The sequence below is a fragment of the Bufo bufo genome, chromosome 2, assembly GCF_905171765.1.
Source record: "Bufo bufo chromosome 2, aBufBuf1.1, whole genome shotgun sequence".
Taxonomy (NCBI): Eukaryota; Metazoa; Chordata; class Amphibia; order Anura; family Bufonidae; genus Bufo; species Bufo bufo.
The window spans coordinates 778,863,768-778,984,719 of record NC_053390.1 but is presented as its reverse complement, the minus strand read 5'-3'; the positions used below and the strand labels follow the sequence as shown (position 1 = coordinate 778,984,719).

General features: G+C 46.6%; 1 protein-coding gene across 2 annotated transcripts; it reads right to left on the bottom strand.

The window, feature by feature from the left end:
- Positions 1–17,526: 17,526 nt before the first annotated feature.
- On the bottom strand, positions 17,527–105,882 carry LOC120990372 (lysine-specific demethylase 3A-A-like). 2 transcript variants are annotated; one of them, XM_040419138.1, is made up of 27 exons: positions 105,723–105,882; positions 104,809–104,987; positions 90,726–90,881; positions 88,361–88,471; positions 79,322–79,424; positions 78,966–79,090; positions 78,490–78,559; positions 78,300–78,379; positions 78,063–78,218; positions 77,313–77,473; positions 75,967–76,472; positions 74,025–74,226; positions 73,050–73,264; positions 72,816–72,968; positions 72,588–72,686; positions 65,626–65,753; positions 65,380–65,539; positions 64,716–64,885; positions 35,273–35,512; positions 34,943–35,114; positions 31,646–31,736; positions 31,390–31,520; positions 31,124–31,243; positions 30,892–31,031; positions 24,911–25,087; positions 24,657–24,791; positions 17,527–18,212 (listed from the first exon to the last, which is right to left on the bottom strand). In XM_040419138.1, exons 2-27 carry the CDS (start codon positions 104,977–104,979, stop codon positions 18,132–18,134), a joined length of 4,053 nt encoding a protein of 1,350 aa, XP_040275072.1. In that variant the 5' UTR covers positions 104,980–104,987; positions 105,723–105,882; the 3' UTR covers positions 17,527–18,131. The 2 variants fall into 2 exon arrangements, with proteins under 2 accessions (XP_040275072.1, XP_040275073.1); XM_040419139.1 differs by lacking the exons at positions 104,809–104,987; positions 105,723–105,882 and adding an exon at positions 98,164–98,305.
- Between the last annotated feature and the right edge of the window lie 15,070 nt (positions 105,883–120,952).

The window sequence follows — 120,952 nt, the reverse complement described above, 5'->3', positions numbered from 1 at the left end:
GCACGTTTCACTAATACTTCACCAGGGGGAAAATGATTTGAGTTCATGCACTTGCACTTTATTTGGGTCTCAGCATTGTATCATGTAGTGGGTTATATACCTTGGTTTATTAATTGTCCAACCATATGCCTGTATTTCACCATTAGTCTGTACCTCTTGCTAGGGCATTGTTAGCCTTGTTTATGCTTATACCACCAACTATTTTAATACTGTGATTTCTTGCTTTATCATGCATTAATAAAGATTGATTTTATTGTTTTCTGTTCGGATTTGCCTACATGAGCAATATGTGCTGTGCAAAGTATTTCTACAGTATGGTTCTGGAAAATACGGATGAAATATGGATGACATACGGATATGTTCCATGTGCGTTCCGTATTTTTTGCGGACCCATTGACTTGAATGGGGCCTCGAACCGTGATTTGCGGACAATAATAGGACATGCACTACTTTTTTGCGGAACGGAAATACAGAAACGGAATGCACACTGAGTACCTTCTGTTGTTTTTGCGGACCCTTATGGCTCATGTATACGAACGTATTATATTTCCGATTCTGTTCCGTTTTTTTGGTGGACCGTATGCAGAACCATTCACTTCAATGGGGCTGTAGAAAATACAGAAGTTACTCCATGTGCATTCCGTTTCCGTTTGTCTGCATGGCCGTTCTGCAAAAAAGTAGTGCATGTACTATTATTGTCCGCAAATCACAAATCACGGTTCGAGGCCCCATTCAAGTCAATGGGCCCGCAAAACATACGGAACGCACACGGAACACATCCATATGTCATCCATATTTCATCCGTATTTTGCGGATCCATACTGTAGAAATGCTATGCCCAGCCCATAATGCTCATGTGTTTGGTGATTAATAAGTTACTCTTTCTGTATCCGATCCGCAAAAAAAAAGGATCAAATATTGAAACTATACGGATATGTTTTGTGCAATAACGGAACGGAATAGGACTTAAATCAGAGAGAAAAAAACCTCAGATATGGAACAACGGATCAGTAAAAAACGGACTGCAAAACAACAACGGTCGTGTGCATGAGCCCTTAGAGATAGCTTGGTGGTTCTTCAGAGCACTTTGCACAACCAAGTTCATCTCATCGATGCCCATCCATGTATTTCTTTTAAAATCTTCACTGCTGCTACAACATTAGCACCATTATCATGGACAACAGCTTTGACTTTCTGTGCTGGAATGCCAAATATGGCAATAACATCCTCAAGCCACTCTGCAATATTTGGACTCCATTTCCCAATCCTTCCCAAGAAAATGACACGTCGCCCCCAGATAAGCTTCTCTAGGAACGCTCGGCCAAATGTCAGTTATAGAGGAATAATAGTGGCTCTCCCGGATCTAACCCTGGGGTGGTGCTCTGTCTAAAGTGGTTCACCCAACCACTAGTAGGAATAGGAATAGTAAAAGTAAAAAATAGGCAGGAACTCTATATCTGGTTTCTTTATTTATAGTTAATTATTGCAAAGGTTATTTGGTTTTGTTATACTAATGTTAAAAAATTATTAAATAATTATAAAAAAAATGTATTACGATGGTTGTATTCCTAATTTTAAAGAGTGCATTGGGGGGATAAAGTGTGGTTGGTGACGGTATGTATCCGAACTACCGTATTAGTTCATGGGAAAAAGGGCAAAGCGGTTGTGCGTGGTGCTGGAAAAAATTTGAATGGTGGTGAAGGGAATCGTGGTGGTAGTATTAGGTAAAATACAAAGGATAGGTATAGTCAATGAAAAATAAATATATCAATCCGAAAATGTCAGTGAGATATAATGGTATTAGTCCAAAAACATATAATTAGAAAAATAAAAAATATAAAATGGAAAATAGTGGTCCAGAAAGGTAGTGAATTGGTCCAATGTCACTTGGTATTATTACTTGGTAATATTAGGTACTGTGGCGCTCGTTAATACAGCTGGTGTTTTGTGCCAGCAGAGGGGTTATGGTACAGTGTCCAAATTTAAGTGTTTACTAATTGTTGGTGGCGTCCCACACGGCAATTATTTTGTACTCACCCCGCGGTCCAAACTTAGTTCATGTATGAGTGAAGCGGAGACTTGCTTCCTCACGCTGTATATTGCGCGCTCTTTGTGGCTGGATCGGCGTCTCACGTGATCTAGCACATTGTAGCTATGTTGCCGATCAGCAGGTACCTCTTATTCGTATGGTGTGTTAGTCGCATAGGATTTCTTCTGTTGCGGTAATATTCCAAGGTTCTTTAGTGAAGGCGTGGGTATTGGTGGGTAGTCTCAAGGATGATGCCAGGTAGCCAGACGCGTTTCGAGGTGTTCCGACCTCTTCCTCAGTGGCCACAGTGCAATGCGGTCAGTCTCCTTAAGAGTGTTCTTCAACTTGCCTTTGATTTCTTCATACTTTTTCTCCATAATTTTCTTGAAGGAAGAGTGTATCTTGGATTGAAAGTGGAAATCATTCTCTGAAAACCTTCATTCTCTACCATGGATAGCGGGCGCATGTCTGTGACAATCATGTTCAGAATGCTGTCTGTAAGCTCAGCTGCTTCAGTTGAATGTGATGCAGCTGTCCACACATTAGCTGTACATACGTGGCTGTGATTGTGATGTACTGAAAAAGAGGTTAAATAAACAATTATTAATTACTTACCTTGGGTCCGGTCCACTCAGTGAACTACATGCGTAAACTGGGTGTTTTCTGGTGAGATGTTGAAGCATTGATGTTGTGCTATTATGGTACGCTAGTTCGGTTTTACAATAGACACACTGTACAGACTTTTCTTTATTTCTCAGCTTGAAATGATCCCAAACTTTGGACACTCTGTACCGTTTTTTCTGCCCTGTCTCTTCTGATCGCCCCTCAGCCTCACTATTTTCTCTCTCTTTCTCCATTTCGCAGTAATACTTCTTTAGGTCTTGCCTCTGGCCCTCTTGCTTTGTGCAACAGTTAGTAAAACTTGAGTCACACCTTACGGAGGTAAAATAAGAATTTTAGAAACAAAATAATTTATCACAACACAGATCATCAGATCAAACTACACCCCCCAATCAGACTATCACATCTCAGCCACAGATAAGCCCCCCCAAGTCAGTCAGCCTTGCCCTCAAATCATCCCCCCAATGCCGCAAGCCAGCAATCAGACCCCCATGCCACCATGATCAGACCGCCTGCCACCATGATCAGACCCTCCCTTGCTGCAATGCAATCAAAGCCAGACCCCCATGCCATCCATTGCCATGTCCCCCACTCCCCCATTGCCATCAGATCAGAAGCCCCTCCATGCCATGTCCTCCAGTGCCCCCATGATGGCTCTGCCATCAGCCCCTCCATGCCATCCAGATTGCCATGATGTCCCCCTTTCCCAGTGCCTCCATGCCATCCACCATGTCCCCCACTCCCCCAGTGCCATCAGATCAGCAGCCCCTCCATACCATGTCCCCGAGTGCCCCCATGATGGCACTGCCATCAGCCCCTCCATGCCATCCAGATTGCCATGATGTCCCCCTTCCCCTGTGCCTCCATGCCATTAACCATGTCCCCCACTCCCCCAGATCAGCCCCTCCATGCCAAATCACAGGTGCCCCCATTAACCCCTCTCCCCCGCCAATAAATTTATACATGCCAAATCACAGGTGCCCCATTAACCCCTCTCCACCCCCCCACCTCCCGCTCATATCTCTTTATGCATGCTAAATCACAGGTGCCCCGATTAACCCCTCTCCCCCGCCAATAACTTTGTACATGCCAAATCACAGGTGCCCCCATTAACCCCTCTTCCTCCCGCCACCAATAACTTTATGCATGCCAAATCACAGGTGCCCCTATTAACCCCTTTCCATCCCCCCACCTCCCGCTCATATCTCTTTATACATGTCAAATCACAGGTGCCCCGAATAACCCCTCTCCCCCGCCAATAACTTTATACATGCCATTGCCAAATCAGAGGTGCCCCCATTTCCCCCCCGCCCATGCAAATTCACAGGTGCCCCCGCCACTGCTGCCGCTAACTTTATACTTACCTTTCCTGGCAATGCAGCGTGCGCTGACACATGGAGTCCGCAGGAGACGTGTCTTCAACCCAGCATGCACTGGGAGGGACCTGACGTCACACACAGCATCAGCCAGCATGCTGACGATGTGTGAACGCAAGGCCCTGCAGCACGGTGCCAAGTCGGGAGGCCACGGAGCGGTGAGTGAGAAGCTTAATTTCACTCACGCTCCGTGGTCATGTGATTTAAACACATTTTTTTGCCTCGATTTCATCGATTAAATGGATGAATCATTTCAGCCCTACACCCTAGAGAAAATATTCTCCCTGCTGGAGAGAGCACAGGGGCTACTAAAGTAGTGCAGTTGCGGAGTCACATCTTCAACCTATCACAGCGAGAGGGCAAGACCCTGATGCAGTACTCCAATGCACTACAGGAGACGTTAAATGAAATACAGCCGCTAGACCCAGAGGCCATGGGAGCCTTCCGGGAGGTGGACCGGCTACTATGCCTGTGGCGGCGAGAGTAGTAAGTAGCGCCCATGCTACAGGAGGTCGGTCTGCATCTTAAGACTCAGAGTCTTTAAAGGATGTGGTCCGGGCCCTGCAGACAGAATTGAGAGAACTTCGGCTTCTTGGCAACCGGTACCTTCCAATACCCACTGGCCAGGTCAAGAGTCGAGAAGAACTTCGCATGACTCAGGGCGGACAACGACTCCTCAATCAGCGGAAGGGGGTAGGCATCCCGGATGGTCTGGGCATCCAGTAGGGCTCTCCAACAAGTTTTGACAGGAAAAATTGCAAGAGATGACCCAGACAACGCCTGACATGACATTCTGACATGGCGTCTACCTAACTGCCGCGGAGAGAGAGAGAGGAAGAGTACATGCCTGTGGCGACGAGAGTAGAGAGTAGCGCCCATGCTACAGGAGGTAGGTCTGCACCTGAAGACTCAGTCTTTAAAGGATGTGGTCCGGGCCCTGCGGACAGATTTGAGAGAACTTCGGCTTCTTGGCCAACGGTACCTTACCCACTGGCCAGGTCAAGAGTTGGCTGAAGGCAAGGTCACCCTGGCCTCTAGAAATGACCCCAGCGCCCCGTGCCACTCCACCCAGGATAACTCAGGTGCAGGGGCTAGTCAAAAGAGGGCCCTTCTACTGGGCTTGTCGACAGTACAGCCATTTGGCCAGAGGGTTTCCAGAACAGATTAAGTCTGAGGCGACATTAAACCTCCGAGGGCCACAGTAGCTGGGCGTCCTGTGGTGGTACACCAGAAGCTAAAGCTACTTTCACACTAGTGTTTCTATTTTCTGGTATAGAAATCCATCATAGGGTCTCAATACCGTAAAAAAGGCTTCCGTTTTGTCCCCATTCATTGTCAATGGGGACGAGACGTAACTGAGCAGAACGGAATGCTCCAAAATGCATTCCATTCCGTTCTCATACCGGTTTTCTTTCCATCCTGGGATGCGGAGCAAAACGTATCAGTCATGACCCACAATGCAAGTTAATGGGGATGGATGCGTTTTCTCTGACGCAATAGAAAACAAATTCGTCCCCCATTGACTTTCAATGGAGTTCATGACGGATCTGTCTTGGCTATGTTAAAGATAATACAACCGGATCTGTTCATGACAGATGCAGATGGTTACATTATCAGTAACGGAAGCAGTAAAGGACCCCGGTAAAGATCCCACCTCGACAAGAAAAAATATTGATGCTGCCGGTTGGGGCTGGACGACAACTGAATGGACTGGAGGTCCTGATCGAGGCCGCTTACCAAGAGGAAATGCAGACTCGCCCACTGGTAGCCCGGGCCCTCGCTATTGTGAAGGATGGATGTGTGCCTTTATGCTGCCTCAATGTTGAAGACTGCGAGTTAACCGTTCCTGGGAACACCTTGCTAGCCAAAGTTTATGTGTCCGAAGGGGATATCCCTCGAGAAAGGAGCTTCACGCTACAGCCAGATAGGAGATCAGCCTGGACCTATGCTGTAGAGGTCCATCAAAGGGAGACCCCAACAGCGGAGTGGAACGGTACAGTGATCATGACCCGGATGAGGGTGGACTGCAAGACCCTGACTCCAGAACAACAGAAGTTGCTGGAAGACACCGTTTGGGAATTTCAGGAGGCATTCTTGAGACACGAGGACTCCGGGTGTGCTTCCGCCATCGAACACGAAATCCCCACCAGCGATGTTGCACCGATCAGGGAATGTTACCGGCAAATCCCACCTAAAATGTACCAGGAGGTAAAGGATATGGTGGCCAGCATGCTGGAAAACCAGGTGATCCAGGAGAGTCAAAGTCCTTGGGATGCTCCAGTAGCCTTGGTGAAGAAGAAAGACGGGAGTCTCCGGTTCTGTGTGGATTATCGGAAGCAGAATGCCCAGACCGTCCGAGATGCCTACCCCCTTTCACTGATTGAGGAGTCGTTGTCTGCCCTAAGTCATACAAAGTTATTTTCGACTCTTGACCTGGGCAGTGGGTAATGGAAGGTACCGGTTACCAAGAAGTACAAAGCGAAGACGGCCTACATCCTACCTATGGGACTCTACGAGTTCAACCAGATGCCGTTTGGCCTGTCCAATGCCCTGGGAACATTACAGCGGTTGATGGAGCACTGTCTGGGGGATCTCAACTTTGAGTCGGTATTGATATACCTGGACGACATAGTAGTGTTTGGGGCCTCCTTTGAGTATTACCTCCAGAAGCTGCGACAGGTCCTAGGATGGCTGCAAGACCATGGTCTCAAGGTCAAGCCCAAGAAGTGCCAACTGTTTAGACAGCAGATAGAGTATTTGAGACATTTGGTCACCCAGGAGGGGTAAAGCCGGCCCCCAGAAAGATGGAGACCGCCCAGAAGTGGCCCAAGCCGCGTACACTATGAGAGGTGCGGGAATTCATGGGACTGGTCGGCTACTACAGGAGGTTCATACCCAAAGAATTGTCCCATCGAGTGGGGACCGCGGCAACAAGAGGCCTTTGAAGCAGTGAAGGACGTGCTGACCAGTGCCCCGATTCTGGCTTATGCGTGGTTCGACACCCCATTCCTGCTGTACACTTGGAAGTCTACATGGTCTGGGGGCAGTGTTATCCCAAGTCCAGGATGGACGTGAGAGAGTCAGAGCACAACCCTGACAACTATAGCTCCTTTAAATTGGAACTACTGGCACTGGTGTGGTCCATGACCGAAAGGTTCTCAGAGTACCTGACAGGTGCAGAGGTGACCGTGATGAGGGACAACAACCCATTAGCACATCTGGAGAAATCCAAGCTCAATGCGCTTGAGCAGAGGTCGTTGGCGTGCCTTTCTAAGTACCAATACCGCATCAAGTTCCTGTCAGGTAGGGAGAACGGCAACGCCGATGCACTCTCCCAAGTCCCTGTAGGGTTGTCGACTCAGAGTGCCGATGAGGAGCTAGAGGATTTTGAAACTCCTGACCTTGGTCGATTACCCGTGTTCCAGGATATGGCACATTCAAGTGGAGTGGCGTTCGGGATGCCCATGGTGCTGGGAAAGACATTGGCTGATTGGTAGTGAGTCCAAAATGGCTGCCCGGACCTGTGCAAAGTGAAAAAATGGGTCCGGACCAAGATCTGGCCTCGGCCAGAAGAGCAGGCTTGTCTGACTCCAGAGAGCCAAAGGTTGTTGATAAGCTGACTGTTACCAGGGCCTCCTGTGTCAGATCATATACTTACAGTCAGAGCTGCAGTGTCGGCAACAGATTGTCATCCCCATGTCATTGGGACCGTAGGCCGCCCTGGAAGCCATTGAGAGTGGTGCCCATTTCGGGAGCGACAAAACGTTCAAGTGGCTCCAACAGCTGGTATACTGTCCAGATCTGGCAGACATGTTGGCCGAGGCATGTCTTAAAGGGAACCTGTCACCAGGATTTTGTGCATAGAGCTGAGGACGTGGGTTGCTAGATGGCCGCTAGCACATCTGTAATATCCAGTCCCCATAGCTCTGTGTGCTTTTATTGTGTAAAAAAAAACAGATTTGATACATATGCAAATTAACCTGAGATGAGTCCTTTCCCTGACTCATCTCAGGTTAAGTTGCATATGTATCAAATCTTTTTTTACACAATAAAACACACAGAGCTATGGGGACTGGGTATTGCGGATATGCTATTGGCCATCTTGCAACCCATGACCTCAGCTCTATACACAAAATCCAGGTGACAGGTTCCCTTTAAGTGTCGACCCTGCGGGCTGAGTAAGAGTACTGAACAGCGGGCTCTTGTCCAGGCCATCCGGACCTCAGCGCCCCTAGAGCTTCTTATGATCGATTATGTACAGATGGGTACTCTACCTCGGGACACTCATACTGTCTAGTCATGACAAATCATTTCACAAAGTATGCGGTGGCTGTACCCACCAGAGACCTGATGGCAGAGTCGGCCGCTGAAGTGGTCTGCAAACACTTTAATACAGGTGTTCGGGTGTCCACGGAGGCTACATTCGGACCAGGGGGCATTTTTTCAGGGTACTCTAATGAATGATCTGTGATCGAACGTTCACTCACCACCCTGTATCATCCCCAGGGAGACAGGGCATGCAAGCAGTTCGACCGCACCTTTCTCCAGATGCTGCGGACTCTGGAGGACAGCCAAAAGGCTCGATGGCCCGAGTACCTACCTGAACTGATGTGGGCCTAACACAACAGGGTACACAGTACCACCCCACATATGCTAGTGTTTGGGAGAGCCAGACAGGATATTGAAGACCTCCACATGCCTGATCCGATGGAGCCACCACCGAGAAGTACCACCGCATGGGTGCAAGATCACCGCCGCCAGCTGAGAGCGATCCACAAGGTTGCGGGGGAGTGCCTGGGACAAGTTGTACACCCTAACCCGAGACCAGTGCAGAGGGATGGTCAAAGCCAAACGGCCATCTGGGAAGTTGGATAGGCAGTGGGAGGTGGTCCCATACATGGTGAAGAGGAGGGTAGACCCTGCCATCCCAGTCTATAAGGTAGAGCCAATAAGGACTGGGGGACCCTCACGAAACTTGCACCGTAACATGTTGAGGCGGTGTAATTTTAATGAGCCCGTGTGCGTGGAAGAGATGCCTCCTCCTGCTCAGAGTAAGGAAATCCCCTTAGAGGAGGAATGGTGGGTTGTCCCCGCCCCGGTACCCACAGAGGCTCTGGCCGTGGCAAGTTTGCCACCCAGGGAAAGTGTTGAGCAGTCAGCAGCTCGTCTCCCATTAGACGTCCCCAGTGCTTCTGAGCCTACCACTCTGCGAAGGTCAATCAGGCCTAATGCCGGTGTGCCCCCACAGCGCTATGCCCAGGATGAGTTTGTATGGGGAGGGTTGCCGAGGATTACAACCTCTAGTGGGGTGGCATGCGAGATGTGGAAACAGATCTCCTTGTCTTAACACTGTTTGTGTAGATTGAATTAAATGATATGGACTGACATTCTGCTGTTTGGCCACAAGATGCCGCTGTTTTCATAAACACAGCTACAGGCTGCATATATTTCCATATTCATGAGAGGTGGAGTTACACAGAGCCTGAAGAGGAAGAGAAAGGAAGCAGCCATGTTAGAGGGAGCTAAGACTGAGGAACTGTGTGAGCAGAGGATCTGACGGCATCCAGGTGTGGAAGCATACATCAGTGACCAGAGCGACAGCTAAGTTAAGCTGATTGTGTCCAAGACCCTGATCCTGTCCAGAGGAACGAGGATTGCTTTCAGGAACTCTGATGATGATGAGAGCTGAGGAGCAAAGGGACTTACACTGCAGTATCGCATGCTTGTTGGAGAGGCTTTTGCGCTGTTCAGAGTCACCAAAGGATGCAGAGCAGACCCGGGTCAGTAAGATCGTGCACGCACCTCATTACGGTGTTGGCACCTAGAGACTGAGACCAGGCCTGTAGTTCGTTAGTTAGGGTCTCTGTTTGTGTCAGGCCAAAAGTGTTGCTACTACTCATTGCAAGGACTCCATAAAAGTAGGGTACTTTCACACTAGCGTATTTTGAATCCGGCAGGCAATTCTGTCGCCGGAACTGCCCGCCGGATCTGGAAAAAAGTGTTAAAACGGATTACATTTGAATCCTGATCAGGATTCTGATCACAATGTAAAAATGCATTGGAAAAAATGGATTCGCGATTTATGGACTAACTTTTTTTGCACATCTTTCGGGTTTAACATGCAAAAGCCAGATCCAGTTTGACGGAACACACGGTGCCGGATCCGGCATTAATGCAAGTCAATGGGAAAAATGCTGAATCCGGCGTTCAGTCAAAGTGTTTTAGATTTTTGGGCGGAGGTAAAAATACAACATGCTACGGTTTTCTGAAAAGCCTGATCAGTAAAAAAAAAAAAGACTAAACTGGATGCATCCCCAATGGATTGCTCTCCATTCAGAATGCATGGGGATAAAACTGATCAGTTATTTTCCGGGTTTGAGCCCCTAGGACGCAGCTCAGTGCCGGAAAAGAAAAACGCTAGTGTGGAAGTACCCTAAGACAGGAAGAGGGGTTGGGTTTAGTGTGCCTAACTTTTGTTTACACACAGAGTGGCCATATTGTTGAAAGGAATCTCCTAGGTAATAGTACAAATGGATATGGTTACAAAAATGTGGACCTTGAAAAGATTGGAGAATACAAAATCTACCAAGATAAATCCCCCTCCCCATTCCTAAATAGGATCCTGGGAAATCTGGGTTACCACCATGTGGAGCTGTAATATGGGATAAGTTCAGAATGGGGAACATTAGCTGTATTATGTACAGTAGTATGAGGTAGAAACTGGGGATACTAAGTATATAACGTAGTAGGATATAGGAGCTGGGGGTACAGGCTTGGAATGGGAGACACCAAGTATAAAACACTGTACAATGTAGGAGTCATGATACTGACTGTAGAGTATACAGGCTGGTGTCCGGGGATACTACATGATTGATGCAGATGCTGGATGAAGATCCAGAAGCAGGCTGGGGACGCTCCATGCCAAGTACACAGCTCACATTATATAGGTATACACAGAGATCTGTCGAATACCTTCTATATAAAAAGAATCTTCATATAAGAGAGGATAAAAAAAAAACTAAAAATAGAAAAAAAAATTATATGATCCTTCAGGCAGACATAATCGCCTCCAAGTTCTTTTATCGAGTATCGTCATTTGATTTGTGCAAGCAGTGAAACAAAGGCTCAATTGTCTATGCAAAAATATATATGTAGTTTATTATACACAATACAAAACAAATAATATAAAATCAATAGGATTGCAAAGACAAAGAATGAAGCTGTAAAATAATACCCAAACACACCCCTATCTCACCAGCACAGAACAACTGTAAGTTACTTATAACAACATGCTTATGTTATACTTTTAACAAACAGTCCAATAACTTATATACCAGGTGAAACTTAGGATCTTCTGTTTACCAAACAGGCTATAACAAAACAGATTATTATAGTAGGAATAAATGTTATCCCTTGACTCTTTCCCTATGACCAATCAAAATATATGATATTAATATGATAAAATATTCAGCTCGGCAATCAGACTACAGAATATAACTTCCCAGGGTTTAGTCCTCTTTTCAAATAATGTCAGATGTTCCATTAGCAATATGCATCTTTGCTAAGAGAATAATCAGCATTATGGAGGCGCCTAACACTATATATTCCCACAGTATGGGGACTTTTGGCTATACACCGAGAGAAATAGCTTATTAATATCACAAGCAGTAAGCACAGAATACGTTAACGGGTCCGAGGTAGACAGTTTCAGATGAGACCAGTTCTCCAGAACCTTCCTAGTAGTCCAAAAAAAATTTTTTTTTGTTTCATTTCCTTTGAGAGTTTTTTTTTTTGGTCTGTTTGAGCGAGTTTGAGTGAGCTGATGCTCTGCACACGAGTAATTATTCCCCACCTTATCTAAGAATCATGCCGTTCTGGATTAGGAATTTCCAATCAGGTAAGGTGGGTGTATTCATATGCTAATAACATACTGATGTCATATTAACCCTTTGCATGGTATAAAACAAATGGTAAAATAATATAATATTGTCCATCTGCCTGCAGATGACACTGTTGTACAACATATTTTTAAGTGAAAATTTAAAAAATGTGGCTTTATTTTCTTAGGCACCTTTTAACCTTTCTCAACGTAAATCAAAGAGGAGAGATACCTCTGAAACTCTGAAGTAATCATTCCCAGACTTACTGGAACCAAATTTGATGGTTCCCATACCATCTTATTTATGGTCAGATAAGAAATACAATGGGCCTTACACTCGCACTGTGGGTTTGCATATCTAACTGTCCAAACTATTGAGTAACGACGCCTGGAATAACATTATATCTCTTCTAAGAAACTTCTATTAGTAGAAAACCTCAGTGTTTTCTATACCTTCTAAGACTATATCCACTCAGTAAGATACACACGTCATAAAGTATACCTTAATACTTGGTTATAATATATATCAATATTGCATATTACATATGAATTATTGATATGTTCATACTAAAAAGCAAAATAAATGCACACATGAATATCCATAATACTTATAACATTGTTCCCTTCAGACAGATACTGTATTTCTGGAGAAGCAATTATACTCCCCATAGATAAATACATCTTTTAGCAATAACTTTCAAAATACAATGTCCGTTTATGACTCTTATATACAGTCAGGTCCATAAATATTGGGACATCAACACAATTCTAAGATTTTTGGCTCTATACACCACCACTATGGATTTGAAATGAAACGAACAAGATGTGCTTTAACTGCAGACTGTCAGCTTTAATTTGAGGGTATTTACATCCAAATCAGGTGAACGGTGTAGGAATTACAACAGTTTGCATATGTGCCTCCCACTTGTTAAGGAGCCAAAAGTAATGGGACAGAATAATAATCATAAATCAAACTTTCACTTTTTAATACTTGGTTGCAAATCTTTTGCAGTCAATTATAGCCTGAAGTCTGGAACGCATAGACATCACCAGACGCTGGGTTTCATTCCTGGTGATGCTCTGCCAGGCCTTTACTGCAACTGTCTTCAGTTCCTGCTTGTTCTTTGGACATTTTCCCTTCAGTTTTGTCTTCAGCAAGTGAAATGCATGCTCAAATCGGATTCAGGTCAGGTGATTGACTTGGCCATTGCATAACATTCCACTGCTTTCCCTTAAAAAAACTCTTTGGTCGCTTTTGCAGTATGCTTTAGGATTAGGTCATTGCCCATCTTCACTGTGAAGCGCCGTCCAATGAGTTCTGAAGCATTTGGCTGAATATGAGCAGATAATATTGCCCGAAACACTTCAGAATTCATCCTGCTGCTTTTGTCAACAGTCACATCATCAATAAATACAAGAGAACCAGTTCCATTAGCAGCCATGCATGCCCACGCCATGACACTACCACCACCATGCTTTACTGATGAGGTGGAATGCTTAGGATCATAAGCAGTTCCTTTTCCTTCTCCATACTCTTCTCTTCCCATCATTCTGGTACAAGTTGATCTTGGTCTCATCTGTCCATAGGATGTTGTTCCAGAACTGTGAAGGCTTTTTAGAGGTCGTTTGGCAAACTCTAATCAGGTCTTCCTGTTTTTGAGGCTCACCAATGGTTTACATCTTGTAGTGAACCCTCTGTATTCACTCTGGTGAAGTCTTCTCTTGATTGTTGACTTTGACACATATACACCTACCTCCTGGAGAGTGTTCTTGATCTGGCCAACTGTTGTGAAGGGTGTTTTCTTCACCAGGGAAAGAATTCTTCGGTCATCCACCGCAGTTGTTTTCCATGGTCTTCCGGGTCTTTTGGTGTTGCTGATCTCACCGATACATTCATTCTTTTTAATAATGTTCCAAACAGTTGTTTTGGCCACGCCTAATGTTTTTGCTCTCTCTGATGGGTTTGTTGTGTTTTTTCAGCCTAATGATGGCTTTCTTCACTGATATTGACAGCTCTTTGGATCTCATCTTGAGAGTTGACAGCAACAGATTCCAAGTGCAAATAGCACACTTGAAATGAACTCTGGACCTTTTATCTGCTCATTGTAATTGGGATAATGAGGTAATAACACACACCTGGCCATGAAACAGCTGAGAAGCCAATTGTCCCATTATTTTTGGTCCCTCAACAAGTGGGAGGCTCATATGCAAACTGTTGTAATTCCTGCACCGTTCACCTGATTTGGATGTAAATACCCTCAAATTAAAGCTGACAGTCTGCAGTTAAAGCACATCTTGTTTGTTTCATTTCAAATCAATTGTGGTGGAATTGAAATGATGTCCTAATATTTCTGGATCTGACTGTAAACTGAACTTGCCATGAACTCATCTTGGTCTTTTCAGCCACATAATTTTGGTTTAAAGAGGACCTTTCACCTATTCTTACTCTATGAACTAAGTATACAGCCATGTGGAGCGGCGCCCGGGGATCTCACTGCACTTACTATTATCCCCAGGCGCCGCTCCGTTCTCCTGCTATGCCCTCCGGTATCTCCATTCCCTAAGTTATGGTAGGCGGAGTCTGCCCTAGCGCTGGCCAATCGCATTGCAGAGCTCACAGCCTGGGAGAAAATAACCTCACAGGCTGTGAGCTCTGCGCTGCGATTGGCCAGCGCTAGGGCAGACTCCGCCTACCATAACTTAGGGACTGGTATCTCCGCCTACTATAACTTAGGGAACGGAGATACCGGAGGGCATAGCGGGAGAACGGAGCGGCGCCCGGGGATAATAGTAAGTGCAGTGAGATCCCCGGGCGCCGCTCCACATGGCTGTATACTTAGTTCATAGGGTAAGAATCGGTGAAAGGTCCTCTTTAAGCCGATTTCCTCTTAAAGGGTTTCTATCACTTCGTATGACATAATTAGCTCTCAGACACTAGCGATCCGCTAGTGTCTGCTCTGGCCAACCATCCTAATATAACTGTTTATTGGGCAGCCGTTTTGCTAAAAAAAAGAACTTTTATAAATATGCTAATGAGCCTCTAGGTGCTATGGGGGCGTCATTAGCACCTAGAGGCTCCGTCTACCTTCATACACTGCCACCGCCCAGCGCGTCCCTCCAGCCCGCCCATCTCCTGCTGAATGCGATCCTCCGTGTGACGCAACGGACGAATTCTCGCGCATGCGCGGCTGTATTCGCTGCATGCGCAGTGAATGTCTGACCGCTTCCCTGCTCAGACATCTCCACTGCGCCTGTTCCTTGGAGCACTATGACGTCATCGGCGCAGTGGAGATGTCTGAGCAGGGAAGCGGTCAGACATTCACTGCGCATGCGCCGAATACAGCCGCGCACGGCACATGCGCGAGAATTCGTCCGTTGCGTCACACGGAGGATCGCATTCAGCAGGAGATGGGCGGGCTGGAGGGACGCGCTGGGCGGTGGCAGTGTATGAAGGTAGACGGAGCCTCTAGGTGCTAATGACGCCCACATAGCACCTAGAGGCTCATTAGCATATTTATAAAAGTTATTTTTTTTTGCAAAACGGCTGCCCCAAAAGCTGTTATATTAGGATGGTTGGCCAGAGCAGACACTAGCGGATCGCTAGTGTCTGAGAGCTAATTATGTCATACGAAGTGATAGAAACCCTTTAAAAGGCAATGAGCATTCATTTTGGCTATAATATCATTAGATAATAGTGTACACTTATGAAAATGCACAACAGATCATGCTGCAGACGGCAGATGTGTGGGATCCATCTGTGATTGTGCCCTACCACCTTTCTTGAACTCCTCTAACAGTGTCCAGCCTGGTCATTGAAGACAGTGTGTAACAGGCGGTGGTAGAAGGAGGTGATACCACAGAGTACAGTCATCCAGGTCCACAACAAGCAGCATATCCACGATGTTGGCCTGGTCATCATCCTTGTGCTGCTGGAGAAGACTTGGTAGGTTGTCAAGAAATCTCTGAGAGCAACTAAAAAGCTTGGTGGTGAGGCAGGCTGATCAGTGCTCCAGAGATATCTAGAGTGATGACACTGATCTGCCATCAGCTCCATGGACTGTGACTGTAATTGCTGGAGATAGCAGCCGCAACACTGCATAAACTGTGGGGTGTGACTTGACTGATAGTCTCTCCTAAATCAATGCAGGCAGATCAATCTGCTGGCATTTCAGTATGTTGGACCTTTTATTCAGTGGGTGATGATGTCAGGCACTTACAACCAGCTGTTCTGTTGCCGAAGATAGAGATGAATGGGGAAAGGAAGTTTTATCTGCAAGATCTCTCCTAAACGGATTATAACAGGCATTTGGGGGCACCTTGTAGTTGTAGCTGTGTGAGCACTATAGATTAAAATATATTTGTATTATCTATGTTGTCAGCGTTTAGCATCCCTCTAAGTAAACCTAGTTTTGGATTTTAAAGAAGCAAATACAATCAATAATAAGTCTCAGGTTCTATTAGAGTGGATCATAATTGAGATGGATACCCAAAATTCCATTTAAAAAAAACTATCCCCCTGAGGGCTGATAATACCCCCAAAAAAGATCAATATACATAGGTTATCACTTGTGATGAGCAAAGCGAGCTCTGGATCCTAGATGCGAAGTCGCTTCGTTCAAAACTTCAGATTAATGCTGTGCAGAGATCCGCCTCCGTACAGTATTAAAATGTACTGCCTCCGAAGAGGCGAGGTGAGATATTCGCGAAGTCCAGCGAGATACCAGTCGGAACCAAACCGGAGTTCGGATCCAAATTTAAAACTGGTTTTTCAGTTTAAAAATCAAATACTGAAGTTATTCAACAAAGTCTTGCGGGACTTCACGAATAACTCGCTTCGCCTCATTGGAGCCCATACATTATTTTATTTTTTAACTCTTAACAGAAGAAAAATAACATCGACATCATACACTCCTGTTACATATAGTACAACAAAGAATGATTCCTTGTTATCAATTTCTTCAAATCTCCCACTGCACTGTTGCGAATTCCATATTTCTTGGTTGAAATTGCGTTATACAATACATTCAGGTGGCCCCACTTAACCGACTAAGCCATGAATCCTCGAGCAGATGACAAAGCTTGCCGCAGTCTCGAGGTTGAGTACACAGAGTGTGGGGTGACCCACACCACAGGCCCCAGACCTTGTCAAATTTTTGAGGTTTATTGTGGTGTTTAAACACCAACACTATATATGGGAGGATCTAATTTATCTGCAATTTCCACATGGACAAGTTCGGTGTATTGGGGTTGTACCATCTCAGAGCAATACAGAGCCCATACATTTTAATACTGTACAGAGACGGATCTCCGTATGGCATCAATCCGAAGTTTTGAGCAAAGCCACTTCGAGGATGAAAAGTTCCCTTCGGTCATCACTATCAAAAATGCATTTATATAGGTGGGGGCCTGCTTAAAGAGGTGGTCTTTTGAAGTGGTTTCATTGAAAGATCAATAGTGATGGATGTAATACTCAAAGCAATAACAAACTATACAAACACAAATTACCGTTTATTATTTTTCTTCTCAAGTATTGAAGTAATAAAAAGAAAAAATTACAAGTGTTCTGAAAGACCCATGGATAATGGGTCACTGTCCTCATCCCTCCCACCCTCTCCCTTCCTCAAATATGGTCAAAAGAGAACAACCCAAATCGAATTGTTAATTAAAGTCAAACAAGAAAACAAAATCTAAATAAAAAAAGTATTTAATTAAACAATTCCAGGCACGTCAGTGCTAGTTCTAAAAGTAAAATTATAAGAGCCTGCTTATTTACATTTTACTTAGAACGCGCATTCTAGCAATGCATCATGGCTACAATAAGTTCTCATTTAAAAAGAAAAAGAGTGTTTTTTTCCTATTGTTACCGTCCTACAAGCCCCGAAATTGCGGGAAAAAAAGCATATTTAAATCAGATTTACACAATGTTTTTAGAGACTTTCCAAAAACAAGAGGTATATTTCGTACAGTCTAAAAAAAAGTTTTGGTTTTTCGTCAGAGTATGGCACCTCTGAAGAGAGGAGTTGTTAGTAGTTGGAACAATGCAGCTCTGGAGAGTAGGACCAAAGTCGTGCTGGACTTCTCAAATGGATCGATCCAAGGGATTGTAAACATCTCCTAAAAAGTTAATGTCTTATATGAGGTAAAAGATCAAAGAGCTAGTGATTGGAGTAGAAGGGGAGGAAAAAGCTGCCAGAGGAAGTCTATCCAATGAATCCATGCATCAGTCTTAAACCTTTCCTAGGCTGGCTTCATTTGCTTTCAGTACTGCCACCGCATCCTTCACAGCATGGTAGATCACATTCTTCACCTGCAGGGAGAACACAGACGTCATTATACGTATCTGTCAGACAAATTCTCACTACCAGTCCACATGTTTACAGGGGCTGGAGCAACCTTCTTCTAAGACAGAGCATCGCAAACATTCACCCTCTTTAAAGGGGTTGTGTCACTTCAGCAAATGACATTTATCATGTAGAGAAAGTTAATACAAGTCCCTTACTAATATATTGTGATTATATAATAATAATAATAATAATATTATTATTATTAAAGCGCCATTCATTCCATAGCGCTGTACACATGAGAAGAGGTATACATACATAATACAGACAATATCCATATTGCTTCCTTTGCTGGCTGCATTCATTTTTCCATCACATTATACACGTGTCTAGGGGTTAAGGTGCTGCAGCAGTAGCCAGAACAGGCGCTGCTGCGTAAGCGCCACCAGAGAGGCCGGTACTTTTTCCTTTTTTGCCGGTTGGCCGTAACCCCAGGATACAAGAAGTGTATAATGCGATGGAAAGATTTCAATTACTTACTGGTAATTGGTTTTTCCTCTAGCACCCACAGCGGCACGTAACAGGAGGATACCCCGCCTCCCCTGGGACAGGAAACAACATGGAGATCTTTAAATAGTCCCCTCCCCTTACCTGCTCCAGTAAATAACCGAGAAACTCTGGAAAGGATGCAACATATTAATATTTATGTATTTTCCACATTGAACAAAACATGAACAAAGCAAAATTTTCAATATAGAAAAAAAGGCAAAATATAATGGGGGGGAAATTCTTCGTGCCGCTGTGGGGGCTAGAGGAAAAACCAATTACCGGTAAGCAATTGAAATCTTTCCAAACGCCCCCCCAGCGGCACGTAACAGGAGGAATAACAGAGAAGCTCTAAATTAGGGTGGGACTACCGCAGATAACACTCTGTGAGCAAAGGATAACTCTCTATTCCTTAACACATCCAACTGATAATGCCTAAAAAAAGTGGAAGGTGAGGACCAGGTGGCCGCCTGGCAAATCTGCTCTAATGGAACATCTGTTGATTCAGCCCAAGATGCTGCTACCGACCGAGTTGAATGGGCTTTAAGACCTGGTGGGGGGGGGACCCGGGACTTTTTTTTAAGTCATAACACCACAAGATTGCCGATCTGATCCATCGGCTGATAGATGTTTTGCTTGCCGCGTTACCCCTGTTTGGGCCTGAAAATTTAACAAACAGTCTGTCCGTCTTTCTGAAGTCCTTCGTGGCTTTAAAGGTAGGTCAGTACTGCTCTTCTCACATCTAGGTTATGGAAGCATCTTTGTTCTTGACTGCCAGATGGAGACCCAAAGGATGGAAGAGACACCTCCTGTAGACAATGGAACTTAGAGACCACCTTGGGCAAAAAAGAAGAATGTTTTAATACTATTCTATCATCTCTGATAGTTAGATAAGGAGGTCTGCATGAAAAGGCTTGTATTTCCCCCACCCTTCTAGCCGTGGTAATGGCTATCAGAAAAACGGTTTTGAAAGTAAGCAATTTTAAGGATATCTCCGGTAAGGGCTCAAAGGGATTGTCTGTTAAGGCAGATAGCACCAGGTTTAAATCCCAAGGGGGAACAGTGGGCCTAACCATGGGTTGTTTTCTTCGGGCCCCTTTCACAAATCTTTTGATGAGATCCACTTCTGCCAGTTTAATGTCCAGAAAGGCACTTAGGGCAGATATCTGGACTTTAATTGTGCTAACTCTAAGACCCTTTTGTAGACCTGATTGGAGAAACTCCAGAACCTTAGCGATCATAAAAGGGGCCCCTGGTATCACCATCTGTAAATTTCAAAAATAACTGCCAGATTCTGTTATAGATCTTTGATGTCACATTTTTGTGGCTATAAAGAATCGTAGAAATTACCGCATCAGAGAGGCCCTTCTCTCTTAATAATTTCCGTTCAGGTTCCACACTGCTAGCTGAAGTCTGGCTGCCCTGGGATGCCAAACTGGGCCCTGGTGAAGGAGATCCGGAACATCCGGTAGTAGATAAAAGTCCCCTACTGACATCTTCAGGAGTAGTAGGAACCAAGATCTCCTGGGCCAATAAGGTGCGATCAGAAGCAACCTGTCGCTTCCCAGTAGCACTCTTTGTAGAACCTTGGGGATTAGCACAAATGGAGGAAAGGCATACAGGTTTTCTTCCGTCCATGGTTGGGAGAGGGCGTCGACTATGAATGGGTGATCCGTGTAGAATAGAGAACCAAACTTTTCTGTCTGTTTAGACGGGTTGCGAAGAGATCTACTTCTGGAAAGAACCACCTTTTTCGATATCTGAAGAAAAATTTTCCGGTTCAGGCACCACTCTCCTTCCTTCAAGACATCTCTGCTGAGGAAATCCGCGACCTCGTTGTTCTCTCCCCGTATATGAACTGCTGAGACTGATAGTACATTTCTTTCGGCCCACTGGAATATTTATTTTGCGACTTTTGCTAGGGCTGAACTCTTTGTGCCCCCTTGTTTGTTCAAGTATGCTACAGTTGTGGTATTGTCTGATAATACTTTTATCTTCTTTCCCCTGAGTTTTGGGTGAAGGGCTTTTAATGCTTCCCACACTGCGGTTAATTCCCTTAGGTTGGAAGAAGCTAAGCTTAGGTGTTTCTGCCATGTACCTTGCACTAAGGACTGATCTGAAAAGGCTCCCCAGCCGCTTCTGCTGGCATCTGTAGTTATTGTCACAACGTCTGTCTGCTGCCAAGGAACGCCCCTGCTTAATTTTTTTCTGACCAGCCACCAGTTTAAGGAGTCCTTTACATATTGCGGAATTTTCACTTTCATCTCTAGTGAGTCTACCCTCTTGTTCCATGCTCTGAGCATAAATGACTGGAGGGTTCGGGAGTGAGATTGGGCCCACTTTACTGCTGGGATAGTTGAGGACATCAGACCCAAGATCTTCATTATCAAATCGGATTGTCACCTTGTATTTGCTGCGGAACAGGGTTAATTCCTGACTGATCCTCAGGTTTTTTTCTTGAATCTTCATGAGTTCCGAGTCCAACATCATCCCTAAAAATACTTTTTTCTTTACTGGACGGAGATCTGACTTCTCCGCATTTATTAACCATCCCAGATCTGTTAGACTCTGCTTTACCAATTCTATGTGTTCCAGAAGTAGATGTTCTGATTCTGCGGCAATAAGGAAGTCGTCTAAATAAGGGACAACTAATATTCCCTTCAGATGTAGGACCGCTACCGCATCTGCCATAACCTTGGAGAAGACTCTTGGTGCTGACTTAAGGCCAAATGGGAGGACCTGGAACTGGAAGTGATGTACTACCGTCTCTGACCGAACTGCAAATCTGAGGTATTTTTGGTGATCTCTGCAAATTGGAATGTGGTAATATGCGTCGGTGAGATCCAGAGTTGCTAAGAAGGTGTTTCTTTTTAACAGGCCGATTGTGGATTTTATACTCTCCATCTTGAAACGCTTCTAAAGCAGATGATGGTTCAGGCCTTTTAAATTTATAATGGCTCTGTAAGAGCCGTTCGGCTTTTTTACAAGGAATATAGGGGAATAATATCCTGTTCCTTTTTCCCCCGGGGGAACTGGAACTATGGCTTCTTTTTGTAATAGGACCTTCACCTGGTCTAGGATCAAAGATTGGACTGATCTGGTCTTTTCGGTAATCTGAAAAACATCCTGGGGTAGAGAGGAAAATTCTAGCTTTAGGCCTGTAGAAAATACATCCAGTACCCACGGAGAGCTGGAAATATTTCTCCAAGCCTAGACGAAATCTTTTAACCTTCCTCCTACCTTGCCTCTGGCGTCATTGTTTAGATGATCTTTGGGAAGAATCTGAGGGGTTGAATAAAAACCCTTTTCCTCTTCCCCTCCCCAAACGCCATCGGGAAGAGAAATCTCTTTTTTTCTGATCCTGTCTGCCTCTTGATGCCGCAGGAAAGTTTCGTTTTTGACGAAAATTTCTCAGGTCTGAGGGAAAAACCTTCTTTTTATCCGTGGCCTTTTCTAAAATGTCATCCAGGACTGATCCGAACAATCTCCTTCACAGGGGATGCCGCACAACTTATTTTTAGATGCAGTGTCCCCTGCCCAAGACCTCAACCACACTGCTCTTCTGTTGGCATTAGAGAGGGCCGCTGATCTTGCTGCCAGTTTAACTGTATCTACCGAGGCATCTGCTAAAAACTTTGTCGCCTGTTTAAGCATTGGTAAGGAGGCCACAATATCTTCTCTGGGGGTCCCTGCCACTAGGTGTTCCTCTAACTGGCTTATCCAGATTAACATGGATCTTGCCGTGTAAGTGGAAGCTACACTAGGCCTTAGGATGGACATAGAGGCTTCCCATGATTTTTTCAGTAACGCCTCCCCTTTTTTGTCCATAGGGTCTTTCAGCAGACCTAAATCCTCAAAAGGTAGCGCCGATTTTTTTGTAATTTTTGCAACTGGGGCATCTACCTTTGGACACTTATCCCAAAAGGCTGTATCTTCCTCCGAAAAAGGGTATTTCCTTTTTAGAACTCTAGAAACCCCAGATCTTTTTTCTAGGTCAACCCATTCCTTATTAATTAACCCTGTTATATTGGAGTGAAGAGGAAAAACTCTTTTCCTTTTTTCTCCTATGCCTTTGAACAGAAGGTCCTGCACCGTCTTTGGCTGTTTGGAATCTTCTAAGTTTAGGGTCGCTCTAATGGTTTTTAATAATGCGTTGGTGTCCTCTATGGAACAAAGCGGCATTCCGGACTCATCCTCTGAGGAATCTGACTCAGATCGGGAGGGGAGTTCACCTTCATCCAATTCATATTCCTGGCCGTCAGTCTCTAAAGAAGCGGACAACTCGGTCATAGAAGTAGAAGGTCACTGAGACGTGGAAGCTAATTTTTGATCCACCACACTGCTCATTTCCTCTTTTATAATGTGCCTGATGTTATCCAACAGGGAAGGCGACTCCTCAGAAACAATCTTTTCCAAACACCTTGAACAGAGGTTTTTTTTATATCCAGACGGCAAACCCTTCTTACAGATGGAACATTTTTTGACTCGCTGGGAAGTTTCCGCTGATTTCTGAGCCTCCCTGACCTAGGAGATACATAAGGGTGCTCTATCAGAAAAGGGGCCGCCCAAATATAATAAGTTAAACCCTCACCCTGGTGCAATAAAAGATTGTTTCTGACCAAAAAAAGGGGTGCATAGATAAGAAAAGAGAGCAATCGTTTTTAACCTCCCCAGGAGGATGTCTTACCGGGCTGCCAATCTTTGCTGGGTCTGCAGGCCTGCGAATCGTGTCCTCTCCTGGTGCCGACATAGCTGGCTCGTCTGCTGCACCGAGGACACCAAGCAATCTCCACGCTCGTTGTCTAGGGGAAATTGCGTCACAGACTCCACCTGTATGCGAGTCAATGCTCACGTGACCCACACGTCCTCTCGCGAGACTTTGCACGGACGCACCGCCCGGGGCCGCCCCCACCGGAGGACTTATGCCTAAGAGTCAGGAAGGGCCGTACTGCGCCCCTGCTCCCTGCCCGGAGTTCTTCTTGCTGACCGGGCGCTCTTACAAAGTAAAACTGGCGTTCTCCCAAAGGAGGATCTCCATGTACTCCCAGAGGGACAGGAAACAACTGGAGCAGGTAAGGGGAGGGGACTATTTAAAGATCTCCATGTTGTTTCCTGTCCCAGGGGAGGCGGGGTATCCTCCTGTTACGTGCCGCTGGGGGGGGGCGTGTTTGGAAAAATGAATCCAGCCAACACAGGAAGCAAGATGGACAATCACAATACATTAGTAAGTGCCTTGCATTAAGTGTCTACATGAGAAATGCCATTTGTTGCAGTGAGTTAACCCCTTTAAGCAGACTTAAGGCTCATGCAGCAGAGTGAGCATCACACATGGATGCCACCCATGTTTAAAAATAACCCATTAAAGTCAACGGGTTTATAAACATGGGTGTTTTTTGTCACACAAGATCACTCTGAGAAAAAAATGCGTCATGTTCCATCTTTTATATAAGTAGAAATGATTGGATCTGTGTGAAAAGCACAAGCCATACCGTGTGTTTTTCATGCAGCACTTGCCCATTCAAGTCAACGGGTCCGTAAAAAAACATTGAAGACAGACTGAGGGGAAAACATCAGTTTTTCACTGATAGAACTCACAAGTTTAATATCGCTTGTATGCATGAGCTCTTAAAAAGGGGTTGTCCTGCAGCAGGGCAGGAGACCAAGCCCATGCCCGGAGGAAGTAAACTAGCCACGGATGCATACGCAGGAGCCAGTGCACAGGACCAGAGCGGCACGGGGCAGCTAAGGCCAAGTCTATCTTTAAATAGCAAAGGCAAGCTGCGGGCAAGTTTTTTATTCCCGGACAACCCCTTTATTTTTACAGCCAGTTTTAAGGAAAAGTGATCATAAGATGGACATTTATTTCTCAGTGCCCTGGAAATCAAACCATCTATCACAACTGACTCTGCACAGCGGATAGGTACCTGAAGCTTGTCCTCGTGGTTTGTGTGCGTATGGGAGAGATAGCGGAATTCCTGAGTCAGACAGAAACAGTGCTTCACGTGTTCTGGAGAAACAAAGTCCTCGGCAACTTTTATGCAGCTGTACAAGTTGTGAACCTGAGAAGATCAGATAAGGTATTAGAACAAGCACACATCAGCATCAAGCATGTCAGTGTAACAATAGGCGTGAGGGGGAAGAAAGGATGCTACATTCTAAGCATTTAGAGGACCCATACCTGATGGGGGGCTCCGGCTGGAATGAAGACAGCATCTCCCAAGAATTGTACAATGGCCCATCCCTGAACCCCATGTTCTTGGAGGAGCCTCTTCCTTAACGTACTATCCAGGTACCAACTCTGATCATGAATTGGATCATGATCTGGAGGGTTCTCTTGGCCTTGTTCTTCTGCCACCTAATGAAGACAAAAGAACAAAAAACAATGGGCATTCATTCATCTGGGTCAAGTACACAAACAGGATCGGTCACTAGTATCACAGGCAGTAATGCCATTTACGGCTGATAATCTTTAGTCTAATTAAAGGGGTTTTCTGAGATTTTGAAACTGATTACCTATCCTCAGTATATGATAGTGGGGGTCCGAAGCCTAAGACCCACACTGATCAGCTGTTTGAGAAGGCACCAGCGCTCGTGAGCTCCGCTGCCTTCCAAGAACAGCGCCGTACACTGTATAACGGCTGTGCTTGGTGTTGCGCTCAGCCCCACTGAAGTTAATGGAGCCACTATACAATATATGGCGCTGTGCTTGGAAGCATATAAATCAGACATGTAAAAAAATTTATGGAAGGAAGTTTTGTTCAGGGGAATGACAAAACACCAGGAAAAAAATAAAAATAAAGCTAGGCAAAAAACGCTTGTTTGCTCTGCATTACATATTTCCCATAGATTTTTTAGCCAACATCTGTTTTTAACAAGAAAAAAAAAAAGGCCAAGAAAACCACCACAAATTACACGTGTGTTCTTACCCTCTAGGTCTGTGATGGAAAAACTCCAGCTGTGGTAGAACTACAACTCCCAAGATGTACACTTGCTTGGCTGTTCTCAGAACTCCACAGAAATGACTGGAACACACTGGGAGTCGTAGTTTCACCACAACTGGAGCGCCGGAGGTTAGCCATCACTGCTCTAGGTCGTTTCACACGAGCACATGGAAATCAGTGCTTATTCAGCCTCTAGAATACGCACAGATTAGAGATGATAAACCCTCCAGACTGTCATCAGTACTTCATCTGGATTTACATGCGGATTCCCTCCTTCCTGCATCTTTGATGCACTCCCATAGACTAGAATATGCATATTTGGAAGCAATACGCACAAAACTAGGGCTCCCTGCAGATTTCAAATACTGATGCAAAGTATACACCCATGGGAAAAGCCCTATTCTTTAATACTAGCAGTGGATTTACAGTACATAAAATCCGGATGATATATGGATTACAAATACGCTTGTGTGAAAGAGGCTTTACAGTGATCTGTCAGGGGTCTGGTGGCTCACAGGTCCCCAGCAGACATCGCCATGTTTGATCAGATGAGCAAGTCAACATTCACCAGAACATGTCTATCCCAAATTGCTACTAGTTCTAATAAATTAAAAACATGTTATTTACAAGTAGCCTGGCATAATTGGGTAACGTGGTCAAATAAGTAGACTATTATAGACATATGCAACAATTTTGGGGAATTTTGTGATTTTCAGTTGTAGACAAATCACGTAGAAAACGTTAAGACAAGGCACTTACTAATGTATTGCGATCGTCCATATTGCCTCCTTGACTCCTTTTGCCATCACATTATACATGGCCCGTTTTCAGGAGTTATGGCCGCCACTGCAGTGCAGACACGAGGTGGCCAGGACGTGGACTGCTGTATGTGTGCCTATGTGCGCTCCAACCAGACAGGCTGGTGCCTTTTCCAATAGTGTGCAAGCACGGCCACCTCTGCTGGACTGCAGGGTGGTCGTAACCCCTGGATATTATCAGTGTATAACGTGATGAAAAAATTAATACAGGCAGCAAAGGAGGCAATATGGATAATAACAATGCATTAGTGCCTTGTATTACCTTTCTATAAATGATAAATGCCATTTGCTAAAGTGAGACAACCCCTTTAAGAGTCATGTTGGGCACAATGCTGCCCTCCCAACAGAAAGTGAACAGAACTGCATGTTTTGCCTTATTAGATCATGAATGTCAACTAATCGTTAATTTCTAACGATAATGTTTTTCCTTAGTCCTAACAGCAGCACAGATGGGGTTAACTACCCCCCGTGGACTGGTAGGACCGGCGGAATTTTAATGAGCCCAAGAACCAATAACAAAGATTTACACCCCAGCCCACTGTGTCTATAGCAAGAATAACTTACTAGGGTGGGAAATTTGTGTGCTGCTGTTAGGACTAAGGGAAAACAAATTATCGTTAGAAATTAACGATTCCCTTACGTCCTACCAGCAGCACAGATGGGGAGATAGCAAGAAGAACCCCTAGGGAGGGCCCTCATGCCTGGCAGAGCCAAGAATAGCCTGCCCAAATGCCGAAAACTGTAGTCTGTAGTGGGAGATGAACGTGGATTCAGAGCTCCAGGAGGCAGCTTTACAAATCATCTCCAGAGGAAGGAGACTTCTTTCAGCAAAGCAAGTAGAGATGGCCCTTGTGGAATGGGCCTTCACAAACTCTGGAGGATTCAAAGCCTGAGAAACAAAATATTCTCTAATGGCCTCCTTAATCCAGTGACTAATCGACACCTTGCGGCCTTTGGACTTACCGGCAAACAGGATGAAGAGATTCTCATCTATCCTGAACTCCTTGGATCTATCCACATAGATCTGGAGGCATCTCGAGATATCCAATGGATGCTTGACAGGATCCCTTGAGGAGGTAGGAGAAAATAAAACTGGCAAAGTCACCTGATTTATGTTCTGAAATGAAGGGACCTTAGGCCTGAAATATGGAAGGAATCTCAGGAGATCCCGGTCTTGAAGAAAGATGGTATAGGGTTCCAGAGGCCGAAAAGGCTTGAAGCTCTGAGATTCTCTTGGCCGAGGTTACCGCCAGTAAGAAGACCGACTTCAGAGTCACGAACTTTAAATCCACCTCCTCCAGAGGCTCAAAGGGGGGAGATGCTAAACCCCTGAGCACGACTGATAAGTCCCACTGAGGGATGGGCCTCAGTACTGTAGGCTTCAATCTTTCGGCTCCTTTAAGGAAGCGTTTGATGAGCGGGTCTCGAGAATAGGGTCTGTTGAGACAGGCCGAGATGGCAGAAATCTGGACCCTCAGAGTAGATGGAGCAAGGCCTCTGTCTAGGCCGTCCTGTAAGAATTGAAGTATAGTAGAGAGGGGCGGATCTGCAGACGCCACCTGGTTTGAAGCACACCATGACGAGAAGATTCTCATGATTCTGGAGTAAGCCTTCTTAGTAGATTCTGCTCTTGAATGTGACAACGTTCTCAGGACCGACTCTGAAAGACCTTCTATTCTGAGAAGGGACTGATCAACCTCCAGGCTGTCAGGTTGAACCTGTGCAGATCTGGGCAGAGGTGAGTGTCCCATGACACCAGGGTCTGCCGTGGGGGGAGCCTCCAATAATGTCCGCGACTCATCTGAATGAGCTGGGTAAACCAGGATCTCTTGGGCCAAAACGGTATGATGGCTATTACCGAGGCCTGATCCTGACGAATTTTCATCAATACCCTCGGTATCATGGAAAAGGGAGGGAAGATGTAAGCCAGCCTGAACCTCCACGGTATCGACAGAGCATCTATCGCCAGGGGGTTGTCCTCCCTGTAAAGGGAGCAGAACCTCTCCACCTTGGCATTGAACCTCGTTGCCATGAGAGCTACCTCTGGCAAACCCCACAAGAGGATTATCTGCCTGAATATCTCCGGATGCAGGGACCATTCCATTGTCGGCAGACCGCGACTCAGACGATCCGCGATTATATTGTAGGAACCACGGATGTGGATGGCAGACAGGTGGGAAAGGTTCAACTCAGCCCACCGAAGAATTACCCCGATCTCTGAAAGGAGGGGTAGAGATCTTGTGCCTCCCCGCTTGTTGATGTACAGGACTGCAGTCATGTTGTCTGACTGTACTCTCACTGCTAAGCCCCGGATTCGGGGGGCAAAGTGAAGGAGGGCTAGCCGGATGGCTCGAATCTCGCGAAGATTGGAGGAAAGTAGCCGCTCCTGAGGAGACCAAGTCCCTTGGACAGGGGAACCGTCTAGATGAGCGCCCCAGCCTACTTGGGACGCATCCGTAGTCAATATGACCCAGGATGGCTGGGTTATAGACTTCTCCCCCGGGAGATGGAGCCACCATCTCAGGGAGGTTAGAGTCTGATAAGACAGGGAACACAGGGAATTTAGCCTGGCGGGGCTGCCATCCCATTTGGCAAGGACTTCCGATTGTAAAGGGCGGAGGTGCCACAAAGCCCAAGGGACTGCCTCCGCAGCCGCTGACATGAGCCCCAACATCTTCATGAGAGTCCTGATGGAAACTCGACGAGGAACAGATAGGAACCTTGCCAGGTCCAGAATCAGAGTTCTTCTTTCTGGAGTCAACTGGAGGGACATCCCAACGGAGTCTACTATGAAGCCAAGATAGGTTACTGAAGTCGACAGGCTCACGTTCGACTTCTGCCAGTTGATGATCCACCCTAGGCGGAGCAGAAAAGAGATAGCCACATGAAGATGGTGGGTAAGAACTGGAACCGAGGAGGCTTTTAGGAGCCAATTGTCCAGGTAAGGAATTATGGTCAGCCCTTGAAGCCTCAGAGCTGCCACCACCGAAACCACCACCTTGGTGAAGGTGATAGGAGCAGAGGAAATCCCGAAGGGTAAGGCAACAAATTGAAGGTGCCTGAGGACCCCCGAGACCTGGACCGCGATCCTGAGATACCTCTGGGAAGCAGGATGGATGGGGATGTGAAGATAGGCATCCTTGAGGTCCAGGGTAGCCATCACGTCTCCAGGATTGAGAACGTGGATCACTGACCTGATAGTTTCCATGCGAAACTTTGCCTTCCTGATAAATCGATTGAAAAATCTCAAAATCGATAATCATCCGGAGGTCTCCGGTTTTTCTAGTTCCCAAGAAATCCGGAGAATAGATCCCTAAGAACCGCTCTCCTGCCGGAACCTCCTTCAGAGCGCCCTTGAGGATATAGTCCTGGATATAGGCCTCCAGAATTGCCTGCCTGGCGGGCGCCGACTGGGATCTACGGCAGGCCTCGCACCTCGAAAAGGGGCAATTGTCATCCAGCAGCGTACTGCAGTCAAAGCAGGCCAGATGCTTCCTCTTTGAGACCGATTTACGGGTCTCCGGGTCCTTAGGTGAAGCCATCGCTGCAAAGAAAAAAGAATTAATAATTCTGACAATTTGACAACCATCAGGAGAAAAGGGCATAGCAGAGGCCCACCGAAGTAGCGCAGCAGAAAAAAAACTGCAATGCAAATATCAGAAGACGCACCAGGTACTTCTGGGCTCTGGGAGCTAGCTTAGAAAGCGTGTGCTGCCAGAGGACGATTGAGAGAGAAAAGGAGCTTTAAATAGGCAGAGCCCCGCCCCCAAGGACAGATCTCCCGCCCCTAGGAGGATGTAACTAGATCCTACTCCTTTTGAGACAGAAAATAAGCCTATTATAATTTGAAAAAAAGGCTAAACTACTCCCCCTCCCCTAGCGCAGCCAGAATACAGCCAGTGCTCAAAAAATCTGCCCAAAAAAACGGAATATACTCGGTCAGCCTGAACCGGAAGTGACGCCGGGAGGGGTCAGACGTCACTTCCGGTGATGGCGGCGCCCATCGGAGACGCGGCGCCGGACGGAGAAGAGGGGAGGTAAGAAAGGAGAAGCTCCGAAACCGTAGTAAAGGGGGGCTAAGAGAAAAAAATACCAAAGTAGGCGGAAAAAAAAACGCCAAACACAGACACTTCCCCCCAAAAAAACTGAGGGGAACCGCCAGTCCACCTGTCCGGAGGACAGAAAAGAACACAGTGGGCTGGGGGGTGTTCCCTCCTTTTGTAGGGGTGTAAAGCTTTGTTATTGGTTCTTGGGCTCATTAAAATTCTGCCGGTCCTACCAGTGCACGGGGGGTAGTTAACCCCATCTGTGCTGCTGGTAGGACGTAAGGGAATGCAGAGTTTTGTTCTGCTTCTTGGGTTAACCCCTTTTAAGCCATTTCTCTCACTTTATTTAAATACCTTTTTCAAGAACTGCCGGATTTTCTCAGTGTCCTTTGCTGCATAGATATGCCACAAAGCTCCAGGCTTCTCCTGGAACTCCACAAGTCTCTTAATGGTCAATTCATCTGCATCTCCTTCCTGTATGGCCCTAAGCACTTCTGTAACAGAAACCCAGCAAAAGTGATTAACATCTCAAATTAGCAGCTACAAAAATAATATCCTTCAAACGTGAACTAAACAGGAACCCTACCTTGCTCCTGATCACCCCCATCCTTTGGGATTCCTACATAGACAATCACATTAGTCGCATCAGACACATCCAGGTGGAGGTTGGTTGTTCCATATTTCCGATCCTCTGCAGTAATTAAACCTAAATTAAATGAAAAAAAAAAAATATGGTGTCATAGCTTTTTACCAAGATAGTTTTAACCAAATGGCTCAGATATCACATATGCAAAAACCATCTGTACGGACCATAAATAATATTCCCAATATCAAATTCTAATGACGTCTTACCATAAGCATTGTACATTTTAGGCCCCAAGTCAGGACGAACGAAGTAAGGAGGAAGCCGAGCGGCGAGATTTAGCTTGCCTTCTCTCTTTGTGTATTCGGGCAGTGGAATATTGTTCATTAAATCATCAAACCTGTGGGAGGAGAATCATAAGGTTACTACATGCGGACCATCTATGATCTACAGTACAACATCGTGGAAAGCATTTCTCACATATAAATGCAGTGAAATGTGAGGAACAGGACGTAGAGGACGTACCGCGATAGCATCATATCTCTGAAGTCTTCACCAGAAGGCCAGTCCTTCAATTTCAGCACCATTGGTTCTCCAGCATCATTTTTAAGACGTCCTGTAACAGAACCACAGATTTTAAATGACCGCGCGTTTCCTATCCAGAAGAATAAAACCTCTTCAAGCTTGACTCATCCAACTCTAGAGAGACACAGGCAATTTATAAGGTCCCACTATTACCAATTCAGGATTCCTGCGGGATGTCAGAAAATACGCCAATAGTGAAGTACTGTATATCACCAGTAATCCTATACATGTAGTTTTACTCACAAGCGCAGCTTGATATACAGGCACATTGCACAACCTCCAGGGCTTTCCTTTTTATCTTTTAATTATCTTTTCAACACCGCTAAAAAGAAAGACATTTAAATCGCTCCAATAGTAAAGCACCGCTTGCAAGGTCAGTGTATAAAAGATTTTCTATACTCACAAATGTAAGACGATAAACAGTTAGAGCAATCTCAACAATCCTGCCCAACCCGGGTTTCGCTCCATGCTTCGTCAGGGGTGTAACCATCTTCTACCCACAAGCATTAAATACCCTCACTCCCCTCCCCCAAAAAACACACAACTTTAAAATATGCTCATATCCAGCGAAGTAACAATCCCTCTTCATAACCTAAGTAGATAGTTTCCTCCAATGCTAGCGTCTCATACTTTAAAAGTATTTTTTAAAAACTCATTTACCCAGTCGAGCTCTTTCATTCATAAATCTGCTACACCTCTTACTCCCGCTCATGATCACTCCCCTAATACACACCCTCGTCTTAAGTTTGTGAGCATATTAAATTTTTTATACGCTGACCTTGCAAGCAGTGCTTTACTATTGGAGCGATTAAAGGGAACCTGTCACCGGGATTTTGTGTATAGAGCTGAGGACATGGGCTGCTAGATGGCCGCTAGCACATCCGCAATACCCAGTCCCCATAGCTCTGTGTGCTTTTATTGAATAAAAAAAACGATTTGATACATATGCAAATTAACCTGAGAGGAGTCCTGTCCCTGAGAGGAGTCCTGTCCCTGACAGGGAGTCCTGTATGTGAGAGGAGTCAGGGACAGGACTCATCTCAGGTTAATTTGCACATGTATCAAATCGTTTTTTTTACACAATAAAAGCACACAGAGCTATGGGGACTGGGTATTGCGGATGTGCTAGCGGCCATCTAGATACCCATGTCCTCAGCTCTATACACAAAATCCCGGTGACAGGTTCCCTTTAAATGTCTTTTTAGTGGTGTTGAAAAGATGATTAAAAAATAAAAAGGAAGCTTGAAGAGGTTTTATTCTTCTGTATAGGGAACGCGCGGTCCCATAAAAACGCATTTGTACTGTACTGTGATTTGTGCCTACTTCACTTTTTGGGAATCGCTGCGGTAAATCATAGACAACGGACTGGAGCTGAATAGTTTTTACAGATTTTAAATCAGCCCCGTGGCTTTTAAAGGAATCTGTCACCAGCGACCCCCCTATCCAGCCTTTTGCACAGACACGTAGTTGTGGTTCCCCTGATTAAAATACAGTTTTTTCTTTTGTTGATCCAAGGCTCAGTTATGACACTTTATCTTAATATGCAAATTAGGCCTTTGGTGCAATGAGTGCGTCACCATTGCTCTTGTTGTACCCATTTTCGCCCTTCCCATGTTGCTTTGTCACTGTCTGGCCCTCCATCAGGATCAAAATCAGGGTTATTCACTTTAGAAAAAAGACGACTGAGGGGAGATCTAATTACCATGTATAAATATATCAGGGGTCAGTACAGAGATCTATCCCATCATCTATTTATCCCCAGGACTGTGACTGTGACGAGGGGACATCCTCTGCGTCTGGAGGAAAGAAGGTTTGTACACAAACACAGAAGAGGATTATTTACGGTAAGAGCAGTGAGACTATGGAACTCTCTGCCTGAGGAGGTGGTGATGGTGAGTACAATAAAGGAATTCAAGAGGGGCCTGGATGTATTTCTGGAGTGTAATAATATTACAGGCTATAGCTACTAGAGAGGGGTCGTTGATCCAGGGAATTATTCTGATTGCCATATTGGAGTCGGGAAGGAATTTTTTATTCCCCTAAAGTGGGGAAAACAGGCCGAACTGGATGGACAAATGTCTTTTTTCGGCCTTATGTACTATGTTACTATGATCTGGCCACAGAAAGGAGTGGAGCTTAGGTGCAACAAGAGCAATGGTGATGCCTGCATTGCACTAAAGCTCTAATTTGTACCGTATATTAAGAAAATGTATCATAACTCAGGAGCTTTGGATCAACAAAAGAAAAATAGCATTTTAATCAAGTGAACCATAGCTAGGTGTCTGTGCAAACAGCTGAGGTCGCTGGTGACAGATTCATTTAAATCCGTCATGTATCTGGAGATGCTCAGCAGAATAGATTTTTCAATAATATATATTTTTCTGCACTTCCTGCTGGAAATCCATTTAAAGACTTTTACCGTCAGATACTTTCTAGCCTTAAAGGGGTGATCCGGCCTTTGTGACTATAGACTACGGGTGATGTGTTCTCTGTGACTACAAAATGGATCACCTATCCTTAGGATAAGCCATAAATATCAGATCTCCGAGACCCCGGACGATCAGCTTACTCAAGTAACCACAGCACTCCAGAACGCGCTACGTCCTCTTCCTTTATCCGGCAGTACATTTATTTACCAGTGCCTATGCATGTTCTATAGCTCAGTCTCGTTCAAGTAAATGGTAGCGAGATGCAGTAGCGGGCACAACCAAACCTGCATAGCTGTGCCTGGTAACCACTGAAGGGACAAGGTGCCCGGTCGGCTGATCCGCAAGTGTCAGAAGTCCTTTACCGATGTACTATTGAGGGCCTATTAAAAGGTCATCAATTTTGTAGTACTGGAAAACAACTTAAAAAAAAAAATGAAAGTGTCAGCTCTCCTGCCATCTTCTAAGGATCGACTTTCATTCCAGAAACAGCGCAATATCTGTGCAAAGGCAGAATCTGCCTCATTCACCAGAACAGGGTTTTAAACAGTAATACAAGACACAGCACATGGACAGACATGGTGCCAGTTCTGGGGAAAAGCAGATGTCTAGAGTTATGGGTTGTCCAGGATTAGAAAACATGGCCCCTTACATCCAAAACAACTGCCTTATTTTCATCAATGGAACAACCCATAGACACCTGTTGTATTGTTTCTGGCGCAAAGCAGCCATGTTTGCCTACACCTGGACAACCCCTTTAAATTTGCACTTCAGATTCTTGTAAAAAGTGAACAGATCAAATGATATTTACTTGATATATGTTCAAAGCCGTCCCAGAATTCTCCAACAGTGGCTCCTGTGATGATATCATTCGTCCTACAGTTCACCAAGTCAACTTCTTGCTCCCCAAACTCATCCCTGAAGGATTCGGGTCTCCACAGGTCAGAATTCAATTTATGGTGCACTCCAGATACCATGACAGGCTGGAAGACAGAAATTTTATGATGAACACGTAAATCGGAAACAAAAGCAGCACCAGATGTTCTGGTGACTAAGAATCGCAGACAATGGACCAGAAGCAATAAAAGCACTGCCCAGAGTAAAGAGAGCAAGAGCGCTGATTTACTCCAATATCGCTTACCTGTCCTTGTTTCCAACATTCACGGAAGACGTTCCAGTTGCTCTTATTGGTAGGATCTTGCAGACAAAGCAACCTATTGTCACAGAGCCAGTAGTGCGGCGTATTGAATCCCATCAGACTGGGCTGAACAGCAAGGCCTTGTGGCCTCTTTACTGGGTCAGTCATAGGCTTGGTTTGAACCAAAGATGCAAATATGTCATCGAGCAGTTTAGGTGTGCTCTTCTCACCACCACCCTCAGGCTGCAAACAAAAGCACACACAAAAAAAAGCTTTTTAATATTCTCTACATTGAAGTTTTCAATTATAAATCAATAAATCAGAACATTCGATTTTTTGCAAGCCTTTTTGGGATCGTTGTCCCTTGTTCTTTCTTGTCGAATACATACATATAAATGAAAAGTATAACAAATTTGTTATTAAAAAAACAAAAACAAATATATTTATGAAAATATTAGTTATGTTCACCAATCACGTCATTTCAGAAGAAACATCATGCAAACTCGCTCTCCTCCAGATGGAAGGAAACTCTCTCCAGTACCACCCATGGGTAGCTACCCTGCAAGCCTACAGTATGTGCGACTCATTAACCCCTTCTACCCTAGACCTGTTTTCACCTTCCTGCCCAGGCCTATTTTTGCAAATCTGACCTGTCACTTTATGTGGTAATAACTTTGGCATGGATTTACTTATCTAACAGATTCTGAGATTGTACTATATCTATCTCTCTCTAAAGGACGTATATATGTATGTATGCATGCATGTATGTATGTTCCGCGATCACTCAAAAACGCAACCATTGATTTCAACGAAACTTGGTATACACATTCCTTGCTACCTGGAAATAAATCTTGTGGGGTTCACAGTTCTCTAGCACATACCATTCCTGAGATATTCCCCAAAATTGCAAATATGGCACATCACATGACCTACATTAGCCAATAGAAGCCTGCAGGTCTCTCTCTTCATATCCCAACTGCCATATACACGGTCACATGACCCTTATCAAACAATAGAAGCTCGCAGGTCCTTAGTCTCCACATGCACACAGTTTTACACCAGGTTTCCATAACAACCCAGCCATTTTTCTTCACTGTTGTAGGTCAGCTTTAAAGGGGCAGGGAGCTGTGGATGACACTGTTAAGGGAGCGGAGTGCTGTGGACAGTTCAGGGGGCAGGTAGGGTGGCCATTCAGGCCACCCTCAAAAGAAGGACTTAAAAACCCATCCCCCAGGACCCGCTAAGTAACACCCCCAATACAGTCAGGCCACGCCCCTTCCCACTCCACAGCCGACAGGGATTGAAAAAATGAAGGTAAAAATCAACTTCTGTCAGCTTCAGGGGTGGGAGGGTGGGTGACTTTCTCACTGCAGCTCATGCTCAGACAGCCCTGTTATAGGGGATACTGTCGATATCTTTTAATGACAAACACAAACATTAAATGAAATAGATGAAATATACCCGTGCAAAGCAGGGTCCTTCTGCTAGTTTAACCACCTCAGCCCCCCTAGCTTAAACCCCCTTAATGACCAGACCACTTTTTACAATTCTGCACTACACTACTTTCACGGTTTATTGCTCGGTCATACAAGTTACCACCCAAATGAATTTTACCTCCTTTTCTTCTCACAAATACAGCTTTCTTTTGGTGGTATTTGATTGCTGCTAAGATTTTTCGTTTTTCCGATATTAATCAAAATAGGCCGCAATTTTCTCAAAAAAAAAAAAAAGTGTATTTTTAACTTTCTCTGGTTAAATTGTTCAAATATAATTACATTTCTATACAAGTTTGTGTCAGAATTTATTGTGCTACATGTCTTTGATAAAAAAAAAAATTTAATAAGTGTATATTTATTGGTTTGCACAAAAGTTATAGCGTTTACAAACTATGGTACAAGAATGTGAATTTCCGCATTTTGAAACAGCTCTGACTTTCTGAGCACCTGTCATGTTTCTTGAGATGCTAGAATGCCAGGATAGTATAAATACCCCCCAAATGACCCCATTTTAGAAAGAAGACACCCCAAAGTATTCGCGGAGGGGCATGGTGAGTTCATGTATGATTTAATTTTTTTTCACAAGTTAGCGGAAAATGACACTGAGAAAAAAAAATAAAAAAACGAGATTTTTGTATAACTTACCAGTAAAATCTCTCTCGCTCTTTCCTTGGGGGACACAGAAGACCTTGGGTATAGCTCATCTCCCTAGGAGGCGTGACACTAAGTGAAGACTGTTAAGCCCCTCCTCCACAGCTATACCCTCAGCCTGGAGAGAGAGACTGCCAGTTGCGTGTCCAAGTAGTGAGAAAAGGCAAAGTCCAAAAAATTGGAACCAACAAGCCAACTACCCTAAGGGTAAAACAAACTCGGAAACAGTCAGAGAAGAACAAAGAATGGGTGGGTGCTGTGTCCCCCAAGGAAAGAGCGAGAAAGAGATTTTACTGGTAAGTTATACAAAAATCTCGTTTTCTCGCCCAATTTCCTTGGGGGACACAGAAGACCTTGGGACGTTCAAAAGCAGTCCAAAGGGGGAGGGACCACAGCACCAAGGCGAAGCACCCGAAGGCATCAAAAAAACCCGCCGCCTGCAGACCAGGCGGCCCAAGGCAGCATACGCCGAAGCCCGCGTATGCACCCTGTAGAACTCGGTAAGGTGTGCAAGGAAGACCAGTGACCGCCTTGCACAAATGGATGGCCGAAGCCTAAAGCCTCCGGCCCAGGAAAAAACAGACGGCCCTGGCCAAATGAATGGTGACACCAAAAGCAGGACCCTGCCCTTGGTGCGGCAACCACAACAAGAGCCACTCTGAGAAAGCGGAAGAAAGCCACCCTGGAGGCCGTCAACCCTTTGCTCGGACCTCCTGGAAACATAAGAGACCGAACTCGACAAGAGTCGGAGATCTCCAAGTAAAAACTGCAAGGCCCAAACAACGTCCAAATCGGTGAAGTGTCCGTTCCCGGGGGGGGGGGGGGGGGGGGAAGGGGAGGACGACTGCCTCAATGAAATGAAGGACAAATACCACCTTCAGAAGGAAGGAAGAGACGGAATGGAGAACAATCCTGTCCTGGGGGAAGACAGAAGGCTCGGAACAAGAAGGGCCGCCACTCAGGCACCCGTCAGAGACACGATGGCTACAGAAAACCCAACCGTACAGGACAGAAGGAGTAGAGAGAACTTCTGTAACGGCTCCAAGGAAAAATTGGAGCGCCAAGAGCCCAGTATGTAGTTCCCAGGACGGTACCGGAGGGCAGTACAAAGGAACCCAAGAGCCGCTCCATGGAAGAAGTTCCTGACAGGAATGACACTTGATACTTCAAGCAACAGAGTCCCAGCCCCAGGTCCAGGCCGGACTGGAGAAAGACAGAACCATGGAGAAAGGCAGAGTGGGGGAACGCCCAGCTTCCCACAGAACCCCAGGTAAAGCCCTAAGTCCTACCACAGATCCTGGACGAAAACTCGGCTAGAAGCGAACACTAGCGAGCCCACTAGAGTCGCCTGGGCAAGCGGGTGAAAACCCAATGATCAGGCGCGGACCAGTAACACGGGTAGAACAGTCGGTAGAACTGGTCCCGTCGGCCCCCGAGCAAGGTTGTCCCGTATCCCCCCAGAGTGGGGAAGCAGAAGGACAAACGGACAGGAACCGAAGGGTCTGCCCAGCAACCGCCAGGACAAGACAGGCTAAAGCCGAAGCCAATGTAGCCACCACAGGAAGACAGACTACAGTTCCGGTGTGGGAGATCAAAAGACAATCCTGACCAAATGGTAGTCCTCCCAAGTTACCGAGAAGGTGAATCCAAAGCCGAAACATTGCCTAGAATGGAAAAAACGCAATCTGCACCCAGCGGGAGGACAGAAAGCGGTAGACCCGGTAACTAGGCACACAGCTAGTACAGCCAGTGTGGACAAGGGAGACTGAAAAGGAACACCATAACCATCCAAATGAACAAACATGCTCTCCCCAGAGGGAAGGGCAGTGAAGGAACAGCCTCTGAAGCGTGGCCGGAACAGACGCCACATCGGAATGATCTGTACCGAGTGGGAGTCAAACAGAGCCGGCGAGAAAAGGCAGGCGAGACAGAGGCCGGTATAACACCCTCCAACAAAAAAAAGGGGGGGGTGGGCAACAGAGAGGCCATAGGACAGCTCAAAAGCAGAACACCGCTACACAGAGACGCCCGGTTCACCGCCACGCAGAAGGCGAATACCCTGAAGAACCCAAGGTGGAGGTCCCCCGGACCTGTATAAGCGAGCACCCAAGAAAAGTTGGGTGACCTCCCCAAGAAGAGCGCCCGAACCTGGTAGCAGGTCAGACTGAAGCACCGAGGGCGCCAATCCGGAAAGAATCATACCACACTGCACCAGAATGATCTCCTTAGAGAATAGTGCAAGGCTTGCGGCAATCATCGTATCCCAAGAGAAAAAGAATGTCGCAGGAGGAAGGAGGCTACGTACGAGTAGCCCCGTAAGCAGTGAGAAGGCCAACCCACCTACAGGACGAGAAGGCATACACGGCCCAAACAACGCACAAGAACGTCCGCTCACTGCAAAAATATAACACCGCGAAGAGGGCCAGCCACAGAGTGCCACAGTATCTACGGGAGTGCAAACTGAAAGGAGTTATGCACAAGACTAATATGGAATGCGATGGAACGCAAACTGACCGCCCCGAAAGGGAGGAAATGTACCTGGCAAACTGCAGTGGGCAAGAATGCAAAGGCCTGCCCCAAAAAGGGGGAGATGCCCAAGGCCGGACCTACGTCAGAGAAGTAGGGCATACCATACTTCGCCCAGAAAGGCGCCATGCACATGGCCACACAGTATCCAGCGGAAACGCAGGAGGTCCACCTAGGGAAAAGGGGGACATGCATAGGGCTATCCTAGCATTAAGTGAGTGTGCGACAATTCACCCAACACCGAAATTTTGTGAGAGTGTAACTACTCCGCCAATGAAGGGGAACATGTGCAAGTCCAGTACAGCACATACAAGGACAGCCTTGAATCTTGTGAGCGTGCAAAATTCCACCCATGGAATGAGGGGTGGTCACGCCAAGGCCAGCACCGTATCCAAGGGGAGCGCAAGCGTTCCGCCCATGTTAGAGGCCATGCTCAAGGCCAGCAACGTATCTGGTGAGCGTAGTATGCCGCCCAGAAAAGGAAGGGGGGGGGGGGAATCATGCACAAGGCCAGCATCGCATTCAGGGAGAATGCGAGCAGTCGGTGAGAATGTGTGTATGCCACCAGAAGGAGGCATGCCCATGGCCGGCAGCGAATCCAGTGAGAGTGCGTACACCGCCCACGGAAGGGGGGTCATGATGTGGCCGACGGTGGATCCAGAGAGAGTGCATGTATAGGGGTCATGCACATGGCCAACAATGTACAGGCGAGAGAACAACCACCGACCGAGGGAGTGTATGTATGCCGCCACCCGGGAAGGAGGCATGCCCAAGGCCGGTAGTGAATCCAATGAGAGTACATCATATCGCCTATGGAAGGTGGTCATGCACATGGCTGGCAGTGAATCCAGTGAGAGTGCCGAATGCCGTCCACAGAAGGGAGTCATGCCTATGGCAGGCAGCGAATCCAGAGAGAGTGCAGCGTTCCGCCTAAGGAAGGGGGTCGTGCACATGGCCAGCACCGTATCCGGTGAAAATGCAGTATTCCGCCTAAAAAAGGGGGGTCACGCACATGATCGGCAACGAATCCAGTGAGAGTGTAGCGTTCCGCCTATGGAAGGGGGGCACGCACATGGCCGGCAGCTAATCCAGTGAGAGTGCAGAGTTCCGCCTAAGGAAGGGGGTCGTGCACATGGCCAGCACCGTATCCGGTGAAAGTGCAGTATTCCGCCTAAAAAAGGGGGTCATGCACATGATCGGCAACGAATCCAGTGAGAGTGTAGCGTTCCGCCTATGGAAGGGGGGCACGCACATGGCCAGCAGCGAATCCAGTAAGAGTGCCGTGTTCCACCTATGTAAGGGGGTCGTGCACATGGCCAGCATTGTATCCGGAGAAACTGCAGTAGGCCGCCAAAGAAAGGGGGATCATGCACAAGGCCAACCCGCAGTTAGGGAGAGTGCAGTATCCCGCCCAGGAGGGGGGTCCTGCACATGGCAGGCACCATAACTGGAGAGGGTGACGAATGTTGCCTACAGAAAAAAGCATGCACCTTGACCAGCGCCGTAGCGCGGAGAGGGCAAAAAAACCCCCAGAAGGGGAAAAAAGAACCTGGCAGCGCCGCAGCCGGGGAGCGCGACACCATGCCGCCTATGGAAGGGGGGCATGTATACAGGCAGCACTCTGAGATGAGGCTGCAGCGTCCTGCGCAGCCCACAAGTCATATATATAATAAATATTTTTTTTTTTTTTTTTTAAACACACAGCCTCACTGAGGCAGATGCCACCTACAGGGCACAGATCCACCCATACAGGCCTATCCTCTGTGGGCGGGGGAACCTCCAGGCGGGAAAAATTCGCGCCTGGAGAAGTTCCAGCCCCCTCCAACAGAGGCCTGAATTTTTGCGGCCTAGTAGGCCGTGAAGCTGGGGCCTAAATTTTTAGCGGCGCCCGGCGAACCGGGGCCGCACAGTATTTAAAGTAGCGTCCGGGCCTACGGAGCGGCACATACCGGCCGCGGGTGCCCACCCCGCGGGCCGGAAGAGCCGGGGCCTAAATTTTTAGCGGCGCCCGGCTGACCGGGGCCGCAAGTACCTAAAGTACCAGCCGGGCCTACGGAGCGGCACATACCGGCCGCGGGTGCCCACCCCGCGAGCCGGGGACCCGGATAGAGCGGGATCGTCTTGAAGTGGAACACAAGACTTCGGCGCCCGGCCGACCGGAAGGTTCCGACGGTCAGCCGGGGCTGTTGAAGCGCTCCTTTGCAGGCCGCGGTGCCCACCCAGGTGTCCGGAAGTCAGGACCCTGCACCCGGCAGCCATTTTACCCCTGGAGCGGGCCCTTGGCCTAGAACAGCGCTCCATATGATTTCACCCCTGCCGGCAGCTACAACCACCTTTCCCCTGGACCGGTGAGAGCAGGGAGGGTCAGTGGCAGCAAGGCGCGGGCCCTCTGGCCCTGAAGTAGTGGCCGGTAAGAGGGAGGGGGACCCTGAGACCGGGTCTGTGAGGGTGGGACGCCTGCATGACCCCTCCGTCAGGGGCAGCTAGGTGCGGACCTCCGCAGCTCCCTAGGCATTCCTCTTGTAGGAACAAGGGTGCCAATGTCCTGGAGGCCAGGAGAGAGGGAGCAGATGTCGACCTGCGGCAGCCCAGGGCCAGCCTAGGTCTAGCAGGGACAGAAGGGTCCATAGGCCCAGGTAAGGGTCAGGCACGCAGGAGACCGAGGGGGGAGGGGGGGGACGTAGGGCTGGAGAAGCCAATCTCTCACCATAGCCGTCTTCACCCTCGGTCCGTTCCAGCAGGGTCGCCCCTTCAGCTACTGGCACCGTAGTGGCAGGACGCCGGGGGAGGGACTTGGCGTGCGGGCGACCCTTGCGCTGGCGGGATGCAGGGGAGCTGGGCTGCCCTGGTCCACCTTGCCTTCTGTGGGGGAGGCAGCAGTGCGGGTGACCAGCACTGGCGCAGCTCAACCCCGGGAGAACAGAGAGGTCTAGTGCGTCTCTGTTATCCCTGATGATCTGGAACAAAAAGAAAATAAAAAAGTAAAAATCTAAAATTGAAACAAGGAGAAAGCAGCCCTGCAGAGCAGGGAGTGTCTTGCCTCCTTGGACACTAAGCAAAAACTGGCAGTCTCTCTCTCCAGGCTGAGGGTATAGCTGTGGAGGAGGGGCTTAACAGTCTTCACTTAGTGTCACGCCTCCTAGGGAGATGAGCTATACCCAAGGTCTTCTGTGTCCCCCAAGGAAATTGGGCGAGAAATAAAGTTTCCATTTCTGCTAACTTCTGGCAAAAAAAGATAAAATATCCCACGGACTCACTATGCCCCTCAGTGAATACATTGGGGTGTCTACTTTCCAAAATGGGGTCATTTGTGGGGTGTGTTTACTGTTCTGGCATTTTGGGCGGGGCTAAATTGTGAGCAACCCTGTAAAGCCTAAAGGTACTCGTTGGACTTTTGGCCCCTTTACGCACCTAGGCTGCAAAAAAGTGTCACACATGTGGTATCGCCGTACTCGGAAGAAGTAGGGCAATGTGTTTGTGTGTATTTTTACATATACCCATGCTGGATGAAAGAAATCTCTCTGTAAATTGACAACTTTGTATAATTTTTTTTTTAAAGTTGTCATTTGCAGAGATATTTCTCACACACAGTATGGGTATATGTAAAAATACACCCCAAAACACATTGCCCTACTTCTCTTGAGTACGGCGATACCACATGTGACACTTTTTTGCAGCCTAGGTGCACAAAGGGGCCCAAATTCCAATGAGTACTTTTAGGATTTCACAGGTCATTTTTACGCATTTGGATTCCAGACTTCTTCTCACGCTTTAGGGCCCCTAAAATGCCAGAGCAGTATAAATACCCCACATGTGACCCCATTTTGGAAAGAAGACACCCCAAGGTATTCCGTGAGGGGCATGGCGAGTTCATAGAAGATTTTTTTTTTTTTGGCACAAGTTAGCGGAAATTGTTTTTTTTTTCACAGTCTCCCTTCCCGCTAACTTGTGACAAAAAGTTCAATCTTTCATGGACTCAATATGCCCCTCAGCGAATACCTTGGGGTGTCTTATTTCCAAAATGGGGTCATTTGTGGGGTGTTTGTACTGCCCTGGCATTTGAGGGTCTCCGCAATTATTACATGTATGGCCAGCATAAGGAGTTTCTGCTATTCTCCTTAGGCCACATGCACACGACCGTTGCTTGGGTCCGCATCCGAGCCGCCAAAACGGCGGCTCGGATGCGGACCCATTCATTTCAATGGGGCCGCAAAAGATGCGGACAGCACTCCATGTGCTGTCCGCATCCGTGGCTCCGCTAAAAAAATATAACATGTCCTATTCTTGTCCGCGCTTTGCAAATTGTGGAAGTCAACGCGGGCGCCTTCTATTTTTTGCGCATCCGCGGTTTGCGGACCGCAAAAAACGTCACGGTCGTGTGCATGCGGCCTTATATTGAGCATACGGGTAATGAGATTCTTTTTTCCGTTCAGCCTCTGGGCTGAAAGAAAAAATGAACGGCACAGATTTCTTCATTCGCATCGATCAATGTGGATGAAAAAAATCTCTGCCAAAAAATGTGCAAAAAAAAAAAAAAAGCTGCGATCGCTAATAAAGATCCAAAAAGCTCAAAAGTGATCTTTATAGCGCCGCAGCGATTTTATAGTGTTTTTGCAGTGATCAGAAAAAAAAAAATTTCTGTCACTGCGGTGGGGCGGACTGAACGCAAGTGTGCGCACAAGATCAGGCCTGATCTGGCGTACACTGTGTTCCTTGTAGAGCCTAAGGTGACCCTAATGTACTGATATAGATCTGATTGCGATACTATATAGTACTAGTGCTGATTAGCGACAGCGATGATGCTAATCAGTGACTGCGGTGCGGTGGGAGCTAACTACCTAACAAGTGGCTAACTAACTGGTGGTGATAAGGGACCCTTAGGCCCCATTCACACGTCCGCAATTCTGTTCCGCATTTTGCGGAACGGAATTGCGGACCCATTCATTTCTATGGGGACAGACTTTGTCCCGCTCGGATCTGGAATTGCGGATCTGCACTTCCGGGTCCGCACTTCCGTTCCGCAAAAATATAGAACATGTCCTATTCTTGTCCGCAATTGCGGATAAGAAAAGGCATTTTCTATATAGTTCTGGCAATGTGCGGATCCGCAAAATGCGGAAAGCACATTGCCGGTGTCAGTGTTTTGCGGATCCGTAAAACACATACGGACATCTGAATGGAGCCTTACAGGGGGGTGATCAATGACAGGGGGGTGATCAGGGAGTCTATATGGGGTGATCAGGGGTTAATAAGTAACAGGGGGGGGGGGTGTAGTGTAGTGTGGTGCTACTTACAGAGCCGCCTGTGTCCTCTGGTGGTCGATCCAAGCAAAAGGGACCACCAGATTACCAGGTATATCAGACGCTGTTAACAAAACAGCGTCTAATATACCTTTCTGATGTTAAAAAAAAATCGCATCTACAGCCTGCCAGCGAATGATCGCCGCTGGCAGGCTGTAGATCAACTTGTTTACCTTGCGATCCTGTGAACGCGCGCTCCTGTGTGCGCGCGCTCACAGGAAATCTTGCGTCTTGCCGATGCGTCCAGGAGGAATAACCTGGCTGCCCGCAGGACGCATCCCTGCGTTAGGCGGTCGGGAGGTGGTTAAGTGATAGATTTGAGTCAATATTTTTTTCCCCTTGATTTGGGAAAAACATAAAAATTTACAGAAAATTCAGAAAAATTTACTATTTTTGAAATTTTCTACATTTAAGACAGATAGTAATACCTAATAAAATAGTTATCAATCATATGTCTGCTTTATGTTAGCATAATTTTATAAATTTCCTTTTATTTTTTTAGAATGTCATATGGCTTTGAAATTTAGATGCAAATTTTAGATTTTCCAGAAATTTTCCAAAACCAATTTTTTTTTTAAGAAAATGTGAGTAAGGAGAACAGTAGCCGCCCTGCACAACTGCGCGGCCGAACCTTGAATCCTCCAAGCCCAAGGGCGCCCACTGCTCTGGTGGAGTGAGCCGTGACACCGAAGGGCGGACCCTGCCCTGGGTGCAGTATGCTTAAGCAAATGCAGACGTGCAATTGCCACCCTGGAGGCCGCCAATGCCTTGCGAGGACCCTTCAGGATGACAAAAAAAAAAAGAAGAGTCCGTACTCCGGAAGGAACTGGAGGCTGGCAAATAAATCGACAGAGCCAGACAACGTCCAAAAGACCTAACTCCCTTTCCCTAGAGTGTGAAGGGGAGGGACACAGTGATGGAAGGACAGTTTCTTTATTGAAGTGGAAATCAGAGACCACCGTCGGGAGAAAGGAATGAACGGGCCGGGGAACCGCTTATGCCTGTCAGAACCAGGAGGTTCTCTGCAAGAGCCACAAGAAATAACCACCTTCCAGGACAGGAGTCGAAGTGACGTCTGCCGCAAGGGTTCAAGGGGAGAATTCCGGAGCGCTGAAAGGACCAAGGTCAGATCCCAAGGCGGTAAAGGAGGACGTTATGGAGGAACCATATGTGCTATTCCCTGAAGGAAGGTATTATGGGCCCCGGGTGAGTCAGAGGACATTGGAAAAGGATACACAGCACCGAACCTGAGACAGCAAGGAACGAATGGCCAAACCAAAAACCCAGGACTGCAAGATCCACCCCTGCTAAAGAGAAGCGCTCCACCAATGTCCCCCGGGCCGAAGAGGCTTGTGGGGAGACTGAGAAGCTGGCTGATAAACTACAGAGAAAAAAACGCCTGAATGAGGCATGTCCAACCGCAAGCCAAGGAATCAACACATTGGATAGGTAAAAGTAGAGACGATATGAGAACCACCGGCGGTGGAGTTCCGTCAGCGACCGTGTAGCAACACTGCCCAACGGAAAGGATGAAAAGGGTATTCCGTTCCAGGAACGAAACTCCATCAACATCCGTGACAGCACCGCCGCTCAGCCTGGCGTGGTGAGTCTCGTAGTCTAGCCACGGAATGTGCAGTGAAAAGGCATGACTACATCGGACTGACATGGCAGTCACTAGTCAAGTCTTGAGAGAGGTAGTTGTAGATACGGGTAGTACACCCAGGACCAACGGGTTGGATTTGGAATCGTCACCGCCCAATAGTCGGTCCAGAACAAGACTTGGAAGAAAAAAAACACAGAACCAATACCCTGCATCAACATAGATGAGGGGAAGTAGTAACGTAGGAGCTACCATGGTTTGCGGAGTGGTCGTGAACTCTGAGCCAGATGATAAAGTGGCAGGACGAAGCCCATTCCCCATCTGAGACTGGCACTACATAGAAGAAGTCACCGGATGATAGTGGCGATGCCATACTCCACCTGAGTAGGCCATGCAGCGTATGCCACCGAATTCGGCGTTAGAAGAATCCGTCACCTGACGAAGGAGGACCCAGAGTATGTAAGGGCTACTCCAGGACCCCTGTACCGTAGGAGCCGCAGCGTGCCCCGCCAGCAGAAACTGAGGGGCAGACTAGAGGAAACTGGTAGAAGCCATGGTACCATACTGCCCCAGGGAAGGAGAGCTAATCTTAAACCCTCCACCTGGGAAGGGCATTGAACAGGAACAACCGCCAAGCCAGCGTCAGGGTAGAACCCCTACCTGATGGAATGCCACACTGCAGCGACTGCGAACGCTAGTACCAGCGTAAAATCCACACCAGCGGAGGAGAACACGCTGCAAAGCTGAACCAGAGTGCCAGCACAACCACTTCCCACATCAGGAATGGTGGATAGAGAATATAGAGTCAGTGTAACACTCTACTTGCTAGAACGTAATCACAATATTACCTACCATGGTGTACGCACTACACATTGTTGAAGACACATATTAGTTCAATGGAGGACCATGGAGATGGGGGGCGCTAGGACACATGAGTGGCGCTGGGCAAACCCGTGAGGAGAGAGGTTGTCATATTCATGCCCCAAACCGACACCGAAGGAAAAAGACACAACGTGGAAACAGCTACAGTATCCACTGGCGGCACCGAAATACCATTAGAAGATATCTGTAAAGAATAAATCAAGGCAACTGGACTTACTGTAGATTTCTTGAAAATGTTTCACTCGTTCTTCCAACCAGCTTTCTCAATTCTGAGATTTCTGAATTCCCTCAGAATTGAGGAAGCTCGTTGGAAGAACGAGTGAAACGTTTTCAAGAAATCTACAGTAAGTCCAGTTGCCTTTATTTATTCTTTACAGATATACCATGACCTGGATAAATGAGAAACTTCACAGACATTAGAAGAAGAGTACAGGGCACCAGCGTGTATCGATACTTGCTACGCTCCACTTGTAGACGCTAAGGCATCTATAGCCGTGGCGTAGTTGAAGTGCAACATCCAAGATGTGTACTCATTCCCCACGGTAGTGGATCACTTGTGGAAAGGGCAATGTTGCAATTATCCCACCAAAGAAAGGGGGTAATGCCTACGGCAAGTACTGCACTCAGTGGTAGTGCAAGTACTCCACCATGAAGGGTGGCAATGCAGTAATGCATCTAGCAGGAACTAAATCCAAGTAGAGAGAGTACGCCGTATCAATACCCCACCTACGTAAGGGGGTAAGACATACAGTAAACACTGAAGCAGGGATAATGCCATAGCGCCACCTATGGAAGAGGCTAATGCATACAGTAAGTACTGTCCCGAGTGGGAATGCAGGTCCGCCACCTACTAAAAGGGGGAACGCCGACTGCCGGCACTGAAACAGTTCTAGTGCGGTTAGACCCCATGGAGGGAGGTAATATCCAAGGGAGTACTGTATCCAGTAGTAGTACAAATACTCCGCCTAAAGGGGGTAATGCATACGACAAGTACTGCTGTCTACCTCGGACGCCATCTTGGAAGATTGCACCGGAATCACGGCAGAGACCGAACCACTGATCCCCCCTTCGGATCGAACCTCTCAGGGAGAGGAGGGTGCGTCTGAGCGTGACCCTAGGGAGGAAGGGTGGGGGTGTGGAGGTGACCGAGGAGGAATATATCCTGCTCTGGCCCGTTGTGTGCAGTCTTAACTCTGAGAATCTTATCCATGGCAGTCGCAGGCTAGCCAGAGGGAGTTATCAACCAAACTACCCGGGGGTGGAATGGGAACTTCTAGAGGTTCACTCACCGGATTGCGCAGGCGGTGCTTTATCAACCAAACGACCCCGTAGGGAGATTGGGAAGTCCGGAGATCCACCATTGGAGTGCGGAGGTGGAGAATATCACCAAACCACCCCGGAGGGTGATTGGGAAGGTCCAGAGGTCCCCCATTGGATTGCGCAGATAGTGCATATCAACCAAACGACCCCAGAGGGTGATTGGAATGGTCCGGAGGTCCACTATTGGATTACGCAGGTGGAGAATACCAATCAAGCGACCCCGGAGGGTGGATTGGGAAATGAGAGGTCCTCCTCTGTCCGTGTTGGGACACTGGCCCAGTCTGATACAGACAGGGCGGTCCTGCGGTGATGAGGTCTGAGGGGGCAGGACACGAAATGGACTTTTATTTTTATTTAAAATAAAACTGGGATGCCCAGCTGCAGGTGACAAGGGCAGAAAGGGGTTAAATTAGCGGCATTAAACCCATTGCCTTGCAGATAGGAATAATCCTGCGCCAGCCTCAAGAGATGGCTGGCCAGGAAGGGTCAATTGCCTTGAAAACCGGGGGCGGGGCTCTGCGGGCTACTGGGGGAGGGGGGGGGGCAGTAAGGCTGGGAGAATTTGCGCCAGACCGATGGACCCCCACCCCCCCACCCCCCATACCCGGGGATGAAAGTTATGGACACGGCCGACCAGAATGCACCCCCGCTCTACTGACAGGCCGGCCGGGGCACAGAGGGGGAAGTGTGCTGCCCGTGACGTAGTGGCATCAGAACGCGCCCTCCAGCCGTGGAGAACGCAGTGTGGGCCGGAGGGAGAAGGAAGGGGTAGGCCCAAAGTGAAGACGGGGCCTAAATTAAACGGCGCCCGGACACAGTGCTGGCGGTTCTCTTCTGGAGCAGCACGCTTAGCGCTTGCTCCCTGGAAGGGTGTATTATGGCGCTGGGAGCGGGAACCTCCTCCGCTCCCCTCCTGTAGCGAGGTAAAAAAATTCAGAGCACAGCGGTGCGTTCGGCCGCCCGCTGTGCTTAACAGTGCCTGCAGGAGGTAGGGCCGTTAACTCCCTATGTGCCCGTGCAGTGTCGGCACAGAGGGAGGGGGGAAATCCACCAGAGGTCCAGGGCTAGGATAAATGAAGCCCGGTGTCTGGCCCAGTGATCGTGGGGAGGGAGGGGGAAGGTGGGAGCCCAATGCTTTGCCAAATAGGGAGGGAGGGAGAGGGTTAACATACTCACCTAGTCCCTACTCACCTTATCTTCCTCCTCTTCTCTTCACCCTCCCTAAGTGGGCCCATAATGGTACCTTCTCCAGCGGGGTCACCTCCTCAGCAGCTGGCACCGGAGTGGCAATAGTCTGGTATGGCGGGAGGGTTTTCTCTTTGGCGGACCTAGGTAACCCCTTGGCTGGCGGGAGCAGGGAAGCGAGGCTGCCCTGGTCCACCTTGTCTTCTGTGGGAGAGGCAGCATTGCGGATAACAGTCACTGGCGCAACTCGACCCCGGGAGAACAGGGAGACGAGGCGACCACTGTTGTCCCATCAGAAAAAGAAGGAAAAAAAACTAACGAAAATAAAAAAAATCTTCAGGAGATTCCCTGCAGAGCAGGGAGGTCTTGCCTCCTATTGACACTAGGAAAAACTGAAGCTCTCTCTCCAGGCTGGAGGGGGTATAGCTGCCAGGGGAGGAGCTAACAGCTTTTACTAGTGTCAACGCCTCCTAGAGGACATAGCTATACCCACGGTCTCTGTGTCCCCCAATGAATATAGGCGAGAAATATGAATTTTGCAGGCCTGAATTGGCAGACATGGATTTTAGGTACCTTGTTGCATTCAGAAAACTTCTGAGGTCTCCAGAAATTAAAGACCCCAAGAAGTGACCCCATTCTAGAAAGTGCACTTTTCAGCAAACAGATGTCTCACAGAAGGTAGAAACACTTGTGAAAGGATTTAAAAGCACTCAGCAAGGACAGGGAATGGGGATCGTAAACTCCTGCAGATTAGCCAAAAATCACTGCAGCTGTTCCAGATGTTGTTCTTTAGTGAAAAGCACCGATTTATGTTGTAGTACCACAAGTCCCAGCCGACAACCAGCAGCACAGTGGGGAACAGGTCCTATCTGCAAGCAGTCACCAAGCTAAAATGGCTGCCTGCAGAGAGGCAGCAACTGTTCTTTCAGCTGCATAGCACTGCCATTGGCTTGTTCCAGCCAATGGCAGCGCTGTGAGGGGACACCAGTGTCTGGTGTCCCCTCCCTGACCTAGGAGGTGACATAGGCTGATGTAATCAGCCCCTGCCACCTCTAGCCAAACCCCCCTGCAGCACCATACCATTGCCAGCGCTGTGATGGGCCGGTCTTCACTAACCGGCCCATCGCAGCGATCAGGGCTGCAGGGGGGCGGAAAAACCTGCTCGCCCTCAGCTAAGATGGCTGCCTGCTGATTAGAGCAGCCATCTTATTGCAGTGCGGTGACCGGAGTTTACCATGACGTACTAGTAGGTCATGTGTCGGGAAGGGGTTAAAGATCGGGCCTCTTTTTCGTTTTTGCTGTTTTTCTCCCCACGTTCCAATAGCCAAAAACAAGATTTTTGTAAACTCATCTGTAAAATCTCTCTCTCGCTTAGTTCATTGGGGGACACAGGTGGGTATAGCTGATTGCTGCCACTAGGAGGCGACACTAGGCTGAAAAAAAGAAAACTTAGCTCCTCCCCTGCAGGCTATACCCCCTTCAGCCTGGAGAGAGCCTGTTAGTTTGTGCTCAAGCAGTAGAAACATGTGCGAAGCAAAAGAGAACACAACAAATGCCGGTGGGAGCGAACCCGAGCTGAATACCCGACCGGAAAACAGATTTTACAGGCGAGTTCACAAAAATCTAGTTGTTTTCTCGCTCGTATCATTGGGGGACACAGGACCGTGGGACATCCTAAAGCAGTCTACCGGGAGGGAAAACCAGAACCCCATGGAAAAAAAAACGCCCTCGAGGATACATAACCCACCGCCGCCTACAAGACTTTGCGGAGTAGGATCCGCCGATGCCTAGGAAAGCACCTGGTAAAACTTGGTGAACGTGTGCCCGGAAGACCAAGACACTGCCTTATACAACTGTAAAGCTGATGCATGGTGGAGATGAACCCAAGAAGCGCCGACCGCTGGTCGGGTGGGCCATAACTCCGCTGGGTGGTGCCTAGCTCCGGGAGCGGAATGCCTCAGCAACTATCAAACAGATTCACCTGGAAACATCCCCTTGGAGGCCGCCCAGTCTTTACAAGGACCTCCAGGAAAAAAACAGGTAAGAGTCTGTACGGCGGAAACCTAAGAGACCAAAACACATGGCTGATTGAGAGCCCGCTCTCTAGAATGCAAGTGAGAAAGACGGAAAAATCACGTCCGTGATGACGTGGAAGGCTGCGACTACCTTCAGCAAAAAAAGAAGGAATTGGTCGGAGCACTGCCTTATGTGGGTGCATGACAAGAGAAAAAATGTATGTACAAGAAGGTGCTACCAACTCCGAAATTCGCCCCCAAATGATCCACAGGTCATTTGGATGAAGCCGGTTACCTGGCCGCAACTCTGGAAGCAGAACCGAAAATCCAGGGCCGCAGGATGATCCTGTGGTAAAGATAAACGCTCCCTAGGAAGCGGTAAATTGGTAGATCGATGCCCCCAGAGCCGTAGGGGCTTGTGGTGAGAGCCCCCGAGAAAAACAACGCCTGAATCAGGCATGCCCAACTGCATGTCAAAGAACCAATACCTTGGAGATAGGTAAAAGTAAAAACGACGTGAGAATCAACGGCGATGGGAAACCTCGTCAGCGACCATATATTGACAGTGTGGCAACTCTGCCAGAAGGGGCAACGAGCAGGACCAAGATGAGAGAAATATTCCTGTCGGAATGCGAGGACGACTTCCAACACCCCCACGGTACCCGAGAAACCCATGTAACGTAGGGAACAAATAGAGCTGGGATGCCAAAGTCATACCACACATGGCTACTGGTCAGGTAGACAGAAGGGGAAGGTGGTCAGCTCGAGGAGGGACAAGAAATAGAAAGGGTGTCCCGTGCAGGAACTAAACCCCTACCAGTGGTGGCAAGGCGTGACAGCCACCCGCTCTGCCTGGCGTAGAGAGACTTTTAGTCCACCCAAGGAATGAGCAGTGAAAGGTATGACCACTATCGGACCAACATGACAAACATTACTCATGTCTGAAGAGAGGTAGCACTGATGGCATCCACTATTAGCACCCAAGTCCCGCTTATAACTAGTGGTAGACAAGTGCCATAGGGACCTAAGCTACCCAGTAGAGCGCACCCGAAGCGAGGTGCTGATCAGCTAAAGCAATTATGCAATTACAAACCCCTGTGTAGCGACAGAAGGACAACAGTTGTCAAAGAAACTGTCATTATCAGTAGTGTAAATGAGTAAGAGGGTAGGGGAAAAACCCATTCCCCTCCGAGACTGGCGCTATACCGAAGTAGCCACAGAATCTAGTGGTAGTGCAATACTCCGCCTGAGGAGGAGGCCATACAAGAGGGAGCCATAAATCTAATTTTAACACCATACTCCAGCTGAGGAGGCGGCCACACAGTAGAGGCCACCGATTCCTGTGCTAGAAGAATGTCACCTGACGAAGGAGCCGTGCAGTAGTAACCCTAGTGTGACGAATACCACGCCTCGTGCCCGCTTGACGTCACCTACGTCGAGCTCACGAGACGCAGTATGGTCACTTGTCACCAAAGCGTGACGTTACACCCTTCAAAGGAGCAGGTAAGGTCAGCTTGGTACAGTTTACACAGACACCTCTTGTCCACTCAGGTACAGAAAGGCAACAAGCTGAGAGAGTCTTTTCACTGCCGCAGTGAAAACAGCACTGTCTCAGCCCGGGTATCTGCCAGCAGCTTCTCGTTTGATAGAGCCCGGTCCGCTAGCGGGATAATATAGGGTGAGAAACCAACCCGGGGTAGCTTATAACTAGGTCGAAACACGGACGTGGGGATTCGTGATCGAGATACAAGATAGCACAAGATTAACTTATATATTTAATCGCCTTAAGGGCACACTAGATGACACAATATACACAGAATATATACAGTGGTCTGAAGTTACAGATACAGGTGATATACAGTTGCCAGAAAAAGTATGTGAACCCTTTGGAGTGATATGGATTTCTGCACAAATTGGTCATAAAATGTGATCTGATCTTCATCTAAGTCACAACAATAGACAATCACAGTCTGCTTAAACTAATAACACACAAAGAATTAAATGTTACCATGTTTTTATTGAACACACCATGTAAACATTCACAGTGCAGGTGGAAAAAGTATGTGAACCCCTAGACTAATGACATCTCCAAGAGGTAATAGAAGTGAGGTGTCAGCCAACTGGAGTCCAATCAATGAGATGAGATTAGAGGTGTTGGTTACAGCTGCCCTGCCCTATAAAAAACACACACCAGTTCTGTGTTTGCTTTTCACAAGAAGCATTGCCTGATGTGAATGATGCCTCACACAAAAGAGCTCTCAGAAGACCTACGATTAAGAATTGTTGACTTGCATAAAGCTGGAAAGGGTTATAAAAGTATCTCCAAAAGCCTTGCTGTTCATCAGTCCACGGTAAGACAAATTGTCTATAAATGGAGAAAGTTCAGCACTACTGCTACTCTTCCTAGGAGTGGCCGTCCTATAAAGATGACTGCAAGAGCACAGCGCAGACTGCTTAATGAGGTGAAGAAGAATCCTAGAGTGTCAGCTAAAGACTTACAAAAGTCTCTGGCATATGCTTACATCCCTGTTAGCGAATCTACAATACGTAAAACACTAAACAAGAATGGATTTCATGGGAGGATACCACAGAGGAAGCCACTGCTGTCCAAAAAATACATTGCTGCACATTTACAGTTTGCACAAGAGCACATGGATGTTCCACAGCAGTACTGGCAAAATATTCTGTGGACAGATGAAACCAAAGTTGAGTTGTTTGGAAGAAACACACAACACTATGTGTGGAGAAAAAGAGGCACAGCACACCAACATCATAACCTCATTCCAACTGTGAAGTATGGTGGTGGGGGCATCATGATTTGGGGCTGCTTTGCTGTGTCAGGGCCTGGATGGATTGCTATCATCGAAGGAAAAATGAATTCCCAAGTTTATCAAGACATTTTGCAGGAGAACTTAAGGCCATCTGTCCACCAGCTGAAGCTCAACAGAAGATGGGTGTTGCAACAGGACAACGACCCAAAGCATAGAAGTAAATCAACAACAGAATGGCTTAAACAGAAGAAAATATGCCTTCTGGAGTGGCCCAGTCAGAGTCCTGACCTCAACCCGATTGAGATGCTGTGGCATGACCTCAAGAAAGCGATTCACACCAGACATCCCAAGAATATTGCTGAACTGAAACAGTTCTGTAAAGAGGAATGGTCAAGAATTACTCCTGACCATTGTGCATGTCTGATCTGCAACTACAGGAAACGTTTGGTTGAAGTTATTGCTGTCAAAGGAGGTTCAACCAGTTATTAAATCCAAGGGTTCACATACTTTTTCCACCTGCACTGTGAATGTTTACATGGTGTGTTCAATAAAAACATGGTAACATTTAATTCTTTGTGTGTTATTAGTTTAGGCAGACTGTGATTGTCTAGTGTTGTGATTTAGATGAAGATCAGATCACATTTTATGACCAATTTGTGCAGAAATCCATATCATTCCAAAGGGTTCACATACTTTTTCTTGCAACTGTAGCTACAACAGGGTTAAGCAGAACAATAAGTCAGTTTACCAGATATATGAGTCCTTTAGGCAGTGATGTCAGCTGGTTGCAGGTCCCTCCAAACACCATTGCACGATGTGACCCCCTTTCAGAGAAAGACCCGCCCGCTTGCTGGCACAAGCCTTTTAACCTGTAGCCGGCCCCTCCCCTACTGGCCTTTGGGAGGGGTCCACCCCCCCTCTGCTGGACTGGCTGCAAATGACCCACAAAACCCTTTAGGGTTTATAGCTCCAGTCCAGAAGGTCACAGGGAGATGTTTCTGGGACCAACGGATCCGCCTAGGTTCTGGCTACAACTATAGTCCAAACATGGTGCCGCTATTGGGTTTCTGTGGGGAGATATGGATATCTCCCTTCCCTGGCATCCCACCCTCAAACAAAGACCATGGGCATGTTCATCGTGGCCACCGGGACACAAATATGTATCCGGTTTGCGCCTGCGATGGCCGGGCGATTCATAATTCCTTATGAAATGTAGGTGTCAACATCTCTGGGAGGTATCATTGATCCTGGCAAGGGCTGATACCTCCTGCTGGGGATTTTCCTGCAGGATCCGTGCCGTCTGACTGAAGGTGCGACATGTAACCAAATGTGGCCTGCTAGGAGTTTTCTGCTAATTGGCTGCGGCCCCCCTGTGGAGCTTGATTTCCTCTGCCATCTTTCATCAAATGGGGGGTGTGAGGACATGGCTGACAGTAAATATTAATCCATATTCCTCACACCTAGTATGTAGTGGTAACGTAAATACCCCTTATCCAGTAATAGCTACAGCATGCCCCGCCAGTGCAGAACTGAGGACACCTGAGGACATCCCATAGGAGCCATGGTACCATACTGCCCTAGTTAAGTAGAGCTAACCTTAAACACTCCACCTGGGAAGGGTGCTGAAAAGGAGGAACCGCCAAAGCCAGCGCCAGGGTAGAACCCCTACCTGACGGGGGCTGCCCCACTGCAGTGACCACGATCTCTAGCACTAGCATGAAAACTGCACCTGCAAGGAGAACTCGCTGTACAGTCGTGGCCAAAAGTTTTGAGAATGACACAAATATTAGTTTTCACAAAGTTTGCTGCTAAACTGCTTTTAGATATTTGTTTCAGTTGTTTCTGTGATGTAGTGAAATATAATTACACGCACTTCATACGTTTCAAAGGCTTTTATCGACAATTACATGACATTTATGCAAAGAGTCAGTATTTGCAGTGTTGGCCCTTCTTTTTCAGGACCTCTGCAATTCGACTGGGCATGCTCTCAATCAACTTCTGGGCCAATTCCTGACTGATAGCAACCCATTCTGACAAACTCCAAGAAGTGATTATGAAAGAATTAGTGGGTTTTTGTTTGTCCACCCGCCTCTTGAGGATTGACCACAAGTTCTCAATGGGATTAAGATCTGGGGAGTTTCCAGGCCATGGACCCAAAATGTCAACGTTTTGGTCCCCGAGCCACTTAGTTATCACTTTTGCTTTATGGCACGGTGCTCCATCCTGCTGGAGAATGCATTGGTCTTCACCAAACTGTTGTTGGATTGTTGGAAGAAGTTGCTGTTGGAGGGCGTTTTGGTACCATTCTTTATTCATGGCTGTGTTTTTGGGCAAAATTGTGAGTGAGCCCACTCCCTTGGATGAGAAGCAACCCCACACATGAATGGTCTCAGGATTCTTTACTGTTGGCATGACACAGGACTGATGGTAGCGCTCACCTTTTCTTCTCCGGACAAGCCTTTTTCCAGATGCCCCAAACAAATCGGAAAGAGGCTTCATCGGAGAATATGACTTTGCCCCAGTCCTCAGCAGTCCATTCACCATACTTTCTGCAGAAGATCAATCTGTCCCTGATGTTTTTTTTGGAGAGAAGTGGCTTCTTTGCTGCCCTTCTTGACACCAGGTCATCTTCCAAAAGTTTTCGCCTCACTGTGCGTGCAGATGCGCTCACACCTGCCTGCTGCCATTCCTGAGCAAGCTCTGCACTGGTGGCACTCCGATCCCGCAGCTGAATCCTCTTTAGGAGACGATCCTGGCGCTTGCTGGACTTTCTTGGACGCCCTGAAGCCTTCTTTTTTTTAAACTCGTTTTATTGAAGTTTAACAACAGACATGGTACATCACAGTCTGAAACAGTGACAACCCGCGCAGGGGAGCCACGTGTTTCCCATCATATCATCAAGTCACACAGTGTATTAGGCAGGTATCTATAATATCGGGCAACTAAGCATTAAGGCATTCTAGATCAGCAGTACAGGAATCACACATCCATTGCAACAAGAACCTCCGACACGGAGCGTAAATGCACAGACAGTAAAGAGTGCGGTGAGGAGCACCACTCCCCCCATACCTTCTGAAATTTCTGAGGACATTTTCTGTGAATATACACTACTTTCTCCATTGCCATTGCATGATTCATTAAGGTCTTCCACTGACCCACCGTAGGGGTTCTTTCCGCCATCCACCGCAAGGCGATCGCCTTCCTAGCTAGGAAGAGCGCCTCTCCCAAAAATACTCTTTGATGACGTGTCCACCTTTCTTCCTCTAACACCCCCAAAATGCATATTTTGGGGCAGACCCCTATCGACACCGGCAGTATCGCAGAGAGTATCTCAACTATTTTGCCCCAAAACACCTGCAAGTGCGTGCAACCCCACATCAAGTGCCAGAAATCCGCTCCCTCCTCCTGACATCTGTGACACCTACTGCTCGTTGAACTTCCCATTCTGAGCAACCTGACAGGGGACAGGTAACTCCTATGTAGAATGAACAATTGCGTTAACCTATTATTTACCGAAGGGGAAACCTTGGTGGGCACCAACATAGCCTCCTTCCAATCTTCAGCGTCAAGAGTTGGGATATTAGTCTTCCATTTCGCCTCAACCTCCAGCGGATGCAAAGCCATGTGTTCCCCCAGTAGATATGTATATAATATTGAGACCATGCCCCTAGGCCCCTGTGATCTCAGCACTCCTATGAGCGGGTACTTGGAAATACTGCGGCCTGCCCCCCTAAATTGGGTACCCAAAGCGTGCCGTAATTGAAGGTATCTGTAAAATAAAGAGTGAGGAATCTCAAACTTCTCCTGGAGTTGCTGTAAGGACCGCAATACACCCCCATCATACAAGTCAGCTAATGTGAGCACCCCACACCCTTTCCACGTCTCCACACCCTCCAGATTCACCAAATGTGGGAACATGGGGTTATCCCAAAGCGGTACCGAGTCCGGCAAGTCCGCGTTAAACTTAGTCGCCTTCCAGACCTGTTGAGCCAACCTGTGGACAGGCAGTAGTCTCCCCGAGACCGGTCCTGGGGACTCCAGCACAGGCCAGAGGGTAGACAGGCCAAGATACTCCCTCAGCCAGTACTCCGGGCCAGGCAGCTCCTCCTGTTTCACCCATGCTGCCACATACTTCAGTTGCCCGGCCAGGTAGTAAAGGAAGAAATCGGGTAAAGCAGCCCCCCCATTCGTCTTAGACCTCTGCAGCACTTTCAATGAGAGCTTCCGTCTGGCCTTCCCCCAAACAAAAGCCACCATTAATGAATGTAGTCTGTCGAAAAAGGCCTTAGGTACCGGGGCGCACGAAAGCGATAGGAGATATAGACCCTTGGGGAGCAAAATCATTTTAACTAGGTTTAGTCTCCCCATCACCGAAATCGGCAATGCCTTCCACGTTTTAAATTTGTCTATGAATAACGACTCTATTGGGTCAATATTTCTTGCCACAGACGCACAGGGGTCCCTTGTAATCACGATACCCAGGTACTTAAACTGATCCACCACCGGTAGGTTATGTACGCACTCCGGCCAGTTGTGGTCCCATAGAGGCATAATAGCCGATTTCGTCCAGTTTATGTGCAAGCCCGAGTATATGCCAAACCTCTCAATTACCTCAATAGCTCTGGGAAGTGTGCGCTCAGGCTCGGCCATAAACAGAAGGAGATCGTCCGCGTACAGGCCAACCTTCTCCACCCTGTCTCCCTTTGCGACCCCTATAAAAGACTCATCCTGCCTAATACGCAATGCTAAGTGCTCTATTACTACCGCAAACAGGAGGGGGGAAAGGGGGCATCCCTGCCTAGTTCCTCTTTGTAAAGTGAAAGAATCCGACTGGGTTCCGTTTACTAATATATTCGCCTTAGGTCTCTGATACAGAATCTCAACCCACCGCAGAAACCCCGATCCAAACCCAAATTCCTTAAGGATCCGCAGGAGGAAAGGCCACTCCACAGAGTCAAAGGCCTTGGCTGTGTCAAGAGACGCCAGAGCCCATTCACAACCCTCCGCTACCCCAGCCTGAGCTATAACCTGGGCCCTCCTGATGTTGTCAGAGGTGGTCCTTCCGGGCATAAACCCTGCCTGGTCCTGGTGAACTATTGACGTGATCACCCTGTTCAGACGGGAGGCAAGTATCCTGGTCAATATTTTGTAATCTAAATTTAGTAGTGAAATTGGCCTGTAGGAGCCACACACAGTAGGATCTTTGTCCGGTTTTAATATGACAACAATAGTTGCATCATACAGAGTCTCGGGCAGCTGATGACGTTGAAATGATGCCAAATACAATTTAAGAAGTTGAGGACTGAGGATCTCACTATACCGCGAATAAACTTCTATCGGGATCCCATCAGGACCTGGCGCCTTCCCAGCAGGGAGATCACGAATAGCCATCTGAATTTCTTCCAGGGAAATATCTCTGTCTAACAGGGTCGCATCCGCAGCGCCAAGCTTGGGGTGGTCCACCTCTACAACATAGTCATTCAATTCCCCCTCCGTATAGTGTGCTGCTGAGCTATACAACGACTTAAAAAACTGCTTAAATCCCTCAAGTATCCCCTCCACCGTTTCCGCCATCTGACCCTCCGGATTCAGAATCCGTAACACTGGAGGAGACGACTGATTGGTCCTAGCGATCTGAGCCAGAAGCCTGCCCGCTCTATCACCCGCTTCAAATGACTGCTGCTTCATGAAAAATATTTTCCGTTCACTCTTCTCCTTGAGGTACATCATATACGCCCTACCCTTAGACATCCACTCCACCCTATTACTCTCTGTGGGAGCAGCACAAAAAAGGACCTCAGCCTCCCTACACTGAGTATGCAAGTCTAATTCCTTATGAGCCGAGTCCCTCTTAACAAATGAGATGGAAGACTTTAAGCAGCCCCTCAAGTAGGCCTTCAGTGTGTCCCATAGCAGTAGTTCTTCCGTCTCTTCCCCCTGTACATCCAAAAAGACCCTCAGTTGGTCAGGGATCCTATCATTTTGAGTCAATAGGGAAAGCCAAAAGGGATGTATTCTCATTTTCCCCCCACTAGACGTAGCCCCAGGAATACTAAAGCGTGCCACAACCGCAGCATGATCTGAGGGGCCCCGGGGCTCATAAGTGATATCTATTACATCCGTACTTACAACAGCGTTACCAAATACGTAGTCAATTCTCGAAAGCGCCCCCCTGGCGGGAGTGAAACATGAATATTCCCTCAGTCGCGGGTTTCTAAGTCTCCACAAGTCCAGCCATCCCAGTTCTGTCGTGACCCTAAACAATGTTGTCCCCGAATAAGCCCCAGTTCCTCCTCCACCAGCTACTCTATATCTATCTAGCTCTTCCTGCATGACCATGTTGAAATCTCCCATACAGAGCAGTCTGGCAGTGGGGTACTGTGCTGCAAACCCTAAGATCACTTGGAGAAGTGAAATACTGGCTGGAGGAGGATTATATAAGTTAATAATAACGTACGGGATGTGGTTAATAAAGGCATACACTAGCAAGTATTGACCTTCCGGATCAGTAACACATTTCTGTGGCTCCCAGAGGAGTCCCTTACGCACCAGTAAAGCAGTTCCTCTAGAATTCGATGTGCCATATGATTGAAGTGACCACTGCACCCATTGTTTAGCAATTCTGTGCCCAGTGTCAGCTGTCAGATGAGTCTCCTGAAGTCCCAGAACGTGAGGGCAATACCGTCTCACATGCGAAAATACCGCTATCCTCTTATGCGGTGCGCCCAAGCCTCTCACGTTCCAGGACATCACAACTAAAGAACCCATAGTGCAATCAGGAGGCTATTCCACCCGTAACAGAGGATGCCAGCCACTGGGCAAAAAGAAAACCTGCTCAGTCTAACAGCTCGCCTTCTGGCCCTGAAGCCTTCTTAACAAGAATTGAACCTCTTTCCTTGAAGCTCTTGATGATCCTATAAATTGTTGATTGAGGTGCAATCTTAGTAGCCACAATATCCTTGCCTGTGAAGCCATTTTTATGCAACGCAATGATGGCTGCACACGTTTCTTTGCAGGTCACCATGGTTAACAATGGAAGAACAATGATTTCAAGCATCACCCTCCTTTTAACATGTCAAGACTGTCATTTTAACCCAATCATCCTGACATAATGATCTCCAGCCTTGTGCTCGTCAACATTCTCACCTGAGTTAACAAGACGATTACTGAAATGATCTCAGCAGGTCCTTTAATGACAGCAATGAAATGCAGTGGAAAGTTTTTTTGGGGATTAAGTTAATTTTCATGGCAAAGAAGGACTATGCAATTCATCTGATCACTCTTCATAAGATTCTGGAGTATATGCAAATTGCTATTATAAAAACTTAAGCAGCAACTTTTCCAATTTCCAATATTTATGTAATTCTCAAAACTTTTGGCCACGACTGTAGTAGCTAATCTAGAGTGCCAGCATAACCACTTCACCTAGAGAAGGAGGAGTGGTGGACAGAGAATACAGAGTCAGTGCAACCCTCGGCTCGCTGGAATGTAATCACAATATTCTGTGCAATGGCGTACGCACTACATGTTGTCGAGGACCAATACCATGACCGACCTGAATTGTGGAGGCCCATGGGGATGGGGGGGTCTCTAGGACACAAGTGTTGCTGGGTAACCCCCCTGAGAGGACAGAGGTCGACATATTTGCACCCCCATCCAGCACCGGAAGAACAGAAGGATACAATATGGAAGTAGCCACAGTATCCAGTGGCAGTACCCATATGTCACTAGATGAAGAGTACAGGGCACCAACGGGTACAGACTCTTGACACGCCCCACCTGTGAAGGAAACCCAAGGAATCTAGTGTTGTGGCGTAGTTGAATTGTAGTTATTGCCCCGTTAGCGGATCACTTATGGAAGGGGGTAATGCAACAGGAAGCATGGAGGTGGCAATGTGACTGGTGAAATAGCATCCAGTGGTAGAGCAATACTTTGCTTAAGGAAGGGGGTAGCGATAGTCAGAACTGTATCCAACGGTAGTGTAAATACCCCACCTATGGAAGGGGTAATGCCTACGGCAAGCACAGCACTCAGTGGTAATGCAGTTACTCCACCGAACCTCTCCAGAGAGTGAGGGTGCCTCTGAGCGTGACCCTAGAGAAGAAGAAGAGTGGGGGTGCGGAGATGACCGAGGAGGAATATGTCCTGCTCTGGCTCACTTGTGTGCAGTTCTACCCCTCAGAATCTTGTCCATGTCAGTTGCGGGCTGCGCCGGTGGGGAATATCAACCAACTACCAAGGGGGTGGAATAGGAACTTCTCAAGGTCCACCCACCGGATTGCGCAGGCAGTGCTTTATTAACCAGACAACCCTGGAGGATGGATTGGGAACTTCCATAGGTACTCCATTGGATTGCTCAGGTGGAGAAATATCAACCAAACGACCCAGAAGGGTGGATTGGGAATGCTTCAGATGTACTCCACTGGATCTGCGCAGGTGGAGCATCAACAACCAAACGGCCCCGGAGGGCGGATTGGGAAACTGAGAAATCCTCCACTGTCCGGATAGGGAACAGGATCAGTATGGTACACACGGTCAGGATGGTACTGCGGTGATGTGGGCTGAGGGGCGCAGGACCTGTATGGGCACACATTTAAAAAAAAAAAATATTTCCATTGATGACCCAGCCTCAAATGGGACAAGAGGCAGGAAGGGCTGAATACTTCAATATTAAGGCACATTGCCCCGGATAATCTGGTGCCAGCCTCAAAAAGGTGGCTGGCCAGGAAGGGTTAAAACTGCCTTGAGGACCGGGGGCGGAGCCAGCGAGGCTCCTGGGGGAGTAGGACAGCTAAGCGGGAAGAATTCGTGCCAGAAAATGAACCCGCCCCCCTATACCTGGGGAAGAAAGTTGCGGCCTAGTAGGCCGCAAAGCCAGGAACTAAAGTTTTGGCGCAGGCCGACCAGGAATCACCGCCGGCCAGAGCACAGTGGGACCTGGACCGGTGCACGGAATGCATCCGCCTGCGCCCACCGGCCGCGGGAGCCCACCCCGTGGGCCGGGAAGAAAACAGCACGGGCCAGAGAAAAATCTGTAGGTCCGAAATTAAGCCGGGGCCTAGATTTTGCGGCGCCCCGGATGTGTATACCAGCTGCGGGTTGAATGAAGTGCGGCGCCTGGCCGACCGGGAGCACGCAAAAGGCGCCCGCTTGTAGTTACCGGCTTTGGGAGACCACCCGCAGTCCGGGAAGAATCGGCGCAGGCCTAAGGAGCAAGAGGGGGAGGCCTTTGCTCCCCCCCAGACATGGTCTCCAGTGGCCCAGAACCGTAGTGGAGAGGGGGGGTGTGGGGAGGGAATGGTGCGGAGAATACTCACCTAATCCGGATTACTCACCCCATCTTCATCCTCTTCCTCCCTGTGACGAAAGGAGGAGATTCAGAGGACATAGGCGGTGCTAGGCTCCTTCACAGGGAAGCATGGCTGGGCACCAGGAAGGTTACCGCAGCCCCTTGGGCACCACCTTACAAGGCTCCTTTACACATCTCTAAAATCATTTTTTAAACACAATAAAAAAGGACACAGCGCTATAGGACCGGTATATTGCGGACATGCTTGCGGCGATCTAGCCGTGCATGTCTGCAGCTCTATAACTGAAAACGAGGTGACAGAATCCCTTTAAGAGAAATAAAGTTGACCATAACCTCATAAAAAGAGCCATAATTTGCGACCAGTTATACGACAAGAACATAAAGCTTACCTTCAAAGTTGAAGAATTGAGGAGGTTCCTTAAGAATCCAGAACCGTTACTGCTCATAGGAGAAAGAATTGAGCTACTGAATGGCTGCAACGCGGAAGCTGGCTTTCCGAAACTAGCAAAAGAGGGTAGTGCTATGTTTTCCGTTTTCAGTGCAGATGTGAAGAGGTTATCTGCAGGAAGATCCGAATAAACACTTGAGGACCCAGGCAGAAGAGGTCACTGAAGCATGACACTAAAACGTCTACTTTAATAAAACTGCACTTTAAATAGACCATACCATAACTTATTTATATTTTTTTACTTTTAGCATGTCATAAGCTTAGCTTTACTCTCAGTCAGACCATCACTGCAATCAGAGAGGGAAGGTGGAGTTAGCGGGTCAATTACAGCATCACACGTTAAACTAATAAAAGCAGTCATCTTCTGTAGACATCTCTAACAGACCATACTGTTATCCTAATTCTACCAATATACTATTATACTAGCAGATCACATCTTCCCCTCACAAGAGCAGTAAACTGACAATGCATTCCTATCTATATAGGAGTTTTATATCTTTGCGCTGACTGATACAGAAGAACTATTTTGTATTAGATTCTCGTTGGTACAGGACTGCCGAAATGATCTTTTTCTGGCGCTAGCTTCCCTCTATTGCCTGACGTACCTTTGTTTTCCTTCACATTTGTGTTAGGAATATTGGTTAGCCAACTCAAAGGCCCGGGGAGGGAAGATGAAGGCGTTTTGCTATTAGCCGTCAATGGATCCTGTGCGGGTAAATTGCTCGGCTGCGGAGATCCGTTTGTGGATTCAGAGCTAGAAGACGTCTGTGAACAGAATATCAGTTATGAGAAACTACGCAGTTCCTTGTAAATTCTCAACCAGCACACATGGCCGCCAAAAAAATAAATACCTGTTTTGGCTCTTCCTTCACAACCGGTCTAGGTAAAGGCTTCTGGTGTTTGTTGGAACATAGACAATTTGACTTTATTCCCCACTTCCCCCTTACAGAATGGACAACATCTCCGACATCATACAGAGCTGGAAAAGAGACCACATTAACCCTGTAAGGACCAGATGAATTTTTGGCTTTTACAATCCTATCATCTATAACTATTTTTACATCCATGTGTCGGACCCTCGCCGATCAGATGCTGATTATCTATCCAGATGATAGGTCATCAGCTTAAAAGAACTGCAGGATCCCTTTAATGCTTTTTTTTTTTTTTTCCTTCTGTGTCTCATGAGGGGACATTTAAAGGCTATGGACACCCCTGGGGCAACTTTTATTGCATTCCACTTAGGCTAGGTCTACATGGCAACATGTGTCACGCGACATTTCATGCAATGTATTTCAATGGAGTCGCCATGCAGCCTGCTGTGGCAGCCGCAAAAAAAATTAAAAATCCAACTCAGGATTTTTTGCGACTGTCGTGTCGCAGTAGCAGCTTGTCACATTGCCATACCATTGAAATACAATACATGAAATGTCGCCATGTAGCTGTACCCTTTACGCTGCCCTAGTGTTATTTTGGGCTAAAATCACTTTTTCCAAATTGCCTTTATTAGATTTTTCAACAGTTTTTCCTCTACAGCTTTGCGGCATCTGCAGACTGTAGCTTCTTCTCGGCAAGAGCTGATCTGATCTCTAGTTCCCCGACCAAGATGTCACAGAACTAGATATAAAGCTGCAGAGGAAAAAAAACTGGTGAAAATTTTGAATAAAAGACCAAATTAAAAATGATTTTTAACCTAAAATAAGCAGAATGCAATAATAAAAATACTCCAGGCGTCTATAGCCTTTAAATCTTTTTTTGTTTTAAAAAACTGTGATGTACAGGTTGGGCCATTTATATGGATACACCTTAATAAAATGGGAATGGTTGGTGATATTAACTTCCTGTTTGTGGCACATTAGTATATGTGAGAGGGGAAACTTTTCAAGATGGGTGGTGACCATGGCAGCCATTTAGAAGTCGGCCATTTTGAATCCAACTTTTGTTTTTTCAATAGGAAGAGGGTCATGTGACACATCAAACTTATTGGGAATTTCACAAGAAAAACAATGGTGTGCTTCGTTTTAACGTAACTTTATTCTTTCATTGTATCTCCTTTAATGTATAATAAAATAGCTCTCTCTTTTAAACAGCTTATACAGAAAAAGGACTTATAAAATCAGTAACAAAATTCAAGACTATTCTATCCCAACTTAAAACGCATCGACTACAAGTAAACTATTGCTTGGTCCACCCACCTCTGAGAAGCTCCCCTGAATTAAAGCGTGGGAAGAAGATTTAGGCAAAGTATTCACAGATGAAGATTTGGGTAAAATTTTTCTAGCTCCTAAGCAATCTTCTAAGTGCATACGGATTCAAGAGTCCAGTTATAAAATTTTAACTAGATCGCACCCCGGTTATACTAAACAAATACAACTAATTATAGTCCCAACGGCTGGAGATGCGGACAACAGATGGGCACATACTTCCATTTATGGTGGACATGCCCACTTACAGCTACATATTGGTCTTATGTCCTTTCACAGATTAACCTTATCGCAGGAACGAATCTTGCTTTGCTCCCGGAGATTTGCCTGCTATATTTATTCCCCGAGAGGCTCCCCAAACATACATTGAAACTCATAAAACACCTCCTGGCTGCTGCTAGAATTTTAGTCCCTACCTATTGGAAGTCAACCTCCCCTCCAACACTCGGACAATGGTCAGATAAGGTGGACTCTATGTTCCGCCTAAAGGAATTAGCAAGCTGGGAGACCAAGACACACACCTCCTTTCAAAAGATATGGTATCCTTGGGCTAAATTTAGACACTTTCCTAACTGGGGCTGATAGAAATGCATATAGGAGAGAGATTCTTCTACTTACTTGCCCTCCGATCATCAGATACCTACAACTTTTCCTCCCTCCTTTCTTGTTAGTCTACAGATGTAAGAATCCATTGGTAGAGAGACCTCTTGGAGTAGCTCTTATTCCCCCCCCCCCCCCCCCCCCCATTTTCCTTGTCTTTCCTTTCCCTTTATCTCCCTTTTAGTACTTAATGTTTTTGTTTAATACGGTTTATCTCCACTTTTGATTTAATGACATGCGATGTCTGTATATCTCAATTTACTTACAAGAAGTTATTCTGCCTGGATGAGGATACTATTTTGGCATCTATTGATGTAGAAGCTTTATATAGCTCCATCCATCAAGAGATTGGTCTGAGAGCAGTGGGGAGCTTCCCATCTACAAGAAATGTAGCACTATCTGCACACAATCAATTTGTCTTGGACCTCTTGGAGTTCAACCTGATGCGCAACTTTTTCATCTTCAATGACTGACACTGCGCCGGCATATGCAAATTTACTCCTGGGCTGGTGGGAAGCAAACTATGTCTGGTCAGATGATCTTAGCCACTGGCATGATAACATCAGCCTTTGGCTGAGATTCATTGATGATATTTTTGTGCTATGGCGGGGAATCAAGGACTCCTTCAATAACTTTGCCGAGACCATCAATGAGAATGACTTAGGCCTAATATTCACTTCTACATGCGATTCTAACACTCTCCCATTTCTTGATGTGCAAATAGAAAGGGGACGGAATAACTCAATTAGCACCACTATATTCCGTAAAAAAAACAGCGACAAATAGTCTGCTGAAATGGGAGAGTGCACACCCCTATCCGCTACGCAAAGGGATTCCGAAAGGACAATATATGAGAATACGACGCAATTGTTCAAACATGACTAACGACATACAAGGGAATGCTCCAAACGCTGAACGGAACCTCACGAATAGCTGCTAGGAGACGAATAGGAAACGCACCCAAGCGGCTTACACTCCTAGCAATCAATCAGTCTCTAACAGCATACAGTGAATCCCCCCAAGAACGAGACCAAGCTCCGTGTTGTGGGTAAAGCAGTGGACAGCCAGAGCTGTGGGTTTATTGTTCTTATATACACATTAGTACCACCCACAGGGTTTTGTAAAAACAACCAATAAACACGTACAATACAGTAAAACACTCCCAAACAAAATCCTCCCCTCTGCCTGTGATACAATTACCTTACACAATGGGTTAATGTAATTATCACAGGCAGGAGAATACACAGTTTTACACAATGCCCTCTGTCCTGGAGACAATTGGGAAGTAATCCAATTTATCTCCAAGGGCAGAGGCAAAACTTCATTAGCCACATGGTAGCAAAAGACAATAAAATACATAATATTTAACTGTGCAGCTATTGCATAAAACATAGACATTTAACATATCCCCAGATGGCTTGGATCTGAGCGCTCAATATATCCGAACAGCGCTCAGATGCCACAAACACAGTCAAATTGCCACGGGGTTTAAGTTTATCATGGGCTGATGAGAGGGCCCATAATCCTGGGGCAAGAGGCTGGCAACCAGGCTTCTCCAATGCAATGTGGCGAGATTGCTTGTTTTTTAAAATTGGTCATTGTGACGAGACCAAACTACTTGAGGGCTAGGTTCAGAGAAAGGGGATACCCGGATGCGATCCTCAGAACTGCATTTGAATCGGCATGTGCGTTCAAAAGAGAAACACTACTAGTCCCGAAAAATTATGAGAACACACAAAAACAAGTGATGAGAATTATCGGAATGTTTGATAATGCACATGAACATGTTAGACAGATAATAACAAAACACTGGGACATATTATATGACGACCCGGACCTTCGGGATGTTATTGGTCCCCGCCCACAGATTACATACAGACGGGGGCGCAGTTTGAGGGACAGGCTGGTTCACAGCCATTACCAGGCCCAAGTAAAAGAAGGATGTTTGCTTACACGACGCCAAGTGGGCAGATTCAAGAGCGGAAAATGCGTAGCATGTAGTCAAGTGAGGACAGCAAAAGAATTCACATGTTCAAAAACAGGCATGACATATAAAATAAAGGACTTTATTAAATTGCCAGACAACAGGGGTGATCTATCTAGCACAATATAGGTGCCCATTAGACTACATAGGAAAACCGAAAAGGGAACTGAGACAACGTATTCGGGATCACTACAATGACATTACAAATGAAAAAGATACATCTGTGGCAAGACATATGAATGGAGGATACACCCACAGCATTAAGTGTATTGGAAATAAACACATTCTACAAATGCAGAGAGGAGGGGACTGGGATAATAAGATCCTGAGGCAAGATGGATCTTCAAAATGCAATCAATCGCACCTAATGGATTAAATGAGACCCTTTCCGTTAAGCCATTTTTATAATCTAGTATAGGGGTGGATATTCTTAAATGGCGATCCCGAGGACCCTGGAACATAAGTAATGAGAATTAAATTGAATTTTCAGGGTGAGTCCTCCGACATACAGACACTAGTCTTCCCCTACCTAAGACTAGGGACCGTAGGCTGTAGTGTTGCAAGGGAGCAGCTTGCTACACTGACCCCCGGCATAAGTGTAAATAAGAGACCTGGCTACTAGGGATCGACCGATATTGATTTTTTAGGGCCGATACCGATAATTTGTGAACTTTCAGGCCGATAGCCGATAATTTATACCGATATTCTGGGAATTTTTATTTTTGAGCAAAAAAAAAAATTTCCTACACAAATCTGCTGAAAATTAATGTTTATTGTTAATGTGTATTTTTTTGTTTATTGTTAATGTGTATTTTTTTTTATAAGTCTTTTTCATTTATACTTAATATTTTTGTGTTTTTTTTTTTACTAACTTTTAGCCCCCTTAGGGACTAGAACCCTTGTCCTATTCCCCCTGATAGATCTCTATCAGGGTGAATAGGATCTCACATGTCTCCCTGCTGCCCTGGGCTTTGTGCACACAGCAGCATGGAGCTGAACATGGCAGCCAGGGCTTCAGTAGCGTCCTGGCTGCCATGGTAACCGATCGGAGCCCCAGGCTTACACAGCTGGGGCTCCGATCGGAGGAGCAGGGGAGAGGGGATCCTGTGGCCACTGCCACCAATGAGTAATACTGGGTGGGGGGGGCGCACTGCGCCACCAATGTTTTTACTATTGGCCGGGATTGGGGTGGGGGGCGCACTGCGCCACCAATGATTAATACTGGGGGGCTTGGGGGCGCACTGCGCCACCAATGAAGATAAGTCTCTCAATCATTCATATACAGGAGGCGGGAGCTGGCTGCAGAATTACATAGCCGGCTCCCGACCTCTATGAGCGGTAGCAGCTGCGATCCGCGGCACCTGAGGAGTTAACTACCGCGGATCGCAGCTATCGCTCATAGAGGTCGGGAGCCGGCTATGTGATTCTGCAGCCAGCTCCCGCCTCCTGTATATGAATAAATGAAAGGCTTATCTTCATTGGTGGCGCAGCGGCCACAGCCCCTCCCCTCCTCTTGTCTTCTCTTCTGTCATTGGCGGCAGCGGCAGCAGCACAGGGGGAGGAGACACTGCTTCCTTCTCCCCTGTGCTGCGGAGGGAACACAGAACGCGCTGAGATCAGCGTGATCTGTGTTCCCCATACGTTATCGGTATATCGGCAAAATAGTTGCCGATAACGTTCAAAATCCTCAATATCGGCCGATAATATCGGCCAAACCGATAATCGGTCGATCCCTACTGGCTACCTAACCCTTATTTAGCTACATTTTAGTATTTCCACAAGAGGTTTTAATTAAAATAAAAGTTATTTTTTTATCTTTGTTAAGGCACACTCAGATTAAGTTCAATATTCAGTAAGCCGTGAGTGAAAATAGGTAATGCCAAGACAGAGCAGAAATTCTAGAATCTACCGTATTTTTCGCCCTATAAGACGCACCTAGGTTTTTGAGGAGGAAAATAAGCAAAAAAAATTTTTTAACCAAAAGGTGTGCTTTTGGTGGGTTTTGAATTATTAGTGGTCTGTGCATGACACTATTATGGGGGATCTGTGGATGGCGCTGTTATGGGGGATCTGTGGATGGCGCTGTTATGGGGGGGATCTGTGGATGGCGCTGTTATGGGGGGGATCTGTGGATGGCGCTGTTATGGGGGGGATCTGTGGATGGCGCTGTTATGGGGGGGGATCTGTGGATGGCGCTGTTATGGGGTGGGGGATCTGTGGATGGCATTGTTATGGGGTGGGGGGGGGGAATCTGTGGATGGCATTGTTATGGGGTGGGGGATCTGTGGATGGAACTGTTATGGGGGGGATCTGTGGATGACACTGCTATATGTCATCCACAGATCCCCCTCATAACAGTGTCCCCCAATACACCGGCCCTCTGCTCACCGAATTATTTATAAACATGAATCCTCATCCTGTTATTAACTTTAACTAACGCTGCGCTCTTCCATGTTCCCCTGTTACCCCCACAGCACTTACGAACAAGCTCCCATAGCAGGCAGAGCGGACGGCAGCAGTAACGTCACTCACTGACGTCGCGCGCCTGCTTCATTCATAAAGCAGGCGGAGCAGGCGCTCGACGTCAGTGAGTGACGTTACTGCTGCCGTCCACTCTGCCTGCTATGGGAGCTTGTTCGTAAGTGCTGTGGGGGTAACAGGGGAACATGGAAGAGCGCAGCGTTAGTTAAAGTTAACAGGATGAGGATTCAGGTTTTTAAATACTGCGGTGAGCAGCGGGGCCCGGTGTAAGAGTACTGCGATGTAAAATGGAAGCATTCGCCCCATAAGACGCAGGGGCATTCCCCCCCCGCCCCACACACTTTTGGGGTGGAAAAAAAAAGTGCGTCTTATGGGGCGAAAAATACGGTATATACTTCTTCGGGTCACAAGACTAGATCGACCACTTATTTTGTTGTCGTTAACTCAAGATGTATGCAGATATGAAATTTGTACAGATGTACTGCTGTTTTTGTTCTTTAATATTTCCACAATAAAAAGAACTTTGAAAAGAAAAGAAGTAAGTTACCTTTTCCCGGGACGATCTGAGTTGGCATGAGATTGTCAGGCTCATGTAACTGCCCTTTAACGCACTTCAGCCAAGAGAATACGTCTGCTCCATCATTACCTTTAACCGAGGGGAGGAAGGGGAAAAAAAAACCATAAATGAACAGTGCCAAGCAAGAATTGCAAATACTAGTAAGAAAAAAAAGAGTAAAATGATAAAAGCGCGAGAATATTGGATTTTGGAACTTACCGCTGCTCATACTCTTCTTTTTCATTCGGTGACAGTCTACACACACGCCAAAGCCACATTTAGGACAAACCCAATGGAGATTGAAGATGGTCGTGTCACAGACATCACACATTTCCCGCACGCCACGTACTGCACGTTTCCAGGCCACTTGTTCTGCAGGAAACAAATAGGTTAAGCAAACAGAATGGCCACAGAAAGTCTGGAGTTTAAACGCTGTCAGCACAAGGTTCTTACTTTGTGGATCTACAGAAGCCATAACTTCCTTTTCGGACATGATAAGCTTACAAAACTGGTCTCCTATGTTCGCCAGAATATACTTTGCGGTGTCAAGGTCCAAATCCACAACGCGATTCACTAAAGGAAGCCACAAGTTTATTGCTTCAGCATCGTACTTATTAGGAGTCAGGAAGCCACCTTCCCGCAGTAATCCATGCTTATTGAAGAATAACCTAGGAGCAAAAGTAAGATGTAGTGTTTCAGACAGTGGTGGACATTTTTTTAATTTTTTACACTAAAGCTGAAAATCCTGCATCTTAATAAATTTTTATTTAGCAGCTGGAGCTCCATCTTCATGATACAGAGCGCCAACAGCCCAGCACAGATCTAAAACCTAACATTCTTGACACTTGTAATGTTTTGTACCAAGATATAAAACTAATACCCCTATTCATAAGACAGCAGCAATCAAGCACGTGTGGTCCAGCACCGTTCATTCTCTATGGAAATGGCAGAGATAGTACAGACTTTGCCATCTCCAGCAGACCAACAGAGAATGAATGGAGCAGTAGCACGTACATACTTGACCCAGGGGCTGGACTCGCACCGATCCGAAGCTTTATCCCCATCTTGTGGATGTGGGATACTTTTTATTTCCTGTTACAACCCATTAATGCATACTGGTCTACAATGAACACAACATACAACGGTATGCCATAAGCTTGAAGTCGCCCCTCAAAAACCAGCTACAGGTAGCCTGACTCAGTGGTGCCTTGGAGCGCTGAGGATTGAACCTGACTAGGGACATCATCTGCGTGGAGTTTGCGCGCTTTCCCAGTGTTTGCGTGGGTTTCCGGTCACACACCAAAAATAAGCAAATTGGCTTCCTATGAAATTGACCCTGGTGGGGTTGAGTGTCTATATAGCAGCCCCCACCACACAATTACCCCTGTAAATTTCAGCTACCAAACGACAGACGGGGATTACTCTTACCTCCGGAAGTGAAAGAAGCGGCAGAAAACGGCAGCATCTCGCTGTTCCTTGCTGCGTCCAAATCGGTCCAGACGGCATTCTCGACACTTGTGCAAATGGGGAGCAATGTCATTGCAAGAGCCGTCCTGCACAAAGCAATCACCACTTGCTTGGAGCCTCTTTAGCTTCTGTGAGTCCAGCAATACAGATCTGGGATATGTGACTGCAAACAAGGGAAAAAAGTCAAATAAGTAATCTAGAACAAAAGTACACTGCTCAAAAAAATAAAGGGAACACAAAAATAACACATCCTAGATCTGAATTAATTAAATATTCTTCTGAAATACTTTGTTCTTTACATAGTTGAATGTGCTGACAACAAAATCACACAAAAGTAAAAAAATGGAAATCAAATTTTTCAACCCATGGAGGTCTGAATTTGGAGTCACACTCAAAATTAAAGTGGAAAAACACACTACAGGCTGATCCAACTTTGATGTAATGTCCTTAAAACAAGTCAAAATGAGGCTCAGTAGTGTGTGTGGCCTCCACGTGCCTGTATGACCTCCCTACAACGCCTGTGCATGCTCCTGATGAGGTGGCGGACGGTCTCCTGAGGGATCTCCTCCCAGACCTGGACTAAAGCATCTGCCAACTCCTGGACAGTCTGTGGTGCAACGTGACGTTGGTGGATAAGGCTAGACATGATGTCCCAGATGTGCTCAATTGGATTCAGGTCTGGGGAACGGGCGGGCCAGTGCATAGCATCAATGCCTTCGTCTTGCAGGAACTGCTGACACACTCCAGCCACATGAGGTCTAGCATTGTCTTGCATTAGGAGGAACCCAGGGCCAACCGCACCAGCATATGGTCTCACAAGGGGTCTGAGGATCTCATCTCGGTACCTAATGGCAGTCAGGCTACCTCTGGCGAGCACATGGAGGGCTGTGCGGCCCTCCAAAGAAATGCCACCCCACACCATTACTGACCCAATGCCAAACCGGTCATGCTGGAGGATGTTGCAGGCAGCAGAAGGTTCTCCACGGCGTCTCCAGACTCTGTCACGTCTGTCACATGTGCTCAGTGTGAACCTGCTTTCATCTGTGAAGAGCACAGGGCGCCAGTGGCGAATTTGCCAATCTTGGTGTTCTCTGGCAAATGCCAAACGTCCTGCACGGTGTAGGGCTGTAAGCACAACCCCCACCTGTGGACGTCGGGCCCTCATATCACCCTCATGGAGTCTGTTTCTGACCGTTTGAGCAGACACATGCACATTTGTGGCCTGCTGGAGGTCATTTTGCAGGGCTCTGGCAGTGCTCCTCCTGTTCCTCCTTGCACAAAGGCAGAGGTAGCGGTCCTGCTGCTGGGTTGTTGCCCTCCTACGGCCTCCTCCATGTCTCCTGATGTACTGGCCTGTCTCCTGGTAGCGCCTCTATGCTCTGGACACTACGCTGACAGACACAGCAAACCTTCTTGCCACAGCTCGCATTGATGTGCCATCCTGGATAAGCTGCACTACCTGAGCCACTTGTGTGGGTTGTAGACTCCGTCTCATGCTACCACTAGAGTGAAAGCACCGCCAGCATTCAAAAGTGACCAAAACATCAGCCAGGAAGCATAGGAACTGAGAAATGGTCTGTGGTCACCACCTGCAGAATCACTCCTTTATTGGGGGTGTCTTGCTAATTGCCTATAATATCCACCTGTTGTCTATCCCATTTGCACAACAGCATGTGAAATTGATTGTCACTCAGTGTTGCTTCCTAAGTGGACAGTTTGATTTCACAAAAGTGTGATTGACTTGGAGTTACATTGTGTTGTTTAAGTGTTCCCTTTATTTTTATGAGCAGTGTATATTAATTCTGTATGCAATCCATTGTGTCACAAACACTTGTCACAATCAGATTTACGGTACTTTAAATGGTCAAAGAGAATAAGTAATACGTATTTTATGCCTACTTACCCCCATCATTTTTAATGGGACTCTTGTGGGGAGCAACTTCGATTTTGTTGGGTTTTGGAACAGAAATGATGTTTGCTGGCTTAGAGTTGAATTCAGCTTTCACGGGCGGTAAATGACCAGCAGGTTTGGTCTCGGTCGTTGCACCAAACACACTCGGCGGCTGCCGCGTTAAGTCTTTACATGGCTCAAAACTTCCCTGCCGCGGAGAGTCTTTCACCGTCAAGGTGTTCTTCTCAGGAAATCGTTCCACAGAAAACTCAAAGCCCTTAGGAAACACAGTTGAGGGTTTTGTTAAGGCAGCAAAGAGGTTTTCGGATTTCTGTCCATTGCCACCATTGGCCCAGGATGAAAAGGCCGATTCGAAAGGGCTGGACTGATCTCTCAGGCCAAATCCTAGACCCTTTCCTTGCGACATCGTGGCGCTGAGAAACAAGTTTTGCTCCTCCCCTTTTCCATCACCGTTCAGCATGGAGGATGTTTCACTTGGCAAGTTTTGAGAACATTTCCTGAAAGGCAACAGATGTGATTACAAGCCTATAAATAAATATAATGACTTGCAACCATCAAAGTATTTTGTTTTCTTGAACGTATTGAAAGCTTTGTGCTAAAAAAATTCTCTCTCCATCAAATCAGAAAAGCGATGAGAAAAGTGGCCATGGTCTCACAGGAGTCACAGTTTAGTCAAATTTATTAAGGTGAAAAGGTATAAATTTATGGCAAAGCAAAAGGAAAATGTAACAATCAAGAGGCATGTGTAAATTTTGTGCAATTCTCTCTCCATTTTAAGACTACAGCCACATGGTGCATCCATTAAAGTGCATCTAAACTTTTATTCAAAACTACTTCAAATAGCATTAAATTAATTTTTCTAATATTTTTTCCACGGAAAATAGACATCTGAAGTCCAGATGTCTTTGCACTTTGGAATCCATAGTCTAGTACACCACTGACATGTCAGCAGTGTACAGATCCCACCAGGGCTGTGACGTGCTATCCCAGGCTTTAGAGGAGCAGTAATGTGCTGCCTGCGCCGCTATGCAAGGCTTTAGCAAATCTTCAGGATGTTATAAATCAGGAGGAGCTGAGTAGAATGATGCATGGTTTTGTGGGAAAATATTTAGTACAACTTGTAATTAAAATCTTTAAGTAGTTTAAATCTTTCCTCTTTCTGACTTCAGTTATACACAGGGACGGTGTTATCAGTGATTGATAGCATTCCCTATGTAAGTGGGTATACAGAGATAGCTGTCAGTCACTGCTAATACCTATAACATGTTGCACTGTATTTTGTGACGGCATGTTCTCTTACAGCAATCCATTACATATTTTCGTAGAAATATTCTTACCCTGGAGGTGTTGCAGCACCAAAGCTTGGAGGAGAATTTGCTTGTGGTGGAGTTGCACAAGAGGTCTGGTTTTGACTGGAAGGCGTAGTGGCGGTACATCCTAGCAATGCTTCTCCAAACCCATCCGGTACAGACTGCTTGGATGCCAGGCTAGGTGTAGTCTATGAGAAAAGGAGATTTTTATGTTACAATGAAAGTAACACTTAAGATCAATGGGAAGTTAAACTCCAGAAGCCCCGCAAATCGAAAGAATGCATCACCTTGACTATTTTGCTCCTCCACAGTTATTGTAAATCAGTGATGCACCCATTCAATATCAGGATTGTGGGATCCTGGGTCAGACAACCCCTTCTCACACAGAGACCCATCGCAAAGTGATATCATAGCCTTAAATGACCAGCATGCGCATCAGCCTCAGGGAAAGAACTGCGCATGCGCGAGCTCGCGCATCGCGAAATTATGGCAATCTATCGGTGATGAAAGGAGGAGATTCGGAGGACATAGGCGGTGCTGGGCTCCTTCACAGGCGGGCGTGGCTGAGCTCCAGGAAGGTTAGTAAAGCCCCTTGGACACATTTAAGACTAATTTACATATCTATAAAATCCTTTTTTAAAGAAATGAAAACCACACAGCCCTATAGGACAGATATATTGCGGACATGCTAGCGGCTGTCTAGCCGTGCATGTCCGTATCTCTATAGCCCAAAACCTGGTGACAGAATCCCTTTAACAGTAGAAAACTGCCACTCACTGTTTGGTAAACTTTTTCACTTTCCTGTGGCGTTTTTATGAAATTCAAAAGAGTGTTCCCTGAGGACTTGGGGTTGTCCACCACGACCAAGGTCTTCCCATCATCTCTGGAGTAGGTAATGAAGCTTTGCTTCTTAGCAGATCCCTTAGCAGATGCCTAAAAAAAGGACGCCACAAATATGCAACTGTGTTGCTCACATGATCTGAGACATAGACATGATGAAGTATGAATAAATACCTGCGCTACTTTGTTCTGCTTTGCCTTAGTTTTCCCCGTCCTTCCTTCACGCTTCCTTTTCACAGGTTTCTCGACGGCCACTGAAATAATCAGCCAACAGTCTGTCAGTACGTGTCACCCATAAAGCCTGCCATTACATAGGATGACCACTACAGGTAAAGCTTTTCTATGGCAGATAGTGAAATCTTACCTTTATCGACATAGTTATGTACAAGCTGAACGTGTATCAGTGCAGGATCAATAATCTTTAGACTGGGCTCCTAAAGGAGAACACAGAGTTAATGAATGCACGGACATATATTTATACCAAAAACAAAAATCGTTAGTTAAAAACTGGTCAATGAGGGCAGCATAGTATAGAGACAGACACGTTGATTTCGCTTTTGAGCTGGCAGTTGAAACTTTTATAATACTGCCATGCGTAACAGGAAAGAAACCTGCCAGTCCTAGTCAGGAGGCAGCGGGGCCAGCAAGTCTTATCGGACTGATCACCCTAGCAGTGCTTTCACACCCTGTGAGGTTCAGCACGTCAGTACTTTAAAAGTACCACTGAAATTTGCAAGTCTGTCACTATACTATGAGGGGGGCATACAACAGGTGACAGGTTCTCTTTAAGGGTCATCCAGGAGACTCCTCCACACCAGAAAAGCAGTAATGGATGTTTACCTGTTTACATTTAATCTCCAGCATCCGGGTATTGCTGCTTGAATTCACCACTGAGGCGTCGAACCACTGATAGCCTTCAGTCATACTATACACTCTTATAGATGAGCCAACTAAGTTCTTAGCACCTTTAAATGGAAGGAAAAGATAACAATTGAAATAGCCATACCACGTTCCTTCATTTCCATTTTATGTCCACGTACATAGGCTGCAAAATAGGATAAAATACATGACACCCTCTGAAATAAAAGGGCTGCCGCTGTAACACAAGTAAGCCATGTTGTTCCAGACACAAGCTTCGACCCTGGGAGATGGATCTTCTAATATCGTCCAAATGGGACCACTCCTTGCCGGCTCACCTTGCAGTACACGACCTTCATCCACACTCTTTCTTATGAGCTCCTGTAAGGCCTTGTTAAATGTTCGGTTTCCCTGCATAAACTGTTTCAAGCTGTCCCGATCCTGTAATAATGAGAAGAGGACAATCAGCGTATGGACTGCAGTAAACTCCAGGGCCTAATGTTAAAATCGGATCTCTCAGGCTCTGTAACACAAAATGCATGTTATAACAATGCCAACAATTTCTAGTGTTTTTCAGACAGTTTTTAAAATAGATTTTTGTACTTACCGTAAAATCTGTTTCTCTTCCGTTCATTGGGGGGGGGGGCGCGACGACACAGGCTTGACCATGGGTATAGCTGTTGCCACTAGGAAGCGGAAGCTATGCACAAAAAGTTTAAGCTCCTCCCCTTCAGCTATACCCTTCCTACAGGGACTAAGCTAAATATCAGTTAGTGCAAAAGCAGTAGGAGAAGCAAGACCAAAAAAAAAAAAATATATTATATATATATATATATATATATATATATATATATATATATATACACTATGTACAAGCCCGAAAAGGCCCATAAACAAAAAAATGGGTTGGAGCTGTGTCCCCCAATGAATGGAAGAGAAACAGATTTTATGGTAAGTACAAAAATCTAGTTTTCTCATCCGTATGATTGGGGGACACAGGCTTGACCATAGGACGTTACAGAGCAGTCCCCAAGGGTGGGCATATCAAGCAACCCTCCCATTAGAGAACCGCCGTTTGCAAAACTCTACGCCCCAGAGACAGGTCAGCAGACGCAAAAGTCTGCCCTCTGTAAAACTTGGAAAAAGCATGCAAAGACGACCAGGTCGCAGCCTTGCATACCTGAAGGACTGAAGCCCCGTGATGCACCGCCCAAGAAGCCCCCACTGCCTGAACCGAATGAACAGTCACCCGGAAGGGTGGGGCCTGGTTCTTAGGGTGGTACACTTCCGCAATGGCCAAACAAATCCATCTGGAAATGGAAGACTTCGAAGCCGCCAGCCCTCGTCTCGGCCCCTCTGGAATCACAAACAGGGAATCTATCCGCCGGAAAGATGACGTCTGGGACAGATAGACTTGAACGGCCCATACCAAATAAAGAGTGTGAAGCGACTGCTCCCGAGGATGCAACAGGTCCGGACAAAATGAAGAGAGAATAATCTCATTTAGATGGAATGCTGACACCACCTTCGGCAGGAAAGACTGAACAGGGCGAAGGATCACATTCTCCTGATGGAGGATCGGGAAAGGCGACCGACATGAAAGAGCCGCGAGTTTTGACAGCTTACGGATGGAAGAGATTGCCACCAAAAACGCCACCTTGTAAGTCAGGAAGTGAAGGGAAACCTGCTGCAAAGGCTCAAACAGAGAAGACTGGAGAGCGTTGAGTACTAGATTAAGATCCCAAGGATCCAACGGAGGACGGAAAGGGGGAGCAGCATGCGCCACTCCCTGCAGAAAAGTCCGAACAGCCGAAAGGGAAGCCAAATTCCGCTGAAAAAGAATGGATAGAGCCGAAACCTGCCCTTTGAGGGAGCCGAGAGCCAGCCCCAAGTCCATGCTCAACTGCAGGAAAGGCCAGAGTCGCGACAAAGAGAACGGAAGTCAGCTGATGCCGATCACACCAACTAAAGAATCAGTGCCATCTCCACCATGGATGCCGGGCTCCGGGTGCCACCCTGATGATTGAGGTACGCTACTGCTGTGGAGTTGTCGGACTGAACCCGAACCGGACAACCTGAGATTGTCGGCCCAATGCCGCAGAGAGCCAAATCGCCCTCAACTCCAGAACAATGATTAGAAGGGAGCATTCCTTGCATGACCATACTCCTTGAACAGAGACATTTTTCTAACCCCCCCCCCCCCCCCCCCCAACCCCTGAGGCTTGCGTCTGTTAACACCTTCCAACGGAGAGGAAGAAACGAGCGGCCCAACAACATCAACATCAGAGAGACCAACCACCATCTGAGGACCCGGCAGAACGGGGCAGGGAGACGCATGGGCTGATCCAGGGAGGCTGGAGAACAGTTCCAGCTGGACAGAATGGCTCGCTGAAGCGTTCTGCTATGGAATTGAGCATAGGGAACTGCTTAGAAGGCAGAGACCATGTGACCCAGAGTCTGCATGAAGCGACGAATGGGAACAGGACCTGGCCGTAACAAGGGGAGAATCTAAAGACGGAGAGCGGATAGCTCCGGATGCAAGAACACAAAGTGTCGAGCACCATGCCCAGATAAGTCAACCGCTGTGATGGATACAGACAAGACTTCTGCCTGTTCAGGATCCAGCTGAAGCGTTCCAGAGTATCCAGAACTATGCTCAAGCTGTCCGCTGTCACCTGGAATGACGGAAGCTTCACCAGGATGTCGTCTAAGTAAGGGATCACCACGATCCCCCTGGCACGGAGCAGGGCCATAATTGCCGCCAGAATCTTCGTGAAGACGCTGGGAGCTGTGGCCAGGCTGAACGGGAGGGCTACAAACTGGAAGTGAAATGGAGCCACTGCGAACCGGAGAAATCTGATGACCGACGCAGATAGGCACGTGAAGATAAGCATCCTTAATGTCTATTGAGGACAGGTACTCCCCCCGGCTCCATGGACGCAATGACCGACCTCAGAGACTCCATCCGGAAACTGCAGAAGCGAAGGAAACGGTTGAGTGCCTTGAGGTCCAGAACAGGACGAACCGTCCCCTCTTTTTTGGGAATCGCACAGAGATTGGAGTAAAACCCCCGAAAACGGTCTTGCGCAGGAACCAGAACAATCACACCATGCTGCAGTGCGAATCACCTGAAAAAAGGAATCTGCGGCTGAGAGAAAGGTCGGAGGTGATGACCGGAAAAAAAAAAAAAAAAACAGGAAGGAGCCGAGGATTTGAATTCCAGCTTGTAGCCTTCTGCAATGACCTCCCTCACCCACGCATACAAGACGTGAGCAAGCCAGACATGCCAAAACAAATTAAGCCGGCCGTCCACGCGAACGGAGGGCGCCGGGAGCCACCCATCATGCAGCGGAGCTCTTGGGGCTAAAGGACTTGGAGCCCTGTTGATGGGACTGCCAGGAAGGGCGAGGCTTGAAGGAAGGTTTGCGCTTCTGACCCATGGTCGACTTGTCGGACGCCCTCTTGGGGCTGGAAAAACTCAAAGGGGCGAAAAAAAAGGCTTCTGCTTTTTTTTTTGACCTGTTAGATCGCCCCCTGTTCTGTGGCAAATGCGTGCTCCTACCACCCGTAGCTTCCGAAATCATCTCATCCAGCCCAGCAGGAGAGCCATAGAGTACGTCAAATAGCCACCAACAGGGCTGACGAGCGAGCCATAAGCTTGGCCGCGTCCATAAATGCTTCACAAATGTATGCACTGGCATGCGAGAGCTGCAGGGCCATATCTGCAAGTTCCTCCGAGGGGACTCTGACGCAAATTACTTGCCCACTCCCCCATAGCCTTGCTCACCCATGTAGAGGCAAATACTGGCTGCAGCGCTGTGCCCACTGCCTCAAAGGAGGATTTTGCAAACGCTTCCAGTTTCTTATCTCTGATATCAGAGAAAGAAGCCCCATCCGCCACTGGCAAAGTAGTATGTTTAGCCAAGCGGGAAACTGGCGGGTCCACCATTTCTTAGTCAAGTCCTCCGGAAATGGATAAAAGGACGTTTAAGTGTTTGGGCAAGGTAAAATGTCTATCAGGAAAATAGAGGATTTAAACTTCTGGTGGTTGGAGAAACACTTGTGCAAGCGACGGGACCTCCTAAAGGAAAAACTCGAGATGGCAGACGACGGTGCGGGATCGTCAACCTGCAACGTCTCGATAACCGCCGACAATAAGATTGTCCACCATGGAGGACAGTTTGGATGACCGACGATCCTCCGGCGAGACCACATCCTCATCTGAACCCCCCCCCTCCTCACAACATGCCTCTTCCACTGAGGACACGTTGGAGTGAGACTCTTTAGGAGGAAGAGGAGGAGAGGCCAAGCAAATGAGACAAAGACACACTTTTGGGGGAGGATGTTCTTAGCGGGACTGCCGCGATGGACATGCGCCCCATAATCCCTAGAGTGAGAACGATCAGAGAACTGCTTTGCTGACAAACGCCCCAATATTTCCACAATGGCTTTGTTAGCATTGGAGACATCCTGTACCACCCTAGACAGGGAATGTGCCAATTCCGGTTATACCATAGGCTGGGCAGCAGGGACTATTGGGTCTGGGGCCGAGCCACTTGATGGTGGAGCAGCACACGCAAAGCAGAGGGAGTCTGACTGAGGGGGGGATGGAAATTTTGAGGGGACCTACTGCTTCAGGACGTGGGGTCTGGGCTCAGTCATACTGACAACCATGGCGTCCTAAATGAGGAAGAGGGGAAGGTTAGGCCCAGTAAGAAGGGACAAACAGCACTTACCCAGCCTATGTCCCATCAAGCCCAGCTTGTCAGGGTCCCGCCAGATGCCTCTAAACACCGGATGTGGCCCCGCCTCCAAAATGACTCCGGCCCTCAGCGCCTGTCACCCCCCCCCCCCCCCCCCCCGACGAACCAAGGAATAAGCATCCGCGGGGGGACCATGTGGGAGCAGGCCACACAGAAGCCGATGCCTCAATTGACCATGGCCCAAGCAACAAGCTGACGCGCCACTACTAAGCTGGGGGAGGAAGCTGTGATGCCCTGGAAAACAGACGCCCCTGCAAGAAAGTGCCAAGTACCTGGAGCCTAGTAAATTACCCATATTACAGGGTGACTGGATGAGAAATAAGAGTCTATGGCAAAAACACCATAATAAAACTGCTAATTACACACTTGGATTAAATGTTTCTTTTTTTCCCGGTATTATCTGTGGCAAAAACTGCAGTCAGAAATGCCCTTACCCCGACTGACCCCATTAGAGAGTCAAAGGGATCAGTTGTTTATTTTTATGTAATGTCATTTAAAACTACAATAAAAAGTTTAAAAAAAAAAAAAAAAAAAAAAAAAGACCCATCATAACGGTTATAAAATAGTCTAAGGGCTCTTTCACACTTGCGTTGTTCTGTTCCGGCATAGAGTTCCGTCGTCGGGGCTCTATGCTGGAAGAATCCTGATTAGGATTATCCCCATGCATTCTGAATGGAGAGAAATCCATTCAGGATGCATCAGGATGTCTTCAGTTCCGGAACGGAACGTTTTTTGGCCGGAGAAAATACCGCAGCATGCTGCGCTTTTTGCTCCGGTCAAAAATCCTGAACACTTGCCGCAAGGCCGGATCCAGAATTAATGCCCAATTAAGGCATTAATCCAGATCCGGCCTTAAGCTAAACGTCGTTTCGGCGCATTACCGGATCCGACGTTTAGCTTTTTCTGAATAGTGTCCTGGCAGCCATGGTAACCAAAGTCCTGTTTGCCATGGTAAAGTGTAGTGGGGAGCAGTATACTTACCGTCCGTGCAGCTCCCGGGGCGCTTCAGAGTGACGTCAGGGCGCCCCACGCGCATGGATGACGTGATCGCATGCGCGTGGGGACGGTAAGTATACTGCTCCCCCGCTCCCCACTCCTACTATGGCAACCAGGACTTTAATAGCGTCCTGGGTGCCATAGTAACACTGAACGCATTTTGAAGACGGATCCGTCTTCAAATGCTTTCAGTTCACTTGCAGTGTTATGGATCCGGCGGGCACTTCCGGCAAATGGAGTACACGACGGATCCGGACAATGAAAGTGTGAAAGAGGCCTAAGATGCAAATCAGTAGGTCCATCTATCGCATTAAGGCTCCATTCACACATCTGCAATTCTGTTCCGCATTTTGCGGAACAGAATTGCGGACCCATTCATTCATTTTTTAGGTCCGCATTTCCGTTCCCAAAAAAATAAAATAAAAAAAATAGAACATGCCCTATTCTTGTCCCCAATTGCGGACAAGAATAGGCATATTCTATTAGTGCCGGCGATGTGCGGTCCGCAAAATGCGGAATGCACATTGCCCGTGCCCGTGTTTTGCGGATACGCAAAACACACATGGATGTGTGAATGGACCCTAATACAGCAAGTTTTTAGGCTCTATGGCTTCAAATTCACCCCCCTCTCCCGACATGTCTGTTTTAGTAACTACTTGCTTCCCCCATGTAATAACAATCCTGGACCAACTATTATACTACTTATGACTTTATATTGTGTTATTCCTTTATTATTCCTGCTAGAAGTTATGAAGGAATTACTTTGCAATGAAGGTCCAGATGGGTGTTACCAGTTGGCGGGGTGTCCCTGCAGAGTCACACTGACAGCACTGATTGGATATTGTCACAATGTGCTGGGTCTCACCTCCAACTGGTAACCCCCATGTGGCCATTTATTGCAAACTGCTAGTAATTAATTCATTGCTTCTAGTAGGAATAATAAAGCAATGGCTCATCATAGAGTCCTAAGAATAGATGCTCCCGAATTGTTATTACATGGGGAATGCGTGTAGTTACTAAACTTACACGTCAGGAGAGGGGACGGGTCATTTTTAAGACAAGAGCCTTAGTACTTGACGACGCAGTTTAATGTTTTGCAGAGATGCAGCTAGTGCAACTATGTTCACAAAATGGTCCCTGTCCAATCTTAATGATCACTGTTAAATCTGTTAATGATTTAACAGTGATCATTTTTCTAAATATATTTAATTAACAAATTCCCACCCCTTAGAAGTAAATAAACATACTTACCTGACTGTTGTCTTCCGTCTCCCCTGGTTACGGCCACCGCTCTTCTCAGGAATCGCGGTGGGCGCGCGTGTGCAGACGACTTCTTCTCTTTTCCCGGCCGGCCGCGCGCTGTACTGAATGCGCACGCCGAGGCCGCGCATGCGCTATGGTGATTTCTTCCTGGCCAGTATAGTTAACTTGCCAGGAAGAAGTCACCAGGGCGCATGCGCGGCCTCGGCGTGCGCGTTCAGTACAGCGCGCGGCCCGGCCGGGAGAAGACTTCAATCAAGATGAAGCCCGCCCCCTGCCGAGTGACGAAACCAGGAAATGGACAGCGCGCCGGGAGCAGGTAAGTATCAAATAGCGTGTTGAGAATACCCCTTTAATGATTGAAACACCAAAACTAATTCCCATGTAAATGTAACAGATCCATATATACTAACATAGTTAACCAAAAGGAATACATGGATACCCACTAAACGATATAAAATAATGTACCACTACACGATATAATGAAACCATACACAATTTTATTAGAATAACATAAAAATACTCACGATTGACACAACACAAGGTTAAAAACACAATTAAAAAGCTCTAGGGCTGGTGGTGCATGATTAGCGGGTCAAAAAATAAAGTGCAAGTGCAAAATGCGATCAGCAAAGAAGATTTAGGTTATCAACAGTGAAAAAAAAAAATCACTAATTGAATCTATATATAGAGAAAGGAAAGATGGTATATGCACAAACACTGTGTACCACTGGCGCCTCACTATGGCACACAACACGCATATAATAGTGCAATATAGGGAAAGACTGAAAACTAGATAAAGCTAATACAAAACATCAGTAGACTATGTCTGCACAGAAAAAAAAAAAATCTATGAAGATAGTCTTAGGCCTCATGCACACGACCGTTGTTGTGTTCCGTTCCGCAAAATGGGGTTCCGTTTCCGTGTGTCTTCCTTTATTTTTGGAGGATCACCAGACATGAAGGAAAGTAAAAAAAAAGTCCAAGTCAAGTCTGCCATGCAAATTATAGGACGCGGACGACAATCTTGTGTGCCTCCGCGTTTTTTCACGGTCCCATTGATTTGAATGGGTCCGCAAACCGTTTTCCGTGAAAAAAATAGGACAGGTTATATTTTTTTGACGGACTGGAACCACGGATGACAAACGGTGCATTAGCCGAGTTTTCAACGGACCCATTGAAAGTCAATGGGTCCGCAGAAAATCACGACCATACTGACCACAATCCAGACCTCAAACCAGGCACCACCAGTCCACTCCCCGACGTGCGTTTCGCATGTTGCTTTCTCAAGGGACGTGGCTACAATGGTGTCGACACTGGTTATATAGGGAACACATTCAACCAAACAGATGACAATGATGTTCATGGATTGGCCCAAACCTCTAGGCATGATAGATCGACGCATTGGGATAGGTGAGGAGTTGATAATCTAGCCCCAACCCACCTGTGCACAACCCATGAACATCATTGTCATCTGTTTGGTTGAATGTGTTCCTACCCGGTGTTGACACCATTGTAGCCACTTCCTTTGAGAAAGCAACATGCGAAACACGCGTCGGGGAGTGGACTGGTGGTGCCCGGTTTGAGGTCTGGATTGTGGTCAGTATAATTATAAGACTATCTTCATTGATTTATTTCTGTGCAGACATTATAGTCTGCTGATTATTTGTACTAGCTTTATCTAGTTTTCAGTCTTTTCCTATATTGCACTATTATATGCGTGTTGTGTGCCATAGTGAGGCGCCAGTGGTACACACTGTTTGTGCATATACCATCTTTTCTTTCTCTATATAGATGAAATTTGTGATTTTTTCACTGTTGATGAACTAAATCTTCTTTGCTGATCGCATTTTGCACTTACACTTTATTTCTTGACCCGCCAATCATGCACCACCAGCCCTCGAGCTTTTTAATTGGGTTTTTAACCTTGTGTTGTGTCAATCGTGAGTATTTATGTAATTCTAATAAAATTGTGTATGGTTTCATTATATCGTGTAGTGGTACATTATTTTATATCGTTTAGTAGGTATCCATGTATTCCTTTTGGTTAACAATCTTAATGATTGACAGTAGTTGAGCGTTAATGAGCCTGAAACAGTGAAGATCTGTGGACATCCAGTGAAACAGAGGATAAAGGTCGTTTAACCGTTAACCCAAAACCATCAGACCACATAAAAACCAGAAGGTGCAGTTATGAGCTAAGTGAGTCTTTCAAAATTTGAGATCATGTATGTTTGCTTCCCATACTGCCTTTTTTATTTTTTAATCCCCGTATATCCCCAACATCATTACATTTGCCGTCTTTAGAGATCACTGTCAGAAAAACATAGGATATAAGAAATGCAGTAAGACAATTACCCCTAAAACCTTCACGGCATCCTGATTCATGAAAACTCTGTGTCTGTCTCCAAGAAACTGTATGCACGTCATGGGATCTATGGATATCTTGCTTGCCAATACTTTATATTGCTGCACGGGAAAAAAAAATAAGTAAAAAAATTAAGTTAAATTAGAAAAATATCCAAAACTTTAGGGCATTAGCAAGTCAAGAATTGACAAGGAAATAAACAAGAGACCCTTGTCAAACCTTACAGAAAAAGAACATTAAATTACATTAACTGATGAGTGTCACCACGATTAAACTACTGCATGGTAGGGTTGATCATGCTGACTAAATAAATAAATAAATAAAAAAAGCAATTTCTTGCTGCAATCTATTACTGATGCAAAGAAATTCTTATTTTTAGTTATATGCAAATGAGGCGCTTACAGCACTAAAAGGGGCAGGCCTAGTGCCTTGGAGCACTGCTTCCTGCCTCACCCATGTTCCCCTCCCAGCGAGATTGACAGGGTCTAGCGCCCTCACTGCTCCAACACCTACCCCTGAAATTTGTCAGCACATCTGCATTGAAGATCTCAGAAGAGCAGGTACGACGGCATGAGATCATCACTGTGCCAGCGCATGCGCGAGACTACACTTACTACAGGCAGAGATCTTGATACACGTGATGCATAGTTCCATAATGCAGCGAATGAGCTTTATTAAAAGGGAATCTGTCACTAGCATATTAGTTAAAAAAAATGTTTCATAAATCCATGTGTAATAAAGTACCTTATTTCCATATGTCTTGTTCTTTTTATTCTGTGTCTTGTCATTTCTTCAAAAAAACGCTTTTTATGATATTCAAATATAGCTGTAAGGAGCCCAGAGGGGCGTTATTCTTTGTCCATGGTGCCCAGGAACGCCCCTCTGAAGTGTCGTGCCCGCCTAAATTTGAAAACTAATAACTCCTCCAAGATCGCCTAAATCGCCTCCCAGAGGCGAGGCTAAGTGCTCCTCCTCTTGCCTGCATCCAAAATCCCGCGCAGGTGCAGTGCCGGCGACTGAGGGCAACAGCGTCACTGGGAATGCGCCGATCCCAGTGACGTGTCCGCCGTTTCCTCAGCCAGCTGGGATTGGCGCTTGCCCAGTGACGCTGTTGCCCTCAGTCGCCGGCACTGCGCCTGCGCAGGATTTTGGATGCAGGCGAGAGGAGGATCGGGGGTGTTTGCCGCAGAGCGCGGCGCTGGGGGGTTTGAGGGGAGCACTTGGCCTCGCCTCTGGGAGGCGATTTATGCGATCTTGGAGGAGTTATTAGTTTTCAAATTTAGGCGGGCACGACACTTCAGAGGAGCGTTCCTGGGCACCGTGGACAAAGAATAACGCCCCTCTGGGCTCCTTACAGCTTCATTTGAATATCATAAAAAGTGTTTTTTTGAAGAAATGACAAGACACAGAATAAAAAGAACAAGACATATGGAAATAAGGTACTTTATTACACATGGATTCATTAAAAATATTTTTTGCTAATATGCTAGTGACAGATTCCCTTTAAGTCTCTGTCTTTCCTATGTACCGCTAGAAACGACAATCACTAGTAACGTATGACTGGTTTTCACCCTTTTATTTCCAGTTATGAGAAGTCAAGCTCCTGCAGGATGACATCACATGACTTGACGGAGTGGTTTACAGGGGTGATCCAACTTTATATCAGACCTCACAGAGTGACCATCTCACCAGGTAATCAGACTTACCTGGTCCCCGCCACACGGTTCGCCCTCGATTGCTCCATTGCCCTTCATCTCCCTGGTGCGCTGATATTAACACGGAGAAGCATGTGACGCCTGCAGCCAATCGTGACCATTTATCGTCCTCCAAGGGGAGCGGATCACCTCTGCGACCATTTATTGGGGACAAGTGACCGCTGCAGCCAATCAAAAATATGTGGATATCAGCGAACCAGGGAGATGAAAAGCCGTGGAGCAGATAAGTATGATCACCACCGATGGTGAGGGCTGATATAACGCCGGATAACCCCTTTAACACCCGCAAGTCACTGCTCAAACGCCATCACTGAGCGCCATACCTCAAACTCACCTCAGATGAAAAGACAGAACAGAAAAGGTTTGTTATACAAGAAAGGGGCAGAAGATAAATGTAGTGTTTTTGTACTATCTGAATTGCTTAGACGTGATGCATTTGTAACAAACACTCTGCTGTGTGACCAGGAATAGGTTTGAACTGAATTCCAGCCTCTGTGTAAATAGAAATGCTGCAATTCACTGACAGTAAGCAGATTTCTCTGCACGGTTTACGCCAATGCCTCTGTGGTACTGCAAGATGTTTTGTCGATCAGCCCCTCAGGGTGCCCACAGAAACAAGTCAGAATGAAGCCATACTCACCATTGCCGGGCACACCACAGACACAGAAGGGTTACTGGGACATTTTCGGTCAGCAATTGCCAAGTTGTGCTCCACCAGAAACATCTGGACTTGTGAGCTGTACACCTCGATCCACGTCCTCTTCTCCCAGGGCTCATCTTCAAACTCCACGCAAACCTGCGGACAGAAGAAGAACGTGAGTCGCGGTCACCGCAGAAGTCCTTCCCCGCCCCCTCTAAGATGTAGCTCATCCGCATAAAGCATGGATACGTGCGAACTACTGCTGTGACACCCGCTGAGCAATCAATGATCGCTGCGTATCGCTGCAGTCACTGAACAGGGTCACAGTGCGAGTGGCAAGACCTCAGAATTGCAGAAAAATCAAGCAACCAATGAGCCACTGTGCTGCCCCCCTTACCTGTTCTTTTGTACACGTTGTAGGCAACGTGGCCCCCCCTTTACAGACAGCTCTGCTATATTGCTAGAAGCCTAGAGAAGGGCCCATTATTACAAGGGTGAATGCACAAGGCAAGGATCAGAAAAATACCCTTCATTCTCCATCATTCAGGTGCAGTAGAGCTGCGTTTACATGCAGCACTCATCTCTGTATGGGGAAGAACAATCACTACTGTGATCATTTGTCCCCATACATATTGTCTGTCAGCAGCACATCTCTGTTGATGTCTGGTGCCGCCCCGAAGAGTAAAAGTACTTCGCAGAGCATTTTTAGCCAAAGAGGAGTATGAAAGTTGGTTTCCTATACAGTATATAAAAATTAAAAAAAGACACATACCAAAAAAAAAGACACTATTTTGGGGTTTTGGACCCCCACCATCATTTGTAAAAGGATTGGACAACTCCTCCTTAAAATACTACCACTGATAAACTGATCGGGTCTAACAGGAACGGGGGGATAACAATTACCGTGAGCAGCTCAGTGGTTGGCACTGGTGCATGAAGTTTCCACGTGTTTGCGTAGTTTTTCCTTCCACTCTCCAAAGACATACTGAATGTGCCGTGATCTTCACCAATACTGCCAGTGGAGCGGTGGCCGGGGGGTTAATAAGCCTTGTGCATTTACCCATGTAAAAATGGGCCCTTCTCTAGGCTTCCAGCAATAGAGCAGAGACCTTTTTAAAGGGATGGACCACATTACATACAACATGTACAAAAGAATAGGTAAGGAGGGCAGCATGGTGGCTCAGTGGTTAGCATTGGTTCCTTGCAGAGCTGGGGTCCTAGGTTCAAATCTGACCAAGGACAACATCTGCGTGGAGTTTGTATGTTCTCCCCGTGTTTGCGTGGGTTTCCTCCGATGCTTCATAGACACTGATAGATTGTGAGCCCCACGGGGGAGAATGAGTGAGGATAATGTCTGTAAAGCGATGCGGAATATGTCTGGGCTATAAGTGAGTAAATAAAATACAGCGCACTGTTCAGCACCATTCTCAAGCATTGGCTAGCCATCTGGGTCTTCTCCACTGACCGAATTGCTGCTAAGAAGGGGGATGTGACAGGACCCCACCTCGCTGTAACACAATCCACCAGTACTAGTTTCCTGCTGTGCATGTGCAGAAGTATTATACCGAGCAGAAGTATTATACCGAGCAGAAGTATTATACCGAGCAGAAGTATTATACCGTGCAGAAGTATTATACCGTGCAGAAGTATTATACCGTGCAGAAGTATTATACCGTGCAGAAGTATTATACCGAGCAGAAGTATTATACCGAGCAGAAGTATTATACCAAGCTTTCATCTGCACACTAGGACACTAGCATAGGTGCAGTGCGCTAAAACGCCATACAGCTGGCATCACATTTTCAGGATAAATACATTCCCTTTAAGACCAACTAAGGCTACTTTCACACTCGCGTTTGGTGCGGATCCGTCATGGATCTGCACAGACGGATCAGTTCAGATAATACAATCATCTGCATCCGTTCAGAACGGATTTGGTTGTATTATCTTTAACATAGCCAAGACATTCAATGGAGGACGGATCCGTTTTCTATTGTGCCAGTTTGTGTCATAGAAAACGGATCCGTCCCCATCCATTTGGCTCAGTTTCGATGCAAGCAGCGTTTTGGTGTCCGTCTCCAAGGCGGAATGGAGACTGATCGGAGGCAAACTGATCCGTTTTGGACCGTTTGCGAGAGCCCTGAATGGATCTCACAAACGGAAAGCCAAAACGCCAGTGTGAAAGTAGCCTTATTTGCTTTGAACCAGGGTGGATAAAAATCTATGATTTAAAAAAAAAATATATATATATATATATATATATATATATATATATATATATATATATATATATATATATATATATATATTATATATAAAAAATTTGATTTTTTTATTTAAAATGCTTTTTGGAGGAAAATAGATTTCCATCCAAAGGTTATTCCATCATGAAATAAAAGATTCGTTTTTCAATTATGTAGAATATGGCTGTATAGGTTTCATTTTTTTGGGTAAATAAATTCCATTAATGCATTCACAATGTCATGCTCTTCCAGGAGGTTTTTGTAAGATCATTGGGCAGTTTCTCTGCCTCCAAGATATTATCAGATTCTTGTTTACTTTTGCAGTTCTCAAAACTGAATTTGACTCAGCAGAGATCACATGCCTCATCTTCACAGCAAAATGTTATAACATGAACAGAGATGAGAAAAAGACCTTAATCCTAACTTCTACAAACCTATGAATACAGAATCAACCTAATCAAACTAATATGAAAAGTTGTTATTCGAAAAATCTTTATCTACTTGCATATTATAAACTTATAATACCAGCAAGAATTAGTCTTTATGTAGAAAACTATGATTTAAATCAAGCGTTACTGACTAGTGATTTAAATCAAATCCACCCTGCTTTGAACTAGAAAACACTGAAGGATATAATCGGCAAATGCGATATGGCGATTTGGCCGACCCGAAAATGCCGCGATTATATATGAAGGGGCCCCGCTCACATAACTGGCTGTGTGTGTAAAGTATTTTACTAGTGTGTAAAACAATCTCTCTCCTATTGATAACAGGTCCAGCCTCTGTACTCACTTTCACGATGAATGCACTGCAGTGAAGGGGCCGGCCGGCGCGTGACTGACGTCACTTAGTAACGCTCCTGCTTCCTGAAGTGGGAGGAGCGTTACTAAGTGCCGGCCGGCCGGCCCGCTGCCGTTCGCTGCAGTGCATTCATAGTGACAGTGAGTACAGAGGCTGGACCTGTTATCAATAGGAGAGAGATTGTTTTACACACTAGTAAAATACTTTACACACACAGCCAGTTATGTGCACAGTTTAGGACACATGAGGGGACACATGGGGCCATGAGGGGGACCAGCATAAGATGCTATATGTGTGTCTTATGCTGCCCCCCCCTCATGGCCCTATGTGTCATACCACAGATCCCCCACAACACAGCATCCTCCACAGATCCCCCACAACACAGCGTCCTCCACAGATCCCCCATAACAGTGCCATTCACAGATCCCCCATAACTATGTCATACCCAGCCGCGTCAGCGGCTCTTTTGGGAAAATCCAAGCAAATAGACCTCTAGCACAATTCCCTTCAAATATTGCATCGCATATCGTTATCGCAATCGCACAAAATTCCCATATTGTGCAGCCCTAATATTATAAAAGTTTGGACACACCTTCTCATTCAAAGAGTTTTCTTTATTTTCATGACTATGAAAATTGTAGATTCACACTGAAGGCATCAAAACTATGAATTAACACATGTGGAATTATATACATAACAAACAAGTGTGAAACAACTGAAAATGTGTCATATTCTAGGTTCTTCAAAGTAGCCACCTTTTGCTTTGATTACTGCTTTGCACACTCTTGGCATTCTCTTGATGAGCTTCAAGAGGTAGTCCCCTGAAATGGTTTTCACTTCACAGGTGTGCCCTGTCAGGTTTAATAAGTGGGATTTCTTGCCTTATAAATGGGTTTGGGACCATCAGTTGCGTTGAGGAGAAGTCAAGTGGATACACAGCTGATAGTCCTACTGAATAGACTGTTAGCATTTGTATAATGGCAAGAAAAAAAGCAGCTGAGTAAAGAAAAACAAGTGGCCATCATTACTTTAAGAAATGAAAGTCAGTCAGTCAGACTGTCAAACTTTGAAAGTAAGGGCTATTTGACCATGAAAGAGAGTGATGGGGTGCTGCGCCAGATCTGGCCTCCACAGTCACCGGACCTGAACCCAAACGAGATGGTTTGGGGTGAGCTGGACCGCAGAGTGAAGGCAAAAGGGCCAACAAGTGCTAAGCATCTCTGGGAACTCCTTCAAGACTGTTGGAAGACCATTTCAGGTGACTACCTCTTGAAGCTCATCAAGAGAATGCCAAGAGTGTGCAAAGCAGTAATCAAAGCAAAAGGTGGCTACTTTGAAGAACCTAGAATATTAAATATTTTCAGTTGTTTCACACTTGTTTGTTATGTATATAATTCCACATGTGTTAATTCAGTTTTGATGCCTTCATAGTCATGAAAATAAAGAAAACTCTTTGAATGAGAAGGTGTGTCCAAACTTTTGGTCTGTACTGATATATATATATATATATACACATATACATACACACACACACACACACACACACACACACACACACACACACACTCTGTCACCATGGTCCGATGGGAAGCAGAGTGGTGACACATTACAAGCCAAACAGCAGCAAGAACTGTGTCTAGACTCCCGAGTCCTCCTCCTCCTCCTCCTCCCCACTGTCATGGTGAGGGCGGCCACTCAGCCACCACCGCCCTCTTTTTACTACTCGGAGGAGGATGTGCCACCACGTGGCTAATGATAGTATGTTTACATGAACTGTGTATGGGGAGGAGGTGACAAAGTCATGACTAAGATGGGGCTTGGCTTAAGAAAGTCCTCTGCCACCTGCACAACACAACATACTCTGCCTTCAGCCTGACAATTAATACTTTCATCTTCTCTCCAGGATACAATGAAAAACTCTCATGCCCAAAAGGAACATTTTTCCTCTTTTCACAGAAAACAAGACCTTTAAGGAACCTAAAATGACAATGATGATACTTGCAAACTGGGAATATAGAAATGAAAGCCAGAGACCTCCAGCCATGGAGGGTGATGATCAGAGACAACTCGCCTGACCTCATCCACCAAGCACTTGAACAAGGCTCCTGGACTGAGATTATCAGATGGTGTACAGCCAGGTCCACATGTTCTGGTTGACTCGAACACAAACGCCTGATCCCTGTTCATCCTGATTTAACCTCATGGTCAACCTTCATGAAAATCTGTCTCAAAACCTCCTCCTCCAAAAAAAATAAAAACTGTGTGAACCTACCCTTGGTGTTCAACAGAAGTCTGTCTTTCTCCCCTGTATGTGCACGGTGGTGGAGGGGACTCAGGTGGGAATAGTTGTTGGCAGACAGCCATCTAAAGAAGGTGGTCGGTCAAAGCTTTTCTAGAGCCGCTTCAAGATCTATCAGCAGATTTCACATTGCACCGAAATGATCCTGCATGGTGAATCTATGGCTCACTTCCTCTGCTGCGTTTTCCTCCCCATTTACTCCCATATCAATGGCAAATTCTGGATGAAACATACGCCTCCATGTTTAAGCCTACTGAAGATCACAGCTGCCAGTTTAATCCTCTCAGTTCCCTCTGCCTCCCTTCCTGCACAATGCCTTGCATGGATTCCTTTTATAGTAAGCAATTTGCAAACCAAGCGGCACGCACTCCCTTCTCCTCCAGACCCATTCCTACAATGTGGCCAAACAGCACCCCCGAAACTAGGTAAAGTTGAAAGTCCAAATCACTGCAAGTAGCCATGAGGTGCAATCAATCCCTTTAATTAAAAAAATGAGGGGGGGGGGGGGGGGGGTGTCTTTAATTCAACAGGTTATAGGAGGACAACCAGAAACCAACCAATGACCAAACTTAAAACCCTTAAATTTATGAACCATCAGCGTAGATGAAATGAACACAAACCCTGTAATGTGTCAATGGGAGACAGAAATGTCCAATGGAAGAGCTCACATGACTACCTGTTGGGGTCAGGAGCCAATGAGCAGCAAGCTGAAAATGAAAGGATGGCATGGACTGGCTGGGACGTCTGGTGGGAGGAGTCACAAGATATAAACAACTGGGAAGTATCCAGATGATGGCAACAATGTAACACTAAATGCAGAACACTCACTCGGGGGTTAACCAAGAGTGAACGAACCGGACCAGGACACTAATTATAGAGATCAGACCTTGACGTAACCAAGGACAAACTAAGATTTCTCTGTGTATTTTGGTCCAAGTTACAAAACAAATATAAAAAATTCAAAACAAGAAAAAATTCTATGTGAAGGTAACTAAAGCATGAATGGAGACGGCCCTGCCAGCAAATACTCCAGGGGCGGCAGCCACATAAAGGCAAATCTGATCCACAGCAACAAGGACGCTTTGGCAGCGAGCCGTCTGGTAATATAAGGTTTGCTCTAGAACGATGATGAAGAGCAACGACCAAAGTAAAAAAAATAAAAAATAAAATAAGAACACCCATGTAGGCACAGAAGACTCTGTCACATACAATAATGTCACGGTTAGCAGGGATACTCCCCTCACATAACATGACTCACTGCAAGCTGAAGAATCTGCTGGTCCCAGCTTTACAGTCAACACCCCCCCTCCCCCTCCCCAGAAAGGCAGGCGGCACCACGTACACAGAGGAACTTCCAAATGCATACCAGCTGGGGGTGGGGAGAGAAGAGGCGTCCTACAGCAGAGGACATTCAGAGGGAGACAATGGCTTGATAACTGCCTCAGTGAATCCAGCCACAGACATAGGAAAGAAAGCCCATCGTCAGGCAGGAGATGAAGAACAAAATTAAATGCAAAACATGGAAGAATTCAATATTTTCCTCTATTTTGCTCAGTAACAAAAAACACGCACACTAAGTCGCCAATTCCCCCACGGATGGTAGACCTGGTGCAACATTGTGCCAGAACTCCTGATCCATCAGTGTGAAACACAGCTGGACGGGAGCACCAGCCCACCAATCTGCCCCTATGTTGTGGAGGCAGCCATCATTTAGTGGACTGAACCAAAACAGAAGGCACTCGGTGACGTCACAGAAACACGAGGGATTCATCAGAATCTAACACTAGATACCATGGCTTCCCCACACCCACGTTAACTATAACCACAGCTGGGCCAACGCCAAAGTCACCCAGTTACACATGAAACATATTGCTGACCGACGTTCCTCGGAGCCAAACCCTACGCAGTCCTTAGAAGACCCCACCGTCTCCAAGACCTCACAGGAATCCTGCACACGACTGGTATAACTGCATATGAGGAGGTCTCATCGACAGCCGGCCTGGTAGGACTGGGCCACTTCCCCATGCGATTGCAGACAGGTTCCTCCACCACAGCTTCAAACACCAGTTTTTCCTAGAATTATAAAACCTCTTGCCTCTACTACACCCTTGCATGTCTTCTCTTCGTCTCTGGCACTTGTCCCCCTCCCCACCTGACCAGGAGCCATCTTGATTCATTCTGCAGCAGTCCACTGTGGTACTACACGCACAGACAGCATGGTCACCAAAACAGGAAGTCACTGACAGCTGGGGAGAAGGAGGCGGAGTCAGAGGACAGGCGTGTAGAAGCGAGGCAGCAGCAGTCGGAGACGGTTCTGTTATCGTACTGCAGAACAAGTACTTGGGCAAGTACCCAAGAGACCAGACCCACCAACATCTCACGTGATAATCAGTACTAAACAGGCACTTTTAGGCAGAGTTCACACCAATGCTATTGACCCAAACAGATCCCAATGACTACAACGGGGGCCACTTTTCCAGTGCAGAAAAAGAGTCCTGCATACAGGTCTTCTCTCTGCTGTTTTTGATGGAATCTGCAGATCATCTGACACAAATGTGAACAAATAATAATGGTAGGTTGTGGTGGCTCACTAGCAAGTAGTTAAGGTATGGTGCTGCAAGCTCATATAGAGGGAATCACCCAACCCTCTCTTAAAGGCAAATGTAATAATAGGAAAATGAGCGAGCACACATACACTTGGCAACCAGATTGACATATGCAGAAAATATTTATTAAATCCCCATAAAATACAAGTAATAAAATTTATAAGAACAATGTAGCAATAATATACAACATTACAGTCACATATATTATGGTAGATATGATAGACACTATATTCATCTGACTCAATAGTGTCGATAAATTCAATAATATATATCTCACCAAAAAACTTCAAGTATATGCTGTTATTTGGGAAGAGGGGGTATTATCTTCTAGCAATTTGGGAAACTGAATGTCACTGAAAATATTGTAGGTGTATTCACTGGGAGCGCAATATGTTCATAAAGTGTCCACAGGAATCCTGATAATGTGAAAAGTCTCTTATAGCATATCCTTTTAAGGTCGATTATAAGCTTTGGATTGAAGAAAACTTTAAATCGTTGTTTGGCTTACCGTCTAGCGTCTGCTGTCTCCCTATTGCTTCAATGGACCTTTAAATATTTGCCAGCTTATTCAGTCGCTCCATACAGCAAGCTGGTTTAAATTTCGCAGGAGTTCCAAAGATCGCAGGAGTTGCCACTCTGTTCCGCAATTTCCTTTGGTGCAGCTTTCGACGATAAGAATAGTTAATCCTTTACTGTAGAGATTTTCTTCTGTATGGCCATACAGTATTATCGGAGGCTTTTCAATACAGGTACATCAGTTGTTTCACCATACGCGTTACGGGTAGATTCACTCTCCCTTCCTCAGTGGTCAAGTGTCTGCCTGCAGAGTGAATCTACCCGTAACGCGTATGGTGAAACAAGTGATGTACCTGCATTGAAAAGCCTCCGATAATACTGTATGGCCATACAGAAGAAAATTTCTACAGTAAAGGATTAACTATTCTTATCGTCGAAAGCTGCACCAAAGGAAATTGCGGAACAGAGTGGCAACTCCTGCGATCTTTGGAACTCCTGCAAAATTTAAACCAGCTTGCTGTATGGAGCGACTGAATAAGCCGGCAAATATTTAAAGGTCCATTGAAGCAATAGGGAGACAGCAGACGCTAGACGGTAAGCCAAACATCGATTTAAAGTTTTCTTCAATCCAAAGCTTATAATCGACCTTAAAAGGATATGCTATAAGAGACTTTTCACATTATCAGGATTCCTGTGGACACTTTATGAACATATTGCGCTCCCAGTAAATACACCTACAGCATTTTCAGTGACATTCAGTTTCCCAAATTGGGATAAAGTGCTAGAAGATAATACCCCCTCTTCCCAAATAACAGCATATACTTGAAGTTAGGGGTGCACCGAAATTCCGGCAGCCGAAAATATACCCAATCCATTTCGGCCGATATTGTTACATATCGGCCGAAAATATGGGGTGTGGGATTTGTCACCCACCAAGTAGCTCACCATCTGCGGGCGGGCGGTTTACTTTAAGTCACTGCATCTTTATTTTACCTTACAATCGCGACGCTCCAGTACAACTCTGCAGGCAGAGCGGAGGGCGGCGTAACGTCACTTACTCACGTGACGCGCCTGCTCCGCCTCCTTCATTCATAAAGTGGGCGGAGCAGGTGTGTCACGTGAGTAAGTGACGTTACGCCGCCCTCCGCTCTGCCTGCAGAGTTGTTACTGGAGCGTCACGATTGTAAGGTAAAATAAAGATGCAGTGAGTGATTAGTCTGCTGTGAGCAGCAGGGCCGGGGCTGTTATGGGTAGGGGGATCGGTCTATGGCACTGCTATGGGGAGGGGGGATCTGTGCACTGTTATGCCCATAACAGTGCACATATCCCCCCTCTCCATAACAGCGCCACCCACAGATCCCCCTCTCCATAACAGCGCCACCCACAGATCCCCCTCTCCATAACAGCGCCACCCACAGATCCCCCTCTCCATAACAGCGCCACCCACAGATCCCCCTCTCCATAACAGCGCCACCCACAGATCCCCCTCTCCATAACAGCGCCACCCACAGATCTCCCTCTCCATATATAATATGATTTATTTAATTCATGAAAAAGAATTATTAATAAAATCATTAAAAAAAAAAGTATTTTAAAAGTATTTGGGCAAAAAGGCAGTTTCGGTTTTCGGTCAAGGGCATCCTGAATTTTTGGTTTTGGACCAGAATTTTCATTTCGGTGCACCCCTACTTGAAGTCTTTTGGTGAGATATATACTATTGAATTTATCGACACTATTGAGTCATATGAATATAGTGTCGATCATATCTACCACAATATATGTGACTGTAATGTATATTATTGCTACATTGTTCTTATAAATTTTATTACTTGTATTTTATGGGGATTTAATAAATATTTTCTGCATATGTCAATCTGGTTGCCAAGTGTATGAGTGCTCGCTCATTTTCCTATTATTACAAATGTGAACAAGTCCTTACTTTCAATGATTTTGTGAACCACCAAACTCCCCAGGCGTTCGATGAGTGCTAGCTCCGAGTCTCAGAGAGTCATTACATGTATCTGGAGGAGATTTTACCAAGATGGTTCTCATTAGTGTAAGGAGACCGTCTATAGCAGGGAGGCTCAACCTGCATCCCTTTAGCTGTTGCATAACTACAACTTCCAGCATGCCCTAATCCAGGCATGCTGGGAGTTGCAGTTTTATAACAGGCAGGCTGGGCATCCCTGGTCTATAGGATGTCAAGTGAACGCAGGAAGCCACCATGTCTGGTCATTATCAAAGCGGCCATCAACTACAGTGGCCGATGTTAGGGCCCATGCACATGACCATACTTTTCCCTCCGTGTACTAACTGCCTTTCCACAGCGAGCACACTGACCCATCCAATTCTAGGGGGCCACTCATACAGCATTTTTTTGTGAATCCTTGCAGATCCACAAATCTCTCCACAGGTCTTAGGTCACAATACATTTTGTCCGGAGGAGTAAAAATACTCCTCTTAACATTTTTGAGGAGGAGTAAAATTGCAGTTATTCATATATGTAAAACATAGGCCTATATAACATTATGGGGTTGCTATTTCTGCAGGGAAACCATTACCAGTCTCCTCTATAATGTCTTTCATGCAAAAAAAGCAAATTTTGACCATTTTAAATTTCTCTCTCAAAAGACTGAATCCCTACCTTTCTTGAAGCACCAAATCTGTCCCATAGGGATCCGAGCAGCAGATTGTGCAAAACTCAATGCAATAAGAATTGAACAGGGACGTCTGGTCGTTGTGGCAGGGAGCAGTGGGTGACTTGGTGACAGTGGGTGGCGTCTGGGACGAATGCACAGGAGGCATATATAGGACAGTCTTATACACAATATATTGGACTGTTGCACAGTATATAGTGCACCGTATAGTCCTCTCTAATCTCTGGACACTGCACTTCATACTTAAACCATACAGGAAAATAGACCTCAGTGGTCCAGAGAACTAATAGCCAAGAGGCTAAAGAAAACCCTGTTTCTGATCCTTATGTTAAAACATAGAGCAATCAAATGAAAGTTGATACCTAAACACCTAAAAGGAGAAAAAGAATTAAAAAAACCTGCTGTTTCTGTAGATGACCTTATGTTCATAGTAGTGTTAATAGAGTCTCAAAGGTCTATAAAAGCAGGTACCCCACTTTTATAAACATAAGGTCATTTACAGAAACAGCATTAAAAAAAATAATTCTCTAGTAAATGAAATGGATGCTGCTGTGTGTTCAACGTGCGGGAGAAGGGGGGGGGGGAGGAGCACCCAATGGGGCGGCTGCCCGTTGATACTGGTAAATCAGCAGCCTCCTCCCTAATAACATAGTTCTGTACTGTGCAGAGCTTTGTTATTGGAGCTTTCAGGCACCAGCGGTATTGCTGCGCTGCCTGTGCCTGCTCAGTGCGCTCATGAATGGCGGTGAAATTATTGTGCGTATTTATACGCATAGACATTTTTTTTAGGGAGTAAAACTGCCTGTACAGGCATCTATGACGCTTGTACAGGAGTTATTGCCACCTCTGGCTCTAGTGACAGTAAGGCTCAGTTCACATGTTGCTTTTGCAGACGGTAGGTGTCTGTGCAATGGAGAAGGTCTAACATATACAGTAAACATCTCCATATACCTCATGAAACTTGTGTATGCCAAAAGGGTGACCTTTCAGCATACACAGGACTGTCTAAGAAAGTGTAGTCTACTACGGGCAATGGGAGTCAGCGGCCGACATATGCCTACACAGTGGTATACTTCGGAGCCTGAGGTAAGTATGGGGGGCTACTTTCAACATATGTGACAGAGCCTAACAATTACAAAAGCTATAGACTATGACGAAGAGCAATCAACATTCAACACAATCTACTGCCCAGAGCACTATGAAAATGTTCAGTCTTGTCCAGACTGAAGAATGTTGAGCCAATGGTGGACCCATCATATCCTTCCAGCCAAAGATACAATATGTTCAAGGGTGACCTCCACTTCAACTCTTGCCCAGTTACATGTAATATATAATAAATAATGAGACAAAGGAGCTTCAAGCAACATCCTCCAAGAGCCTTCCATACACATGGGCATCCCATGGACTTCAGGGTTTCTCTAGGACATTTCCCCTTTCTTCGGTGGAAGACAGTGGGACAGTACATCCTCAAAAGCCCTGTCAGCCTGAAGCTCCAATAAGAAATGTGGAGAGCTCTCCAAGACTATAATTTGACATTACACAAAGGCCAGTTGAAGACTGACCTGCAAAGTACCCGTTTCTTGAGCATCTTCAACGGCGGTAAGGCTCAGTTCACATCTCATTTTGACGATTGCCTAATGGAAAAAGCCTAGTGCAGACGCTAAACATCTAAATGAGCCCCCATGAACCTCCTGTATGCATACGCCGGACTGTATAAGAAAGTGTAGTCCACTAACAGCAATGGGCGTCAGTGGCTGACACATGACTACACTGTGGTATACATTGGGGGCTGAGAAATAATCCCAAGACATCCTTTGGGGATCTGATCCGGGCCCAACAAGAACACATCTACAAAATATATTGACAAGAATGCTCGACAACATTCAACACAATGTACTGCCAAGAGCAATGTGGAAATGTTCCTTCTTGTCCAAGCTGAAGAACATCAAGCCAATGGTGAACCCACCATATCATATTCAACAGTCAGAAACAAGTTCACCTAAGAATATGATATTTCATGGGCGACAGTCACTACGATTCTGGTCAAATTAAGGAAACACTCCTTAATGTGGCCAGTTTCTGGAGCCTCGCACAGTTCTACTACACCAATCTCAGATGTTTGTAGGGTTCCAGAACAGAGAAAACTCTGTGATTCTACCGTAAATTTAACCGTAAGGGTACATTCACACATTGGATTTTGAAACTGACAGAAGAAACCACCACGGTTGTTCACTCTGGATGCTACGAACCCACTCGCGACTTAGCTCCATCAAATGAAGCTAAACTAGGAGTGAACGCCCACTGTGGCGCTAAGAGGCGGCTGTCCGCACCCCTGCCAACTGCAGCGCTGCCTCCCAATGAAAACAAAAAGGTAGACACCACACGGTCGCTGCAACATTTGCACCGTGTCCATGCCATAAGTCTGGTGGAAACCGAGCTACGAGCAAGTTCAAGGCATTGGACCAGTACCACGCAACTAAACATGAACGCAAACCAGCAATCAAAGGGTGTTCAATAAAACCGTCCGATGCCATTCCAGCAATCCAAGGGGCACCAGGGCAAAAACAACATTAAAAAAACAAACGACAGACAACATAAGGCTCCATTCACACGTCCGCAAATGGGTCTGCATCCGTTCCGCAATTTTGCGGAACGGGTGCGGACCCATTCATTTTCTATGGGGACGGAATGGATGCGGACAGCACACAGTGTGCTGTCAGCATCCGCATTTGCGGAGCGCGGCCCCGATCTTCAGGTCCGCAAAACATAGAACATGTCCTATTCTTGTCCGCAGCTTGCGGACAAGAATAGGCATTTCTATAGGGGTGCCGGGCGGGTGTGTTGCGGATCCGCAATTTGCAGGTCCGCAACACACCACGGACGTGTGAATGGAGCCTAAGTCCCGGCATCAGCCGTCAGAAGGTCAGCAGCTGGCACTTATTCTGGAGAAACGTTACACACCTTTAAATCGGGGCAGCTGAATTCTTTATGGGACGCGGCGCGGATTATGCCGTTTCTCCATGGCCAGTCCTCGATCTGCTCGACGTCCAGCTGGCGGTCGCTGCCCACCACACAGGCGAATCTCTGCCCCACCAGGATGTGATAGCTGTCTTGGTGCATTAGCACCATCATGGTTGAAGCTAAGGGTTTAAAAAAAATAATAATAAAATAAGTCAAAATTAAGGAACTGTTCTTACCCTAAGCAGTGTATGCTGGCACATCGCAGGTTAACAGCGGTGGTAAGTCCTGACCAACCACATGTGAACAGGGCCATGCAAACATGTCATATAGATTTGACCTAGAGGCATACTAAACCATTATTTACAATTAGTCACTCAGACTACTATTTGCCTTATCTTGACATGTCTTATTTAGAATACCTTCTTTCTGACCATGTGTATAGCGCAGCCGCGCGCTGGCTCCAGCCTCTTCCCTCTGGTGTTCCCTGCCCACCACTTCCAGTATTCTCACTGCCCCCCCGACATGTTCTCCGGCTTCTTCAGGGCGGGGCAAACACTCGGAGCACACGCCCCTCCAGCGCATGCCAATGACAGCACGTGACGCCGAGCAGGTGGCTGAATATTTACATCCGGACGTGACAAGCTTTATTAACAAGAACGGACCCCGGCTGCCGGACCAAAGCGGGACAGGAAGTGGCACCATGGCAATGCCATGGGGGGCAAAATGGGCTTGGTGAGCGTAGGGCAACGTAATGCCAATTTACAACTACCACATAATACAGCAAAATTATAATGTATGCTAATGTATGCTAATGACACTAATATATGCAAGATACTTAGCCTACACCCTACAGGACGCATTATATTAATCTGGCCGTTAAAGTCACTGAAATTCCGGTAGTCGCCGGTACTTACCGTGTGAAGCTCCTCCGTCATGTACCGGAGATTAGAACGTCAAGCCCAACCACAGCGCGCCTTGGCGGCTCCACCGGAGCAGAAGCAGCAATCCGTGCAGAGAGTAGTGACTAGAATGAGTTGCTCCTGGCAGGCATGACGTCAGAGGAAGAGGCGGAGTCTTGTCACCCACGGGGCGGGGCCTCAGAATTTGCTGGAGACGTCTACAGAGAGGAGCAGAGGCTGCAGGTCGCTGTGTGGAGGAGAAGACTGACTGCTATTTTTACTTGGGGGCTGAAGGGAGGAGGAATAATCCTTGTACTGGAGACTGTATGTTAGAGGGGTATGGGGGATGGTGATTTAATTACATGGGGCTGAAGGCAGGGGGAGTAATGTATTTTACATGGGACTGTATGCTGAAGGCAGGGGAAGTGATGTATTTCAGATGGGACTGTAGGCTGGAGGGATCTGACTGGCGACTGTAGCTTGGGGGACTTATGGGGACATAGTCACTAGGATTATGTGTGGGTTTTGGTGTTTAGTTTTAATGTTTTGGCTGTTCGGTGGTTTTGTCTTCTCTTGTTTGTGTTCTCAGGTCTTACCTGAGGTGAATCCAGTTCTAGCCAGTCTCGGTTCGTCTGCCCAGCGACGGTTCCTGATGATCAAGCTGTTCATTGGTTCCTGTGTCTTGAGGCGGGATAATTCTTCTCAGCTGATTGGCTGGATCCTCTGGCGGCGGGAAACCTAGAGATTTAAAAGAAGGGACATCGCCATTGGTACCTGGCAGTTGAAGAAGATCAGGACCAGCGCCGTGGATGGAGAACCTTCTGAGGCAGTTGAGTCGGCCAGCGGTGAGGAGTGGCTGCAGCGGTGCCTTTGCCCAGCTTGAGGTTGAAGCGGCGGAGGAACCGGAGCTGGGAGAGCCGGCGGGGGAGCGCCGGGGGGCAGCAGGCTGTCAGGAGGGCCGGTGTTCTGTCAGAAAACCTTAAATCGTCAGATTCCCTTACCCCACGTGACTTCTGGGGTTGTGCACCTCCGCGCAAGCGCAGTACCAAGGCACGGCGCCTCCGCACAAGCGCAGTACCAGGGCACGGCGCCTCCGCACAAGCGCAGTACCAGGGCATGGGTAAGGTAAAATTACAGTGAGCGTTGACTCATGGACGCGCGATGCGCCCTTGGTGGTAAGGAGATCTGACGGTCTTTTGTCTTGTTAAATCTTCTCCTTACCCTTACACTGCGCACGCGTGGATTGAAGCCAGCCAGAAATGAATCTGAAGCGCGCTGTGTAGTGAGGGTAAGGAGATTTTACAATCCGTGCGTGCGCAGTGTGAGGGTAAGGAGATTTAACAAGGCAAAAGACCGTCAGATCTCCTTACCCCCTGAGAGCGCACGCGCGGTTGGGTGCACATACGGTGTCCGTGCGCGTGTCCATGAGTCAACGCTCACTGTAATTTTAACTTATGCATGCCCTGGTACTGCGCTTGCGCAGAGGCGACGTGCAGTGGTACTGCGCTTGCGCGGAGGCGCACACCCCCGGAAGTCACGTGGGGTAACGGAAATCTGACGATTTAAGGTTTTCTGACAAAACACCGGATCCAGGGAGTCGGCGGAGGAGGAAGTGCTGGCCCCAGCAAGTTACAGGAAGAGGCGACACTGGAAGGCAAATGAGAAGGCAGCTATGGAAGCCTTACAGCCGCAACGAGCATCGGTGATTCTATCCAAGGATGGCAGTAGGGTGGGGAGCCAAGCGCATTTAAAGACCCACAGTGGATCTACAATGTTCCAAGCAGCAGTCAGGGTTCCTGGAGCCTGCCTTTACCCCCAGCAATCTTACCCGAAGTCCAGGGTGAAGATCCTCTGAAACTGGAGGCGAGGAATCTTCATTCCTCTGATCCTGGTCAGGAGGTGCCATCTAGTGGTGAGAGAATCAATGTTCACTCCATGTCTAATTTACTTTCCAATCAACAAATTGCTTCTGGCTTATATTCCCTTTTTTCAGATTTTATTCAGAAAGGGAATATTGCATCGCCTTCTCGGGTCTGGCTTAATCAGCCCAAGGCGTCAATTCAGAGTTTCTGAAGCCTTTGTTAACCACCTCAGCCCCCCTAGCTTAAACCCCCTTAATGACCAGACCACTTTTTACACTTCTGACCTACGCTACTTTCACCGTTTATTGCTCGGTCATGCAACTTACCACCCAAATGAATTTTACCTCCTTTTCTTCTCACTAATAGAGCTTTCATTTGGTGGTATTTCATTGCTGCTGACATTTTTAAACTTTTTTTGTTATTAATCGAAATTAACCTATTTTTTTTTTTTTTTTCTTTTGCAAAAAAATGAAATTTTTCACTTTCAGTTGTAAAATTTTTCAAATAAAACTACATTTCTATTTAAATTTTTCTCAAAATTTATTGTTCTACATGTGTTTGATAAAAAAAAAAAAATGTTTGGGTAAAAAAAAAAATGGTTTGGGTAAAAGTTATAGCGTTTACAAACTATGGTACAAAAATGTGAATTTCCGCTTTTTGAAGCAGCTCTGACTTTCTGAGCACCTGTCATGTTTCCTGAGGTTCTACAATGCCCAGACAGTAGAAACACCCCACAAATGACCCCATTTCGGAAAGTAGACACCCTAAGGTATTCGCTGATGGGCATAGTGAGTTCATAGAACTTTTTATTTTTTGTCACAAGTTAGTGGAAAATGATGATTTTTTTTTTTTTTTTTTCTTACAAAGTCTCATATTCCACTAACTTGTGACAAAAAATAAAAACTTCTATGAACTCACTATGCCCATCAGCGAATACCTTGGGGTGTCTTCTTTCCAAAATGGGGTCACTTGTGGGGTAGTTATACTGCCCTAGCATTCTAGGGGCCCAAATGTGTGGTAAGTACCGTATTTTTCGCCGTATAAGGCTACTTTCACACTAGCGTTCGGAGCGGATCCGTCTGATGTTTCATCAGACGGATCCGCTCCGATAATGCAGACGTTTGCATCCGTTCAGAACGGATCCGTCTGCATTATAACTTAGAAAATTTTCTAAGTCAGAAAGTAGCCTGAGCGGATCCGTTCAGACTTTACATTGAAAGTCAATGGGGAACGGATCCGCTTGAAGATTGAGCCATATAGTGTCATCTTCAAGCGGATCCGTCCCCATTGACTTCCATTATAAGTCTGGACGGATCCGCTCGCCTCCGCACGGCCAGGCGGACACTCGAACGCTGCAAGCAGCGTTCAGGTGTCCGCTCACGGAGCGGAGGCTGAGCGCTGGCAGGCGGATGCATTCTCAGTGGATCCACCTCCACTGAGAATGCATTAGGGCCAGACGGATGCGTTCGGTGCCGCTCGTGAGCCCCTTCAAACGGAGCGGACACCCGAACGCTCGTGTGAAAGTAGCCTAAGACGCACTTTTTTCCCCCCAAAAGTGGGGGGGAAATAGCAGTGCGTCTTATACGGCGAATGCTGCTGATTTTGCAGAGTTTTCAATGATACACCCGCCGCGATGCCGTGCGGCGGGTGTATCAGCTGTGAGGGAGGCGGGACTGGGGGCCGGCATCTGCTTTTATAATGACAGCGGGGCCCGTGCAGTGACTGTATTCTACTACACGGGCCCCGCTCACTGTATATTATTGTATCTCTAATAGTAAATTGTTATGCATATAATCGCATAATGAGCGCTGTGTATTACTTACAACTACAGTACAAGCGCTCGCCGCTCGGTAGGTAGCAGAGAGGAGGCAGGAGGCAGGCCGGGAGGACGGGCGCTGGCAGTGTGAGTCATACGTCACGCGCCTGCTTCATTCATAAAGTAGGCGGCGCAGGCGCGTGACGTATGACTCACGCTGCCAGCGCCCGTCCTCCCGGCCTGCCTCCTCCCTCCTCTCTGCTACCTACCGAGCGGCGAGCGCTTGTAGTTGTAAGTAATACACAGCGCTCATTATGCGATTATATGCATAACAATTTACTATTAGAGATACAATAATATACAGTGAGCGGGGCCCGTGTAGTAGAATACAGTCACTGCACGGGCCCCGCTGTCATTATAAAAGCAAATGCCAGCCCATGTATTGAGGGTCATTCACTACAGGGACACTTATGGAGGGGATCTGTGGATGACACATAGCATAAGATGCTATATATGTGTCATCCACAGATCCCCCCCCATAAGTGTCCCCCACAGATCCCCCCATAAGTGTCCCCCACAGATCCCCCCATAAGTGTCCCCCACAGATCCCCCCATAAGTGTCCCCCACAGATCCCCCCATAAGTGTCACCCACAGATCCCCCCATAAGTGTCCCCCACAGATCCCCCCATAAGTGTCCCCCACAGATCCCCCCATAAGTGTCCCCCACAGATCCCCCCATAAGTGTCACCCACAGATCCCCCCATAAGTGTCCCCCACAGATCCCCCCATAAGTGTCCCCCACAGATCCCCCCATAAGTGTCCCCCACAGATCCCCCCATAAGTGTCCCCCACAGATCCCCCCATAAGTGTCCCCCACAGATCCCCCCATAAGTGTCCCCCACAGATCCCCCCATAAGTGTCCCCCACAGATCCCCCCATAAGTGTCCCCCACAGATCCCCCATAAGTGTCCCCCACAGATCCCCCATAAGTGTCCCCCACAGATCCCCCATAAGTGTCCCCCACAGATCCCCCACAGATCCCCCATAAGTGTCCCCCACAGATCCCCCATAAGTGTCCCCCACAGATCCCCCATAAGTGTCCCCCACAGATCCCCCATAAGTGTCCCCCACAGATCCCCCATAAGTGTCCCCCACAGATCCCCCATAAGTGTCCCCCACAGATCCCCCATAAGTGTCCCCCACAGATCCCCCATAACAGTGCCATCCACAGACCACAATTAGTCCAAAACCCACCAAAAGCACACCTTTTGGTTCAAAATATTTTTTTTCTTATTTTCCTCCTCAAAAACCTAGGTGCGTCTTATGTGCCAGTGCGTCTTATAGGGCGAAAAATACGGTAGTTTGAAATCAAAATCTGTAAAAAAAATGGCCGGTGAAATCCGAAAGGTGCTCTTTGGAATGTGGGCCCCTTTGCCCACCTAGGCTGCAAAACAGTGTCACACATGTGGTATCTCCGTACTCAGGAGAAGTTGGGCAATGTGTTTTGGGGTGTCATTTTACATATACCCATGCTGGGTGAGATAAATATCTTGGTCAAATGCCAACTTTTTTTTGAATCAGATCATTTTTATTAAAGGTTTTACATACAGCCAATTGTTCAGATAAACCATACATTATATGACAATAGGATAGCAATACATTTACCGATTTATTTATTTATTTAGCAAAAAAATGACATTTTTCACTTTCAGTTGTAAAATTTTTCAAATAAAACTACATTTCTATTTACATTTTTCTCTAAATTTAGTGTTCTACATGTCTTTGACAAAAAAAAATGGTTTGGGTAAAAGTTATAGAGTTTACAAACTATGGTACAAAAATGTGAATTTCTGCTTTTTGAAGCAGCTCTGACTTTCTGAGCACCTGTCATGTTTCCTGAGGTTCTACAATGCCCAGACAGTAGAAAAACCCCACAAATGACCCAATTTCGGAAAGTAGACACCCTAAGGTATTCGCTGATGGGCATAGTGAGTTCATAGAACTTTTTAATTTTTGTCACAAGTTAGCGGACATTTTTTTTTTTTTTTCCTTACAAAGTCTCATATTCCACTAACTTGTGACAAAAAATAAACTTCCATGAACTCACTATGCCCATTACGAAATACCTTGGGGTGTCTTCTTTCCAAAATGGGGTCACTTGTGGGGTAGTTATACTGCCCTGGCATTTTAGGGGCCCTAATGCGTGAGAAGTAGTTTGAAATCAAAATGTGTAAAAAATGCCCTGTGAAATCCTAAAGGTGCTCTTTGGAATGTGGGCCCCTTTGCCCACCTAGGCTGCAAAAAAGTGTCACACATGTGGTATCGCCGTACTCAGGAGAAGTAGGGCAATGTGTTTTGGGGTGTCTTTTTACATATACCCATGCTGGGTGAGAGAAATATCTCGGCAAAAGACAACTTTTCCAATTTTTTTTATACAAAGTTGGCATTTGACCGAGATATTTATCTCACCCAGCATGGGTATATGTAAAAAGACACCCCAAAACACATTGCCCAACTTCTCCTGAGTACGGCGATACCACATGTGTGACACTTTTTTTCAGTCTAGATGCGCAAAGGGGCCCACATTCCTTTTATGAGGGCATTTTTAGACATTTGGATCCCAGACTTCTTCTCACGCTTTAGGGCCCCTAAAATGCCAGGCCAGTATAAATACCCCACATGTGACCCCATTTTGGAAAGAAGACACCCCAAGGTATTCAATGAGGGGCATGGCGAGTTCATAGAAGATTTTATTTTTTTTGCACAAGTTAGCGGAAATTGATTATTATTTTTTTTTTTTCTCACAAAGTCTCCCTTTCTGCTAACTTGGGACAATTTCAATCTTTCATGGACTCAATATGCCCCTCAGCGAATACCTTGGGGTGTCTTCTTTCCAAAATGGGGTCATTTGTGGGGTGTTTGTACTGCCCTGGCATTTGAGGGTCTCTGCAATCATTACATGTATGGCCAGCATTAGGAGTTTCTGCTATTCTCCTTATATTGAGCATACGGGTAATGGAGGGGAAAGGCGTCTGCCAGGACATAGGAGCTCCGCCCAACATCCAAACCCACTTAGCTCGTATGCCCTGGCAAACCCGATTTCTCCATTCACATCAATCGATGTGGATGAATAGATCATTGCCGGGATTTTTATTTTTTTTATATATATTTTTTTTATATACAAAGTGTTTGCCAAAGTATATGAACACCGCCGCCTCCTCAGCTCATATGCCTCGGCAAACGTATCTTTTACTGCAGAGGAGAAATCTCGTCTTGCAGCGCCGCATTCACCGACTTGTGTGTAATCTGACAGCAGCGCAATGCTTCTGTTAGAATGCACATCAGTGCTGCAGCTAGTCGATCGGTTGGTCCACCTAGAAGGTAAAAAAGAAAAAACCAGGCCTCAACGCAATAAATTTATTAACTTTATAATAACATTTGAACGGAACATATAAACCTTATTTAACTTTTTGAACAGAACGTTAACTTTTTTGCTTACCGGTGATTCTTATTTTTTTACCTTTATAGGACAAACCTCTCCTTCCCCATGGGACAATGTGCAAAGCGCAAATCGCCCAAAGATGTGGCGAAGTACATTATGCACTTTGTCCCAGGTGAAAGGAGAGGTTTGCAGCAGCTGTGAGTGAAAGGGCCCTAAGACCCCTGTGTGCCTGTCCTGTGAAACGCAATCCCTATACTAATATTGTACCTGTGTGTGGTACTTCTGGAAACACTCCCCTAAGCATAGGGCAGGGTGGTCAGGGCAGTCAGGACAGAAATAGCGGGTGTCACGCCTTATTCCACTCCTGCTACAGACACAACATTTTTTTTGGGGTGGCGCTTGGGTTGAGGTACCAGCAACGACACTGGGGAAATGTCGCTCGTGTAGACTGCTCACTACACTGGTGGTTGGGGCCACGGAACCTCCTGGATACAGGAGGTTCTCGATGATCTCTTCCTGAAATTTGAGGAAGGATCCTGTTCTCCCAGCCTTACTGTAGAGAACAAAACTATTTTATATACAGCCAATTGAATTAAATATACAGACACCTTCTTATACCAGCGTCTGGTCCTGCGGAAAAGTAGATAAGGAGCCAACATCTGGTCATTGAAGTCCACCCCTCCCATGAGCGAATTATAGTCATGGACACAGAGGGGCTTTTCAATGACACTGGTTGCTCGTTCAATTTGGATTGTCGTGTCTGCGTTAATGGAGGAGAGCATGTAAACGTCACGCTTGTCTCTCCATTTCACTGCGAGCAGTTCTTGGTTACACAAGGCAGCCCTCTCCCCCCTTGCAAGACGGGTGGTAACGAGCCGTTGGGGGAAGCCCCGGCGACTAGGTCGCGCGGTGCCACAGCAGCCAATCTGTTCTAGGAACAAATGCCTGAAGAGGGGCACACTTGTGTAGAAATTGTCCACATAAAGATGGTACCCCTTGCCAAATAAGGGTGACACCAAGTCCCAGACTGTCTTCCCACTGCTCCCCAGGTAGTCAGGGCAACCGACCGGCTCCAGGGTCTGATCTTTACCCTCATAGATCCGAAATTTGTGGGTATAGCCTGTGGCCCTTTCACAGAGCTTATACAATTTGATCCCATAACGGGCGCGCTTGCTTGGGATGTATTGTTTGACGCCAAGGCGCCCGGTAAAATGTATAAGGGACTCGTCTACGTAGATGTTTTGCTCAGGGGTATACAAATCTGCAAATTTGGTGTTGAAGTGGTCTATGAGGGGCCGAATTTTGTGGAGCCGGTCAAAAGCTGGGTGGCCTCTGGGACGGGAGGTGTTGTTGTTGCTAAAGTGAAGGAAACGCAGGATGGTCTCAAATCGTGCCCTGGACATAGCAGCAGAGAACATGGGCATGTGATGAATCGGGTTCATGGACCAATATGACCGCAATTCATGCTTTTTTGTTAGGCCCATGTTGAGGAGAAGGCCCAGAAAAATTTTAAATTCAGAAACTTGGACTGGTTTCCACCGGAAAGGCTGGGCATAATAGCTTCCCGGGTTGGCGGCTATAAATTGAGTGGCATATCGGTTTGTTTCTGCCACGACGAAGTCCAAGAGCTCCGCAGTCAAGAACAGCTCAAAAAACCCCAGTGCCGAACCGATCTGAGCTGTCTCAACCCGAACTCCAGACTGGGCGGTGACAGGGGGTCTTAATGGTGCGGCTGAAGTTGGGGACTGCCAATCAGGGTTTGCCAGCACCTCAGGGACTCTAGGGGCTCTACGGGCCTGTCTGTGCGGTGGCTGCGACTGGTGCTATCAGGGACCTCAACCTCCTCGTCCGAACTTTGGGTCAGAGAGCCACTGCTTTCTACAGGTTCATATTCTGACCCGCTAGATTCGTCAGATGAGGGTTCCCATTCCTCATCCGACTGGGTCAGAATCCTGTAGGCCTCTTCAGAAGAATACCCCCTGTTTGACATTTGGACTACTAAATTTAGGGGGTATTCCCTGAGACTACCCAAGAAAAAAATCAAACCTGTCTTACAAAGGGGAGGCTAGCGAAGCACCGGAAGCCGCTGCGATTGATAAAAAAATAGCAAAACTGATTTTTTTATCGCCGCAGCGCTTGTAAAGTGATTGTGCAGTGATAAAAAAATATATTTTTTTTTGTCACTGCGGCGGGGCGGGCGTGGGTGAACGCACGTGTGGGCGACCGCTCAGGCCTGATCAGGCAAACACTGCGTTTTGGGTGGAGGGCGAACTAAGGTGACACTAATACTATTATAGATCTGACTGTGATCAGTTCTGATCACTTACAGATACTATAAAAGTACAAATGCTGATTAGCGATACGCTAATCACCGAATCAGTGACTGCGGTGCGGTGGGCTGGGCGCTAACTGACGCTAACTACCTAACCAAGGGGCCTAAACTATCCTAAAACCTAACAGTCAATACCAGTGGGGAAAAAAAGTGACCGTTTACACTGATCACTTTTTTCCCTTTCACTAGGTGATTGACAGGGGTGATCAAGGGGTTAATTGGGGTGATGGGGGGTGATCTGGGGGCTAAGTGTAGTGTTGGGTGTACTCACTGTGATGTGTGCTCCTCTGCTGGGACCAACCGACGAAAAGGACCAGCAGAGGAGAAGAGAAGCCATTTAACACCTTATATTTATAAATATAATGTGTTATCTGGCTTCTGATTCGTTTTCTTGAAAATCATCAGCCTGCCAGCAACGATCATTGGCTGGCAGGCTGATGACGAACTTGTCTGGGCCGGCTTTGCCCGAAATCTCGCGTCTCGCGAGATGACGTGCCGGCGCGTCCACTCGAAATAACAGGGCCGCCGCAAAGACGCAATCCTGCGTACGGCGGTCCTGTAGTGGTTAAAGAGGCATTGTCTTGTAAATTATCGCCTCTAGACTTTTATTCAATACCAGGCATTAAAGAACGTATATGGCGTTTAGAGTTTGTTGAAATTTTGTCAAATTTTGTCATTCTTACCGTCTATTAAGGAACATATTGTTCGCACGGACAAGGAGGATAAAAAGATGGATGAGGATAAAAAGCGTAGTCAGCCACGTTCTTTTAAACTGCAGGCTTTCTGCATTTGTTCAGCGGTACTTGGGGAAAAGTCCCTTGTAAAAGATTTTACATTGGCAAAACGATCCGCCCCCTATTCGAGCGAATCCGCGAGCATGTCGGTTCTGTGCGTTCAGGTAAAGGTTGTCCCCGCTTGATTGAGCACATCCGCACCGCCCATGATGCCCGTCCACGTTGTCTTTCCTTTGCGGGAGTGGAACATGTCCGACCCATCCCTAGAGGAGGGGATCGGCATCGTCTGCTCCTGCAGAGGAAAGCAAGGTGGATTTTGCTCACAGGGGCCATGGGAGCGGCGGGGCTGAACGACAGGAACGATATGTGGGTTTTCCTCTAAGGGGGAATAATGTGTGTGTCATTAGCCAGCAATCGATGGTGCACCGATCTTCTTATTGTCATAGATTCTTTTGCTCCTCTAGCGTTGAGCAGTTTCTTATATTTCTAGGATAATAGATCATTCATCATTATGTAGCGTAATGCATCATAACAGGACTCCAATAGTTATCCTTTGTACTAATTTGTATACATTTTGTTCCCCACCGCATTTTTATGGTTTTGATTGTCATAACCTGCGGCGCACAGCTGTTGCCGATGGTGCCGGCTACTCAGCGCCGCCCCTATAAAGCGCAAGGATGCGCGATGACGTCCACAGAGGCCAGAGGAAGTGCGATCACAAGCGCGAAACGGCCGTAGCCGCTACCACCTGCAATAGAGTGTCCGCCCCAGGATCCTACATGTAACTGATTTTCATGAAGATGAAATAAAGAAGTAACAGAATATTTATTTTACCTCTCTACATTGTTGTGAATTGAATCAGCTTGCCCTCTCCAGCGCTGAGCACCTCCCATGAAGTTAATTACACCGCAGTACCGGCTTCTTGTATGAATTGAAAGGGTTGGAAACCAAGTGTGAGCAGTGCCGCTATATTCATTTTTCTCATTTTCAACTCTGTATATTTAGTTCCAGTGGTCGGATCCTTGATATAGGGGATTCTAGAGCGAGTATGTTGGGATTTTTCTATTTGGAAGCTAGGAGTTTGCCAGCTTTGTTACTTTGGGCATAATATCTGGCTTCAGTTTTAACAAGGGCCCTTTCATAGTCATGTAGGAGTGCATTTCTTAGTTGGTTACGAATATACATTATGGATTGGGAAGCAGTGAAAGTTGGGTTCTGTTTGTTCAACCTTTTCAAGTTTGTCGAGTTCGGCCAATAAGATGGTTTGCTTATGTTCCCTGGCTTTCCTGTCGTTATGGCTTATCTTCATCAACACACCCCTTATGAAAGCCTTATAGGCCTTCCATTCAAAGTACACATTAGATGCTGTCCCTGTGTTAAATTTGAAAAATTTGTCAGTGGCATTCTCTATCTCTTTCCCATATGTGGAGTGACTGGGGAGAAAAGTATTATTTCTCCATATTCTGTCTGGATTTTTATCATTGCCCTCCTGAATAATGAGCGTTATCGCCGCGTGGTCCAACCATTTAATTAGGTCAATACTAGTTGCTTGACTCTAATATAGTAATGCACGATCAACTAAAAACATATCAATGCGGGAGTACGTCCCTTGGCTTTCTGAAAAGAAGGTGAAATCTTTCTCTGTACTATGATGTGCCCTCCATACATCAAAGGCTGGTTTCACACGGGCGTTGCGGGAAAATGTGCGGGTGCGTTGCGGGAACACCCGCGATTTTTCCGCGCGAGTGCAAAACATTGTAATGCGCTTTGCACGTGCGTGAGAAAAATCGCGCATGTTTGGTACCCAAACCCGAACTTCTTCACAGAAGTTCGGGCTTGGGATCGGTGTTCTGTAGATTGTATTATTTTCCCTTATAACATGGTTATAAGGGAAAATATTAGCATTCTGAATACAGAATGCAAAGTAAAACAGCGCTGGAGGGGTTAAAAAAAAATAATAAAAATTTAACTCACCTTAGTCCACTTGATCGCTGGCTCGGCATCTCCTTCTGTCTCCTTTGTTGAATAGGACCTGTGGTTAGCATTAAATACAGTTACAGGACCTTTGATGACGTCACTCCGGTCATCACATGATCCATCACCATGGTAAAAGATCATGTGACGTACCATGTGATGACCGGAGTGACGTCATCAAAGGTCCTGTAACTGTATTTAATGCTCACCACAGGTCCTATTCAACAAAGGAGACACAAGGAGATGCCGGGCTACGCGATCAAGTGGATTAAAGGGACACTGACAGGCCCAATAAGCATATTTAGGTATATATATGACAGTACAGGTCTTATCAAGTGTATTAAAATCATCTAAGTATCCCCCCTGTCCACCTTATAAATACCGAAAACTAAAGTTTTATAACCTGCTTGTCTCGTCTCCAATCTGCCCAAGGGGCGGCGTTTCATCTCAAAATGCGCCCAGCCAGCCGCTCCCAACTGCCGTTCTGAAGCCCCGCCCAGATCATCAATATTCACTTCGCTGGGCGGCGGCTACAACTCTCCCGACTCAAGATCCTGCGCATGGCCAATTCAATCCTCTGGGCACGTCCTCCGTCTAATCTTCAGCGCATGCGCCCGGCCGGGGTCACATCGCGCCTGCGTACAGACAGTCTGCGTTTTAGAGGCACCGCGCCGGGCACTTGAGTCGGGGAGAGTTGTAGCCACCGCCCAGCAAAGTGAATATTGATGAGCTGGGCGGGGCTTCAGAACGGCAGTTGGGAGTGGCTGGCTGGGCGCATTTTGAGATGAAACGCCGCCCCTTGGGCAGATTGGAGACGAGACAAGCAGGTTATAAAACTTTATTTTTCGGTATTTATAAGGTGGACAGGGGGGATACTTAGATGATTCTAATACACTTTATAAGACCTGTACTGTCATATATATACCTAAATATGCTTATTGGGCCTGTCAGTGTCCCTTTAAGGTGAGTTAAATTATTTTTTATTTTTTTTAACCCCTCCAGCCCTATTTTACTTTGCATTCTGTATTCAGAATGATATTATTTCCCCTTATAACCATGTTATAAGGGAAAATAATAATGATCGGGTCTTCATCCCGATCGTCTCCTAGCAACCGTGCGTGAAAATTGCACTGCATCCGCACTTGCTTGCTGATGCTTGCGATTTTCACGCAACCCCATTCACTTCTATGGGGCCTGCGTTGCGTGAAAAACGCAGAATATAGAGCATGCTGCGATTTTCACGCAACGCATAAGTGATGCTCATCTGAACAGCCCCATAGAAATGAATGGGTCGGTATTCAGTGCGGGTGCAATGCGTTCACCTCACGCATCGCATCCGCGCGGAATACTCGCCCGTGTGAAAGGGGCCAAAGAGTTCCTCTGAGTGTACAAAAGATGATAGGCCAATGTCAGCGAGCCTAGCAGGGTTGCTGGAATCCATATATGGATCTAGAATGCTGTCAAAATCCCCACAAATTCCATTTTTTGTTTCCGTTTTTCCGTTCTGTTTTTCCGTATGGCATATACAGAATACAGTAATTACATAGATAAAATTGGGCTTGGCATAACATTTTCAATAGATGGGTCCGCAAAAAACGGAACAGAAACGGAAGACATACGGATGCATTTCCGTATGTGTTCTGTTTTTTTGCGGACCCATTGACTTGAATGGAGCCACGGATCGTGATTTGCGGGCAATAATAGGACATTTTCTATCTTTAAACGGAACAGAGAAACAGAAATACGGAAACGGAATGCATACTGAGTACATTAGTTTTTTTTTTTTTTGCGAGAAAAAAACATTAAAATGAATGGTTCCGTATATGGACCGTATACGGAATGCAAAAAACGGCCAGTAAATGGAGGGAAAAAACGGCCGTGTGCAGGAGGCGAGCATTAAGTCCCTGATCCCTGAGCATTAACCCTGATCCAGAATTATAGACTGTATTATACCCCAGAGCTGCACTCACTATTCTGTTGGTGAAATCACTGTGTACATACATTACTTATCCTGTAGTGATCCTGAATTACATCCTGTATTATACTCCAAACCTGCACTCACTATTCTGCTGGTGAAATCACTGTGTACATACATTACTTATCCTGTACTGATCCTGCGTTACATCCTGTATTATACTCCAAACCTGCACTCACTATTCTGCTGGTGAAATCACTGTGTACATACATTACTTACCCTGTAGTGATCCTGAATTACATCCTGTATTATACTTCAGAGCTGCACTCACTATTCTGCTGGTGAAATCACTGTGTACATACATTACTTACCCTGTAGTGATCCTGAGTTACATCCTGTATTATACTCCAGAGCTGCACTCCCTATTCTGCTGGTGCAGTCAGTGTGTACATACATTACATTTCTTATCCTGTACTGATCCTGAGTTACATCCTGTATTATACTCCAGAGCTGCACTTACTATTCTGCTGGTGGAGTCACTGTGTACATACATTACTTATCCTGTACTGTTTCTGAGTTACATCCTGTATTATACTCCAGAGGATGACCCTATCAGCACCTTCAATCTAATATACCCTTTTATGGATAGATTTAAACTTGGCCTGATACAGCAGAAAACAATTATTTAGGGAATTGCTAAGTTGGGAATTGTATTCAACCCAGAACAAAAACTGTGCTTCGGCAGACAGCAGACAGTATTACAATTGGCTAGCCACAGCTGAAACACCAGATTTAGGGTACTGCTATTTTGGCAATTGTATTTTACCCCTCAATAAAATAGCAAGCACAGCCAAGCCCCTGATGTAGGATATAGCAAAAAAAACAACAACACACTATTGATGGTTAAAAATGGACTTGGTGGCAGCTTGTGCTGGCGCACCACAAGACACAAAATGGCCGCCGATCACCCCAGAAAAACGCTCTGGGCAGCCTTAAAACAGTGAGCAATTGAGTAGCAAAGGTTGTATGATACACAGCTGTATATCGATCACTTCAGTAAGTAAATCACTGCCTAATCTCGCCCTAACAGCAGCAGCTGCATCCTATCCCTACACTGATCAGAACAGAGTGACGTGCGGCGCTACGTGACTCCAGCTTAAATAGAGGCTGGGTCACATGCTGCACTGGCCAATCACAGCCATGCCAATAGTAGGCAAGGCTGTGATGGC

Coding starts and splice junctions, on each gene's coding strand:
- LOC120990372 (XM_040419138.1), bottom strand. CDS start 104,979: ATGATGGTGCTAATGCACCAAGACAGCTATCACATCCTGGTGGGGCAG. Junction 79,091..79,321: donor TGAAGGTCGTGTACTGCAAG/GTGAGCCGGCAA, acceptor TTCCATTTAAAG/GTGCTAAGAACTTAGTTGGC. Junction 72,687..72,815: donor AAAGAAGAGTATGAGCAGCG/GTAAGTTCCAAA, acceptor CCTCGGTTAAAG/GTAATGATGGAGCAGACGTA.